We start from the raw sequence: 144179 nt of genomic DNA, 5'->3' as shown, positions 1-144179 counted from the left end.
AAGGCACGACCTTGAGGGCCCAGCAATTACAAAAACATTCCAGTGTCTTATCAACCTAGCAGAACACGCAGTTGCTAGTTGAAGAAAGCTCACTGAAATGAAAAAAAAGAATCAGCAAAAGAAAAACTGGCTTCATCCTGGCTCAAACCAGGACACCAGCTCAGCTAAACTGCCTTAAGTTAAAAGTTCATTGTGAGGAAGACTTCGAGCCTTCATCCCAAAGACCCTGGCCCATGACCACCAGATGGCACTGCGCATGCAGACTTAGGCGGAGACTTATGTACATGATTTTGGGGAAACAATTAGCATAAGCAATGCCTATTCTAAGAATATAACGAATATGTATAATGACCTCATGAATAGGCATGTAACTGCTAGATAAAAATAGAGCTTTACTGATGCAGGGTGTGCAAGCTAGGATGAGTGATCCCCCTTGCACCCAGCACCATAATAAACATACCCTACTTTATAACGTTCCTGAGGTTGTGAAGTTTGATTCCGCACGTCAGCTGAATGAGGGGAGAGCAGCAGATATCATATACCTTGACTTCAGCAAGGCTTTTTGGCACTGTCTCCCATAACATCCTCTTTTGGAAACCAAGGTAGTATGGGCTAGATGAGTTGACAGTGAGGTGAACTGAGAGCTGGCTGTGTGACAGAACTCAGAGGGTTGTGATCAATGGAGCAGCATCGAGTTGAAGTCCTGTAATCACGGGTGTCTCCCAGGGATCAATATTCAGTCTGGTCTTGTTCAACATATTGATCAATGACCTGGATGAAGGGGCAGAGTGTTTCCTCAGCAAGTTTGCTGATGATACAAAAGTGGGAGGGGTGGCCGACGCTCCAGAGGACTGTGCTGCCATCCAGCATGACCTGGACAGGCTGGAGAGCTGGGCAGAGAAGAACTTAATGAGGTTCAACAAGGGCAAATGTAGGGTCCTGTGCTTGGGGTGAAGAACCCTATACGCCAATATAGGTTAGGGATGGGCCTGCTAGAAAGCAGTTCTGAGGAGAAGCATCTTGGAGTCCTGGGAGATAGTAAATTATCCATGAGCCAGCAATGTGTCTTTGCTGCCAAGAAGGCAAATGGAATCCTGGGTTGCATAAGGCAGAGTGTGGCCAGTAGGTCAAGGAAGGTCATTCTCCCCCTCTGCTCTGGTGAGGCTACATCTAGAATACTGCATCCAGTTCTGGGCTCCCCAGTTGAAGAGAGACAGGGAACTACTAAAGAGAGCCCAGTGGAGGGCAACAAAGATGACTAGGGGATTGGAGCATCTCCCTTATTAGAAAAGGCTGAGAGAGATGGGACTCTTTAGCCTGGAGAAGAGAAGGCTGAGGGGAGACCTTATTAATGCCTACAAGTATATAAAGGGTAGGTGCAAGGAGGATGGAGCCTCTTTTCAGTAGTTCCCAGTGACAGGACGAGGGGCAATGGGCACAAGCTGGAACATAGGAGGTTACATTTAAATATGAGGTGAGGATGACAGAGCACTGGAACGGGCTGCCCAGGGAGGTTGTGGACTCTTCACCTCTGGAGATATTAAAAACCTGCCTGGATGCACTCCTGTGTAATGTGCTCCAGGCGATCCTGTTTTAGTGGGGGAGTTGGACTAGATGGTCTCTAGAGATTCCTTCCAACTCTTGACAATTCTGTGATTTCATGACCCCTGGGATTCTAGAGCCAGAGCTACAGAGGTTCTGTGGCCAACTATATGTCACATTAAAATAGATACTGGCAACATATGAAGGAATTAGAGTCACTTCAAAAGTGATTGGCACTGAAGCACAGCTCTTCCAGATGCCCCAATTGCCAGTGCTAGGCTAGATGTTCAAGAGTAATGTTTCACCCATGCATCATGCCACAGATGCTACAGAGAGTAAATAGACTGCTTTAATTACCCCGTGGGATCAAAAAGGAAATCCCTAATCATCTGGGAATCATGGAAGTTATTACAGACTGGCCAGAAGGCACACACTTTGGAATTCCATCACAAGAAGAGACAGGCTGAAGAAGCCCCACCATATGATCATCTACCAGAGTGAGAAAAAGCATGCTCTGTTTACTGATGGCTCCTGCACCTTGTAGGAAGCCACTGAAAGTGGAAAGCTGCTGTGTGGAGTCCTACAAGACTGGTTGCAGAGGCAGCTGAAGGAGAAGGTGAATAGAGTCAATTTGTAGAGGTAAAAGCCATCCAGCTGGCTTTGGACGAGAAGAGTGGCTAAGACTCTATCTCTACACTGACTCGTGGATGGCAGCAAATGCCTTGTGGGGTTGGCTAAAGCACTGGCAGCAGAACAACTGGAAGTGAAAAGGTAAACCTATTTGGGTTGCTGACCTGTGGAAGGACATTCGGGCTCAGATAGAGAAACTGGCTGTAAAAGTGTGTCATGTAGATGCACATGTGCCTCTGAGTCGAGCCACTGAGGAACATCGACACAACCAACGAGTACATGAGGCTGCTCAAGTGTTCCAAATAGACTTAGTCTGGGAACATAAGAGTGAACCCTTTCAGGCTCGATGGGCCCATGACACTTCAGGTCATCAGGGTAGAGATGCAACATACAGATGGGCTTGTGATCGAGGGGTGGACTTAACCATGGATGCTGTTGCACAGGTTATCCACGACTGTGAATCATGCGCTGCAATTAAGCAGGCAAAATGGTTGGAACCTTTGTGGTCTGAGGGGAGGTGGTCAAAGTACAGGTATGGAGAGGCTTGGCAAACGGACAATATCACACTGCCTCAGAGCCAGCAGGGTAAGCACTATGTGCTTACAATGGGGGAAACAAGTACAGGATGGTTGGAAACATATCCTGGGCCTCATGCCACAGCCAGGAATACTATCCTGGGCCTTGAGAAGCAAATCTTGTGGAGACATGGTACTCCAGAAAGAATTGAGTCAGACAATGGGATTCATTTCAAAACCAGTCTTGTGACTGACTGGGCCAAAGAACATGGTATCGAGTGGATATACCATATTCCATACTATGCAGAAACCTCAGGGAAGATTGAACAATGGTCTGTTAAAAGCTACCCTGAAGGCAATGGGTGGTGGAACTTTCAAAAACTGGGACAAAATCTGGCAAAGGCCACCTGGTTAGTTAATACCAGGGGATCCATCACTCGGGCTGGTCCTGCTCAGTCAGACCTTCTACATACTGCAGATGGGGATAAAGTCCCTGTGGTATGTGAATGGAATCTGTTGGGTAAAAGTGTTTGGGTTTTTCCTGCTTCGGGCAAAAGCAAACCCGGTGTAATGTCCTAGTTTGAGCCAGGATGTAGCCAATTATATTTTTTCTCATTTTTTCTTTTAATTCTTTATTAAGCAGCACACTGAATTTAGGAGCAAGTTTTCCAGCTAGTGGACTGGCAACGCCTGAATGTTTATAGTTAATTCTGAGAGACCAAGGCTACTTGCTCAGGTTGTCAGATCTGCTGCTTCAGACACTGAAGGAGCAGAAGAGTTGTATCTACAGCCCTCCCACAGAGAGGAGTGGACTAGACAGATGGCAAAATTGGCCAAAGAGATTATTCCATCCCACATATATGTAACTCTTAGTATAAGTTCAGGGATCATGGAAGTGAAGCTCCCTTCTTCCTTCTTCTTTCTCTTTTCTTGGTCCATGGCAAGCATTGGGGGGGAGGACTCTGTCTATCCATCTCCTTTGGTCCCGAGGCCCGTTAGTTCCTGATCTCTACCCTCAGCTCCTGTCTGCTCTGCTGCTATATCTGGAAGTGGTTCAGGACCTTCTTGGAACTGCCTTGCAGATCAGAAGAGTGCCATGGGAGTTCCTTGGGGTGTGAGGGTGGCAATAGGCATTTTGCATATTCCTGCATATACTTGTATATATTTGTACATATTTTCTTTTATCACTAGTATTTCATTAAAGCTGTCTAGTTGTCCTGGTTTGAGCTACGATGAAGCCACTTTTCCTTTTTGTTGTGGTTTCGGCCCAACACGACAACAAAGGAACAGCTACATGGCCTCATTCAACTCCCCCACCACCACACACACACACTCTGGGATGAGGAGGACAAAGCTCATGGGTTGAGACAAAGGACAAGGATGGTTCTTCACCGATTAAGGTCCCAGGCAAAACAGACTCAACTTGGGGAAAGAATAGTAATTTAATTCCACACTAATGAAACACACACAGGACACAGACAACACAAAGAGCAGTGCTTGCATATGTTATCCTCACCCCTCCCTTCTTCCTTTGTTCCCGATTTCACTACCTCCTTTACCCCAGCAGCACAGGGGGACAGGGGATGGGGTTTAGAGTCAGTTCACAGGCTGGTGGTTCTTGCCGTGCCATCTTCCTCAGGAAGAAGGATTCCTTACAGTCCTTCCCTGCTTCCCCACGGGGTCCCTCCCATGGGAGAGAGTCCTCCACGAACCTCTCCTTCATGAGTCCTTCCCATGAGGTCCGGAGCTGCTCCAGCATGGGCTTCTCACAGAGTCACTGGCTCCTTCAGGAACAGCCAACTCCCCTGGCACCAGAGTCTTCCAGCTAAGGAGAGTGCTGTGGGAGTTGCTGGGGATGGGGGGAGGCAATAGGCTTTCACACATTTCCTGAACATATTTGTATATAATTTTATATATTTGCTTTTATCATTAGTGCTTAATTAAAACTGCATAATTTAGTTTTCAATCCAGAGAGTCTCTCTCTTATTCTCTCTTTCTTTCCCCACCTGGGTGGGAGGGGGAGGGAATAGAGAGCATTATTGTCATTAGTTATATTTCGGATCCTGAGTTAAACCATGACAAGGGCAAAGGAAAACAAAATGAGGGGAGTGTGTTAGAAAATAATGGAAAACCAATTAGTTGCAGTTGTCTTGAGATCAACAAGGGTACTTGCACACTTGTTTACTTCTACATACCATAGCTTAATTTTAAAAAAATCTTACCTTCAAAAAAAGAGAGTGTTTTCTAATATTGCAATAACTATGTCATAGAATCATAGAATGTTTTTATTTGGAAGGGACCTTAAAGATCATCTAGATCCAACCCCTTTGCATTGGCAGGGACACCTCCCACTGGACCGGGTTGCTCCAAGCCCCATCCAACCTGGCCTTGAACATGTCCAGGGAGGGGGCTTTGACAACTTCCCTGGGTAACCAGTTCCAGTGTCTCACTACCCTCACACTAAAGAACTTCTTCCTAATATCTAACCTAAACCTCCTTCTGCCAGATTTAATCCATCACCCCTTCTCCTCTCCCTATAAGCCCTTTTAAAAGAGTCCCTTGTAAAAAGTTCAGACCAGCACAGACAATTACAATTTTACCTGCCTGTCTAGTTTAATATCATATGTTTTTTAGGGTTAAATGGATATTTTCATGTAATTTTCTGCAACTGAAAGGAAACAGAATACATTAATACTCACGGCCTTGCCTATTCCTTTTTTGTGACTCACTACAGTTGGGAATTTTTACCTTTTGTCCTGGTTTAAGTCAGGTTGAAGCCAATTTTCTTTTTCCTGATTTTTTTTTCCTTTAGAGAACTGTCTTTTAAGTAGCAAGAAGTTTTCCAGCTAGTGAACTGATAATGCTGGAAGTTTTATGTTACTTCTGAGATGCCAAGGTCACTTTGTTCTGCTTGTTGAATCTGCGGCCTCAGATGCTACAGGAGCAGAAGAGTCACATCTGCTTCCCTCCTGTAAGGAGGAGTGGACTAGATGGACAGCAAAATTGACCAAAGTATTCCATTACTTAGATCTACATAAGCTCAGTATAAGGTCAGGGATCACGGAAGTCAAGCCCCTTCCTTCTTCTTCCCTTCTCTTCCATTCATGGTGTCCTGGTTTGAGCGAAGCAGCGAGAGAGCGAAGCAGGAAGGAAGTTTTCTTCTGTCATCTCCGACCTTCCCCCGAGCCTACGTAGATATATGGGATGGAATATCTCTGGCCAGTTTTGCTGTTCGTCTAACCCAGCCTCCCACGGGGTGGGGGGGGCCACAAATCCCCCCACAGTGTCTGAGCTGGCAGAGCAAAGACACGACCTTGAGGGCCCAGCAATTATAAAAACATTCCAGTGTCTTATCAACCTAGCAGAACACGCAGTTGCTAGTTGAAGAAAGCTCACTGAAAAGAAAAAAAAGGAATCAGCAAAAGAAAAACTGGCTTTATCCTGGCTCAAACCAGGACACATGGCCAGCATCCGGGGAGGACTCCATCTATCCATCACTGTTGATCCCTAGGCTCGGGCATTCCTGACCCTCATAACTCTACCCTCAGCTCCTCTCTGCTCTGCCGCTATCTCCAAAGCAGTCTGGGACATTTTGGAACTGCTCACAGCTAACGAGAGTGCCATAGGAGTTGCTGGGGGTGGGGGGAGGCAATAGGGGTTTTTCACATTCCTGCACTTACTTGTATATAATTGTGCATAGTTTCTTACCATTAGTATTTAATTCAAGCTGTGTAGTTTAGTTTTCAATCTGGAAAGTCTCTTTTTCTTCATTCTCTCTCTCTTTCCCTACCTGGGTGGGAGGGGAAGGGGATTGAGAGCATTATTGTCACTGGTTTAATTGCCGACCCTGAGCCAAACCGTGACACCTTTACAACAATTGGTGCCCAGCTCAGAGCATAGAGAATATTTGTATGTCTGTGGGAGGTTAGGAGAAAATGTTTCATGACCTCTTTCAAAGTACACATCTGAAATTGCATTTCCAATCTTTAATTTAAATATGGATCTCCACCAATTTGAGTTTCTCGCTGCAAGAAACAGTCATTAAGTTTTTAATCTGTCCCAGGCTGTTTTCTGTTCAAATATTCTTTATTAATTGTTAACCTCAGAACTGAGCACCACAATTCAACCACTATTTAGACTCTACCATCATCTTATTTTTATAACAAATGAAACTATCTTATATTATTAAAAATTATTGTTAAATAGTTTTATTGTTGAAATGAGAAACCTGTGTGTTTATGCATCACAAAAGTTTACATCTTCTTTGGAATATGATGTGTACATCCTATTTGTTCCTCCTATATGTGCCAGAATATGTGGCAAGGATGTTCTTTGAATTACCATGTAAGAGGAAAAAGATTATTAATCTATAAATGTTATTATGTCCTGTTTGGAAAATCAAGAGGAACTAAATTATATAAACAATGTCATCTTTAATGATGAGGATAAAAACATACTTTTAACTAGGCTATTAGGAATCAATGAAGCAAAGCATTTCTTTAAAATTAAGAGCATGCTTAGACTGAGAGGATTTAAGCACAGGATTAAGTGTTTTGCTTAACTAGGATTTTACTTATGTTTATCCAATTAGTAATAACAGCAATGAAGCAGCTATAACATTCTCTACAGTTCACTGGAATATACCCCTCATAACTAGGAGCTTGAAAGTTAATGAAAGGTGTTTAATTGCAATATATGCCTCTGGGAATCTTCATCTACTAGGCTCTGTTGCGCATCTGATATTCTTGAGGATAAATGCTAGTAATTATACTACAAATTTGGAACATGTTATACATCTATTGATCTAAAATTTTAAGTGGTGAAGGTTCACTGATGTGGGGAACGGTCCATCTTATCTCCCCCCACATAAGACTAAACAAAATGCCTTTCAAGCCAGCAAAATAAGAGTGGCGCCTTTTTGCTGATTTAGCCAAGAACGAACTGGAACAGGCCCCTTACTCTACTTACAACTTCCTTCCTGTTTCTTCTTCCCTTCTCTTCCATCCATGGCCGGCATCCAGGGAGGACTCCATCCATCCATCACTGTCGACCCCCATGCTCAAGCTATCCTGACCCTCATAACTCTGCTTTCTCCAGCAGCAGTCCAGGATTTTTCGGGACTGTTCGCAGCTAAGGAGAGTGCTGTGGGAGTTGCTGGGGGTGGGGGGAGGTGAGAGGCTTTTGCACATACCTGAGCATATTTATATATAATTGTATATATTTTCTTTTGTCATTGGTGTTTAATTAAAGTTGTGTAGTTTAGTTTTCAATCCAGTTAAGTCTCTCTCTTTTTCTCTCTCTCCTTCCCTACCTGGGTGGGAGGAGGAGGGGATCGAGAGCATTGTTATCTATCTGAGTCAAACGGTGACAGACCAATGTTTAGTTTACGAATCAACCAGTTTATTAAGGGTTAATACAAAACTAAGGGACCAAGATTCAGGAGAGGTAGACTAGGCATATATCAGGAAAATAATTCAAAGGTACTATGGGCTTATTAAATGTACGCTCCGATGGAGAGGTGTGGAATCAATGGAGTAAGAGGGTAGGAGTTGAGCCCGGCAGAAAAGTTAGAGAGTGAGCGTGTGTGTGTGCGCGCTCGTTTACCCTTCCGTAGCGCGTGGTTCCTGGGATGCGGCTGGCAGGGCTCGGCAGGAAGTCCGAAGGGGGCCGGCTTCCCAGCTGCAGGCAGGCAGGCAGGCAAACACAGCTCCTCTGTGAGTCGCGGCGAGCTCCAATCCTGGGGCAGAGAGGCAGGCGCGGACCGAACAGACAGCTGTGGGCTCCGGTCCGGTTTGGCTCCGGTTCCGGTGTTAGGCTCGGGCAGGCTCCAGCCGGGCAGGCTCCGGCCGGGCAGGCTCCGGCGGGCAATGATCCCTCGGGAGCAGGCTGGTTCCCCGCGGAGCGGGTACAGGTGGCCCCCCTTTCAGCTTCTCCGGGCAGAGGTTGCGGGGCAGCCCCCCCTTCCCTCTCGGCTCCTCTGGACTGCAATGCTGGCGTTCCAGGTGGCTTCTGGTACTGCAGCAGGGTCTCCTACCGGGCAGGCAGAGAGCTGCGGACCTGCAGAACTTGCCCACTTTATAGATCAGAAGTCACTGTTCGAGTAAAGTACCACTGTTCAAACTAGCCAGTTAGCATTGGCCAGGTACGTACTCTGTCAGAGGCAGTCTTTAACCTATTGTCCATTTTTCTGCCAGTTATCATAACCCTTATGCTCTTTTCTTGCTGTGGACTTATCTGGTAGAGCAAGGGGCCTGTTTCAGTCCATCCTTGGCTAAATCAGCAAAAAGATGCCACTCTTGTTTTGCTGGCTTGAAAGGCATTTTGTTTAGTCTTATGTGGGGGGGAGAAGATGGACCATTCCCCACAGAAGGGCCTGCTCCTTTTGTGTTTGAGAGGTACCTCCACCATCACCTGATTCAGAATTGTCTGCTTCCTCAATTTCCGTCTCTCTCATTGCTTGAAGAAACTCTGGATGTCTCAGGGAGGAGCGTTTCACCTTTGCTTTGCTCCTGGTCACAGGATTAACTAGTTTGATTCAAATGGGAGTTGACTGAATCTTTGCAGAAGCAGCTGTTTTTGTAGCAGCACTTGCAGAAGCAGCTGTTTTTGTAGCAGTACCAGTGGTGATAGCAGCAGCAGTGATGGTAGCAGCATCAGGGGTGGCAGCAGCAACAGTGGCAGCAGCATTGCCTGTGGGGGATCGGCAGTGAGTGGAACACCTCACCCTACACATCCACAATACATTATAAACATTCAGCAGAAGCATCCTGTCACCGTTTGACTCAGGTCCGACAACAATGCTCTCGATCCCCTCCCCCCCCCCCCACCCAGGTAGGGAAGGAGAGAGAGAAAAAGAGAGAGACTTGGCTGGATTGAAAACTAAACTACACAGCTTTAATTAAAACACTAATGAATCATACAAGAAAATATATACAATTATATACAGATATATTCAGATATGGGCAAAAGCCTCTCGCCTCCCCCTACCCCCAGCAACTCCCACAGCACTCCCCTGAACTGGGAAGAGTCCCGAGAAATCCCGGAGCCGCTGCTGGAGAAAGCAGAGAGTTATGAGGGTCAGGAGAGCTCGAGCCTAAGGGTCGACGGTGATGGATGAGCAGAGTCCTCCCCGGACGCCGGCCATGGACGGAAGAGAAGGCGAGAAAAAGAAGGAAGGAAGTTGTCCTCTATGATCTCTGTCCTTCCTTTGAGCTTACGTAGATATATGGAATGGAATATCTTTGGCCAATTTTGCTGTCTGTCTAACTCAGCCTCCCACGGGGGGGTCAGAGATCTCCCCATAGTGTCTGAGCCGGCGGAGTGAAGGTGTAACCTTGAAACCTCAGTAGTTAGAAAAACATTCCACTGTCTTATCAGCCTAGCAGAACACACAGTTGCTAGTTAAAAGAAAGCTTACTGAAGGAAAAAAAAATCAGTGAAAAGAAAAATTGGCTTAATCCTCGCTCAAACCAGGACACATCCCTACTGCAACAATGCTATTCAGGTCAAGAGCTGGGAGATTCAGCTTGAGAGAAAATGGAGAGGTAAAATTGAACCTGCTCCTGCCATTACTAACATGGACCTTTCCGTTCACTTTAGGATCTGTACCATAACTGTACACATACAGTGCCCCCATAAAGATCAGTATTATAAAGCCCAGGATCACTAGGCTGGTAATTATACGGTTGATTACGGCCACAGTTCTGTCGATAAACCATAAAACAATAACAAGAGCAGCATGCTTTTGGCTGTATTCCACATGTACAGTTGCATGTTGGGAAAAAGGACCAGCAGATTAATTGCAGAAAGCCTCTGTTCAGTTTTCAATCTGTCATTAAATTCAGCAGAAGCATTGCCCATTGCTATCTGAGGTATTCCCCCCATCAGAGATGGAATTTTAAACACTCCCAATCAGTGAGAATTTATAGCCTAGGCTTAAAATCAAGCCCCACGTTTGGCGCCAATAAATTGTTGTCACAGTTTAACTCAGTGTTTGTTATCAGTCCAAGCTGGGACATTTACTGCTAGTTAAAAGGAAGCTTACCGAAGGAAAAAAAAAAATCAGTAAAAGTGACTTGATCCTGGCTCAAACCAGGACATTCAGGTACTGGAAGTCCGCTACAAGGTCTCCCCAGAGCCTTCTTTTCTCCAGGCTGAACAGTCCCAACTCTCTCAGCCTGTTTTCATAGCAGTGGTGCTCCAGCCCTTTGATCATCTTCATGGCCCTTTTCTGGACCCTCTCCAACAGCTCCATGTCTTTCCTATGCTGAGGGCTCCAGAGCTGTACACAGTACTCCTGGTGGGGTCTCACAAGAACAGAACAGAGGGGCAGAATCACCTTCCTCACCCTGGTGGCCACACTTCTTTTGATGCAGCCCAGGATGCTGTTGGCCTTCTGTGTTGCGAGTGCACACTGGCAACTCACATCAAGCTTCTCATCTACTGCCCCCCCCCCAGTCCATCCCCTAAGTTTCCTCAGGACTGAATCATAGAATCAGAATCATAGGGGTTGGAAGTGATCTCTGAAGATCATCAAGTCCAACCCCCCTGCTGCAGCAGGAACACCTAGAGAAGATCATACATTTGCTTGGAAGACTACACTGCCAGGCATGCACAGTCCAGGTGGTTCCTTCAGTGCATTGACAATAACTTCTTGATGCAGGTAGTGGAGAAACCAACATGGAGAGGAATACTGCTGGACCTTGTACTGATAAACAAGGAGGGACTAGTTGAGGATGTGAAGGTAGGGGGAAGCCTTGGCTGTAGTGATCATGAAATGGTGGAGCTCAGGAACATGTGCAGTATGCACAGAGCATCAAGCAGGATCTCAACCCTGGACTTCAGAAGGGCTTCAAGGAACTGTTTGGCAAAATCTCATGGGATAAGGCACTAGATGGAATGGGGGCCCAAGAGAGCTGGTTAACATTCAAGCACCTTTTCCTCCAAGCTTGAGATCAGAGCATCCTGAAGTATAAGAAATCAAGAGAGCCAGGAGACCTGCATGGTTGAGCAGGGAGCTACTGAATAAGCTCAAGTGGAAGAAAGAAGTTTATAGAACATGAAAGAAAGGGCTGAACACTTGGGAAGAATATAAGAATGTTGTCAGAGGATATAGGGATGCAATGAGGAAAGCTAAGGCCTCCTTAGAAATAAATCTGGTGAGGGAAGTCAAGGACAACAAGAAAGGTTTCTTCAAGAACACTGGGGGAAAAAGGAAGCCTAAAGGGAATGTGGGCCCTCTGAAGTTGGTGCCCTAGTGACAGAGGATACAGAGAAGGCAGAATTACTGAATGTCTTCTTTGCCTCTGTCTTCACTGCTGAGGCTGACCCTGAGGAGTCGCACACCACCAAGGACACAGAGGAAGTCCAGCAAAAGGAAGACTTTGGTTCAGCTGAAGAAGATTGTGTTAGGGATCAAGTAAGTAAACTGAACACTTACAAATCACAGAATCACCATGGCTGGAAAAGAACTTTAAGATCATCAAGTCCAGCCTATTACCTAACACCACCACATTGGCTGGACCATGGCACTAAGTGCCACATCGAGCCTTTCCTTAAACACCTCCCGGGACAGTGCCTCCACCACTTCCCTGGGAAGTCCATTCCAATGTCTAATCACCCTCTCCATGATAATATCCAACCTAAACCTCCCCTGGAGCAACTTGAGGCTATTCCCTCTTGTCTTGTTGCTAGTTGCCTGGAAAAAGAGCCCAGCCCCCACCTGACTACAACCTCCCTTCAGGTAGTTGAAGAGAGTGATAAGCCCCCCCCTGAATCTCCTCTTCTCCAGGCTAAACAACTCCAGCTCCCTCAGCCTATCCCAATAAGATATTCACTCTAGTCCTTTCACCAGCCTTGTTGCTCTCCTCAGGACCTGCTCCAGCACCTCAATATCCTTCTTGAAGTGAGGGACCCAGAACTGGACACAGTACTCGAGGTGAGGCCTCACCAGTGCTGTGTACAGGGGGAGAATTACATCCCTGCTCCTGCTGGCCACACTATTCCTGATACAAGCCAGGATGCCATTGGCCTTCCAGGCCACCTGGGCACACTGCTGGATCATGTTCAACCGGTTGTCAACCAGTACTCCCAGGTCCCTCTCTGCCGGGCTGCTCTCCAGCCACTCTTCCCTCAGTCTGTAGCGCTGCCTGGGGTTACTGTGGCCAAAGTGCAGGACCCTGCACTTCGTCTTGTTAAATTTCATGCCATTGGCCTCGGCCCATCGACCCCTCCTGCAGCTTCTTCCTACCCTCTGGCAGATCGACATCCCCCCCAACTTGGTGTCATCTGCTAATTTACTGAGGGTGGACTCAATCTCCACATCCAGGTCATCCATAAAGATGTTGAATAGGACTGGGCCCAGTACTGATCACTGGGGGACACCGCTGGTCACCAGATGCCAGCTGGATACAGCTCCATTCACCATCACTCTCTGGGCCCGGTCATCCAACCAGTTTTTGACCCAGCAAAGGGTGCACCCATCCAAGCCGTGGATTGCTGGCTTTTCCAGGAGGATGCTGTAGGAGACTGTGTCAAAAGCTTTGCTGAAGTCAAGGTAGACCACACCCACAGCCTTCTCCTCATCCACAGCCTTTCCCTCATCTACTAGGTGGGTCACCCAGTCATAGAAGGAGATGAGATTGGTCAGGCAGGACCTTCCTTTCCTAAACCCTGTTGGCTGGACCTGATCCCCTGGTTGTCTTCTACATACTGCTTGATGCCACTCAGGATGATCTGTTCCATAATCTTGCCAGGCACCGAGGTCAGGCTGACAGGCCTGTAGTTCCCTGGATCCTCCTTGTGGATGGGCGTCACATTGGCCAACCTCCAGTCATCTGGGATCTCCCCAGTCAGCCAGGACTGGTGATAAATGATGGAGAGCAGCTTAGCCAGTTCTTCTGCCGGCTCCCTCAGCACCCTAGGATGAATCCCATCCAGACCCATGGACCTGTTGGGATCTAAGTGGCACAACAGGTCCCTAACTACTTCCTCCTGGACTACAGGAGAGGGATTCTGCTCCCCTTCCCTGTCTACCAAATCAGGAGCCCAGTTGTCCTGAGGGCAGCTATTCTTTTTGTTAAAGACGGAGGCAAAGAAGATGTTAAGCACCTCAGCCTTTTCCTTGTCCTCCGTTACTAAGTTCCCCCCCTCATCCAACAAGGAATGAAGATTTTCTCTGCCCCTCCTTTTGTTATTAATGTATTTATAAAAGCATTTTTTATTATCCTTTACAGAGATGGCCAGATTAAGTTTTAGCTGAGCTTTTGCATCTCTAATTCTCTTTCTACATGCCCTTACAATATCCTTGAATACTTCCTGATTCACCTGCCCCTTTTTCCAAAGTTGATACACTCTTTTTTTATTTCTGAATTCTTGTAATAGTGGGCCCTGATGTAATGCACTCGCAGGTGCTGAGGGAGCTGGCAGAAGTAATTTCTAGGCTGCTCTCCATCATCTTTGAAAAGTCCTAGAGGGCAGGAGAGGTGCCTAAGGATTGGAAGAAAGCGGACATCACTTCAGTCTTCAAAAAAGACAAGAAGAAGGGCCTGGGTAACTATAGGTTGGTCAGCCTTGCATCCATCCCTGGAAAGGTGATGGAACAGATTATTCTTGGTGCTATCTCAAAACATGTTGAGGAGAGGAGGGTAATCAGAAGTAATCAGCATGGATTCACCAAGGGCAAGTCATGCTTGACCAATCTAATAGCCTTTTATAATGGCATAGCTGTATGGATAGACGAGGGGCGGACAGCTGATGTGGTCTACCTCAACCTTAGCGTTGCTTTCGACACTGTCTCCCATGGCATCCTAACAGCCAATCTTGAGAAGTGTGGATTGGACTATTGAGTAGTGAGGTGGATTGGGAATTGGCTGAGGGACAGAGCTCAGAGAGTTGTGGTCAGTGGGGCTGAGTCTAGCTGGAGGCCTGTGACTAGTGGTGTCCCCCAGGGATCAGTACCTGGTCCGGTCTTGTTCAACATATTCATCAACAATCTAGATGAGGGGACAGTGTATCCTCAGCAAGTTTGCTGATGATACAAAACTGGGAGGGGTGGCTGAAACATCAGAAGGCTGTGCTGCCATTCAGCATGACCTGGACAGGCTGGAGAGCTGGGCACAGCAAGAAGGTTTGCTCAAATTACTTGGCAGTTGTCCTGGTTTAAACCAGGATGAAGCAAATTTTCCCATTACTGACTTTTTTTTTCCTTCAGTAAGCTCTCTTTTAACTAGCAGCAAGTTTTCCAGCTATTGGACTGATAACACTGGAATGTTTATGTTACTGCCAGGACTGCAAGGTCACCAGAAGAGTTGCATCTGCAGCCCTCCTGTAGGAAGGAGTGGACTAGATGGACAGCAAAACTGACCAAAGTATTCCATTCCATATATCTACATAAGCTCAGAGGAAGGTCAGAGATCATGAAAGTCAACTTCCTTCCTGTTTCTTCTTCCCTTCTCTTCCATCCATGGCCAGTATCCAGGGAGCACTCCGTCTATCCATCACCATTGACCCCTACGCTCGTGCATTCCTGACCCTCCTAACTCTATGCTCAGCTTCTGTCTGCTCTGCCACTATCTCCGGCAGGGTTTGGGACATTTCAGAATTGCTCACATCTCAGGAGAGTGCCATGGGAGTTGCTGGGGGTTGGGGGAGGCAATAGGGTTTTGCACATTCCTGCACACACTTGCTTAGAATTTTACATATTTTCTTTTATCATTATTGTTTAATTAAAGCTTTCTAGTGTAGTTTTCAATCCAGAAAGTCTCTCTCCTTCATTTTATCTCTACTTCCCTACCTGGGTAGGAGGGGGAGGGGATAGAGAGCATTATTGTCGCTGTTTCAATGACCTCTCCCGAGTCAAAATGTGACAATTTATTGGCGCCTAATGTGGGGCTCGATCTTAAGTCTAGGCTATAAATTCTCACTAATTGGTGAATGTTTAAAATTCCACCTCAGGTGGGAGGAATCTCTCAGATAGCTATGGGCAATGCTTCTGCTGAATATACTGATGGGTCGAAAACTGAACAGACACTTTTTTGCAATGTTTCTGCTGGACCTTTTTCCCAACATGCAATTATACATGTGGTATGCAGCTGGGACAATACTGCTCTGTGGAGCTGCTCTTGTTATTGTTTTATGGTTTATCTACAAGACTATAGCCAAAGCCATAATGTATCATGTGATAAGGTATTAAGTGATCACAGGGGTTTTGATACTGATCTGTATGGTGGCAATGTATAGTAAGGATTTTTACATGAACAGAAAGATCTATGTTAGTAATGGAAGGGTCAGTTTTATATCTCCTTTTTCTCTTGGGTTGAATCTCCCAGCTTTTGATCTAAATGGCATTGTTTCAGTAGGGATGCTTCTGCTGAATGTATATAATGTACTTCCCCACAAGCTAGGTTGCTGCCCCCACTGCTGCTGATGCTGAGACTAAGGCCACTCCCACTTGATCCAAATGAACAAACGTTAAAGTTAATCCTGTGACCAGAAGCAAAGCAAAGCAACAGCCGTCCAAAACCACAGGAACACATTTCACAATAGAGGACCCATTTTTAAAAGTGATGTTAAAAGACCTAACCGCAGGAGCAGACATTCTGAAACAGGTAAAGGAGGAGGTCCTTATTAAGCAGCTGGAGGAGCAGGCCCCTCTCAAGCAGATGACAATGATGATCTTGTCCAACCTTTCTCTCTAAAGGAACTGCGCATCGTGAGAAAAGACTTTACCCGCAATGGTGAGCCGCTTCTTTCTTGGTTGCTCTGATGCTTTGATAGTGGGGCTGAAACCTATGACGTGGACAAAAGAGAAGCCAAGACGTTGTGATCCCGGGCCAGAGATGCTGGTATTGATAGAGCACTTAGTAAGACAGGAACTACCAACCTAAGGAGCTGACTTCTCTCAGCTGTGAGGGAGAGATACCCCCACAAAGGTGACATTGAATGGCTGTGAAGCAGAACACCCACTCGTGAGAGAGCCATCATGTATTTGAGATAATTAGCTGTGTGAGAGGTGATCTATGATAAAAATGGACTTATAAATCCTGATGATGTCCTGTGCAACACGCCCATGCTCCAGAGGTTTGTGCAAGCTGTACCAGCAGCACATGTCCATATATTCTCCTTCATGGGATGCTTTAATGACTATGAAAGACCAACTGCACGTGAAGTGGCTTTGAAAACACAACAATACTGAGGCATGATCTCTGATCCGCATTAGTTCCATACGTCAGCCATTTAACAAATGACTGACATAAGGAATAAGATGCCAAACAGATGGGGAAGGTAAATCCCAGTATCTCCCTAGAGACAATTGGTCACATGTTGCAGCCATTAAGAGGAGACATCCTGCTATGAGACAGCAGCAAGAAAGGACCCACATCAACACCACCTGTGGTCTCTTGCATAATTATTTTAAAGAGGACATGAGAGTCTGGGACAAGAAACCCACTGATATTCTCCAGATACACATGCAAGAGCTGCTAAATAGAATGAATGCAGGAGATTGTTCTTCCAGGAAGAAGGCTGCACCAGTCTCCAGTGACTGATCCTTCAACCAGCATTGTGCATCGAGATCAAATACTCAGTATTAGAGGTGCCCTGCATCCGGCTAGGGGGAGGAGAGGGACAACCTAGTTTACTGGACTGTGTGGATTCAGTGGCCTGGCACATTAGAACCACAAAGGTATAAAGCCTTGGTGGACACTGTTGCACAGTGCACCCTGATGCCGTTGAATCATAAAGGGACAGAATCTATCACTATTTCTGGAGTGACAGGAGGATCTCAACAACTGACTGTTGTGGAAACTCACTGGTAAAAAGTGGCAAATGCACGCTATAGTGACTGGCTTGGATGCTCCATGCATCCTTGGCATAGACTATCTCAAAAAAGGATATTTCCATGACCCTAAAGAATACCGGTGCGCCTTTGGTATAGCAGCTGTAGAGACTGAGGACACTGAACAGCTGCATACCTTGCCTGGCCTTTCTGATGACCCTTCTCTAGTGGGGTTGCTGAAGGTGGAAGACCAGCATGTGCCAATTTCCACTTCAATGGTACCTACCGACAATACCGCACGAACAGGGACACAGTGATCCCCATTCATAAGCTGATCCAGAAATTGGAGAGCCAGGGAGTGATCAGCAGGACTCACTCACCCTTCAATAGTCCTATCTGACCAGTGCGAAAGCCTGATGGTGAGTGGAGGTTGACAGTGGACTATCATGGCCTGAAGGAGGTGACACCACCACTCAGTGCTACTGTGTTGGACATGCTAGAACTTCAGTACAAGCTGGAGTCGAAAGCAGCCAGGTGGTATGCCACTATTGACATTGCTCATGCCTTTTTCTCTGTTCCTCTAGCACCAGAGTGTAGGCCACAGTTTGCTTTCACCTGGAGGGGAGTCCAGTACACCTGGAATCAACTGCACCAGGGGTGGAAACAGAGCTCAGCCATCTGCCATGGACTGATCCATGCTGCACTGGAGAAGGGTGGAGCTCCAGAACACCTGCAGTACATTGTCTACATCATTGTGTGGGGTGACGCCAGAGGAAGTCTACAAGAAAGGTAAAAAGATCATCCAAATTCTTCTGGATGCTGGTTTTGCTGTGAAAGGAAGCAAGGTTGAGGGACCTTCATAAGACATCCAGTTCCTGGGAATCAGATGGTAAGGTGGACATCGCCTGATCCCAATGGACGTGATTAACAAAATAACAGCTATGGCCCCACCATCTACTGAAAAGGACACTCAAACCTTTTTAGGGACTTGGTTTCTGGAGAATGTATATTCCAGGTTACAGTGAAATTGTGAAACCTCTCTTTGAGGTGATCCAAAAGAAAAGCGACTTTAAACGGGGTCCTGACAAATAGAAAGCTTTTAAGCAGATTAGAAAGAAGATTGTGCAGGCAATGGCCCTTGTACCAGTTCAAACAGGGCCTTACATAAAAAATGTGCTCTACAGTGCAGCTGGGTACACTGGTCATGCCTACAACCTTTGGCAGAAAGCACCAGGGGAGACTCAAGGTCGACCCTTGGGATTCTGGACCTGAAGCTACAGAGGTTCTGAAGGCAACTATACAACAACTGAGAAGGAGATACTTGCAGCATATGAAGGAGTTAGAGCCGGAAGTGATTGGCACTGAAGCGCAGCTCCTCCTGGCGCCCAGATTACCGGTACTGAGCTTCATGTTCAAGACTATTGTTTCTCCTATCCATCATGCCACCAATGCTACATCAAATAAATGGACTTCTTTAATTACCCAGCGAGATTGAATAGGAAGCCCTAATCATCCAGTATACATAGAAGAAACTACAGAATGGCCAGAAGGCACATACTTTGGAATGCCACCTCAAGAAGTGGTGAGATGGGCTCAAGAAGCTCCACCATCATCTTCCAGAAACTGGGAAATTATTTGCTCTGTTCGCTGATGGCTCCTGTCGTCTTGTAGGGAACTGCTGGAAGTGGAAAGCTGCCGTGTGGAGTCCTACACGACTGGTTGCACAAGCAGCTGAAGGAGAAGGTGAATCAAGTCAGTTTGCAGAGGTCAAAGCCATCCAGCTGGCTTTGGGCATTGCCAAGGGAGAGGGGTGGCTGAGACTCTTTCTCTACACTGACTCGTGGATGGCAGCAAATGCCTTGTGGGGTTGGCTAAAACAGTGGCAGCAAAACAACTGGAAGCGAAAGGGTAAACCTATTTGAGCTGACGAGCTGTGGAAAGACATTGCAGCTTGGATAGAGAAACTGGTTGTAAAAGTGCATTGTGTAGATGCACACGTACCTCTGAGTCAAGCCACTGAGGAACGTCGACACAACCAATGAGCAGATGAGGCTGCTCAAGTGTTCCAAATAGACTGGGAACATAAGGGTGAACTTTTTTTAGCTCGATGGGCCCATGACACTTCAGGTCATCAGGGCAGAGATGCAACATCCAGATGGGCTTGTGATCGAGGGGTGGACTTAATCATGGACTCTATTGCACAGGTTATCTGTGACTGTGAAATGTGTGCCACAATTAAGCAGGCTAAACGACTGAAACCTTTGTAGTATGAGGAGAGGTGGTCAAAGTACAGGTATAGGAAGGTTTGACAAATTAGCTATATCACATTGCCTCAGATCCACCAGGGTAAGCGCTATGTGCTTACAATGGTGGAAACAAGTACAGGATGGTTGGAAACATATCCTGTACCTCATGCCACAGCCCAGAACACTATCCTGGGCCTTGAGAAGCAAATCTTGTGGAGACACGGTACTCCAGAAAGAATTGAGTCAGACAATGGGACTCATTTCAAAACCAGTCTTGTGACTGACTGGGCCAAAGAACATGGTATTGAGTGGATCTACCATATCCCGTACTATGCACAAGCCTCAGGGAAAACTGAAAAGTATAATGGTCTGTTAAAAGCTACCCTGAAGGCAATGGGTGGTGGAACTTTTAAAAACTGGGACAAAAATTTGGCAAAGGCCACCTGGTTAGTTAATACCAGGGGATCTATCAATCAGGCTGGTCCTGCTCAGTCAGATCTTTTACATACTGCAGATGGGGATAAAGTCCCTGTGGTATGTGAAAGAAACCTGCTGGGTAAGTGTGTTTGGGTTTTTCCTGCTTCAGGCAAAGGTAAACCTGTCCGGGGTGTTGCTTTTGCTCAGGGGCCTGGACATACCTGGTGTGTGATGATGGAGGATGGTGAAGTACAATGTGTACCTCAAGGTAATCTGACTCTGAGGAAGAATCCCCCATAGATCTCCCTGTAGTGTCTGAGCCGGCAGAGCAGAAATGTGAACTTGAAGACCCAGCAGTTACAAAAACATTTCATTCTTATCAGCCTTAGTTAGAACACACTGGTGCTAGTTAAAAGAAACCTTACTGAAGGAAAAAAAAAAACAGTAAAAAGAAAATTGGGTTCATCCTGGCTCAAACCAGAACATTACGTTGGGCACCAATAAATTGTTTTCACTGTTTGACTCAAGTTCGACAACAATGCTCTTGATCTCCTCCCCCTCCCACCCAGGTAGGGTAGGAGAGAGAGAAAAAGAGAGAGACTTGACTGGATTGAAAACTAAACTACACAGCTTTAATTAAACACTAATGATATAAGAATATATATACAACTATATACAAATATATTCAGATACGTGCAAAAGCTTCTCGCCTCCCCCCACCCCCAGCAACTCCCACAGCACTCTCCTTAGCTGCGAACAGTCCCAGAAAATCCTGGACTGCTGCTGGAGAAAGCACAGAGTGATGAGGGTCCAGAGAGCTCAAGCCTAAGGGTCGACAGTGATGGATGGACGGAGTCCTCCCTGGACGCTGGCCATGGACGGAAGAGAAGGGAAGAAGAAAAAAGGAAGGGAGTTGTCTTCTGTGATCTCTGACCTTCCTCTGAGCTTGCGTAGATATATGGAATGGAATATCTCTGGCCAATTTTGCTGTCTGTCTAACTCAACCTTCTACAGGGCAGGGGGGTCATAGATCTCCCCGTAGTGTCTGATCAGCAGAGTAAAGATGTGATCTTGAAGACCCAGCAGTTACAAAGACATCTGACTTTGGATGCTGGTCACAAACTAAAATTGGTTTGCTTACTGCTGCGGCTCTGGGAGGATGTGTGTGTATGTGTCCATTTAACTAATAGTTTCCAGAAAAATTCCAATGCATGTGAAAGTGATTCTGGCTTAGTGGGGGGAAAATGAAATTTTAAACTGGCTAAGCAGGAAGGGTGTAGCATGTCCTCTAGTTTAATAGTCTGTCAGCTGGAGATTTTCGTCCATTTATCAGTGCCTCAAGCCTAGTATAACTGATACTGAAATTTTAATAGGTTTGGTTTTTGCAATTTGGATCCAAACTAAAGGATATCCTGTGACTTGTTTTGCCTCTTGGCTCTGAGATTCTGATATCCCTTTTCTTATAGTCTTAGTGCTACTTGTAAGTAACTTGCATACTTTGCAATAATACCTATAAGAAAATCAGAAACAGATAATGAAGGATACAGCTTTAAAAATTTTGAAGGGTGCATTAGAAATAAATATAAAATCATATGTTGAAAAGCTTGTGAATGAACTCTGGCAAATGTTAAGATAATGCTAAGTTAATGCTTATCTGTTTACATGTATTGAAAGAACTTAAATAATATTGGTAAAGCTTTATTTCTGTCTGTTACTTATGAAAATAGTCCATTTCCTTTTTTGTGTTTACAACTGCGTGTAATTGACACTGTGGGTGTCAAACCACTAAATTATTTAGCTGTAAACTACTGACCTTAAGTGGAAGGAGCACGTCACAAACTTATTCTCCTTAATTTAGGAGAGGAAATACTTTCCCTAATTTTAATTTGCCTGTTTGCTAGAATGTGAGGAATTTAAGGGAGGAGGGTGCTGGTTTTTACAGCATGGATTGAAGGTATGATCTTTGCAAGTGTAGATCTTGGTTTAACATGCCTCATGCTTCTAAATGTCTTATAGTGCTGGTGCTCCTTGTACTCCTACATCTTTTAGACAATTGATAGAGTTGTCACTTTGGAAACTAGGATTGGATAGTCTGGAAAAAAAAACAGCTGCAGTTATGTTTAATGATTAAATGATGGATAAGAGATCTGTCAGAAACCAGTCTCATCCCTCAAGCTTGTCAAATGTATGTTTTGATTAATTATCTTGCTGGGACAGACAAAACAATTCATGCAAAATGCCATGATTCAAAGCAAAATGTACTGTACAAAGTCTCTGGTTAAGAGAAAACTTGGACCTGAATTAGTTTCTTGAGAATTTGGAAAAGTCAGGCAGGAATAGCTTTATCAACTGATGGCAAAGTTCTTTTTGATATTTACTTAGACTTCTTAATTTTGCAGTTTATGATAAGAAACAGAAACTTCTAACTGGACAACTGAGAAAATACCCAGAGAAGCTAATTATCTACTGTAAAGACCTTAGAGTACTTCAATTCTGCCTGAGATATACAAAGGAAGAGGAAGTGAAAAGGGTAAGTATAGTAACTTAATTTGTTTCTTTAAAGCTTATTGTTGGGTGTTTAGTTGTGGGGACTTGGAGAGATCCCTTAAATTTGAAGTGTTCTCTGATCATTCCCAATTGAGAGAGAAAGTAAAAGGCTTTGATTTCTAGCTAACTTTACTCATTAAACATCTTAAAACATTTTCTCCCACTGTAGGAGAAGAGCAAGTTCGAGACCATCTAAAGAACCATGGGACCTGACAAGATCTATCTGTGCCTCCTGAGGGAATTGGTGGATGAAGTTGCAAAGTCACTTTCCATCATATTGGAAAAGTTGTGGCAGTCCAGTGAAGTTTCCACTGACTGGAAAAGGGGAAACATAACTGCGGGAGGATTCATGGACAGACACACTGGAATCAATTTGATTTAATGGCTGACAATTTAATCTGCGCGCCAAGCTTTCTTATATAGCCTCTTGTTGTGTACACGTGACCAAAACCACTCTTGTCATTGGTCAATTCTCATAAGGCCTGCCACGATCTAAACAGTGATTGGGTTCCTAGCACGCACATGCGCAGTCATGACTCCGCCTCACTTCCTCCTTTGGCACATCCGGAAGTTGTTTACTTCGCTGCTCACTTCTTCAGTTGGTATCCATGGCAACGGCCTTGAAGGGGCCCAGGTGTTTACAGTAAAGGCTGGATGGCTCACATTCCACTGCTCAGTCTCACAATGAGGCCCTCAAATTATTATTATTGGAAGCACAGACATACCAAACTCAGAGGATCCAATAATAATAGAGTGGGGGTTCTCAGCCAGTGCCTTATCATATCACTTTTGGCAACGAGGACCTGAAGGGAGTACTTGACCAATTGCCTTTTACTCTCAGTCATTCAAGGATTCAGAAAAGTGATATTCCATTCTGGAGAAGGGGTTGTTAATACTGTGTACAGCACTGAAAGAAGTCAGTACGATTATTAAAAAACAAAAGGTAATCCTTCGAGGCCCTTTCAAGGTAGTTTATCAAGTACTGTCTGGAAAGGCTCCTCCAGAAGGAATAACCCAAAAAAGCACAATCAGGAAATGGTATAGCCAAATTGAATACTATTCTGGAATTTTCAAGCTTGAAGAAGGCCCAGATATACAACTAAAAATTCAGGAACAAATTGAATCTACAGATGAAAAGGATTTAATAATTAAAACTCCCAGACCTATCAAAGAAGCCCCAGAATATAAAAGTGATATGGTTAATGCTTGGTTTACAGATGCTCCGTCCTGGAGAGAAGGAAAAACGTGGTTGTTCAAATCTGCTGCAGTTAAAACTTCCACAGGCGAACAAATAATAAACCAAGATAAGGGCAGCGCCCAGGTGGGAGAATAGGACGCTGTCCTCAATGTTTTTCTAAAAGAAAAAGCTTCCAAGGACACTGTGTACATTTACACAGTTTCCTTTGCAGTCTTCAAAGGCTGCGTGGAGTGGATTACTTTCTGGGAACAGAATAACTGGGAAATTAACAGGGTGCCTGTCTGGCATAAAGAGAAATGTCAGCAAATACTGAATATTGCTAAAGAGAACCCTGATTTTCATGTAGGATGGATACCTTCTCACCAGACTAATTTAAAGGATGAAACTAGTAAGTGGAACAACTATGTTGATGAGCTAGCTAGAACTGATGTGAAAGAAATCCGATCAGCTACCACAAAAGGAACAAATCAGGAATGGAAAAGATTGCTTGAACGGCTCCACTGTAAAAGAGGTCATTCAGGAATCTTTGACTTATACAAAGAGGCACAAGCTCGAGAGTGGCCTGTCACCCGTGAGCAGTGCAAGACAGTAATTTTTTCATGTGATCTTTGCAAAATCAGACTTGGGGAACATCCCCTAAGAACTGACAATCTGCATATTAGGGAAGGAAAACCCTTGTGGTCCACATGGCAGGTGGACTACATTGGTCCCTTCTGAAGATGAGGAAAGATCAGTCCAGCAGTGATCAATCCTCTGTGAGAGGCGACCGCCGCGCGTGCACTCAGTCTGTATTGAAGACCCCTCCATGTTGGTGGGGGAAGTCGCAGAAGCATCCTGGCAGCTGATAGCCTCTGTGACAACATCGGCTCATGACACCCCCCTCATTCTCCTTAAAGGGAAAAGAGAAGAAATAAGGGAGAGAGACTCTTATGGGTTGGAAACTAAACTATGCAGCTTTAATGAGACAGCAGTGATGAAAAGGAAAAGTAATTAAATATATACAAATGTATACAAATATACACAAAAGCACTATCGCGCTCTCCCCCCACCTCCCAATAACACCCACGTCACCACCAAGGCTGCAGGGCAGGCCCTGGAATTATCCCGGACTCATCTCCTGGAGTCAGCAGCAGAGAAGAGCCAGGATGCAGGAATGCAGGGATAGGGATCAAAGACAGATAAACAGATGGAGTCCCTCCAAGATGCCAGCCATGGAGAGAGAGAGTTGAGCCTTGTGATCTGTCCTGGTTTGAGCCAGGATGAAGCTACTTTTCCTTTTAGTGATTATTTTTTTCCGGTAAGTTTTCTTTTAACTAGCACAGTTGTGGGAAACGGTTCTTCTTCTTCCCCAGCTAAGACTGATAACAAGCGCTGGAAGGTTTTTCTAATTGCTGGGACTCCAAGGTCACTGTGGCCTCAATCAACCATATAATGACAAGCCTAGTGATCCTACGGTTTATGATACTGATCTTTATGGGGGCACCATATGTGTACAGTTACAGTAGAAATCCTAAAATGAACGGAATGGTCCATGTTGGTAATGGCAGTAGCAGGTTCAATTTTACCTCTCCATTTTCTCTCAAGCTGAATCTCCCAGCATCTGAATAGCATTGTTGCAGTAGGGATGCTTCTGCTGAATGTTTATAACGTATTGTGGATGCGTAGGGTGAGGTGTTGCTCCACTCACTGCCGATCCCCCACAGGCAATGCTGCTGCCACTGTTGCTTCTGCCATCGCCACTGCTGCTGAGACCACCACTGGTACTACTACAAAAACAGCTGCTTCTACACATGCTGCTACAAAAACAACTGCTTCAGGTGGATTACATCAGTCCCTTCCAAAGATCAGGAAACAAACAATCCATCATTGTGATTGTGGAAGTGGTATCAGGGTTAACCTGTGCTGAAGCTGTTTCTAAGGCAAATGGGGAAAACACAGTTTGCTTTTTAGAAAAGGTATTTGGGGTTCTGCCTAAACCCACAAATATTCAATGTGACAAGGAAACTCACTTCACCTCACATCTTGTACAACAATGGGCTAAAAGGAAAGGTCCCTTCATGTCCCATACTACCCACAAGCTAATTGGATAGTAGAGCGCACTAATGGGTTAATTAAAAGCCTAATTCACCCACGGGACTCAAAATGGGATGAGAGATTGTGGTATGCAGTCACTACTATAAACAATAGGTGGGGGGTGAACGGGTGCCCTCGCTTAAATGCCTTCTTCCCTGAATTACCTTGTCAAGATCACAGAAAAAATAAAAGATCTTTTAAAAAATCCAAAACTCCTCTCCAGCCAGGACAAACTGTTCTGGCAAACTTGCCAAATACTGGTAAGGTAAAGCTTACCTTACAAACACCAGTGAATTCAAATACATACTTGAGAGAGATAGCTGTGAGAGAAGTTATCTATGATCAAGATGGACTTACAAATCCTGATGATGTTGAGTGTGACACACCAATGTTCCGGAGATTTGCTCAGGCTGTGCCAGCAGCACATGCCCATATATTCTCCTTCATGGGATGCTTTAATGAAGGCGCAAGACCAACTGTGCGTGAGGTGGCTTTCAAAGCACGACAGTATGGAGACATCACCTCTGATTCCCTTTACTTCCAAACCTCAGCCATTGAAAATGTGACTGACAGAAAGAATAGGATGCCAAATGGATGGGGAAGTAAACCCCAGATTCTCCCTAGAGACGACGGGCCACGTGTTGCAGCAATTAATAAGAGACGTCCAACTACGAGACAGCAGCGAGGAAGACAGGACTCACTGCGACGCCACCTGTGGTCTCTCTTGAAAAATCATTTTAAAGAGGACATGAGAGTCTGGGACAAGAAACCCACTGATGTTCTCCAGTTACGTGTACAAGATCTTCTAAACAGAACAAAGCCAGGAGATGGTTCTTCCAAGAAGAAGGTTGCACCAGTCTCCACCCAGGATGGTTCATTGAGTTCTAATGCTCAGCCTTAGAGATGCCCTGCCTCCGGCCAGGAGGAGGAAAGGGATAACCGAGTTTATTGGACTGTGTGGGTTAGATGGCCTGGCACATCAGAACCACAAAGATATAGAGCTTTGGTGGACACGGGTGCACAGTGCACAATGGTGCCGTCAAATCATGAGGGAACAGACTCCGTCACTATCTCTGGAGTGACAGGAGGCTTTCAACAGCTGACTGTTGTGGAGGCTGATGTGAGCCTTACTGGTGAGGAGTGGCAGATGCACCCTATAGTGACTGGCCCAGATGCTCCGTGCATCCTTGGCATAGATTATCTTAAGAAAGGATACTTCCGTGACCCGAAAGAGTACCGATGGGCCTTTGGTATAGCGGCTGTAGAGACTGAGGATACTGAACAGCTGCGTACTTTGTCTGGCCTATCAGATGACCCTTCTGTAGTGGGGTTGCTGAAGGTTGAGGATCAACAGGTGCCAGTTGCTACTTCAACGGTGCATAGATGGCAGTATCGCACCAACAAAGGTTCGGTGGTCCCCATTCATAAGCTGATCCAGCAATTGGAAAGCCAAGGTGTGATTAGCAGGACTCATTCACCCTTCAACAGTCCCATCTGGCCAGTGCGAAAGCCTGATGGCGAGTGGAGGCTGACAGTGGACTATCGTGGCCTGAATGAAGTGACACCACCGCTCAGTGCTGCTGTACCAGACATGCTAGAACTTCAGTATGAGCTGGAGTCAAAAGCAGCTAGGTGGTATGCCACTATTGACATTGCTCATGCATTCTTCTCTATTCCTATAGTACCAGAGTGCAGGCCACAGTTTGCTTTCACCTGGAGGGGAGTCCAGTACACCTGGAATCGACTGCCCCAGGGGTGGAAACACAGCTCAGCCATTTGCCATGGACTGATCCACACTGCACTGGAGAAGGGTGGAGCTCCAGAACACCTACAGTACATTGATGACATCATTGTGTGGGGTGACACACCAGAAGAAGTTTTTGAGAAAGGTAAAAAGATCATCAAATTCTTCTGGATGCTGGTTTTGCTGTGAAAAGAAGTAAGGTCAAGGGACCTTCACGAGAGATCCAATTCCTGGGAATCAAGTGGCAAGATGGTCGTCGCCAGATCCCAATGGATGTGATTAACAAAGTAACAGCTATGGCCCCACCTTCAACTAAAAAGGACACTCAAACCTTTTTAGGGACTGTTGGTTTCTGGAGAATGCATATTCCATGTTACAGTGAAATTGTGAAACCCCTCTATGAGGTGACCAGAAAGAAGAATGATTTTAAATGGGGTCCTGACCAACAGAAAGCTTTTGAGCAGATTAAAAAAGAGATTCTGCAGGTAATGGCCCTTGGTCCAGTTCGAACGGGGCCAGACATCAAGAACGTGCTTTATACTGCAGCTGGACACAATGGTCCCAATTGGAGCCTCTGGCAGAAAGCACCAGGAGAGACTTGAGGTCGTCCCTTGGGATTCTGGAGCCGGAGCTACAGAGGTTCCGAGGCCAACTACACCACAACTGAGAAGGAGATACTTGCAGCATACGAAGGAGTTAAAGCTGCTTCAGAAGTGATCGGCACTGAAGCGCAGCTTCTCCTGGTGCCCAGATTACCAGTGCTAAGATTCATGTTCCAGAATAACATCTCTCCTATTCATCATGCCACCGATGTGACTTGGAGTAAATGGACTGCTTTAATCACCCAGCGAGCTCGAATAGGGAAACCTAATCATCCAGGTATTGTGGAAGCAATTACAAACTGGCCAGAAGGCACCCACTTTGGAATGCCACCACAAGAAGTGCTGAGACGAGCTCAAGAAGCTCCACCATATGATCATCTACCAGAGACTGAGAAACAGTTTGCCCTTTTCACCGATGGCTCCTGTCGTCTTGTAGGGAACCGCCGGAAGTGGAAAGCTGCCGTGTGGAGTCCTACACGACTGGTTGCTCAAGTAGCTGAAGGAGAAGCTGAATCAAGTCAGTTTGCAGGGGTCAAAGCCATCCAGCTGGCTTTGGACATTGCTGAGCGAGAGGGGTGGCCGAGACTCTGTCTTTACACTGACTCGTGCATGGCAGCAAATGCCTTGTGGGGTTGGCTAAAGCAGTGGCAGCAAAACAACTGGCAGCGAAAGGGTAAACCTATTTGGGTTGCTGACCTCTGGAAGGACATTGCAGCTCGAATAGAGAAATTGGTGGTAAAAGTACGTCATGTAGATGCACACGTACCTCTGAGTCGAGCCACTGAGGAACATCAACACAACCAACGAGCAGATGAGGCTGCTCAAGTGTTCCAAGTAGACTTAGACTGGGAACACAATGGTGAGCTGCTCGGGTGTTCCAAGTAGACTTAGACTGGGAACACAAGGGTGAGCTCTTTCTAGCTCGATGGGCCCATGATGCTTCAGGTCATCAGGGCAGAGACGCAACATAAAAATGGGCTCGTGATCGAGGGGTGGATCTAACCATGAGCACTATTGCGCAGGTGATCCGCGTCTGTGAAACGTGCTGCAATTAAACAGGCAAGACGACTGAAACCGTTGTGGTATGAGGGGAGGTGGTCGAAGTACAGGTTTGGGTAGGCTTGGCAAGTTGACTACATCACACTGCCTCAGAGCCGCCAGGGTAAGCGCTATGTGCTTACAATGGTGGAAACAAGTACAGGATGGTTGGAGGCATATCCTGTGCCTCGTGCCACAGCCAGGAATACTATCTTAGGTCTTGAAAGGAAAATTCTGTGGAGACATGGTACTCCGGAGAAAATTGAATCAGATAATGGGACCCATTTCAAAAATAGTCTGGTTACTGATTGGGCTAAAGAGCGTGGTATTGAGTGGATATACCATATCCCATACTATGCACAGGCCTCAGGGAAGATTGAAAGGTATAATGGTCTGTTGAAAGCTACCCTAAAGGCAATGGGGGGTGGAACTTTCAAAAATTGGGATAAAAATTTGGCAAAGGCCACCTGGTTAGTTAATACCAGAGGATCTATCAATCGGGCTGGGGCTGCTCAATCAGACCTTTTGCATACTACAGATGGGGATAAAGTCCCTGTGGTATGTGAAAGAAACTTGTTGGGTAAAAGTGTCTGGGTCTATCCTGCTTCAGGCAAAGGTAAACCTGTCCGGGGTATTGCTTTTGCTCAGGGACCTGGACATACTTGGTGTGTGATGATGGAGGATGGTGAGGTACAATATGTACCTCAGGGTAATTTGTAGTTGGGAGAGAACTCTTGATTTAGCAACTGGTAAGGTATAGAGCCTGTACGTAATGTATGGTATGGAATAAGGGGTGGAATGTCCTGGTTTGAGCCAGGATGAAGCCAGTTTTTCTTTTGCTGATTCTTTTTTTTTCATTTCAGTGAGCTTTCTTCAACTAGCAACTGCGTGTTCTGCTAGGTTGATAAGACACTGTAATGTTTTTGTAATTGCTGGGCCCTCAAGGTCGTGCCTTTGCTCTGCCGGCTCAGACACTACGGGGGGATTTGTGGCCCCCCCTAGTGGGAGGCTGGGTTAGACGAACAGCAAAAATGGCCAGAGATATTCCATCCCAGATATCTACGTAGGCTCGGGGGAAGGTCGGAGATGACAGAAGAAAACTTCCTTCCTTCCTGCTTCACTCTCTCTGCTTTGCTTCGCCTCTCTGTCTGCCTTCCTTCTTCTCTCTTTTTCTCTTTTGTTCGTGGCCGACATCTGGGAAAACATCATCTGCCCATCATCGTTGACCCATTGACCTCAAGCCCTCCTGACCCTCGTAACTCTCTGCCTTTTTCCAGGAGCAGCTTCGGGATTCCTCAGAATTGTCTCATCTGAGGGAAGTGCTGTGGGAGTTGCTGGGGGTGGGGGGAGGCGAGAGGCTTCTACCACACCTTTGTATAATCACTATATACATATATATATATATATACACTCTTATATCATGTATTAGTATTCTAAATAAAGCTGCACGGTTCAGTTTTCAATCTAGCCAAGTCTCTCTCTCTTTTTTTTTTTCTCTCTCTCCCTCCTTCCCTACCTGGGTGGGAGGGGGAGGGGATCGAGAGCATTGTTGTCCAACTGAGTCAAACGTTGACACTGTTCTTAATACATCCCAAGATACTATTGGCTCTCTTGGCCACAAGGGCACATTGCTCTCCCATGGATACCTTGTTGTCCACCAGGACTCCAAGGTCCTTCTGCATGGGGCTGCTTTCTAGCAGGTCAAGCCCTAATCTGTATCGGTGCATGGTGTTTTTTCTCCCCAGACGCAGGACTCCACACTTATTCTTGTTGAACCTCATTAGGTTCATCTTTGCCCAGCTCTCCAGCCTGTCCAGATCTCGTTGAATGGCTGCACAGCCTTCCGGTGTATCAGCTAATCCTCCCAGCTTCGTATCATCAGCAAACTTGCTGAGGATACATTCTATCCCCACATCCAGATCGTTGATGAGATGTTGAATAAGGCTGGGCCCTGTACTGAGCCCTGGGGAACACCACTAGTCACAGGTCTCCAACTGGACTCTGCACCATTGATCACAACCCTCTGGGCTCTATTGTTTAGCCAATTCTCAATCCATCTCTTCTGTCCGCTCTTCTATCTCACTTCCTGAGTTTAGCCACAAGGATGTTATGGGAGACACTGTCAAAAGCCTTACTGAAGTCGAAGAAGACAACATCCACTGTTCTCCCTGCATCTATCTATTCTGTCACACCATCATAGAAGGCTATCAGATTAGTCAGACATGATTTCCCCTTGGTGAATCCATGCTGGCTACTCCTGATAACCTTCTTTACTTCCATGTGCTTAGAGATGACCCCCAGAATGAGCTGCTCCATCACATTTCCAGGGATGGAGGTGAGGCTGATCCGTCTGTAGTTACTCAGGTCCAAATGAGAGTTACAGCTCTCATTTGCAAATACCCAGCAGGGACCTCCGGATCCTTATGTTTCTTCTGCGGATTGTTTGCAACTTGCAATTTCTAGGCAGGTTGAAAATGCTGAAACTGCTAAGGTGCTATTGTTTCAGTTGGCTTACGAAAATGCTAATGCTGACTGTCAGGCTGCATTAGCACTGATTCAGGTAAAAGTCACTAACACTATAGGTGTCCAAAAATGAATAACATCACCAGAGGACTGGGACAGTGATATTCTGGAGAGCTTAGATCTTGAGGAGGAGGATTACAAGGAGGACAAATGGCTTTCTCTGCCAGCTCCAGCCTCTTTCCGAATCCCAGATTTGGGACTGTAGTGACAGCCTTGCCTGATTTGTCTTGCTGAATCTGACGGGAAGGAGGAACCGGACCAGACTCCAGCGTGCACTGACCTGATGATTGGGGACTCCCTCAGTTCCTATCCCTTGTCAGGCAGTGAACAACACCAGATGCAATGCTTGAATTGATATATTGTGGCAATTACGGGTACTTAAGGGAAGAGAAACAGTATACACCTTGTACCCCCTGAAACACTGGGACAAATTTAGAGGGGATCCCCTAACAAAAGAAAAGATGAAACAATATTGTAATCGATGGTGGCCACCATATCAATTAGAAGATAGTAAAAAAATTGCCTGAAAAAGAGTTTTCAAAGTTAGAATAATCATGGGGAATTTCAATTGATATAACTGTGATGCTATTGTGTGCAAAGATTATACTGAATGAATGGAAAATAGCTTGTAAATATCACTCTTGTGTTATTGTGAGTATTTTTGTGCTTTAATGGTAAACCTTTGTATTGGGACATGATAACAGTGATGAGTAATGGTCCATGGTTGAAACAGATAAGGAAAGCAGAACTCTGGGAGGAATTCCTGGTCGAAACAGATAAGAGAAGAATTACGGTGAAGAAACAGAACATTGGGAGGCATCTGGCATTTGTACAAACCACAGATGTGGCTTGTACGTTTTGCAAGATCAGAACATGGACAGTGGTTGCACAGAAAGGGCAGCCAAAGGACAAAGGAGGTAGAAGAAGATAGATGAGTTAACACCTGAGGGGGCGTCATGGACCCCAGACCCCATTGGTTGCGCATGTGTGTTTGCCTTGTGTGATGTAAACTTGTGGGAGGCGACGGGAGAAATGCAAACGACCATGATGAGTGATCAGCAAGTCTCGTTTATTGACTCCAATCAGGCAGTATTTATACTCTCAATAATGAAGCTCATAGCATAGTGCAAAGCTAAGCTCACCATTGGCTAGCTATTAATGTTAACCACACCTTTGATTACATTATTGTAGTTAGTGTTCCCAGGCTAGCTTTCTCACTCTCATGTCCAAGTTTCCCTCTACCATATCTTGTTATTGTACAGCAGTTTTGTGCTCAAGGACATGCTGTCCTGGTTTCTTGCAAAACTCCCTTTTCTCAGCTCTTACAATTAACCAGCTGTATCATGTCTACGTGACCTTTCTCACGCAGCCAGTCTTCTGCAAGACTCTCCACATTTCCCGTTTTCTTTGTGGAGCATTCGATTAGCCTGAAAAGCTTGACTTAACATGCAATTAATCATTTTCTATAAGCAGCTTAGTATACATGGTAATATTAACAAGGCTAACAAAATCATTCCAACAGTAATTAAGGCATATTGTATGATTCCTCTTAGTCAAGGGCCTAAACCTAGACCTTTGAGCCAGCCGTCAAGGCCTAGACCTGTGTCTTGTTGTAAACGGTTGGTAAGCTGTTGGAGTTTTAACAACTGGGCATGGATTGACACCGAGTGATCAGAGAGGTTCATACAGCACATTCCTTCAAAGTCTTCACAGCCGTGTCCTTGCGCTAACAATAAAAAATCTATAGCTGCCCGATTTTGCAGCGTAGTGTGGCGCACCGAGTCTACATCTAACAACAATTGTGAAAGAGCGACAGAAGTTGCGTTTGTTTGTTTTGCTAGCCAACAGCCTATCCTGTTAAGCAACGCCAAGGCTTTAGCACTTGCTACACCAGGGGCAAGAAATGATGCTGCGAATATTTCCTCAGGAGACCAGAATCCCACATTATCATCACATTTGCTGTCAAAGGCATGTGTCATTCCCATGACACGGTGGTGCTTTCTATAAGTTTGCAATATCATTGAGGTGTTAGGGGTAAGCAAAGTAAGGCGTCCTAATGTACAGGGACTGCCTACTAATTTTGATGGGACACTGGGCCAGGCCCTATCTCCACAAATAAGGAATATCCCTGGTGGCAGTTGTATGGGAGTGTTAGAAGAATGGGATATATTTGGGCTGGTATAATTACACCAGACAGAAGCATTTCTATACACAGGGAGAGAAGAGTTCACATTCACTATATTGTCAGCTCGATCCTTACTTGACCAATTAAAAAATACACACCAATCAGCCTGAATTGATCCCAACAGTTCTAGTTCCTGAGGCTCTAAAAAAGCTAATGAAAAGCGGGGCTCTATCATGTCCCAAAAATCTGCATAAGAATTATTCTTCACACAAAAGGGGATGGGATCCTGAGGACATGGAAAGTCATCTAAAGGCACGCCTACTAAACATGTAGAAAAAGGGTTACCTGGCGAGGACAAAGATAGGCATATTGCCTCTTGACCTGTTTTTTTGGCTAGAGTGACCCATATGTTTTCTTTTGGTTGAGCTGGGACCCATACGGCAACTCCCGAAACAACAAGAACACCTATAATTGTTAAAACAAAAGTCCTCATTGTCTTCTTGTCTATGGTTACCAGCAAGGTGGGGGATCGCCTGGCCAGGGTCAACCCACCCACTCCGGTGACCGTTGACATTGATGCTTGTAGTGGCCAATGTTGGGGCCAACATTCTGGGGCAATGATGCTGGAATCTGCACCAGTGTCCAATAGTCCTTGGAGGGTTTTCTTTTCTCCTTGAAACTCCAGTTGTATGATGCGCTTCGGCCTGTCGGTTAGATCTAGGGTTAACAATGTCAACCCTCCAGTAGAGCCAAACCCTCGCGCTCCCCTTTCTGACGCTTGTGGTGGCGCTAGAGGTTTTGTCATTTGTGGAAGTGGAATTAGCTGAGCCACCCTTTGGCCCTGTTGTATCCGTAACGGTGGAAAAGGGGTGTATACCATCATTTGTATTTCTCCAGTATAATCAGCATCAATTACTCCAGGCAATACAAACAGTCCCATCATTGATGCTGAAGAACGCCCTAAAAGCAAAGCACCCATAGCTTGTCCTTGGATTATGATAGGTCCTTGTATCCCTGTTGGCACTTTCTCGGGTCGAGTGGTCATCAGTGAGACGGTTACTGCAGCTGCCAGGTCCAGGCCGAGGCTTCCGGCGGTGGCGGGCCGTAGGAGGGTACCGGTGCTTGTTGCTGGGCAGCAGCTATTTGTGTCTGAGCTCGGCTGCTGTTGGCCGTGTTCGCGCTGCCCTTGTAGTTTCCCGGACGGCGTCGGCAAGGGCCTGTGTTGTGGGAATCGACGCGGCACTTCTGACACCACAGGCTGGTGGCTTGACAATCCCGGCGTATGTGACCCATTCCTCCACAGCGATAACACCGTAGTCGGCCGCTAGATGGAGCCTTTACACCAGTTATCGCAGAGGCTTGTAAGGGTGCAAGAGCAGCTAACACCTGAGTCTGCGCTGCCTCAGCTTGTTTGTGTAATCCTGCCCCTAGTTCTTTGATTGCCTCTACTAGCATGGCTTGGGGACCTGTGGGTACACTGGAAAGGCGCTCAAGGGCTTGTTCAATGGTCCACTCCCACCCTAAGGTGCTCAATATACTTTTTGTTGCTGCATTACTGTTTTGGATAGCACACTGCTTTAACATTGCACCTTTCATATAGTCAGGGACCCCAGCTCGTTCAATGGCACTAGTAACTTTATCTATAAAATTGCCAAAAGCCTCATCTTTTCCCTGTTTGATTCCCATGTAGGATGGAATTCCCCCTGGCTCCTTCACTAGATCCATGGCCTCCCGGGCTAGCCTCATAGCTTCCCTACACTTATCAGGGCCAAGTAATGCTTGTGCCTCAGTCTGCAGAAATGCACCTAAGCCCATCAGCTCGGCTAAGGTGACGCCTTGTAAGGGGTCTCCCGGTGGCCGTTGCACTTGGGTGCATTGCTGGCATAATGCCTGCCAATGGGCACTGTCAACGTTTGACCCAGTTGGACAACAATGCTCTCGATCCCCTCCCCCTCCTACCCAGGTAGGGAAGGAGAGAGAGAAAAAAAAAGAGACTTGTCTAGATTGAAAACTGAACCGTGCAACTTTATTTAGAATATTAATACGTGATGTTAGAGTGTGTATATATATATAGTGATTATACAAAAGTGTGGCAGAAGCCTCTCACCTCCCCCCACCCCCAGCAACTCCCACAGCACTTCCCTCAGATGAGACAATTCCAAGGAATCCCGAAGCTGCTCCTGGAGAAAGGCAGAGAGTTACGAGGGTCAGGAGGGCTTGAGGTCGATGGTTCGACGATGATGGGCAGATGGTGTTTTCCCAGACGCCGGCCACGAACAAAAGAAAGAGAAAAAGAGAGAAGAAGGAAGGCAGATAGACAGGCAAGGCGAAGCAGCGAGAGAGTGAAGCAGGAAGGAAGGAAGTTGTCTTCTGTCATCTCCGACCTTCCCCCGAGCCTACATAGATATATGGAATGGAATATCTCTGGCCAGTTTTGTTGTTCGTCTAACCCAGCCTCCCACGGGGGGGACCACAGATCCCCCCGTAGTGTCTGAGCCGGCAGAGCAAAGGCACGACCTTGAGGGCCCAGCAATTACAAAAACATTACAGTGTCTTATCAACCTAGCAGAACACGCAGTTGCTAGTTGAAGAAAGCTCACTGAAATGAAAAAAAAAGAATCAGCAAAAGAAAAACTGGCTTCATCCTGGCTCAAACCAGGACAAACAGTGTGGCCAGCAGGTCAAGGGAGGTTCTCCTCCTCCTCTACTCTGCCCTCGTAAGACCACATCTGGAGTATTGTGTTCAGTTCTGGGCTCCCCAGTTCAAGAGGCATAGGGATATACTGGAAAGAGTCCAACGGAGAGCTACAAGAATGATTAGGGGACCGGAACCTCTGTCATACGAGGAAAGGCTAAGAGACCTGGGGCTGTTTAGTCTGGAGAAGAGAAGACTGACAGGGGGCCTTATTAATATCTACAAATATCTGAAAGGTGGATGTCAAGAATGGGTCAATCTCTTTTCAGTGGTGTCCTGTGATAGAATGAGGGGAAACAGCACCAAGTTACAACACAGGAAATCCCACCTCAATGTGGAAGAAGAATTTCTTTACTGTGAGGGTGACAGAGCACTTGAACAGGTTGCTCAGAGAGACTTTCAAGACCCGTCTGGACGCTTTCCTGTGTGATCTGCCCTAGGTGTTCCTGCTGCAGGAGGGGGGTTGGACTTGATGATCTTCAGAGGTCCCTTCTGAAACAAAAATTTCAGAGCTTCCAAACCCCCTTGCTTTCTAACACTCCTCACCGCAGTGGGAGGCTGGGTGCAGCTGGGTAAGGATTCCGAGATCAAGACCCAATAACAACAAACAAGCTGTTATTGAGCAGGCATTCTTTATTGCAGCGCTGAGCAGCACTGGGGATTCTCCACCATGAGTGCTCCAACGAGTCAGTGAAACACCCCGACTAATATACACCAAAAACATGCATATTCAGTTTTATGTCAATGAGTTCCCAGAATTCTTTTACACAGTCATTTCATTTCCTGGAATTGGCTATCTTTGTAATTATGCGTGCTCGAGGGTCTCCTGTGGGGGTCTTTGTTGATTCTAGTCCTTTGTCGTCTTTGTCCTGGTCTCTCGCCCTGGTCCTGTCTCCAGTCTCCCGCTGGTAGATTGCCCAGGTGGGTCAGAGTCCACAGTAAGTGTTGTCTGTAGGCGCCACAGGGTCTTAGAAGACTTGATGTTATCACAACCTACAGGATGCTTGGCATAGTTGACTGATAGTTTCACAAAGCACCTTGTTTTAAAAGCAACCCTCTTAGTATAGCAAATTCATTATTTTAGTAAACTTTTATTAGGCTATATTTCTATTGAATTTACTAACGAATATCCTATGATGTATCACTTGCAAGAATGAGTGGCCTAAACAAGTAGGCACACCTGATAGTAAGGTGAATAACTGTTTATATTCCCTATTCCCGACACAAAGTTCCTTCCCCTGTTTCCCCACTGGCTGGGTAGTTCAGGGTTTACAGCCTATCTGACACTTCTAATTATCCTATAAGTTTCCCGACCCTGTTTACACATTCCATTCTAGCAGTTTACTTTTTACCTTTTACGGTAAAATTTTGACCTTTCTTGCCCCCTTGGCTGTCTTCCCAATTAACAAAATGTTTTTCCACACAACCGATAAACATTAACCCAATAACTATAATAACCAGAATTACTACAAACTCTACTTCATCAGTTAGCATTGATCAATTCTAGTGCTTCTTCAGTTTCAGGCAAAAGGGGTTTTCAGATGGGTAGGGCTGACACTGTTCTTTCTCAGGTGGAACCTCTACTGGTCCTTTGAGTTGGGTATAATGAGTCCACCCTTTCTCAGCTGTCCAGACGGCAGTCTCTGTAGTCAACAGAACTTGGTCCTTCTCAGGTTGGTTGGAGTTTGGCTTCTTTCCAGGATTTAACCAGGACCCAGTCTTCAGGCTGAAATCAATGCACTGCAAATTCCAAGGCTGGAGTCTGCGCCAGGAGCCCTTGGTGCCTAAGGAAGGACAAAGAAGACGACAACCCGAGTATATAGTTCTTCAGAAAAACATCTTTAGTTTTGAACTGTGGAAGTCCATCACCTTTGCCTAAATATGGCAGTCCAAACAGCATTTCATAAGGTGACACCCCCATGTCTTTGTGAGGAGCAGTCCTGATTCTCAGCAAAGGCAATTTAGTTTCCAGCATTGACTTTGACAACTGTTTTTTAAGGTCTGATTCATTATTTCTACCTTTCCAGAAGAAGGAGGGTACCAAGGGGTATGGAAATCCCAAGAAATACCCAGGCTGTTCATTAAGTCCTGCAACACTTTGGAGGTAAAGTGGCTTCCCTGATCTGAATCAATGTTTTCCACTATCCCATATCTGGGAATGATCTGTTCCAGGATTACCCTTGCCACTGTTGCTGCAGTAGCCGTATTGAGGGGAAATGCTTCTACCCACCCTGTTAGATGATCTGCTAGACCCAGTAAATATTTAGCTCAGCCCATCTTTGGTAATTCAGTAAAATCAACTTGAATACTCTGAAAAGGTCTTAAAGCTGGAACTTGCCCCCCCCATAGATTGCCTTTTTAGCACCTTTTTCTTGATCTTTCTACAAACCATACATCCTTCACAAATTTGCTTAGCTATTGTATAAATTCCAATGCACCCATATTTTCGTAGCACCAGGTCACACATGGCTTGTGTTCCCCAATGGCTACCTTGATGCAGAACAGCTAATATTTCCCTCATGGTCTGTTTGTTTAACAATTCTCTACCATCTGGGAGTAACCATTTTCCATTCTGTTCTGTTGCCCCCAGTTTCCACCAAGAAGATTACCTCTTCTTCCTGGGGTCCCACCTTTATATTTATCAAGGGCTCTGGGTGGAACTGAGAGAACCCCTGACCCCATCACTCCTGAGTTTCAAGATCCATCATTGACATCACCCTCCCTTCTCTCTTCAAATCTGGGCACTGCTTTTTAAAATGCCCCAGCTTGCCACAGTTATAACATCCAGCTGAAGGGAGGTTACCAGACAATCCTTGCCCTGATAATCTCCTACTTTGTTCTGCACTTCTCGCTTTCATTCTCTTTTCTCCCTTCCCTTGGCTCTGTTTCCACTCTCTCTCTCTCTCTCTTGCACTATGTCTCTTCCTCCCGATTCACATACACTCTCTGTGCTTCTCTCAATAACTCCTCGAGCGGTTTCTCACTCCAACCTTCTACTTTCTATACCTTCTTTTGAATGTCTGGCCATGCCTTAGTAACAAAATGCACTTTTAACAAACCCTGGGCCACTAGATCCTCAGGGTTCAACCCCAAATATTTCCTCATCTGATCCCGTAACCTTTGTAAAAAATCTGATGGGGACTCATCCTTCCCTTGCTGGAGTTCAAATGCCTTAATAAAATTTTGAGATCTCGGGGCAGCCTCTTTAATTCCCTGTATTATTAGTTCCCTCAGGTCTTTCATATTATTCTGGTGTACAGGGTTATTATTATCCCAATTGGGATCCACATTGGGGAATTTCTGCTCTGCTGGAACTACCCCTTGCCCAGGGGGGTTCCTCCTTTCCCATTCTTGCAGAGCCGCCCGTCTAATCATTCCCCATTCTTCTCCACTAAACAGAATATTCATGATGGACATTAATTCTGCTCAGGAATAATAATTAGGACCCCAAAATTGATCCAATTGTTTGGATAAGCCGACAGGGTCCTCAATCAATGATTTAATTTCCTTTTTAAAGTTCTGCCCCTCAGTGCTTGTCAGCAGGACACTGACATATCCCACCTGTCCGGGGCCAAGAGGTACTTCCCGGAGAGGAAACATAACTTCCACCGAGCCTGCCCGTCGGTGGTTGCCCCCTTGTATGGGAAAACTCTTCAAATCTCTTTTACATTGTTCCAATTCTCTTCTCAAGTTTGGAAAATTTGTCAAAGGGGAAGCACTCGCAGCACTTGCAGCTTCCTTGTAAGTGCTGTCACAGTGCTCAGGGTCCTGTAAAGGGGGAGAGGAATTCACAGGAGTGTGTGAAGTAGGGGGATGATTTACAACACTCTCCCGGGGCTCAGGGTTGTGAGGAGGTGGAGGAGGGTTAACAGGACCATCCTGGGGATCGGGGTTTTGTGCAGGGTTGTAAGGAGGAGGTAAACATTTTAAAGGGTCCCAGGGTTGAGACTCCTCTTGATCTTCCCCATTATCTGCTTTCATTGCAAATATACGCTCTGTAATACATGAAGGGGGTCTTGAAGTGGGTCTCATCCAGCACAGAGCATACTCACACTCCTCCAAAGAAAAAGGAATTTTTGCATTCACATAGAAATTCAAATCCTGGCACAGCCAGCTATTATCCGACCCATACTTCGGCCAAAATACGTGCCGCCCCAGTATGGGTTCCCGTGTCCAGATAAACACACAATAGTTTATCATCTTCTTCTTATCCTTCCCTTTAGTACCTGACATGTCTTCCCAGTACTTCAGCATCTTCCCTAAAGGACTGTCTGGAGGAATTGCTCCTGAGGATATTTCCTTATCCTCCCTAGGCCTAGCGCTTTTATTTCCCATTCCCGAGACTCTCCTTGCACTCTTTTGCTCTCGCTTCGTCCTTCTCCGGCTGTTTTCCTTGCAGAAGAACAGAACCACGAAGTTGGACTCCGCACTTGCTTCGTACCAATGTACGTCTCACTCACTCACACACACGAGTCTCAAACCACCAGGGTGATACTTAACAGTCAGTTTTCTCACCCTGGCCCCGACCCCCAAGGCAATACTTAACGGTCAATTTTCTCTCCTTGGTCCGTGCACGGAGTTTGCCTGGTCAATATCAGTGCACCTACTTTCCTTTATCCTTTATTCCCCCCTCTGTGGTTTGTGGAATCTGTTTATAACCGGTCTCGGGTCTTGGTCGGTCTCCCTGGAGCCAGCGCCGCCGATCCACGGAACCGTTGAACTCAATGGGGTGCACCTTTCCGTTCTTCGGAGACAACTCCCTGGATGACGACTTCAGATCCCGGACGAGCCCCCAAATTTGTGAGAAACGTCTGTCGTGCCAATGAACAGGCCCACACAGATCCTTCAGCGAAGCACAGTTTATTTACATTCTTGCAAGAATGGGTGACCTAAACAAGTAGGCACACCCATAGTAAGGTGAATAACGGTTTATATTCCCTATTCCTGACGCAAAGTTCCCTCCCCTGTTTCCCCACTGGCTGGGTAGTTCAGGGTTTACAGCCTATCTGACGCTTCTAATTATCCTATAAGTTTCCCACCCCTGTTTACACATTCCATTCTAGCAGTTTACTTTTTACCTTTTAACGTAAAATTTTGACCTTTCTTGCCCCCTTGGCTGTCTTCCCAATTAACGAAATGATCTGTACCTACTGGTGTCATCCTGCCCCGAGGAGCAAGATAGAAGTGGCTTTGTTTGGCCTTTTCTTGGCCATAAATCCTGCTCCATGTTCAGATCCCCCAGATGGAGCCCAATTAAGTCCCTCAGTTTCTTGGACTGTAAACCGCTCCAGGTGTCATTGGAATGTGCAGATATCTCACTTCTCTTAAACAAACACTAGGGTATATAAAAAAAAAACAACCCAACAATATGCTTCTAACACTAGGATGCAAAAACAACACTACATTTCATTTCTAACACTTCCAAACAATTTAAGTGTCTCCAACTTCCATAAATATAAATGGCCAAATAGAGCAGATGCTTTTTGGAGCTGCAACACAAACTCAGCTCTTTTTTTTAACAAGCAGAAAGCCCAAAATAAAAAATTACTCTTGTATCTATGCTCTCACTGTAAGAAAACTTGAGTAAGAGATAGCAAATCCTTAGAGCACTGACTTGGGAACAAGATCTACTAACATTAGAGAACTGAGAAAATCACAATCCTCAGCTATAAGTCCTCCCTGCTGCATGGACAACTGCTTGCTTTTGAAGCAAGCAAAGAGAAGTTTCAAGGTAAATTAACATAAGTTTTTGTTCACCTTGTAAATCGTGTTATAAGCTGTAGCTGGTGGCCAGCTGCTTCAGTATAGCCACTGAGGCAGCTAATATTGACAAATTTATTTGTTAAAGAAAGGGAGGTTCCTTGAAGCAGCAGCAGAGAATCAGAGCAGAGGGGAAAGCAACACCGAGGACAGGGTAAAGGAGACTTGGGCTTGAGTTGTTTGTAAAACTGAAAGCAAAATAAAAATGTTAGTAATAAGAAGGCAAGAGTGGAAACATCTAAGGTTGGAAATTAGTACAAATTGTTCATGAGCACGAAAGAGGAATTCACCAAGCAACAGGGAAATGAGAAGAAACAGAGAAGACTAGAGACCAAAGTAGAGAGAAGAAAGTATAACAGCAAATTATTTGGAAGTACAGAAAGGTAGAGGGGAGAAAGCCAAAGGCTACTGCTCATCAGTATTTCTTTCCCTATTCTTTTCTGCAACAAGACTCAATGGGAGGAAACACATTCGGAGATTAACACAGGCAGTAGTTCTGACCATGCTTCTTCCCCATCCAAAGATACTCCCTTCCTACCCAAGAAGGCCACCTCTTACACACACCTGAAATAATATTTTATATTTGACACTTACAAAGCACTTGACAGAAATGAGATGCTAATTAGTTAATTTTTCAATAAATTTTTACTTCTCTGGATCTGAAAACCCCCTTCCATAAAGAAAATATAGATGGACACAATAGGGGAAACTACGATGTAACAGGCTTTGACTACACAAAGTACCTGAAGACCAGTTTAGGCAGAACTGAGGCTTTGTTCTTAAAGTTCTCTTTCCCAAAGTGGTGAAGACCAGAGCCTCAGGAAAAACTGGAAATTACTTTGAAAATTAAAAAAATTCCTTTAAGTGTTGCATGCATGTGATATACAGCAACCATTTGCAGCTCATAGCTTGAAAGGGTGCTTTATTTTGTTTCAATACAGATTCAGTCCAGTTCACAGAGAACACATTAGTTAAAACATTTCTTCACTTTGTAGGAGGAATGGGAACGAACACAAGCACTCAGGAAGAAGGGTACCTGAATCACAGCAGAACAAATCAGTCTCCCATGTTTAATCATTTTATTAGAACCTGAAATAGCAACTAAGGCAAGGATGTTTGCTAAATCAGTCCCTGTTAACCTACTAAACTTACCTTCATTGTTAGATATAAGGTCTGATAGAACTCATGAGGCTTCGGGTTTTTTAAAGTACAACATAGGACTCAAGACTCCAAAAGTTCATCTATTTCCCCTGCACATTCAGGCTTATGCTAGGTGGTCTAGCAAAAGATAGTGTCACGTTTCACAAACCCTTTGTTACTTGGATACATCCAATAAAAATTCTCCACATCACTGACAGAGGTTCTATCTTTAAGCGAAATAAAGCTGATAAATACTGTAGGTAGTTATCTCCTACATGGAAAAAAACACAAACAACCCAAAACCAAAACAACAAACCCTCTTACTGGAAGGGATTAAAGAAGGGTGACTCTTTTTTAAACCATGTTGGCTGTAAGAGTGAAAAAACCCCAATATCCTCCACAATGTAACATGAAACTAGCAGGAACATGAAAAATACTGACAGAATGAAGATGAGAGGACAGAAAAGGGAGTATGAAAAATATTTCCAGTCTGAAGCACATTTCAAGTAGTTTAGATTTTCAAAGCCATTTTATTGTGCACCCAACTTGCTCCTGAATACTGCACTATTTTTTCTGACTTTTCCACCTAATTACTTTTCTCTCCTCTCAGAGAGCAACAGAAAATGATAAAACAGTTCACAGGAGAGACAATGAAAGCAGCGAGTTATATACTATCAAGTCCAGAAAGTATTCTGTAAGCTATCAAATATAAGAGCAACACAGCAACTTTCATTTTTCCTCCACTTATAAGAAATAATGTTTTGAAAATGTTTAAAAGAAAATGTCCAAAGTTCACACCCAAGCTCCTCAAAGTTTTAAACACAACATCTTACAGCTGGGAGAACACTGTTTATACTTTTATTTGTAAACCAAATTTTGAAATACTTTACAATATACATTGAATTTATTTTTTCTAAAGAAACATAATTTAAGAATTGAAAGAACAGTGTGCCACTAAATGTTAAGGACCATATTTTAAAAACCTTTATTTAAAAAAGGTCATATAGGTATGATGAATTTAAGTCGTATTTTAACATAAGCATCTAAATTATTTAAAATTAAGTGCAAAATTGGAAGTCCAGTCACAGATGAGGCTGTAGAGTTGTGCTCAAGATAGAAGAGGTCTACCCAAGGCAGGTACAGCTGCATACTCATAATCTAATGCAGTCTGTCTCAGCCATGAATCCTGCAGATCTGAGTGGCACTGCTGATTAGGTCAGTTTGATCTACTCTCCCTTTCTAATAAGAATATTAACTAAAGCTTTCAGTTAAGCAATAAAACCTTTCTAATTAGCAACAAAAAAACCCCAACAAGTTACATGCTTGCTCGGTTTCAGGCACTTTATAATTATAGTTTATTTACTGTAGCTAAAAAGCTAGTATACAGATTAAGGGATCCCTTAAATTTCAACTCTACAGTTATATACCATCTAGTATTCTTGCTCTGAATATTAACCAAAAAAAGTTCCTAAACACCTGTAAGCCCCACTATAAATCTTAATTGTTATAAGGAAAAAAATATATAAATCAATACTTAATTTGTTCAATACATCATATTTACACTATAAAACAATGGGAAATAACAAGCAGTGACAAAGAGGAAATAAATTTTAAAAAGTCAAAGTTTTCTATTTTTTTTAAAATCAGCATAACTGTATATAACAATTAAAATATAACAGAACATCCCATTACAGAAATTTTAATAATCTGAACTGCAGTCATTACTTGCTAATAGTTTACATGCAACACCTGCTAGGACTGACTTTTTATTTTTAAAGTGTAAAATAGATTCCGAGGCTTAAGAGACAAACATTAATTTGTGTACAAACAAAATGTAAAATTGCACTCAAGAACTGTACTGGTCACAAGCCTCTTCCATACAGGAGGGGTGGGAAAAAAAAAAGGAGAAAATGTACAAATTATGATAGAAAGTGGTCTCTTTCTATATACTAATTATCAAAGGCAATGCATAGACTGAGAATACGTGGATGGCAAACTGTAGACAATGGAAACAAACAGCTTTCACATACATGGCTCTTTATAGGAGGCCTTTCCATCAAATGGCAATAGCTGATAGCAAATAAGGGGTATCAGGTGTACAACTAAGTAGATCTTGTAAAATACTAAGGTGGAGCAGTTGTTAATATACAATTTGAAGTATATATACAATATAATGGAATGTATCCCATCCCAAAACTGGTTTATTAAACAATTGGACCTTTCTATACTAGCCTTATGACTCAGCTATCGTTCTAATGAAAACATACATACACAAGAGACTTGAATGAAAAGTAAAATTTATGGGGCATTTTACAGGAACTATTGACAAAGCTGCTTAATGGCATTTCTGCTTTTAAAGTAATTTTGTTAGATATAATTGAAACAACATCTGTGTATAAAATATCCTGATGGATACTTCAACGTGGAGCTTTGGTAATTTTAAAAGGCCCTTTTTTATCTGTTATGAATTGTACTGCAGAAGTATTGATGCATGCACACATCTGTGTCAACTGAGATTAGTGATCCAACTGCAAGCACATTTCCTCAAAGTACTTTCTATGTTAAACCACTTCAATAACTGTAAAAAACAGATTAAACAAAACATTTCAGATAACTCAAACTGAATAGGAAATAGAATGTAAATATGGCAGTAAAACCTTTTTCTGTTGTTTTTAAACAAGAAGGTCTCTTGTACCAGAAGAATCCTGTATACAGATACACATAGAAGGAGGGAAGACACCACTTATAATTCCCATTAAACAAGAGCTGATTTGTCATGTGAGAAGGTACAAATTGCAGAAAACATGAATAGTCAATAGAGGAGAAACTACTGATTTACATTAAAGAAGAGAGAACACTTCAGTCTGAATGCATTTATTTTGTGAAAGCTGCAACAACGGCCCAAAGAACCTCATTTGTGTTGGCTTTCATACATTCAACCTCAGGGTCTAAATCCAGAAGCTGCCGCACTCTCTTTGTGGCTAAATCATACTGCTCATCCAAAAGGGGGGCAAAAGCATTCTCCAGAACATCTGAAGCATGGGCTAAATAAACAAGTGCCAGCAAGCGCTTGTCCATGCGGTGAGGGTCATTAATCCATTTGTCAATAACTGCTTCTTGAACCTTCTTGATGAGGCGCTGTTTGATATTGTTGTTGGTGAGAGGGTGTGTGGTCATGTCAAAAAGAAGGAAGTTCTGTTTCTCTGTTGTCAGTACACCTTTTTCCACTAGATTTTTAGCTAACCGTTCACGGACATTTCGCAATTGATAGTGCAACTTCAACGGGTTCCATGTTTCACCTAAAAAGTACAAGCAAAAAAGCCAAGAGTCAGGCAAAGTTTAAGATGTATTATTACAGTGATTCTCCTTCCCCCCATTGCAGAATGAGCTGTCAAATTCATATAGTTGACTATTAACCTAAAATATTTTGCTCATGTCAGCATTTCTCTGATCTCTGACCTACCCAGATATATGCATAGAGACAGACCACGAGAATCTTTTTGAGGAGTTTCAGTGTACATTTAAAGTTTGGACAAAATGCTAACTAAGCAGTGTCTTGCTTAGGGATATGACAAATAAGCATGCTTATACTGAAGGAAAAAAAACACACCAACACACCAACAAAATAAACAACCCCAAAAACACCCTCCCCCAAAACAAACCACCAAACAAAACACCACACACAGTCATGAAGAGAGTTAATAAAAACAAAAATAAGCATCCCCTCCAATCTTGTCCGTTTGTCTACTTACAGCCTTTTATCAATTCAGAAGCTGGAATAACTGTCATTGCCATTCTTTCTGCCACAGAGACAAGCTAATGCACATCTACCCTAAATGTCCTCCTCATTTCTCCATTTCTTCAGGTTTACATTCTTCTCTCTCTTCCTGCCCCCACCAGGTGAAACAGTAACATGCACTGTGTGAGTGTGGGTGTGTGCATTACACACGGGCACGTGTTGGACAAGGGCTTTGATGTTTCTATAAAAATTATTTCTAATTTTTTTTGTTAAGGCAGAACTGGGCACTTCAGAGTGTTTGAGTGTGTGCATTTGAGGAGGGAATTCTAAAAGCACAAAATCAGCATCAACAGCTGCTGAGAAAGCTAAAGTTCCTAAGCACTGAAAAATCCATCTTTGCTTAAAAGTTTACTTAACAAGTATTTATTGTAAACATTAAAATCCCTTTCTGATATAAAAGAGCCTATGCATTTAAGAGACAAGGGAAGAAAAAGTATAAAATATTTCTTACATAGATGGGGTTTTTCCCAGAAATGAGAGAATTTCTGTATCAGAAAGCTTTTTAAAAAATAATTGGCTAACTAATAATATTAATACACATATTACTTTAAGGTTTCTACCATTGTGATAGAAGGTAATGTGAGGAACAGCCTGTCTCCCCCACATAATACTATATAAAATGCCTTTTGAGCCAGCAGGCACTATGGGCAAAATGGCTGCTGCCCCTGCCTTCTTGCTGACTGTTCAAGGACATACACAAGGGCGAACCTGCCTATTTGATTGACAGATCCAAAGGTGGGAAAAAAGATACAAAGTTGCAAACTACACCTGGCAGTCCCTGCTCTGGCTCTGGACCCATGGATACAGAACTCCAATTGGCTAAGGCCTATATGCAAACAAGAGAATGCAATGCGACACCAACGTGGACAGTGGACCTTGGACATTCAGATCAATGAATGGCTACGTGACTGGTGCCAAAGGCAGGGCTTTGGGTTATTCGATCATGGGCTGCTATATGAGACACCTGGCCTGCTGGTGGCAGGTGGGATGCACCTGTCCCAGAGGGGGAAAAGGCTTTTGGGGCAGGAGTTAGCAGGGCTCATTGAGAGGGCTTTAAACTAGATGTGAAGGGGGAAGGGGAGATAACTGGGTCTGTTAGGGACAAGCCCAAGAGCAACATGCCAGGGCTTGAAGGATGGTGGACTAGGGAGGATTTTCAATCTGCTGTTTCATTGAAGGGAAAGGATAGATGTTTAAAGCCTGACCAGAAGGCCTCCTGCCTCCCAAGGGTCCCACCAGTGTGCTCTGCTCGCTTCCTGAAATGCCTGTACACCAATGCATGCAGCATGGGGAATAAACAGGAGGAGTTAGAGGTCTGTGTGCGGTCTAAAGGTTATGATCTGGTGGCAATTACAGAGACATGGTGGGACAGCTCACACGACTGGAATGTGGCCATGGATGGCTATGTCCTTTTTAGGAAAGATTGGTCGGTGAAGCGAGGTGGTGGAGTTGCTCTTTATGTGAGAGAGCAACTAGAATGTATTGAGTTTTGTACAGGGGCTGAAGAGGAGCAAGTTGAAAGTCTGTGGGTACGAATTAAGGGGAAGGCTGGCATGGGTGATACAGTTGTGAGGGTCTATTACAGACCTCCTGATCAGGACGAGGGAGTTGATGAGGCTTTCTACAGGCAGCTGAAAGCAGCCTCACAATTACAGTCCTTGGTCCTCATGGGAGATTTTAACTACCCCGATATCTGCTGGAAGACTTACACAGCCAGCCTTTCACAGTCTAGGAGGTTCCTCTAGTGCATTGACGATAACTTTTAATGCAAATGGTGGACAAGCCAACTAGGAGAGGAGCACTGCTGGATCTTGTGCTCACCAACAAGAAGGGTCAGGCTGAAGCAGTGATGGTCAATGGCAGCCTTGGCTGCAGTGATAATGAAATGGTGGAGTGCAGGATCCTGTGTGGGAGGAATATAATACCTAGCAAGACCACAACCCTGGACTTCCACAGGGCCAACTTTGGCCTCCTCAATCAATTGTTAAGTCTCATGGGAAAGGGTACTAGGTAGTAAAGGGGCTCAAGATAGTTGGTCAACATTCAAGGACCACTTCTCCCAAGCTCAGGATCAGAGCGCCCCAATGGGTAGGAAATCAAGTAAGGGAGCCAGGAGACCTGCATGGTTAAACAAGGAACTGCTGGGCAAACTCAAGTGGAAAAAGAGAATCTATGGATCATGGAAGGAGGGGCTGGCCACTTGGGAGGAATATAGGACAGTTGTCAGAGGATGTAGGGAGGCAATTAGGAAAGCTAAGGCCTCCTTGGAACTTAACCTTGCAAGTCAGGTCAAGGATAATAGAAAGGGCTTTTTCAAATACATAGCTGACAAAACTAATACCAGAGGCAATATAGGCCCACTGCCGAATGAGGTGGGTGCCCTGGTGACAGAGGATATAAAGAAGGCAGAGGTGCTGAATGCCTTCTTTGCCTCTGTCTTTACTCCTGCAGGCTTTCCCCATGAGCCCCAGTTTCATATAGCCCCAGAAGAAGTCAAGATAAAGGAGGAGTTTGCCTTGGTAGATGAGGATTGGGTTAGGGATCAGTTGAGTAATCTGGACATCCATAAATCGATGGGTCCGGATGGAATGCATCCAAGGGTGCTGAGGGAGCTGGCGGAGGTCATTGCTAGGCCACTCTCCATCATCTTCGGTAAGTCACGGGTAACAGGAGAGGTGCCTGAGGACTGGAGGATATCAAATGTCACTCCAGTCTACAAGAAGGGCAAGAAGGAGGACCCGGGTAACTATAGACTACTCAGCCTCACCTCCATCCCTGGAAAGGTGATGGAACAACTTGTCCTTGGCACTATCTCTAGGCATATCAAGGATATGGGGGTCATCAAGAGCAGTCAACATGGTTTTACCAAGGGTATGTCGTGTTTGACCAATCTTATAGCTTTCTATGAGGAAGTAACTAGGTGGATAGATGATGGTAGAGCAGTAGATGTGGTTTATCTTGATTTCAGTAAAGCATTTGACACCGTCTCCCACAGCATCCTTGTAGATAAGCTGATGAAGTATGGGCTTGATGATCAGGTAGTGAGGTGGATCAAGAACTGGTTGAAAGGAAGAAGTCAGAGAGTTGTAGTCAATGGGACAGAATCTAGTTGGAGGCCTGTGACTAGTGGAGTCCCTCAGGGGTTGGTACTGGGACCGGTGTTGTTCAATATCTTCATCAACAACCTGGATGAGGGTACAGAATGTACCCTCAGCAAGTTTGCTGATGACACCAAGCTGGGAGGAGTGACTGACACACCAGAAGGCTGTGCTGCCATTCAACGAGACCTAGACAGGCTGGAGAGTTGGGCGGGGAGAAACTTGATGAAATTGAACAGGGGCAAATGTAGAGTTTTGCATCTGGGGAAGAACAACCCCATGTACCAGTAGAGGTTGGGGGCTGACCTGCTAGAGAGCAGTGTAGGTGAAAGGGACCTGGGGGTCCTGGTGGACAGGAGGATGACCATGTGCCAGCAACGTGCCCTTGTGGCCAAGAAGACCAATGGCATCCTGGGGTGCATTAGAAAGGGTGTGGTTAGTCGGTCAAGAGAGGTTCTCCTCCCCCTCTATTCTGCATTGGTGAGGCCGCATCTGGAGTATTGTGTCCAGTTCTGGGCCCCACAGTTCAAGAAGGACAGGGAACTGCTCGAAAGAGTCCAGCGCAGAGCCACGAAGATGATTAAGGGAGTGGAACATCTCCCTTATGAGGAAAGGCTGAGGGATCTGGGTCTCTTTAGCTTGGAGAAAAGGAGACTGAGGGGTGACCTCATCCATGTTTACAAATATGTAAAGGGTGAGTGTCAGGACGATGGAGCCAAGCTTTTTTCAGTGATGACCAGTGATAGGACAAGGGGCAATGGATACAAGTTGGAGCATAGGAGGTTCCATGTGAATATCAGGAAGAACTTCTTTACTGTGAGAGTGACAGAGCACTGGAACAGGCTGCCCAGAGAGGTCATGGAGTCTCCTTCGCTGGAGACATTCAAAACCTGCCTGGACACATTCCTGTGTGATGTACTCTAGGTGACCCTGCTCTGGCGGGGGGGTTGGACTAGATGATCTTTCGAGGTCCCTTCCAACCCCTAGGATTCTGTGACTATAAAAGGTAGTGGCTCTTACTGGTTCTTTGTCACTTGCTGTGGGCCGCTTGCTGAGGAACCGCTTGCTGAGGAACCACTTGCTGGGAACTGCCTGCTGAGAACCACCTGCTGGGGAGCCAGATTGAAGATTTGCAGTTGCCAGAGAGACGCTGCTTGCCATCGGCTACCTGTCTGCTGGAGGTTTGCTTGCTGTGGCTGATTGCTGTTAGGGATTTCACTACTTGGACTACAAGGAGCTTACTGGGAGACGTGCTGCCACGTCTCGCTGCGAGGGACCAAACTACCGCTGCAAATCAACTAAGGTGCAGTGCAGCCCTCTGCCACAGCACTTGAGGCGGGTAGCCATGCCAAAGGAGAGATTGCCCGGATAAACCTCCTCACATTGGACTGTCTCAGAAACAGAGTAAGGCTGTGTACTCTACTCCCCTTGCTCCTCCCCTTATTGGTCCCTCCAACTTACACTCACGCACATCGTGACCTCTAAAAGAATATTTTTCGTCGGGCTCATCCTCCTCCCTTTTACTCCCTCGATCCTTGCACCCCTCCACAGGAGTGTACATTGTTATTTAATAAGGGCATATTGCTTTTGAATTATTTCCTGATATATCACTCAACTCACCTTTCCTGAACCCTTGTCCCTTAATTTGGCATTTCCTCTAATAAACTGGTTAATTCTTAAATTTAAATATTTGTGTCAGTAATAGTTTGTGCATCTTAATTTCCACTCTAAAATACAGTCCAGCAGTGGCTGTTCCTCTGTGAGAGGAGACTGCCATGCGCAACCCTCGGACCCTTTTAAATCAAACCTCTCAGTAAGAGAGGAAGTCGTGTAAACATCCGGACTTCTGGTGGCCAGCTACTGAGGTCAGACCGCGACAGGTGATGTACACCGTATCCAAGTAACAGACAAGTAAACAAATGAGGTGACACTAACTGCATAGTGAAAGGTTGAGAACACACCCAGGCCTGAACTCCACAAGTCTCTCTAGGAATCACATTCTCATTGAACGTGATTCCCCACCTTGACTATAAATGAAACTATCACACACACACAAAAAGGTCATCTCCTTAGTGTTTCACAGGGCAAAGGTAATTTGTTAGGTAGATGTGCCTATATGATAAAAATCAGTACTGTAGTGACACCTTGTGACTAATCTCCTCCATTACACAGGCACTTGCTTGTTGAAACAGACAATTGTTTATTATATCTACAGGAAGACCTGACATTTTGATCCAAACTTCTGTATTCCCTATATTTTGTTTCCCTTAGAAGCTATCTTATAAACGAGATCATCCTGGCAAACATTGCCTTAAATGTCCATATAAATATTTCCATGATGTCTTTGAACACTAACTTCAAGCAGCATTCTTCACATTACTGATAATTATGGATAGAGTAGCTATTTTCCAGGATCAGGTCCTAAAGCAAAATTCTAAAAGAGTTTATAAAAAACCCAAAACAAAATATAAAAATATTTTTCTTCAAAGGGCAGTTCTCTAAACCTTGGGAAATGCAAAGAACCTCAATACCATCCAAGAACTAATAAGTAAATACTAATGTGTAAGTAAAAATTATTGATCTAAGTCTCAGCCACAGCACTGATGATAACTATCTTTCCAGAGCCAAAGCTTAGCAGAGTCAGGAAAACCTTAGCTTAGCTCAAGGAAAACTTACAACATCGTTCATTCATTAGTTGACCTTTTTGTAATCAATACTAACTTGATGTGCTCCACACTGTGAGAGAAGGTGAAATGTCAGCACAAATTATGTGTTTGGGAGAAGAAAAAGCAATTGGTTTTGTTGGATATAAAAGGAGAGCTGAGCAAGAACTAAACTGCAATGCTATGCAGCAGCCATGCCCCCTACTGACAAAGGCTGCTTTGTTCTCCTCTCCGCCCTCCACCCTCCTCCCACTGCTTTGCCTGAAGGTCAAGAAGAAAGAGGGGAGAGATGACAAGGGCGTCGACTGTATGCAAATATGCAAGGAAGGCTGCTTTAGGTGCAGGGCAAATGGGAAGAACATAACTAAAACCAGAAGGTAGAGAAAGAGAGTTTTTTCTCATTTTTGAAACTCTTATCTGTTGTTACAAGTAACAGATTTAGACAATTTCAAGTCTCATTACCTCCTACCTCCCAAAGTCATATTGTTGACAGAACAGTGGGGTTTTTTCCCTGCACTGTTTGCATAACTAAGTACAGCTCTGATCTACTCCAGGGAAGCTGCATTTCTGTGTTTTGTAAAAACACAAACCTTAGTGATGAATTTTGGCTATAGAAAAAAACCTAACAAGCCAAAACCCAATAAAAACACTACATGTTAAAAGATGGCAATTGTTAATTTCAGTTTAATTTATGCAGCCTGAGAATAGAAATGTTGGTGAGGTATATGAAAAGTGTTAACTGCAGTTGTAAAGATAAAATATAATTGACATTTCATTTTTTGGCAACAACTTATTAGCTTTACAAGAAGAGATGTGTGCAAAGTACTCTTGAAGACTTTGTTTGGAACAACTAGAGGCATCTAATATTTGAAAACATTTGTTACATTTCTCCAGTTAATGGAAAAATGAAAAGAACTCCTGACTCTTTGTTTCTTTATGATTAATAGCCAAATCACCCTCAATTTTTACATCTGAACAGTGAGCTCCTTATCTCCTTTCTTTAACAAAAGATCTGAATACTGAATCCATATGGCTATACTCCAAACTTCCACTAACCCTAATTTCCAATTACAGAGAAAGACAGTTATATCTCCAGGGTGCAGTCTTGATTTACTTCAGAGTCAGTGGAAGACACTTCTTCCACAGAGCAGGGATGTCCTCTGACTTCTGTCTAGATCCTTTCTGTACCAAGTTAAGTCAAAAGCAAAAGTTACTTCTATTTGATTAAAGGCTACAATCAACAAGAGACTACTCTACAGGACAGACTAATTAACTTTTTTGCATACATTCTCCCCAAAAATCTTACAATATACTCTCTAGTATGCCAGATAATTAGCTTTATTGGGGGGGAAAAAGTAAATACATTATGTTTGAGGCTTACCGCTAAGCAGTTCAATCCAATTTTGTACTGTTTCAGGAGGTTGGGTCTCTTTTATGTGTTTCAGAGCTTCATCAAGCAGAACATCCCCTGTAGGAGCATCTGACTTGCAAATCACCTAGGACAGAATAAAACACAGTCAGTATTTTGACTTAGTTCATATACCATGAACATCCAGCAATAAAAACTGGAAAAATCTACCTGTTATCAGAACCAAGGAAAATTTTAAGGAGTGAAGAATCTTCTCTAAGAATATGCAAGTTTAAAAAATACCTAGTTGTTTAAAAAACTATTTAGAATTTTGATTAGAAAGCTATGTTAAGTCTTAAGTTATATATAACCTAAATTAACCTTAATTGACTAAAACTATTGTATTAATAACATGCTTAATACCTAATTTTTTAAGGAAGATACTATGCTAACCTGGCCAGCTCCTACACTACCTCCTCTAAACAAAGTATACTACAGTGTTAAATTGCTCTCTGATGGCAGTCAACTGTTTTTCTTCTTTCAGATATTGATGGATAAAATAGGTTAAAGACAACATGTGTAAGTTTTACACCTCTGAAGAACATGTTAACCAGCAACAATAAGTTCTATTCAATAACAGTTAAAATAAACATATTGGGCAAAATATGTATGTACCAATAAAACCCTTAATATACAATAATAAATGCAATACCACTTATTAGACACTTTATGTCTATGTTTAGGCAGTTCTATCACCCCATGACCCCTCCACACCCAAGGGGAAATGGGGAAAAAAGGAGCCCCATGGGTTGAAATGAAAACAGATTTAATAAAATAATATTAAAGAACTACTATTAATCCCAATACTAATAAGAAATACAAAGTTATACTCGGCTCATATAGGTGTTCCCAGCAGTGAATGCCTAGATGTCAAACACTGCAAGCACTACAGCTCCACAAGAGTGTGATGGTCACAACAAACAGGACAGTAGGCCTCAGGAGCAGAAGGATGGACAACACCCTCCAGGGATGGTGGCCACTGAGGAAGAGCCCTGTCCCCAGCAAACTTCCCAATGTATAGCGAGGGTGACATTTTGGTATGGAATACTTCTGTTGGCCAGCTCGAGTCAGCTGCCCTGACTTTCACTCCTCCTTGCCCTATCACCTGGCTAGCTTAAAACTGCTAAAACACCTCAATCACTATGGAAACCTGCATACCATGGCTGGCCATGAACTAAAATGTTCTCACAGAATGAGGTGCTGCACTCTTCTCAAAAATGGCAGCTTAACTAATGTCCTGGTTTGAGCCAGGATGAAGCCACTTTTCCTTTAACTGATTATTTTTTCCTTCGGTAAGCTTTCTTTTAACTAGTAGCAAAGTGTTCCAACTAGGACTGATAACAAACACTGGAATGTATGCAATTGCTGGGATTTCAAGGTCACATCTTTGCCCTGCCAGCTCAGGCACTACCGGGAGTTCTATGACCCCCCCGTAGGAGGCTGAATTAGACAGACAGCAAAATTGGCCAGAGATATTCCATTCCATATATCTACATAAGCTCAGAGGAAGGTCAGAGATCACAGAAGACTGTTGAAGAATGGCTTGAGCAGCAGGGCCATGGGCCCTTGCTATCTCCTCGAGAGGCCTTGAGAGTGTAACACAAATAGCAGCTGTACAAGCAATCTCTTTTTTAGCCTAACACAAGTATAAACAATCTCTCTGCTAGCTTAAACTAACTCAAGGACAAGGTAGAGAAGTAGAATAATAGAAAACAAGGAGGTTTGTGCAGGCTGTACCAGCAGCACATGCCTATATATTCTCCTCCATGGGATGCTTTGATGATGATGCAAGACCAACTGTGCGTGAGGTGGCTTTCAAAGCACGACAGTATGGAGACATAATCTCTGATTCCCATCAGTTCCACACCTCAGCCATTGAACAAATGACTAACAGAAAGAATAAGACGGCAAACAGACAGAGAGATAAACCCCAGTATCTCCCTAGAGACAACTGGTCACATTTTGCAGCCATTAAGAAGAGACGTCCTGCTATGAGACAGCAGTGAGAGAGAACGGACACACTTTGATGCCACCTGTGGTTTCTCTTGCGTAATTATTTTAAAAAGGACATGAGAATCTGGGACAAGAGACCCACTGATATTCTCCAGATACATGTGTGAGGGCTACTAAACAGAACAAAGGCAGGAGACGGTTCTTCCAAGAAGAAGGCTGCACTAGTTTCCACCCAAGATGGTGCTTTAACATCAAATTATAATAGTAGAGGTGCCCTGCCTCCAGCTGAGGGGAGGAGAGGGACAACCGAATTTGCTGGATGGTGTGGATTCGGTGGCCTGGCACATTAGGACCACAAAGGTATAAAGCTTTGGTGGACACTGGTGCACAGTGCACACTAATGCCATCAAACCATAAAGGGACAGGATCTGTCACTATTTTGGGAGTGACAGGAGGTTCTCAACAACTGACCGTTGTGGAGGCCGATGTGAGCTTCACTGGTGAGGAGTGGCAAATGCACCCTGTAGTGACTGGCCCAGATGCTCCCTGCATCCTTGGCATAGACTATCTCAAGAAAGGATATTTCCGTGACCCGAAAGGGTACCGGTGGGCCTTTGGTATAGCAGTTGTAGAGACTGAGGACACTGAACAGCTGCATACTCTGCCTGGCCTTTCAGATGACCCTTCTCTAGTGGGGTCGCTGAAGGTCGAAGACCAACAGGTGCCAACTGCCTCTTCAGCGGTGCATAGAAGACAATATTGCACCAACAGAGACTCTGTGATCCCCATTCATAAGCTGATCCGGCAATTGGAGATCCAAGGAGTGATCAGCAGGACTCACTCACCCTTCACCAGTCCTGTATGGCCAGTGTGAAAGCCTGATGGCAAGTGGAGGCTGACAGTGGACTATCGTGGCCTGAATGAGGTTACACCACCACTCAGTGCTGCAGTGCCGGACATGCTAGAACTTTGGTACAAGCTGGAGTCGAAAGCAGCCAGGTGGTATGCCACTATTGACATTGCTCATGCATTTTTCTGTATTCCTCTAGCACCAGAGTGCAGGCCACAGTTTGCTTTCACCTGGAGGGGAGTCCAGTACACCTGGAATCGACTGCCCCAGGGGTGGAAACATAGCTCAACCATTTGCCATGGACTGATCCATGCTGCACTGGAGAAGGGTGGAGTGCCAGAACACCTACAGTACACTGATGACATCATTGTGTGGGGTGACACACCAGAAGAAGTTTTTGAGAAAGGTAAAATTCCAAATTCTTCTAGATGCTGGTTTTCCTGTAAAAAGACGCAAGGTCAAGGGACCTTCACAAGAGATCCAGTTCGTGGGAATTAATTGGCAAGATGGATATCGCCAGATCCCAATGGATATGATTAACAAAATAACAGCTATGGCTTCACCAACTACTAAAAAGGATGCTCAAACCTTTCTAGGGACTGTTGGTTTCTTGAGAATGCATATTCCATGTTACAGTGAAATTGTGAAACCTCTCTGTGAGGTGACCCGAAAGAAGAGTGACTTTAAATGGGGCCCTGATCAACAAAAAGCTTTTGAGCAGATCAAAAAGGAGATTGTGCAGCCAATGGCCCTTGGACCAGTTCAAACAGGGCCAGACATCAAAAATGTGCTCTACACTGCAGCCAGACACAATGGTCCCAACTGGAGCCTCTGGCAGATAGCAGCAGGGGAAACTCCAGGTCAACTGCTGGGATTCTGGAGCTGGAGCTACAGAGGTTCCAAGGCCAACTACAGGACAACTGAAAAGGAGATCCTTGCAGCATATGAAGGAGCTAGAGCCACTTCAGAAGTGATCAGCACTGAAGTGCAGCTCCTCCTGGCGTGCAGATTACCACTACTGAGCTTCTTGTTCCAGAGTAACCTTTCTCCTATCCATCATGCCACCCATGCAGCATGGAGTAAATGGACTGCTTTAGTTACCCAGCGAGCTCGAATAGGAAGCCCTAATAGGCCAGGTGTTGTAGAAGCAGTTATAAAATAGCCAGGAGGAACACACTTTGGAATGCCAGCACAAGAAGTGGTGAGACGGGCTCAAGAAGCTCCACCATATGATCATCTACCAGAGACTGAGAAACAATTTCACTTTTCACCGATGGCTCCTGTTGTCTTGTAGGGAACCGCCGGAAGTGGAAAGCTGCCGTGTGGAGTCCTACACGACTGGTTGCTCAAGTAGCTGAAGGAGAAGCTGAATCAAGTCAGTTTGCAGAGGTCAAAGCCATCCAGCTGGCTATGGACATTGTTGAGCGAGACGGTTGGCCAAGACTCTCTACACTGACTCGTGGATGGCAGCAAATGCCTTGTGGGGTTGGCTAAAGCAGTGGCAGCAGAACAACTGGCAGCAAAAAGGTAAACCTATTTGGGTTGCCGATCTGTGGAAAGACATTGCAGCTCAGATGGAGAAACTGGTTGTAAAAGTGTGTCATGTGAATGCACACGTACCTCTGAGTCGAGCCACTGAGGAACATCAACACAACCAGTGAGCAGATGAGGCTGCTCAAGTGTTCCAGTCTTAGACTAGGAACATAAAGGTGAACTCTTTTTGGGTAAATGGGCCCATGACAGTTCATGTCATCAGGGCAGAGATGCAACATACAAATGGGCTCGTGACGAAAGGATGGACTTAACCATGGATGCTGTTGCACAGGTGATCCATGACTGTGAAACATGCGCTGCAATTAAGCAGGCAAAACGGTTGAAACCTTTGTGGTATGAAGGGAGGTGGTCCGAGTACAGGTATGGGGAGGACTGGCAAATTGACTACATCACACTGCCTCAGAGCCGCCAGGGGAAGCGCTATGTGCTTACGATGGTGGAAACAAGTACAGGATGGTTGGAAACATATCCTGTGCCTCATGCCACAGCCAGGAATACTATCCTGGGCCTTGAGAAGCAAATCTTGTGGAGGCATGGTAGTCCAGAAAGAATTGAGTCAGACAATGGGACTCATTTCAAAAACAGTCTTGTGACTGACCGGGCTAAAGAGCATGGTATTGAGTGGATCTACCATATCCCGTACTATGCACAAGCCTCAGGGAAAGTTGAAAGGTACAGTGGTTTGTTGAAGGCTACCCTGAAGGCAATGGGTGGTGGAACTTTCAAAAACTGGGACAAAAATTTGGCAAAGGCCACCTGGTTAGTTAATACCAGGGGATCCATCAATCGGACTGGTCCTGCTCAGTCAGACCTTCTACATACTGCAGATGGGGATAAAGTCCCTGTGGTATGTGAAAGAAACCTACTGGGTAAAAGTGTTTGGGTTTTTCCTGCTTCAGGCAAAGGTAAACCTGTCCGGGGTGTTGCTTTTGCTCAGGGACCTGGACGTACTGGGTGTGTGATGATGGAGGATGGTGAAGCACAATATGTACCTCAAGGTAATCTGACTCCTTAATTTGACAGTTGGTAAAATATAGAGCTTATATGTAATTTATGGTATGGAATAAGGGGTGGAAAAGGGGTTTCAAGTCCCGGACAAGCCCCATAAATTGTTGTCACTATTTGACTCAGAATCGACAACAATGCTCTTGATCCCCTCCCCCTCCCACCCAGGTAGGGAAGGAGAGAGAGAAAATGAGAGAGACTCTCTGGATTGAAAACTAAACTAGACAGCTTTAATTAAACAGTAATGTTGAAAGAAAATATATACAATTATATACAAATGTGTTCAGGAAATGTGCAAAACCCCTATTGCCGCCCCCGAAGCCCAGAAACTCCCACAGCACTCTCCTAAGCTGCAAACAGTCCCAAAAAGTCCCAGACTGCTGCCAGAGAGAGGGCAGAGTTATGAGCGTCAGGAGAGCTCGAGCCTAGGGGTTGACGGTGGTGGATGGAGTCCTCCCTGGACACCAGCCATGGACGGAAGAGAAGGGAAGAAGAAGCAGGAAGGAAGTTGTCTTCTGTGATCTCTGACCTTCCTCTGAGCTTACGTAGATATATGGAATGGAATATCTCTGGCCAATTTTGCTGTCTGCCTAATTCAGCCTCCTACGGGGGGGTCATAGAACTCCTGGTAGTGCCTGAGTCGGCAGGGCAAAGATGTGACCTTGAAGTCCCAGCAATAGCATACATTCCAGTGTTTGTTATCAGTCCTAGTTGGAACACTTTGCTACTAGTTAAATGAAAGCTTACTGAAGGAAAAAAAAATAAGTTAAAGGAAAATGGCTTCATCCTGGCTCAAACCAGGACAACTAAACAGAAAATTGTTTCTATAATTCTATCCCAGCAAAGCCAGGACAGTTTGTTTTTTAATAACTTCTAAAATTATTTGAGTTCTTCCTTCAATAGAGTACAGGAGAAAGAAAAAATATATCATTTGCAGTAACATAACCAAATTTAAGAATTTGAGTAACTGCTTGTTTATGAGTATAAGTTGTTATGTTGTCTGGTTAGAAAAACAAGAGCAACAAACTAAAACATACAGAATTAACTAACTCAAGAAAATATATTTTAACAAAAACAAAACAACAAAATTCTATCTTTCTTTAGGAAAAGAAGAATTACTACTGTTTCAAAGCTATTTATGAAAACAATTATTTAATCTGGCAATTTAATTTGTTTTACAAGTTAGCACTTTATAAGCATTAGGTAAAAAGATAATAAGCAATTGACAGACAAAACTAATACATCAAAACAATTCCATATATACAAGAATAGCAGCAGGTGAAACATCTTACTTTTAAAGCTTCACAGTAGTCAGAAAAGCGGGCATTCCAGTGTCCTAGAAAAGCTAGCATTCCAGTGTCCTGGAAAAGCTTTAAGTGTCCTATTGAAATATATCCCAAGTTCAGTTCTGTTCCATAATTCTAATAATTCTTACTACAAACAATAGAGGAGTACAATACATTTTCATAGAGTCTGTAGATGACACTGAAATTACTTGCAATAGTAAGACAGCTTAAATGCTGGAAAATCATCCCAAACTGGAGATGTGTACTAAGTCAACGAGATGAAATTAAAAAGAAATGCAAAGTATAGTCAGGATGATAAAACAGATGAAAAATATAAAAGATAAAATAAATTACTATATAGTAAAAGTGAAAAGAGCAAATTGTTTCTCAGTCTCTGGTAGATGATCGTATGGTGGAGCTTCTTGAGCCCATCTCACCACTTCTTGTGCTGGCATTCCAAAGTGTGTTCCTCCTGGCTATTTTATAACTGCTTCTACAACACCTGGCCTATTAGGGCTTCCTATTCGAGCTCGCTGGGTAACTAAAGCAGTCCATTTACTCCATGCTGCATGGGTGGCATGATGGATAGGAGAAAGGTTACTCTGGAACAAGAAGCTCAGTAGTGGTAATCTGCACGCCAGGAGGAGCTGCACTTCAGTGCTGATCACTTCTGAAGTGGCTCTAGCTCCTTCATATGCTGCAAGGATCTCCTTTTCAGTTGTCCTGTAGTTGGCCTTGGAACCTCTGTAGCTCCAGCTCCAGAATCCCAGCAGTTGACCTGGAGTTTCCCCTGCTGCTATCTGCCAGAGGCTCCAGTTGGGACCATTGTGTCTGGCTGCAGTGTAGAGCACATTTTTGATGTCTGGCCCTGTTTGAACTGGTCCAAGGGACTCCCCTCCATGTGAAAGCAAACTGTGGCCTGCACTCTGGTGCTAGAGGAATACAGAAAAATGCATGAGCAATATCCATAGTGGCATACCACCTGGCTGCTTTTGACTCCAGCTTGTACCAAAGTTCTAGCATGTCCGGCACTGCAGCACTGAGCAGTGGTGTAACCTCATTCAGGCCACGATAGTCCACTGTCAGCCTCCACTTGCCATCAGGCTTTCACACTGGCCATACAGGACTGGTGAAGGGTGAGTGAGTCCTGCTGATCACTCCTTGGATCTCCAATTGCCGGATCAGCTTATGAATGGGGATCACAGAGTCTCTGTTGGTGCAATATTGTCTTCTATGCACCGCTGAAGAGGCAGTTGGCACCTGTTGGTCTTCGACCTTCAGCGACCCCACTAGAGAAGGGTCATCTGAAAGGCCAGGCAGAGTATGCAGCTGTTCAGTGTCCTCAGTCTCTACAGCTGCTATACCAAAGGCCCACCAGTACTCTTTCGGGTCACGGAAATATCCTTTCTTGAGATAGTCTATGCCAAGGATGCAGGGAGCATCTGGGCCAGTCACTACAGGGTGCATTTGCCACTCCTCACCAGTGAAGCTCACATCGGCCTCCACAACAGTCACTTGTTGAGAACCTCCTGTCACTCCCAAAATAGTGACAGATTCTGTCCCTTTATGGTTTGATGGCATTAGGGTGCACTGTGCACCAGTCTCCACCATGGATTTATACTTTTTTGGTTCTAATGTGCCAGGCCACTGTGTTGCCAGCTGATGCTGTCACAGAGGCTACTGGCAGTCAAGATGCTTCCGCGACTCCCCCCAATTTGGATGGGTTTTTAAATCTAACTGTGGGCACACACGTGATGCTTGCCACTCACAAAGGAACGGCCACTGCAGGACCATATTTTAGAGCAGAGATTAGAATACCACCCTCACCACGCCCACAAATTGTTACTGAGACCAGTGTTTAGTTTACAAATTAACCGGTTTATTAAGGGTTAACACAAACTGAGGGATGAGGTTTAGTAAAAATGTAAAAATGGCAAATGGCTACCAGGGATATATGCAAAAGTACTGTGCCCTTCAGGGAAGTAATGCAAAAAATACTGTGCCCTTAAGATGTTCTCTCCGAGGGTTGTGGATCAAAGGAGAGGGGGGAGGAGGGCAAGCCCGACGACAGTCCTCCTTAAAGCCGTCGTCGCGCTGTGTGTGCAAGTATGGGGAGAGGAAGGAGTTGTATGGAGTCATTACAGCGGCGGCGGCTGTTCCTCCTCAGCGGCAGTGGCTTGGTTTCCCCGGCAACTGGCAGCAAAACGAGGGGTGGGGGCTCCAGCCCCGGCCCCTGCCCCGGTCCCGACGGCTGCGGAAAGGACTGGTGCTCCAGGGGTCAGAACCTTGGCGTGCCCACCGTCACGGCTCAGGCTCGATCCCCGGGGCAGGCAGGCAGGTCAGCAGGCCTGGCAGAGTCCCGGTGCCAGGCTCCGCAATAGGGCAAGTCTGATGAGCAACGGGGAGGTGTCCCACGCAAGAAACGTCCAAGCAGGCTGCTCTCACCTGCAAAACCTGTTTCCTTTTATACCCCAGTGACCCCCTCTCCAGTCAGTGTCACTGCCGCAATGCATGAACATACTAATGTCCAGAGCCAATTAGCATCCCTGAGTCCCAAGTTAATGCAGTAACTAGCAGGGGAAATGCATAACTTGTTGCCTATCCTTCCTGCCTTGTATCACATCTGTTGTTTTGCTTTCATTTGTCCTTGAGCAGCGGGCCTGTTTTTGGTCTGTTAGCTGGGTATAATCAGTAGAAGGCCTTTGCTGACTTAAAAGGCATTTTGTTTAGACTTATGTGGGGAAGAAGAAGAACCGTTTCCCACACACCGTATCCACACTGTCTAATAAACTCACTTTACCCTCTCCTCCTCCTGGCTGGAGGCAGGGCCCCTCTAATATTTAGCATTTGAGCTCGATGCACCATCCTGGTGGAAGGACTGGTTGCTGGAGACTGGAACAGACTTCATTCTGGAAGGACTGTCTCCTGCATTTGTTCTATTTAGCAGCTCTTGTACGTGTATCTGGAGAATAGCAGTGGGTTTAATGTCCCAGGTTTTCATGTCCCCTTTATAATAATTACGCAAGAGTCCACAGGTGGCATCAAAGTGGGTCCCATCTCTCTTTCTGCTGTCTCGTAGCAGGATGTGTCCTCTTAATGGGTGCAACACAAGACCAATTGTCTCTAGGAAGATACTGGGGTTTACCTCCCCATCTATTCGGTATCTTATTCTTTCTGTCAGTCATTTGTTCAATGGCTGAGGTGTGGAACTGATGGGAATCAGAGGTTATGTCTCCGTACTTTCGTGCTTTCAAAGCCACCTCACGCACAGTTGGTCTTGCGTCATCCTCAAAGCATCCCATGAAGGAGAATATATGGGCATGTGCTGCTGGTACAGCCTGCACAAACCTCTGGAACATTTGTGTGTCGCACAGAACGTCATCAGGATTTGTAAGTCCATCTTTATCATAGATCACCTCTCACACAGCTATTTCTCTCAAATACGTGATGGCTTTCTCAAGAGTGGGTGTTCTGCTTCAGTGCCATTCGATGTCACCCTTATGGGGGTATCTTTCTCTTACAGATGAAAGAAGTAAGCTCCATAGGGTGGTAGTTCTCATCTTACTACCAATTGCTCTATCAATACCAACATCTCTGGTCAGGGATCCCAACTGCTTGGCTTCTCTTTCATCCACATCATAGGTATCAGCCCACTATCAAAGCATCAGATCAACCAACAAAGAAGTGGCTCACCTTCATTGTGGGTAAAGTCCTTTCTCATGAGGTGCAGTTCCTTTAGAGAGAAAGGTTGGACAAGATCATTGTTGTCATCTGCCTGAGAGTTGTCTGCTTTTCTATCTGCTTGAGAGGTGCCTGCACCTCCATCTGTTTGAGAAGGGTCTGCTCCTTTATCTGTTTTAAAAGTGTCTGCTCCTCCTTCTGCTTGAGAAGCATCTTCTGCATCACTCTCCTCCTGGTCTTGTGGAAACCATGGAGATTTCAGGCAGGGATAAGGTCTGGGACCTTTCGTCTTTGCTTTACCCTTGATCACAGGATTAACCTTTACTCATTTGTATCGAGTCTTTGCAGCAGCGGCAGTGGTAGTGGCAGCCTTGCCTGTGGGGGAGTGGCAGTGAGTGGAACATCTTGCTGTATGCATCCACAATACATTATAAACATTCAGCAGAAGCATCCCTACTGAAACAATGCTATTCAGATCAAGAGCTGGGAGATTCAGCCTGAGAGAAAATGGAGAGGTAAATTGAACCTGCTGCTGCCATTATCAACATAGAGCTTTCTATTCACAAGAGGATTTGTATTGTACACATACAGTGCCACCATGCAGATCAGTATGAAAACCCTTGTTATCACTAGATAAGTTATTACATGGTTGATTATGGCTATAATCCTGTCGATGAATCATAAAACAATAACAAGAGCAGCTACACAGAGCAATATTATTTAATCTGCATACCACATATATGACTGCATGTTGGGAAAAATGTCCAGCAGAAACATTGCAGAAAGTATCTGTCCACTTTTCAACCCATTAGTATATTCAGCAGAAGCGTTGCCCATAGCGATCTGAGGGGTTCCTCCCATCAGATAGAATTCTAAACATTCACCAGTTAGTGAGAATTTATTGCCTGGGCTTAAGATCATGCCTTGCATTGGGCACCAATAAATTATTGTCATGGTTTGACTCAGGAGCAGCAATTGAACCATCAACAATAATGCTCTTGATCCCCTCCCTTCCCACCCAGGTAGGGAAGGAGATATACAAGAAGGAGAGAGAATTCATCCTGACTCAAACCAGGACAATATACTTTTTTTTTTTTACCACTGCAAAGAAATTTAAGAAGTTAGTCTGAATATAATCCACCATGACTGTATGACCCTAAACATACAGGCATTTAGAGGAAAGAGCTCTAAGGAGCACAGACGCTTCCGTTCAACTCGGTCAGAACTCCATAAGCTCTTGGGAAGCCACAATCCACAGCGATTTTGTTTCCAAGTTTGTTGTTTTCTGCAGCCAGGCATACAGCACTGTTTCTTCTCACTTATCTGCTACATTGCATATTCACTGCAAAGATTCTTCTGATTACCCTTCCCCTCAAACAAAAAAGCATTTTAGTTCACACTTCCACAGTAGTTCTCTTCCCCTCCCTTTCCCAGCACATGTAGACAAGCAACAGGGGGAGCCCAGGCATCTCTCTCTTATGTTCATGGATCTGCACTTACTTGAAGGAGGTTTTATTAACAAATGCTTCTTGCTTAACTCCCTCCAGAGTCATAACAGCACAAGAGTGGGAAATTTTGAATTGAATCATAACAGAGAAATAAGGATCCACAAGGGGGTATGTTTTCTCTGTAATAGATGAGCTTATGTAGAGAAAGAAGCTGAGATCCTGGTTCTTCAGAGATTACGATTCTTAGCCTTATTGCAAAGAACATTTCTTTATTCCAATTTTTCAGTGATTTATAATGTGCTAGATTTGCCTTGTATCCAACTGCTGAAGACATTTCAGTTATACAGAATATTTAATTTTAATTTTTTACAATACAGTTTTGCAATTAAGCAATTGTCACCGTTTGACTCAGGTTCGACACCAACGCTCTCGATCCCCTCGTCCTCCCACCCAGGTAGGGAAGGAGAGAGAGAATGAGAGAGAGACTCTCTGGATTGAAAATGAAACTAGATGGCTTTAATTAAACACTAACGATAAAAGAAAATATGTACAATTATATACAAATGTGTTCAGGAATGTGCAAAAGCCTCTCGCCTCCCCCCACCCCCAGCAACTCCCACAGCACTCCCCTGAGCTGGGAACAGTCCTGGACCGCTGCCAGAGGGAGCATAGAGTTATGAGGGTCAGGAACGCACAGGCCTAAGGGTCAACAGGTGATGGACAGATGGAGTCCTCCCTGGACACCAGCCATGGATGGAAGAAAAGGGAAAAAGAAACAGGAAGGAAGTTATCTTCTGTGATCTCTGACCTTCCTCTGAGCTTATGTAGATATATGGAATATCTCTGGCCAATTTTGCTGTCCATCTAGTTCAGCCTCCCCTATGGGGGCTTCATAGATCTCCCAGTAGCGTCTGAGGTGGCAGGGCAAAGATGTGACCTTGGAGTCTCGGCATTAACACAAACATTGCAGCATTATCAGTCCACTAGCTGGAACATTTGCTGATAGTTAAGAGAGAGCTTACTGAAGGAAAAAAAATCAGTAAATGGAAAATTGGCTTCATCCTGGCTCAAACCAGGACACCAGGTCACAGACTGTTGGGAATGTCACAGCCTTTGGCTGGCAATGGGGGGCAGCTCTGACCACGGCTGTGTCTGGTGTGAGCAGGTTGATGACCTGCTCTGCTTGGTGGCACAGATGCAGGATGAAGTAACAGAGCTCAGGGAAGAGGTAAGCACACTGAGGAGTATCAGGGAGAGTGAGAGTGAGCTCGATGAGTGTTTTCAAAGCCTGCTCTCCACAAAATCAGCTCGGGAGGCTGTAAGGGTTATGCCCTTTACCACAGAAAATATATGCCTCCTATAAAACTATTTCGCCATATAAGGGAGACTAAATGGACACCGCTCCTTCACAGTGCCTGTGGCACCAGGAACCCATCAAGACCTGAAGCACAGGTTTCTTGCAGAGGGGGGCCTACCTGCCTGCTTGTGGGTGGTCTGTTCTGTTTCAGGACTCAAGATTGGCTGGGTCAGGGCTGGCATGCAGATGAGATAATGCCTTGCGGCACCCAAAACAGTGCACTGTGTCACCTTAACCTAGAGAGAAGTCACCGGACAGCAGGGGCGGGATTCTGCCTCTGTCGAAAGGAGAGCAGAAATCACTGGTAGCCTACAGCACGCCACTCTGCTACTGCCTGCCAGATCTTCGTGGGACCCAAGGGGCTAAATAAAGGCCCCTTAAATAAATTAAGAACAGAGAACCGAGATCCCTGCCTGCTCCCCAAGAAGAGAGGAAGAGCCACCCGAGCCGGGGCCGCACTGTGACTCTGCCTGCAGCTGCTGGAGCCAGAGCCAAGCTGGGAGGAGCACCGTCGGAGCCCAGCCGAGCCCAGCCCAGATGAGCCAGGAGGAGCGCTGAGCCAGAACCGAGAGGAGCCGGGCAGAGCCGATTGGGCCAGGAACCATCACCCCGAGGGAGCCAACCAAGCTGGGGAGCGCTGCGCCAACTAAGCCAGGGATGGAGCCGGGGAGTGCCCAAGCCCCGAGCGCTGCCGCACCACTGCCACCCACTTGGTGCGTGTCTGCTGCCCACGTGGTGTGTGTCTGCTGCCCTCCAGCCCAGGAGCCGTCACTACTGCTACCTTCAATGTGCCAGGAGTGTAAGAACCCCATCCACATATCTTCCCTGCTTTCCTGTCTTTCTAGAGTTCACTCCCCGTTCTCACATGCACAACAGCGACCCCAACGGGGGGGGAACTACGACAAGCTCTAAATCACCTCCTTTTATCATGACTATCTTCCTTCTATCCTTTGCACCCTATCAGTGGCTTGTATTATATTTACATTTGTACACCCCTGATCTGTTTATAAAGTATCAGCACATATAAACCCCTCACTCAGTGTCCTCATTCCCGTTTTGAGCGAGAGTGCGTACTACCCGTGGGGAGGGGTTTCCACAGGTATCAAGTAAAGCCAAACCGAGGGAGGGAGGAGTGTTAACCGCTTAAAACCCCTTTTTTGTTTTTGAACCCTTACAGAGGCAATCCTCATTAGTGGTGCACTGGATTCCCAGCCTTCCAAAGCTACCTTGCAGGATCAGGGACAATGAGAACAGGTCCCTGCCCCGTGACATAAACAGGGCAGGCATGCCCCCTTAAGACCTTCACTGCCTTCAGTGCCCCTGCAGAACAGGTATGGGGCCCTGCAGGAAGAAACAGCTGGTGGCGGTGAGGACAGCGGAGAGGTAGAGGATTCCCTTCCCTCTTGTCACCGGGCGGAAGGAGGGGAACTAGGTGAGGATGGGGAGGAACGGAAGTGGGCCCCTGCTCGGGGCAGCAGGAGCGTCCCCTCTGGACCTCCCCTGCTTTCCTAGGTGCCCTCACAGAGCAGGTGCAGGGCACTGGAGATAAAGAACTGAGGAAATGATGATGCTGATGAAGCCCCATCCAGGGAGTCACTGAAGCAGCTGGCTCCAAGCATTAGGACTGCTTCTGCAAAGAGGAGGGTGATTGTTATAGGAGATTCCCTTCTGAGGGGAACTGAGGGTCCCATACGCCGACTGGACCCTTCCCACAAGGAGGTCTGATGCCTCCCTGGGGCCCAGGTTAGGGATATAACCAGGAAACTCCCTAGTCTGATATGGCCCTCAGATTACTACCCTCTCTTGATCTTTCACGTAGGTAGTGATGAAGTAAAGAGAAGAAATCCGAGGGTAATGAAGAAAGATTTCAGGGCCTTGGGATGATTGGCCAAGGAATCGGGAGCACAAGTTCGGGAGCACGCGGCAGCGGTGAGAGCGCAGAGCGGCAGCGGTGAGAGCTGCTCCTTTAATTACTGAGGATTAGAGAAGAGACCGGGCTTCCCGGAGACGGCGAAGCCGGAGCAGAGCGAGGAGACCCGAGTCGGAGCGGGAATCCTGAGAGGAGCAGGAAGGCTGACGTGGCAGGGGGTGTGGCTGAGAACCGCGGCAAGGTTTAAAAGCGGCCATCTCGGCAGCTCCCTCAGAGCACGCGGCAGCGGTGAGAGCGCAGAGCGGCAGCGGCCGTCACAGGAAGTGAAGTGGCGCGAGGGCAGGGGGAGAGCGGCGTGAGTGGAGGCAGGAAGCAGAGAACACCAGTAAATTTCTCTAGCATGGTGGCAACACGCCCTAGAACTGTATTGAAGAAGGATATGGGAACTCAGACGGAGGTTCTGAGCAGGCACGCAGCCGTGCAGGTCTCTGGCTGCAGCGAGTGCCTGAGCCTGGCACTGGTGCCAGAGGGAGCCAGTGGCACCGCGTGTGTGCGGTGCGAGCAAATCGATGATCTCCTCAGGCAGGTGGTTAGACTGACAGAGGAGGTTGAAAGACTGAGAATTATCAGAGAATGTGAGAACGAAATAGATTGGTGGAGTCAAACCCTGAGGCAAGGGCAGGAGGAAGAGATGCTAGAACAAGTGATGGATCCCCTCCCCTCCTGTTCTCAGACAGAAGGAGAGAACTTTAGGAACATGGAGGAATGGAGGGAGGTCCGTCCTCGGAGAGGCAAGAAAAAACCCTCCCAACTCCGTCCATCCTCCGAATTGCCCTTGAAGAATAGGTACGAGGTCTTGGAACTTCAGGGAAAGGAAAATGAAGCTGGAGTGACAGATTTGTCTAGTGAACCGCCTATGACTTGTCGCTCAGCTCCACGACTTAGGACTTCTTCAACTAAGAAGGAAAGGAGGGTAATTGTGGTGGGTGACTCCCTTCTGAGGGGAACAGAAGGGCCCATCTGTCGACCAGACCCATCCCACAGGGAGGTCTGCTGCCTCCCTGGGGCTCGCATTAGAGATGTTAAAAGGAAACTCTCTAGTATGGTAAATCCATCTGATTACTACCCACTGCTGATTTTTCAGGTTGGCAGTGATGAAATTACTACAAGAAATGTAAGGGCAATGAAGAGAGACTTCAGGGCCCTGGGACGGCTAGTTAGGGGGTCTGGAGCACAAGTCGTGTTTGCCTCCATGCCTCCTGCAAGAATGGGTGGAGAGATAAGCAGGAAGAGTTTAATGATGAACGAATGGCTAAGAGACTGGTGCCAAAGGCAGGGCTTTGGCTTTTTTGATCATGGGCTGCTCTATGAGACACCTGGCCTGATGGTGGCAGGTGGGATGCACCTGTCCCAGAGGGGGAAAAGGCTTTTGGGGCAGGACTTAGCAGGGCTCATTGAGAGAGCTTTAAACTAGATGTGAAGGGGGAAGGGGAGAAAACTGGGTCTGTTGGGGACAAGCCCAAGAGGAACATACCAGGGCCTGTAGGAGGATGGGCTAAGGAGGATTTAGTCCCACCGATGTGCTCTACTTGCTTCCTGAAATGCCTGTACACCAATGCACGCAGCATGGGGAATAAACAGGAAGAGTTAGAGGTCTGTGTGCGGTCTAAGGGTTATGATCTGGTAGCAATAACAGAGACATGGTGGGACAGCTCACACGACTGGAATGTGGCCATGGATGGCTATGTGCTTTTTAGGAAAGATCGGTCGGTGAAGCGTGGTGGTGGAGTTGCTCTTTATGTGAGAGAGCAACTAGAATGTATTGAGTTTTGTACAGGGGCTGATGAGGGGCAAGTTGAAATTCTGTGGGTAAGAATTAAAGGACAGGGTAGTATGGGTGACACAGTTGTGGGGGTCTACTACAGACCTCCTGATCAAGATGAGGAAGTTGATGAGGCTTTCTACAGGCAGCTGAAAGCAGCCTCACAACTACAGTCCTTGGTCCTCATGGGAGATTTTAACTATCCCGATATCTGCTGGAAGACTTATACAGCCAGCCTTTCACAGTCTAGGAGGTTCCTCCAATGCATTGATGACAACTTCTTAATGCAAATGGTGGATAAGCCGACTAGAAGAGGAGCGCTGCTGGATCTTGTGCTCACCAACAAGGAGGGCCCTGTTGAAGCAGTGGTGGTCAGTGGCAACCTTGGCTGCAGTGACCATGAGATGGTGGAGTTCAGGATCCTGTGTGGGAGGAACAGAATTTCCAGCAGGACCAGAACCCTGGACTTCTACAGAGCAAACTTCGACCTCCTCAACCAATTGTTAAGGGAAGTCCCATGGGACAGAGTGCTAGAAGGTAAAGGGGCTCAAGATAGCTGGACAATATTCAAGGACCACTTCTTGCAAGCACAGCATCAGTGTGTCCCAATGGGTAGAAAATCTAGTAAGGGAGCTAGGAGACCAGCGTGGTTAAAAAAGGAACTGCTGGGGAAACTCAAGTGGAAGAGGAAAATCTATAGATCATGGAAGGAGGGACTGGTCACTTGGGAGGAATATAGGAATGTTGTCAGGGAATGTAGGGAGGCAACTAGGAAAGCTAAGGCCTCCTTGGAACTTAACCTTGCAAGTCGGGTTAAGGACAGTAGAAAGGGCTTTTTCAAATACATAGCCAACAAAGCTAATACCAGAGGCAATATAGGCCCACTGCTGAATGAGGTGGGTGCCCTGGTGACAGAGGATATGAAGAAGGCAGAGGTGCTGAATGCCTTCTTTGCCTCTGTCTTTACTCCTGCAGGCTTTTCCCATGAGCCCCAGATTCATATAACCCCAGAAGTAGTCAAGATAGGTGAGGACATAGTAGATGAGGATTGGGTTAGGGATCAGTTGCATAATCTGGACATCCATAAATCGATGGGTCCGGATGAAATGCATCCAAGGGTGCTGAGGGAGCTGGCGGAGGTCATTGCTAGGCCACTCTCCATCATCTTCGGTAAGTCATGGGTAACTGGAGAGGTGCCTGAGGACTGGAGGATAGCAAATGTCACTCCAGTCTACAAGAAGGGCAAGGAGGACCCGGGTAACTATAGACCGGTCAGCCTCACCTCCATCCCTGGAAAGGTAATGGAACAACTTGTCCTTGGCACTATCTCTAGACATATCAAGGAGATGGGGGTCATCAAGAGCAGTCAACATGGTTTTACCAAGGGTAAGTCATGTTTGACTAACCTCATAGCCTTCTATGAGGAAATTACTAGGTGGATAGATGATGGTAGAGCGGTAGATGTGGTCTATCTTGATTTCAGTAAAGCATTTGACACCGTCTCCCACAGCATCCTTGTAGATAAGTTGATCAAGTATGGGTTTGATGATCAGGCAGTGAGGTGGATCAAGAACTGGTTGAAAGGAAGAAATCAGAGAGTTGTAGTCAATGGGGCAGAATCTAGTTGGAGGCCTGTGACTAGTGGAGTCCCTCGGGTCGGTACTGGGACCGGTGTTGTTCAATATCTTCATCAACGACCTGGATGAGGGAACAGAATGTACCCTCAGCAAGTTTGCTGATGACACCAAGCTGGGAGGAGTGGCTGACACACCAGAAGGCTGTGCTGCCATTCAGAGAGACTTAGACAGGCTGGAGACTTGGGCGGGGAAAAACCTGATGAAGTTTAACAAGAGCAAGTGTAGAGTTTTGCATTTGGGGAAGAAAAATGTCATGCACCAGTACAGGTTGGGGGCTGACCTGCTGGAGAGCAGTGTAGGTGAAAGGGACCTGGGGGTCATGGTAGACAGGAGGATGACCATGAGCCAGCAATGTGCCCTTGTGGCTAAGAAGGCCAATGGCATCCTGGGGTGTATTAGAAAGGGTGTGGTTAGTAGGTCAAGAGAGGTTCTCCTCCCCCTCTATTCTGCATTGGTGAGGCCACATCTGGAATATTGTGTCCAGTTCTGGGCCCCTCAGTTCAAGAAGGACAGGGAACTGCTGGAAAGAGTCCAGCGCAGAGCCACAAGGATGATTAAGGGAGTGGAACATCTCCCTTATGAGGAAAGGCTGAGGGAGCTGGGTCTCTTTAGTTTGGAGAAAAGGAGACTGAGGGGGGACCTCATCAATGTTTACAAATATGTAAAGGGTGAGTGTCAAGACGATGGAGTTAAGCTTTTTTCGGTGATGACCAGTGATAGGACAAGGAGTAATGGATACAAGTTGGAGCATAGGAGGTTTAAGATGAATATCAGGAAAAATTTTTTTACTGTAAGAGTGACAGAGCACTGGAACAGGCTGCCCAGAGAGGTTGTGGAGTCTCCTTTGCTGGAGACATTCAAAACCCGCCTGGACGCCTTCCTGTGTGATGTACTCTAGGTGACCCTGCTCTGGCAGGGGGGTTGGACTAGATGATCTTTCGAGGTCCCTTCCAACCCCTAGGATTCTACGATTCAAGTTGTGTCCTCCTCTATCTCTTCAGTTTCAGGGAATGATGAATGGGTAAACAAGAAGACCTGACAGATCAATGCCTGGCTCCAAACCTGGTGCTACCACTAGGACTTTGGATTTTTTGACCACAGCTTGACCTACAGGACATCGGGCCTCGTTGCAACAGATGGGAAAACCCTGTCTCACAGGGGGAAAAGGACACTAGGGCAAGAGTTAGCAGGGCTCATGGACAGGGCTTTACATTAGACTCGAAGGGGGAGGGGGATAAAACCAGGCTCACCAGAGATGAGCCTAGGGGCAAAGGGCCAAGGATGGGGGTTGTCACGGTTTGAATCAGGATCAAAAACAATGCTCTCGATCCCCTCCCTCTCCCACCCAGGTAGGGAAGGAGAGAGAGAAAAAGAGAGAGACTTGGCTGGATTGAAAACTAAACTACACAGCTTTAATTAAACACTAATGATATAAGGAAATATATATAATTATATAAAAATATGTTCAGGAATGTGCAAAAGCCTCTCGCCTCCCCCCACGCCCAGAAACTCCCACAGCACTCTCCTTAGCTGCGAACAGTCCTGAAAAATCCCAGACTGCTGCTGGAGAAAGAATAGAGTTATGAGGGTCAGGAGAGCTCGAGCCTAAGGGTCGACGGTGATGGATGGTCGGAGTCCTCCCCAGACACTGGCCATGGACGGAAGAAAAAGGGAAGAAGAAGCAGGAAGGAAGTTGTCTTCTGTGATCTCCGACCTTCCTCTGAGCTTATGTAGATATATGGAATGGAATATCTCTGACCAAGTTTGCTGTCTGTCTAATTCAGCCTCCTACGGGGGGGTCATAGATCTCCCCGTAGTGTCTGAGCTGGCAGAGCAAAGATGTGACCTTGAAGACACATTTCTTGAAGTTAGAAAAACATTCCATCTGTTATCAGTCTTAGTTGGAACACCCTGGTACTAGTTAAAAGAAAGCTTACTGAAGGAAAAAAAAAATCAGTAAAAGGAAAATTGGCTTCGTCCTGGCTCAAACCAGGACAGCAATGCTAAAGAGGAAGCACCTCTGGCATTGATTTTTAAGTAAACTCCATTATTTAGTTTTAATACAAAAATTCACTCATGCATTAATCACTCAGAATTGTCAGCTATAAAATACTTAAATTAATCCACCAAGGATTTGTTGAGATTTCTTTTAAGAACTGTAACTGTAATTATTGGATTTGCTTTCTGAGACTGTAAGGCAGCATAGAGTACCATTTTCTATCTTTAATAACGACTAGTCATAGAAACTATACATCAATCTCAACATTCGTGTATTTGTTTATAAAAGTGATACTAGTAGAGAGAAGTCCAAAAAGATGCAGTGATTACATTTTCTAAAGCAAGGATGTTGCAACATTAAATACAGCATATTGACTTTCAGAAGCTTCACTAATGTTTATCAAGTCTTTGTGTGCCAGTTTTTCTCAGTCTCATTTGTCTCTCTGTGGCATTCAAGCATGGATTTAATGCATCGATCACTTCTGAAGTTGTGTCTTAGAAACTGCAAGAAATAATCAGCAAAGATCCATCCGATTTAAAGCTTGAAGTGGAAATCATTGTAGCTAGCAATCTTTCAAGTCAGCTGTGTGACCAAGGCCACCATTAGCTGATTATAAATCTGTACTACTGCCTAAAGAACTAGTTCTACCCTCTTCTTGCTCTCACCTTATTGCTTGCACCAGCAGTCTCACTTGTGCCCCACCTGATGATAAGATCAAGAAAGTGATTTAAATAAATCTAAACTGATCAAAAAAGTTTATTATTTTTTAGCTGACAAGGCTGCACACACACTAGTAACAACCCAAGAGAAACTCCAATAATAAGCTTATTTGCAAATACAGGACTACCCTCAGCTGCAGCACAGGCTAAAGTGATTGAAGCCTAAACTCCTCCCTTCAGATCACAGCTTGAAGATACAGGGTTTTGAGTCACAAATCAAAGCTTTAGTTTTAATGAGATTTTATCTTTCCACAAAGTCCCAGAATGGAGCAGGGGCAGGGAGGGAGAAGGGCTAGCCTTAGGGGCAGGAGCTATATAAAAACGGTATTGCCACTGAAACTGCACCTCACTGAATTACAACCTTGGATACAGCTAGACAGTTCATTCCACTCATTAAGCACAGTATTTAATTCACAGAGAAAGTTGAGGGCAAGGGGAACAAGGCCTGCAAAAGGGGGATGAGTGGAACACTTGGTAAAGTTGAGACAATGAAATCTAACAAACACAGAAATGAGACTGAAATTTAGTGTTAACGCAAGACTTCAAATAAGTTATAAAACAATACAAGTCATTAATGAGAAGGATTTCTAAATTGAGAGAGGTAGGGCAAGTATAGAAGAAACAACAGTAGTTAGGTATTTATTTGCAAGAAATTCCTTAAGCAGAAATCAATCTTCATTTGAATTTTATATTAAGCCTTTTTCATAGAACCCTCCTGCCTGCAAAAAGAAATCTCTCTATTGCCTTGCAACAGCAGAAAGAACAAAGCATTTAATATTGGGTAGCTTTTAGCTCTCCTTAAACAATGGGGAAAAAATAAAAATCGAAAGAAACACACCAAGCCACCCCCAAAAATCACATGATAAAATTTAAAAAAAAGAAAACAATAATTTTGCTTGTATTCTTTACTGAAGATATGCACAGGCTATTTTTTCCATTTTCCTAAAAACACACAGTTAAAATTTCAGATAGATAATCCTGACAACGTTTGTATAGAATAAAAATAACTGCTAAAGAACATTCCTGAATGCCTAAGGAGCTAAAAGCTTTGGAGAAAAAAAAAAAAAAAGTGCAAATAATCAAAGCTGAATATGCTTAAATTAAGCTAAAAGAAGTAGGAGCTGTTTGTCTGAACAGAAGTTCGATTCTTCAGAAGAGGAGGAAGCTAGGAGAAGTTTGGGGAATTTGTAAGCTTTCCTTTAAAAATTTAGCAAGGTATAATATTGACAGGGAAATGCGCAATAAAAGATAATTCGTTTGTGATGGATAGACAGCATTTGACCATGTTTTCGATAAACTTATTTTACAAGTACATTTTGTACTAAAGAAAAAAAATCCAGAGGCAAAAGTAATAAATTAAGGTGCCTCAAATCGTCAGACTAATTAAATAAAGAACCTAAAAATTTTGCCCAACATCAGTGAGTACAACAAATTTAACACACTGATCACATGCTTAAAATAGATACAGTTTTGTGTTCTCAGGGGCCCAAAGTACAAGGATCGTTTCCTTCCCATGCATTGCAAGCACTAACTGCAACACTGTGTACAGCAGAATTAAACTGATGACTTGCAGGATACATCTGGCAGGCTGAGAGTTAGTCATCCCTCTCAGCCCCAACCCATATCTCACCAACATTGCAAAAGCCAGTTCTTTCAGCAGATTACAACTGGTGCTACTGGCTCTCAGCAGAAACTGCTGCCACCGCAACTCGGCTAGAGCCACTGTCAACTGTTTGTGCCAGGTTCCCAACAGCAGCAAGAACACATCAAGAGAACAAACAGGAGCAGAGGACAAGTAAAATAGATTTTACAAGCCACTTCAGCTCACCATTTAAATTCTTTAGGTAATAACTCTGCATCTAACTTAGGTCACTACTCAGAATCCCTATCCCCATATAAAGAAAAAACTCTTTTTCTTACCAACCAGTTGTAATTTATAGCTACTGTATTGCCTGGAGCATGGCACAAAAGTAAATGTGACCACTTTCCTCCACTTACCTTTCTTGTTAACAGACTTTTGCGCCTCATTCCACAAGCCTCTAACTGAAGACGCCCTCGCAATGCCAATTCGATTAACATACAGCCACGCAATCCTGAGGAGATGCAATCATTCCAGAATGATGTGTAGCCCTGTGAAGAATGAAAGACAGTAAGATATTTCTATCTCCACCTGAAAGCAAATAGAAAAAGAGGCTTACTGTGTTCTCTAAGCAGTTCTCTGGCCCTTATACACTTTTGAAGTAGCATCGCTAATGAACTACCATTCCTGTATTGGAAACGTAAGATAAAACAGACTCACCCTCTATTAGTTTTGACACTTAGTCTATGCTCTTTGAAGAGCGGGGAAACTTCAGGAAAGTGATACAAAACAAAACAGCAAGATATCAAGAACTGCGAGATATAAAGCGTAGTTTATATGTAGTGAAAATAAACGTATTACATTTTTAAGACATCAAGCATTTGACATTACTGATATCCCACAGGCTTATTTGAGTTTCCTGAGAAATATTAACATGATTTTACATCCATAGACAATATGACACCGATGAAGTAATAATAATATGAAAAATCAATATTATGTAAAATATGGAGTGTATATTTATCATGCCACAGCTGTTTATAAATATACACTTCTTTCTTTTCACAAAAAGTGTTATATTATTCTGCAAACAGTTCAATCACTAGAAATTTTTTCCCTTGTCTAGTAATGAAAACTGAATTTATTTTTAAAGTTAGTATTTTTCAATGAAGTGACACCACTACACCACTTCTGGCAGCAATTATCAGATGTAAACTCCTCTGCTTCAGCAGTTATTCAATACATATGGCCTCAAGCTGTGGGTTGCAGAGAAATACAGGATCATAGGATAATTCAGGTTGGAAGAGATCACAGGAGATCTCTAGTCCAACCTGCTCAAAACAGGTTCAGCAATGGAGTCAGATCAAGTTACTCAGGGTTCTAGCTAGGCAAGTCCTGAAAACCTCCAAGGATAGAGACTGCACAACCATCTAACATTTTTTACTCTAGTGATCCTGAATGTCAGCTCAAAGAGATTATGGTCTTCATAAATTCTGGAGCCCCCAACATAAGAAGGACATGGAGCTCATGGAGAAAGTCCTGAGAAAGGCCATGAAGATGATCTGAGGTCTGGAGCACCTCTCCTCCGAGGACAGACTGAGAGAGTTGGGGCTGTTCAGCCTGGAGAAGAGAAGACTCAGGGGAGACATTATAGCAGACTTCCAGTACCTGAAGGGGGCCTACAGGAAAGCTGGAGAGGGACTTTTTATAAGGGCTTGTAGTGATAGAACAAGAGGTAATGGATCAAAACTGGAAGAGGGGAGTTTTAGGTTAGACATCAGGAGGAAATTCTTTAGTGTGAGGGTGGTGAGACACTGGGACCGGTTGCCCAGATAAGTTGTGGAAGCCCCATCCCTGGAAGTGTTCAAGGCCAGGTTGGATGAGGCCCTGAGCAACCGGATCTCGTGGGAGGTGTCCCTGCCCATGCAGAGGAGTTGGAACTAGATGATATTTAAGGTCCCTTCCAACTCAAACCATTCTATGATTCTATGACTCTATGATTCTATGAAATGGAACTGCTTGTTCTAGTGGGCTAGATGTCATTGAAGTCATAGAATGTATACTGCCTCACTGTCAGGGTTTGACTCAGGATTGGCAATTATACCAATGACAATAATGCTCTCGATGTCCTCCCACCCAGGTAGGGAAAGAAGAGAGAGAATGTCCTGGTTCGAGCCAGGATGAAGCCAATTTTCCTTTTTACTGATTTTTTGTTTTCCTTCAGCGAGCTTTCTTTTAAGTAGCAACATTCTGTTCTAGCTAGGCTGATAAGACATTGGAATGTTTTTCTAACTGCTGGGTCTTCAAGGTCGCACCTTCACTCTGCCGGCTCAGACACTACGGGGAGATCTGTGACCCCCCTGTAGGAGGCTGAATTAGACAGACAGCAAAATTGGCCAGAGATATTCCATTCCATATATCTACGTAAGCTCAGAGGAAGGTCAGAGATCACAAAAGACAACTTCCTTTCTGCTTCTTCTTCCCTTCTCTTCCGTCTATGGGCGGCGTTCGGGGAGGACTCTATCCATCCATCACTGTCGACCCTTAGGCTCGAGCTCTCCTGACCCTCATCACTCTCTGCTTTCTTCAGCAGCAGCTCCGGTATTTCTCAGAACTGTTCCAGCTCAGGGGAGTGTGGTGGGAGTTGCTGGGGGTGCGGGGAGGCGAGAGGCTCTTGCATATACCTGAACATATCTGTATATAACTGTATATATTTTCATTAGTGTTGAATTAAAGCTGTGTAGTTTAGTTTTCAATCCAGCCAAGTCTCTCTCTTTTTCTCTCTCTCCTTCCCTACCTGGGTGGGAGGGGGAGGGGATCGAGAGCATTGTTGTTGGACCTGAGTCAAACGGTGACAGAGAATAAGGAGAAGCTTCTGGGTTGAAAACTAAATTCGGGAGCTTTAAGTAAATACTGATGAAAAAAGACAATATGTACAAATACATACTATTATATACAAGTATGTGCAGGAATGTGCAAAACACCTATCACTTCCCCCCACCCCGAGCAACTCCCACAGCATGCTCCTTAGCTGTGAGCAGTTCTGAAAAGTCCTGGACCGCTGCGAGAGATAGTGGTAGAGTAGACAGGAGCTCAGGGTAGAGTTATGAGGGTCAGGAACACATGGGCCTAGGGATCAAAGGAGATGGATAGATGGAGTCCTCCCTGGATGACAGCAATGAACGGAAGAGAAGGGAAAAAGAGGCTTAATTTGCGTTGTGGGAAACTGTTCTTTTCTTCCCCACATAAGTCTAAACAAAATGCCTTTTAAGCCAGCAAAGGCCTCTCCTGATTATGCCCAGCTGGCGAACTAAAGCAGACTTGCTTCTCAAGGACAACTGAACCCAAAACAACAGATGTGGTATGGGACAGAAAGGGTGGGCGACAAGCCATCCTGTGCCCCTGGCAGTCACCGCCCTAACTTGGGGCTCATGGACGCTCATTGGCTCTGGACAGTGACACTGACTGGACAGGTGGGTCAGGGGGTATCAAAGGCAGCGAGTGCAGCAGGTGGGCCCCTCTCTCCTCCCTGAGGCCCGTTTGGACGCTTTCTGCCTGGGACACCCCGCCCTGCTGCGGACACTGGTGCTGGGACCCTGCCTGCCTGCCTGCCCCGGGTCCAGCCTGAGCCTCAGCGCCGAGCGTGCCGGGGTCCCGAGCCCTGGGGTCGGGGCCGGAGCCCCCTCCCCGTGTTGCTGCCACTTGAGGGGAAACCAATGGCCGCTGCACCCGCTGCCAAGAGGCTGCCCCTCCGACACCACGGACCTGCTGTCCTGCCTTCCGGCCGCCTGAGGGTAACATCACCCCACACTCACACACACACACACACACACAGTCCTACCTCTTAAGGAGGACTGGCATCGGGTTTCCTTCCCTCCTCCCTTTGGTCCTTAATCCTCTCCCTTAAAAACACCTTTGCATTGCCTCCCTAAAGGACACTTGCTCACTACATACATATTTATATCCCTGGTAGCCATTCACATTTGCATGGTCCCTAAACATCATCCCTCGGTTTGTGTTAACCCTTAATAAACCAATTAGTTTGTGGAGCAAACCTTGGCTTTAGAGGCAATTTCTGAGTGGGGTGGGGTGGGGGTCCTTTCTAGCTACCACCCTGAAATACAGTCCCGCGGTGGCCGTTCCTCCGTGAGAGGCAGCACAGCGTGTGACCCTCGGTCTTATTCACAAACCCCTCCACATTGAGAGGGGGAGTCGCAAAAGTATCCTGACAGCCAGTAGCCCCCCAGTACTGGCTTGCGACATTTGGTGTCAGGAGTGGGATAACGGGGGTCGTTAGAAGCCCCCCAGGCTCTGAAATTGCTTAATTGGACTTTTTTAAAAAATTAATTAATTAATTAATTATAGGGAAAATGGCTGCCAAAGGGGATATAGGTGATGCAGATGCTGTAAGTGCTGGTGCAGAAAATGCAGAAAATGAAATTTGTGAGGAAAGTACTGAAGTTCAGGAGGCGCCATTTTCACTTCCCTCTAGTTTTGAGGAGGAATTGCAAAAATGTGCATTTGTGCGTCCCTTCTGGGAGCACCTTAAGAGGCACGGGTACACTATACAGAGGGAGCAGTACAAAGTGATTTACGAGGCCTACATGGGGGGAGACCTCAGTAGACTCGTAAATTACATCATGACTTTGGAAGATGGTACTCCTCTGTCTAAAGAGCTTAAAAAGGAGATTAAGAAACACGGGCTTGATTTCATCAATGCCCGAAATGTCTTTGTCCTGGCCATGGTTGTGCAGCAAGCAAAGGAGGGATTACAGCAAAGAACTGAAGGGTTGCAGCGAGAGAATAAAGAGTTACAGCAAGAGATTGAATGGTTACAGCAAAGAACTGAAGGGTTGCAGCGAGAGAATAAAGTTACAGCAAAGAATTGAAGGGTTGCAGAGAGAGATTGAAGGGTTAAGAAAGCAGGGAAAGGAGAGGAGAACTGGTGCCACCCTGTCTTACTCAGGTGATAAATGTGGGGAACTTGCTAATTGTGAGGATTCCTCAGGTTCTGGTAGTCAGGATACTGAGGTCTTGGATGACTTTAACACACTAAAGTAATGTAAGCCCGTAAAATCTGAGCAATCAGATAGAAAAAGTGTGAGTTTTCATTTCGGGATGGAAAAGCAGCGCCCGATTTTGGAATCAAAGCCACAGCCGCAAGAGCAGCAAGCCCCTGCACAGCTGCAACCCCCCCTCTCCAAGGAGCAGGAGGAGGGACTAAGGGCAGATTTTAGGATATTACACGAGGCAGTTAAGGACTTCATGACACACAGCACTCAAAGAATTAGCAATTTGGAGATAAATGTCCATAAAGTTTCCACGATTATGGACAATAGTGCTCAAAGGATTAGCAATTTGGAGATGGATATTCACAATAGCATTCAAAAGATGGGCGAATTGGAAAAATATGTCCACCGACTTTTCACAAATATGGACAAAGTCCCAACTAATTTATCTTCTCACTATACCAGTTCTGAGGATGAGGAGGAGGGGAGAATAGAGCATAAACAACTGCGCCCGGTTGTGAGAACTTCTTTTTCTCTTGATAAAGATACCCTGAGGAAGAAAGATGTGGTAGTTAAGGAAGTAAGTTATACACCATTAGAATTGGCACAAATTAAAAAACAATACAGCAGGCTCCCATCTGAGATGGAAATTGAATATGTAATGAGAGTGTCCCTCACAGGAGGAGACGAGATCATGTTAAGTGAACAAGAAGCTAGAGGGTTCTGGGGATCCGGAATTATTCTAATGACTGGAGATAGGGGACACCACTGGTCCCTAACCCAGCGAGCAGCTTTTTGTGTTGGCTCAAGTGATCCCGCTAGCTAAGGAGAGCCGAGGACCCTGCGGGAGGGCTATTCTAACCTTTTGGACAATGTCCAAAAGGCTGCTGTAATTCAAATGATTTATGACCATGATTTAATACCAGATCAAGAAAGTCCTATGAATCTTCGAGTCAAACCAGAAAGAATGAAGGTTTTAATCAGGGGGCTTCCTCTGTCATTTAAAGAGGTAGCCATGCAAATCAAACATAAACTAAAAAATGGAGATCTGAGAGGATTTACATGGTCTGATTTGGCCAAAGAATTGGTAGATTACAGCAAGGAATATGAGGATATATCTGATTCTGAAGATGTTCCCAAGCCTTCTGCAGCCAGACAAAACACTCGACCCTCCTATGCTGATGTGGTTGCCAGGCCACCCCGGGATCCTCCTAAGCAGCGGGAGAAATCACGGGGTGACTGGACAGTTGTGGATAGATCTAAAAACAACAGAAAGCCAAACAGCACCCATAAAAGCCAATACCCCGAAAACAAAAGTGCTTCATCTCGAGGTGGTGACAAAGGGCCCTACGCTAAGCTTAAGGAGGAAGCCAGGCGTATAGGTGTCCCATCGAAGCTTTTGTCTCGAGATCTTTCTTACCAGCTTCTGAAAGACCTAGTAGAAAGTTGGGCTACATGGCCCAGCTCAAGGTCTAATTCAAGAGAGAGATCCAGGGAAAAACCCAACAAGTCGGGAAACTAAATAGCCCTCCTTCTGCCAAGAAAAAGAAATCAAAAAGAAAGACAAAGAGACGGGGGGGGGAGAGGAAAACCAAAATCTTGACACAGGAAATGAAAATGATCAACAGGAAAATTACAAACAATCAGGCCCTAAAGCTTCCAATCCTCCAAAAGATTGGCAGAATGTACTACGATTAGTTCAAAACAAAAATGGGGACTTGGAGCTTACTTGTGCTGTTGGGCCAAGACGCTATCCTGTAACATTTGTGGTAGACACAGGAGCACAGATTTCCACGCTAAAAGCTGATGTAGCTGAACAATGTGGTATTAAACCAGCTAAAAAGCCCATATATGTAAGTGGAGCATTTGGTAACTCTGCTTTACAAAAAACAGCTAAAGTCACTTTAAATCTACCAGGAGAGGAAGAACCGATTCGGACTGAAATGATTGTGGGTGACATTCCTTACAATTTGTTAGGAATGGATGTTCTCTTGGGCCGAGCCTGGAGAGATGAGAACGATCGCTACTGGAATTTTGGCACACCCACACTAAAGCTGAGGTTGCTACAACGTGCTCCCCGTCTGCCACAAAGCAGGATCACAAATATTAAACAATATTCCATTCCTGTTGCTGCTAAGGAAGGCATCAAAGAAGTCATTTCTGATCTAAAACAAAAGGGCATTATTGTGCCCTGTCATTCACTATTTAACTCCTCGATTTGGCCTGTAAGAAAACCCAATGGTAAATGGAGAATGACAGTCGACTACAGGAAATTGAATGCCAATACAGATGTACTCACAGCTGCTGTACCTAACATTGCTGATCTGGTGTTAGAAATCCAGGAAGCAGCACACCCAGTGCTGGCCTCCCTGGACATAAAGGATATGTTCTTCCAAATCCCTATTGATCCTGAGGACCAGAAGTATTTTGCCTTCACTTGGGATGGGGTGCAGTACACTTTCACAAGGTTGCCCCAGGGATATAAACACTCACCCACACTAGCTCATCACACGCTTGCGTGTGAACTGGAAAACATTCCAGAAATCAGAAATAATTCCAAGGTAAAAGTCTATCAATACATAGATGATGTGCTGGTAGGGGGCCAGAGTGAGGGGGAGGTAAAAGCAGTTTATGATGCTATCATCAAGCATCTCACCAATATGCAAATAGAAATCCCTGAAGAGAAAAAGCAACCGCTATCCCAAGGGGAAAAATTTCTAGGAATAAGATGGAAAGGGGGGAACCTGGAATATTCCTTCCGATACTTTATCTTACTTAGGAGAGATAAAGGCACCCACCAATAGGAAAGAACCACAAGGAATACTAGGAACCCTTCAGTATTGGAGAAAGCATATCCCAGACCTATCCATCATAGCACGTCCTCTCTTTGATCTATTAAAGAAAAATCGTCACTGGGAATGGGATCAATCTCATGATGAGGCCCTTGAACTGTTGTTATTGGAGGCGCAGACATACCAAACTCTGGGGCCCCTTCACCCGGAGGATCCAATCATAAAAGAGTGGGGGTTTTCAGCCAGTGCCTTATCAAATCATTTTTGGCAACAGGGACCTACTGGGAGTACTCGACCAATTGGCTTTTATTCTCAGTCATTGAAGGATTCAGAAAAACGATATTCTATTCTGGAAAAGGGATTGCTAACAGTGTGTACAGCACTAAAAGAAATCAGCAAGATCATTAAAAAACAAAAAGTAATTCTTCGAGGCCCTTTCAAGGTAGTTAACCAAGTACTGTCTGGAAAGGCCCCTCCAGAAGGAATATCCCAAAAGGGTACAATCAGAAAATGGTATAGTCAAATTGAGTACTATTCTGGACTATTCCGACTTGAAGAAGGCCCAGATAAACAATTGAAAATCCAGGAACAAATTGAATCTACAAATGAAAAGGATTTCCTAATGAAAGTTCCCAGTCCTATCAAAGAAGCCCCAGAATATAGAAGTGAACTGGTTAATGCTTGGTTCACAGATGCTTCATCCCGAAGAGAAGGGAAAACTTGGTTGTTCAAATCTGCTGCAGTTAAACCTGCCACAGGCGAACAAAGAAACCAAGATAAGGGCAGTGCCCAGGTGGGAGAATTGGACGCTGTTCTTAATGTTTTCCTAAAAGAAAAAGCCTCCAAGGACGCTGTGCACATTTACACAGGCTCCTTTGCGGTTTTTAAAGGCTGTGTGGAATGGATTACTTTCTGGGAAAGTAACAATTGGGAAATTAACGGAGTGCCTGTCTGGCATAAAGAGAAGTGGCAACAAATTCTGAAAATTGCCAAAAAGAATCCTAATTTTCATGTAGGATGGGTACCTTCACACCAAGCTGCTCTAAAGGATGAAGCCAGTAAGTGGAATAACTATGTTGATGAACTAGCTAAAATCGATGTGGTGGAAATCCAATCAGCTATCACAGAAGGAGAAAATCAGGAATGGAAAAGATTGCTCGAATGGCTTCACTGTAAGAGGGGCCATTCAGGAATCTTTGAGCTATACAAAGAGGCACAAGCTCGTGGGTGGCCTGTCACCCGTGAGCAGTGCAAAACAGTCATCTCCTCATGTGATCTTTGCAAAATCAGACTTGGGGAACATCCCCTAACAACTGACACTCTGCATATCAGGGAAGGAAAACCCTTGTGGTCCACATGGCAGGTGGACTACATCGGTCCCTTCCGAAGATCAGGAAACAAACAATACGTCATTGTGATTGCGGAAGTGGTGTCAGGATTGACCTGTGCCGAAGCTGTTTCTAAGGCAAATGGTGAAAACACGGTGTGCTTCTTAGAAAAGGTCTTTAGAATTCTATCTAAACCCACAAATATCCAATCTGACAATGGAACTCACTTCACCTCACACCTTGTACAACAATGGGCTAAGAGGGAAGGTATTAAATGGACATTTCATGTCCCATACTACCCACAAGCTAATGGGATAGTGGAACGCACTAATGGGTTAATTAAAAGCCTTATTCGCCCACAGGACTCAAAATGGGATGAAAGATTAAGGTATGCAGTCACTACTATAAACAATAGGTGGGGGGTGAATGGGTGCCCCCGCCTGAATGCTTTTTTCCCTGAGTTACCCACTCAAGATCACAGAAAAAATAAAAGGTCTTTTAAGCAATCTAAAACTCCTCTCCATCCTGGACAAATTGTCCTGGCAAATTTGCCACACATTGGTAAGGTCAAGCTCACCTTACAAACACCGGTGAATTCAAATACATGGGTTGCATCTGATTTAAATGACAAGCAACACAAAATCAGTACAAGGTGGATAATTCATGTCGAGTAAATCGGTGTTTCAGTTTTGTATGTATGTTTGTATCTCTGTGTATTTATGTCTAATGATGTTAATCAATATATTGCAAAGCATGACAGCTTAAAGAGACAGAGACATCCTGGTGACAGTACCAGGCCTGATCAACCTGCTACTGGACTTCGGAGGAGTTACTTTGTGACCGCTGTGGGACTGATCACCCCATGGCCTAAACAAGGTGCTCTGTAATATTGTCTCCTTCTATACTTGCCTTTGAGTTGTTGTTTGCAATATATTATCTTGGATGGAAATAATTCAGAACATTATTACAAAACTCACTGAAGTGACAAGAACTTGATTCAAGTTTGGGAATTCCGTAAATAATCTATTTTTCTTTTCTTTTTCCAATAGAATTGAAAACTGAGTTTGTGTTAGAATAATTACAATTATTCTATTCCTAATCTTGTATCCATGTGTAGCCAGCGTATGTCCTTCGTGAATGAACTGTGCTCGAGCAAGACGACTTCACTAAAGATTCCCACTGATCAAGTCTGATACTGCAGCCGGGATCCAAGGGTGAATGATAACATAAATACTCTCTTCTGGTTCAAGAATAACAATTGATGATTGGTAAATTTGAGTGTTTACAATGTTTTATTAATACTGTGTATAACTTATTTGTTAGAACTACTAATAATTAGTGATCATGGAGCTTTTGAAGATATGTTAGATTGTTAGATATGTGATTGTATATACTTATACTGTATGGGAATTGTTCCCTTGCTTATACATATATATTCCAGCTAACACCCAAGGAGGGTGTCCTGGTTTGAGCCAGGATGAAGCCAGTTTTTCTTTCGCTGATCCTTTTTTTTTTATTTCAGTGAGCTTTCTTCAACTAGCAACTGCGTGTTCTGCTAGGTTGATAAGACACTGGAATGTTTTTGTAATTGCTGGGCTCTCAAGGTCGTGCCTTTGCTCTGCCGACTCAGACACTACGGGGGGATTTGTGCCCCCCCCCGTGGGAGGCTGGGTTAGACGAACAGCAAAACTGGCCAGAGATATTCCATTCCATATATCTACGTAGGCTCGGGGGAAGGTCGGAGATGACGGAAGAAAACTTCCTTCCTTCCTGCTTTGCTCTCTCGCCGCTTCGCTTCGCCTCTCTGTCTGCCTTCCTTCTTCTCTCTTTTTTTCTCTTTCTTTCGTTCGTGGCCGGCGTCTGGGAAAACACCATCTGCCCATCATCGACCCATCGACCTCAAGCCCTCCTGACCCTCGTAACTCTCTGCCTTTCCCCAGGAGCAGCTTCGGGATTCCTCGGAATTGTCTCATCTGAGGGAAGTGCTGTGGGAGTTGCTGGGGGTGGGGGGAGGCGAGAGGCTTCTACCACACCTTTGTATAATCACTATATATATATATGCACTCTAATATCACGTATTAATATTCTAAATAAAGTTGCACGGTTCAGTTTTCAATCTAGACAAGTCTCTCTCTCTTTTTTCTCTCTCTCCTTCCCTACCTGGGTAGGAGGGGGAGGGGATCGAGAGCATTGTTATCAAACTGAGTCAAACGTTGACAGAGGGTAAGGATCAAATGCAGAGGAGAAGGATTTGGGCAGGAATCCAGATATAATATATAATTATGCACATAAAACTTTACACCTTGCTGCCATAAAAGCCACAGGGTGAGATGTGGGAAACTTCTTTTCTTCCCCACATAAGTCTAAACAAAATGCCTTTTAAGCCAGCAAAGGCCTCTCCTGATTATGCCCAGCTGGCGAACTAAAGCAGACTTGCTTCTCAAGGACAACTGAACCCAAAACAACAGATGTGGTATGGGACAGAAAGGGTGGGCGACAAGCCATCCTGTGCCCCTGGCAGTCACCGCCCTAACTTGGGGCTCATGGACGCTCATTGGCTCTGGACAGTGACACTGACTGGACAGGTGGGTCAGGGGGTATCAAAGGCAGCGAGTGCAGCAGGTGGGCCCCTCTCTCCTCCCTGAGGCCCGTTTGGACGCTTTCTGCCTGGGACACCCCGCCCTGCTGCGGACACTGGTGCTGGGACCCTGCCTGCCTGCCTGCCTGCCTGCCTGCCTGCCCCGGGTCCAGCCTGAGCCTCAGCGCCGAGCGTGCCGGGGTCCCGAGCCCTGGGGTCGGGGCCGGAGCCCCCTCCCCGTGTTGCTGCCACTTCAGGGGAAACCAACGGCCGCTGCACCCGCTGCCGAGAGGCTGCCCCTCCGACACCACGGACCTGCCGTCCTGCCTTCCGGCCACCGACCGACGCTGGACAAGCCGCCGGAGGGTAACATCACCTCACACACACACACACACACACAGCGCTACCTCTTAAGGAGGACTGGCATCGGGTTTCCTTCCCTCCTCCCTTTGGTCCTTAATCCTCTCCCTTAAAAACACCTTTGCATTGCCTCCCTAAAGGACACTTGCTCACTACATACATATTGATATCCCTGGTAGCCATTCACATTTGCATTGTCCCTAAACATCATCCCTCGGTTTGTGTTAACCCTTAATAAACCAATTAGTTTGTGGAGCAAACCTTGGCTTTAGAGGCAATTTCTGAGTGTGGTGGGGTGGGGGTCCTTTCTAGCTACCACCCTGAAATACGGTCCCGCAGTGGCCGTTCCTCCGTGAGAGGCAGCGCCGCGTGTGACCCTCGGTCTTATTCACAAACCCCTCCACATTGAGAGAGGGAGTTGCAAAAGTATTCTGACAGCCGGTAGCCCCCCCGGTTCCGCCTTGCGACATGCGTGATCCCTGAATTTATACCGAGACCTACATAGACTTATGGGATGGAATACTATTGTTCAACGATTTTGCTGTCTGTCTACTCTGCTCCTCCCTACAGGATGGTTGTAGATACAAGTCTTCTGTTCCTTTAGTGTCCAAAGCAGCAGATTCAACAAGCAGAGCAAAGTGTCCTTGATCTCTCAGCAGTAACCATAAACATTCAGGCCTTAATAGTCCACTAGTTGGAAAACTTGCTGCTACTTTCAGCAAGTGTGCTGCTTAGAAGAGAGTTTACTGAAGGAAAAAAAAAATCAGTAAAAAGAAAATTGGCTTAATCCTGGCTAAAACCAGGACATTCCACCCCTTATTCTATACCATATATTACATATAGGCTCTATATTTTACCAGCTGTCAAATTAAGGATTCTTCCCCAGAGTCAAATTACCCTGAGGTACACATTGTACTTCACCATCCTCCATCATCACACACCAGGTATGTCCAGGTCCCTGAGCAAAAGCAACCCCCAGGACAGGTTTACCTTTGCCTGAAGCAGGAAAAACCCAAACAGTTTTCCCCAGCAGATTCCTTTCACATACCACAGGGACTTTATCACAGACTCACGGAATTTTCAGAGTTGGAAGGAACCTCTAGAGATCATCTAGTCCAACTTCCCTGATAAAGCAGGATCGCCTAAAGCACATTATTCAGGACTGCATCCAGATGGGTTTTGAATATCTCCAGAGAAGGAGACTCCACAACCTCCCTGGGCAGCATTCCAGTGTTCTGTCACACTCATAGTAAAGTTCTTTCTCATATTTAAATGGAACTTCCTATGTTCCAGCGTGTGCCTATTGCCCCTTGTCCTGTCACTGGGAACTACTGAAAAGAGCTCGGCTCCATCCTCCTTGCACCCACCCTTTAGATACTTGTAGGCATTAATAAGGTCTCCCCTCAGCCTTCTCTTCTCAAGGCTAAAGAGTCTCAACTCTCTCAACCTTTCCCCATAAGAGAGATGCTCCAATCCCCCAATCACCTTTGTTGCCTTCCACTGGACTCTCTCTAGCAGTTCCCTGTCTCTCTTCAACTGGGGAGCCCAGAACTGGATGCAGTATTCCTGATGGTATTCCTCATGTGGCCTCACCAGGGCAGAGTAGAGGGGGAGGATGACCTCCCTCGACCTACTGGCCACACTCTTCTTTATGCAACCCAGGATTCCATTGGCCCTCTTGACGACAAGGGCACATTGTGGACTCATGAATAATTTACTATCTACCAGGACTCCCAGATCCTTTCCACCCCTAACCTATATTGGTGCATGGGGTTCTTCCTCCCCAGGTGAAGGACCCTACACTTGCCCTTGCTAAACCTCATTAGGTTCTTCTCTGCCCAGCTCTACTGCTGTCCAAATCATGCTGGGTGGCAACACAGCCCTCTGGAGTGTCAGCCACCCCTCCCAGTTTGGTATCATCAGCGAATTTGCTGAGGATACACTCTGTCCACTCTCCAGGTCATTGATGAATATGTTGAACAAGATTGGACCGAGTATTGACCTCTGGGGGTCTGGTTACAGGCCTCCAACTTGACCCTGCTCTGCTAATCACAACCCTCTGAGTTCTGTCACACAGTCAGCTCTCAATCCACCTCACTGTCCACTCATCTAACTCACACTCCCTCAGTTTCCTAATGAGGATGTTATGGGAGACAATGTCAAAAGCCTTGCTGAAGTCAAGGTATATGACATCTGCTGCTCTCCCCTTATCCAGACAACCAGTTATGTCATCATAGAAGGCTAGCAGATTGGTCAAGCATGATTTACCCTTGGTAGATCCATGTTGACCACTCCAAAAAACTTCCTGTTCAACATGTTTAGAGATGACATCCAGAACTAGTCACTCCATCACCTTCCCAGGGACAGAGGTGAGACTAACCGGCCTGTAGTTCCCTGGGTCCTCCTTCTTGCCCTTCTTGAAGACTGGAGTGATACTGGCCTTCCTCCAGTCCTCAGGCACCTCTCCTGTTCTCCATGACCTTTCAAAGATGATGGAGAGTGGCCCAGCAATAAAATCTGTCAGCTCTCTCAACACTCACGGGTGCATCCCATCAGGGCCCATGAACTTATGGATGTTCAGTTTGGCCAAGTGGTCTCTAACCTAGTCCTCTGTGGAGAACCAGCTCAGCAGCCTGAGACCTCTGAAAGGCAAGGTCATTCAAAGGACGAGTGATGTGGCAAGGCCCATCACTAGACAAATGCTGAGAGAGCTGGATGATCTATATCTTGGATAGTGGGATAATTATCCTGTTAACTCTTGGATAATGTACTCTATTAACTTCTGACTCTGTCCAGGATATTTGTATAACGATCTCATAGACATTTGAAGATATTTGGGGAACAATATATCTATCTAGAAAACTTGTATAACGAACTAATAGATACTTGGAAAACAACACATCTATTTATGATATTAGCATAATAAACTAATGGATACTTGGAGAACAGGAGACTAATAAATCTATCCGGGATACTTATGTAATAAATTAATGGGCACTTAAGAGAGTAGTAAATCTTGTAACTAATATTTGCAGTTGGTAAAAATAAGTGATAATAATAATTTAAAATACTTTTGTATAATTATGGTCTATTATCCCTTGTTTTTTGTGAACAAGATTACCATTATGTCATACTGTTTCTATCCTATATAAGAAACATTGATCCATGATTAAAATGAGTCATATTACCACGAGTATATGACTCGCCTGGTCTCGTCTTTTTTGTTTGCCTCACTGTGCTCGCGGCAAGTGGTGCCCGAACAGGGACCTGATGGGACACAGAATCTTACCAAGTACAAGACTCCGGAGTCTACACGGTTAAATATAGAGAAGGTAAGAGTATTATCACTGGGCTTACTGAGGGATATATATATTTTTTTTTTTTTTTAATTTTTTAATATGGGCGGAATACATTTTAAAGATAGAGATCAATATATTAGTGTGCTGAAAAAAGCAGCTAAAGACCGAGGTTTTCATATTTCAAAAGAGCAGATAGAGGAGTTTTTACGTTGTGTAGAGTGATGTTGCCCTTGGTTTCCTGAAGAAGGGACAATAGATTTAGAACGATGGGACATTATAGGCAAACAAATGAAAGCTCGCTTTCAGGAGGAAGGACCAGATGCTTTCCCTCTAACAGTTTTTTCTATCTGGAGTATAGTTAAGACATGTTTAACCCCTCAGATTGAGATTATTAATTCAGTCAGGAGACCAAGTGTGGTTGACACTGCAGTAGATACGCAGGATGAGGGTCAGGACAATGATAGGGAAGAAAGTATACTAGAACCCCAAGACATTATAAGACCACAGGGAAAAGAGCCCCCTGAGTATCAATCTGTAACTCCTTTCACACTTTGAACTTTGACTGCTTCTGTGTTGCAAACAGGTATACAAAAAGGTATTAGTGTTGCTTTACAAAATAGAGAGGAGATCCCTTTAGAACTTTTACAGGCATTTCCTGTTCTGAAAGACCCTGATCCTAATAACCCTGGACAGGCATTTCACTCACATAGAGCTATATCCTTAAAAACATTAAAAGATTTGAAAGAGGCTGCATCTATGTATGGTTCAATTGCAGCCCATGTGCTTACCATAATTAAAACTATATCCACTGAAGCTATGTGCCCCTATGACTGGAACACATTGGCTCATACTGCCCTAGACAGAGGTGATTATCTGCTTTGGAAAATGTATTTCCATGATCTCTGTACAGATCAGGCCCGGAAAAATCGGCAGGCAAATGTAGATATTACATTTGAAATGTTGAATGGAACAGGACCCTTTTTAGATATGAATACACAATTGACTTGGCAGTTGCAGGCTTATCAACAAATAACTGCTGCTGCTGTTCAGGCATGGGAAAAATCGCCTGCCAAGGGAGAGGATAATGTAAGTTTTACAAAAGTTTTCCAGGGGCCATCAGAACCTTTTGAACAATTTGTTACTCATCTAACTATGGCTATTCAATGGAGTGTGGGCGACTGTACTGCTGCTAACATTTTGCTAAAACAATTAGCTTATGATAATTGCAACAAAGATTGTAAGCAGGTATTAGCAGGTGCTAACTGGACCATGACAGTTACAGATATGATATGGTGGTCAGGATGTCAGCACTGCCACTCATAATGCTAATTTAATGGCAGCTGCCTTACAATCAGTCAGAAAAGAAAAATGTTTTAATTGTGGGAAGGAAAGATGTGGCATTCAGAATGTATAGTTGTCCTGGTTTGAGCCAGGATGAAGCCAGTTTTTCTTTTGCTGATCTTTTTTTTTATTTCAGTGAGCTTTCTTCAACTAGCAACTGCGTGTTCTGCTAGGTTGATAAGACATTGGAATGTTTTTGTAATTGCTGGGCTCTCAAGGTCGTGCCTTTGCTCTGCCGACTCAGACACTACGGGGGGATTTGTGGCCCCCCGGGGGAGGCTGGGTTAGACGAACAGCAAAACTGGCCAGAGATATTCCATTCCATATATCTACGTAGGCTCGGGGGAAGGTCGGATATGACAGAAGAAAACTTACTTCCTTCCTGCTTTGCTCTCTCGCCGCTTCGCTTTGCCTCTCTGTCTGCTTTCCTTCTTCTGTCTTTTTCTCTCTCTTTTGTTCGTGGCCGGCGTCTGGGAAAATACCATCTGCCCATCGTCGTCGACCCATCGACCTCAAGCCCTCCTGACCCTCGTAACTCTCTGCCTTTCTCAAGGAGCAGCTTCGGGATTCCTCGGAATTGTCTCGTCTGAGGGAAGTGCTGTGGGAGTTGCTGGGGGTGGGGGGAGGCAAGAGGTTTCTACCACACCTTTGTATAATCACTATATATATATATATATATACACTCTTATATCACGTATTAGTATTACAAATAAAGTTGCACGGTTCAGTTTTCAATCCAGCCAAGTCTCTCTCTCTTTTTTTTCTCTCTCCTTCCCTACCTAGGTGGGAGGGGGAGGGGATCGAGAGCATTGTTGTCAAACTGAGTCAAAGGTTGACAACAACTTATTGGCGCCCAACGTGGGGCTCGAATTTTAAGCCCAGATTTCCATCTCTGATCGGAGAAATCCCTCGTGTAGAAATGGCAAACAATTTTGCTGAATTTCCCAATGGATTGAAAACTGAACGCATGTTTGATGCCATGAATCTACTAGATTTTCTTTCAAGTCTGCAGCTGTACTTGTGGTATGCAGCCGAGAGCATTCTGCTTTTTGTGGCTGCTCTTGTAATCGTTTTGTGGTTTATTGATAGAACAGTAGCCATCATCAATCGTATAATCACTGGCTTGGTATTTCTAGGGATTATGATACTGTTCTTTATGGGGGCACTGTATATGTACAGCCACAGCACAAGTTCTAACTGGTCCATCTTTAAACCTCTGTTTTCTTTCAAGTTGAATCTCCCAGCTTTTGATCTGAATAGCATTGACACAGTAGGGATGTTTTTGCTGAATGTTTATAATGTAATGTGGATGCGTAGGGCCAGCTGCTGTTCTGCTCACTGCCATTCCCCCACAGGCAATATTGCTGCCACTGCTGCTGCCAACACCACTGCTGCCAATACCACCACTCCTGCTGCTACAAAAACCACTGCTCATACAGAGATAGAGTCTGATCCATCACAAATCAGGCTAGTTGATCCTGTGACTAGGAGCAAGGCAAAGGCAAAGCGCTCCACCCTTTTCACCCGCTCCCGTCTGAGATGTCCAGAGTTCCTTAAAGCAGCAGAAGGTGAGGGTGAGGAAGAAGAAGAGAATTCTAATACAATTGATGGAGCGGGTGCCTCTCAGACAGATAAAAAACCAGGCCACTCTCAAACGGATAAAGCGACAGCAGGCCCTCCTCAATCAGATGACGACGACGACGATGACGACGACGACCTTTTCTATCCTCACTCTATGAAAGAACTGCGCCTCATGAGAAAGGACTTTACCCGCATTGAGGGTGAGGGAATTCTTCTGTGGTTGCTCCGATGCTTTGATAGTGGTGCTGAAACCCACAACGTGGACGAAAGAGAAGCCAAGCAGTTGGGATCCCTGGCCAGAGATGCTGGTATTGACAGAGCACTTAGTAATAACGTGGGAACTACCACCCTGTGGGACCGACTCCTTTCAGCTGTGAGAGAGAGATACCCCCACGAGGGTGACATCGAATGGCGCCGGAGCAGAACACCCACTCTTGAGAAAGCCATCACATACTTGAGAGACATAGCTGTGAGAGAAGTTATCTATGATCAAGATGGACTTACAAATCCTGATGATGTTGAGTGTGACACACCGATGTTCCGGAGATTTGCTCAAGCTGTGCCAGCAGCACATGCCCATATATTCTCCTTCATGGGATGCTTTAATGAAGGCGCAAGACCAACTGTGCGTGAGGTGGCTTTCAAAGCACGACAGTATGGAGACATCACCTCTGATTCCCTTCAGTTCCAAACCTCAGCAATTGAAAATGTGACTGACAGAAAGAATAGGATGCCAAATGGATGGGGAGGTAAACCCCAGATTCTCCCTAGAGACGACGGGCCACGTGTTGCAGTCATTAATAAGAGACGTCCTGCTACGAGACAGCAGCGAGGAAGACAGGACTCACTGCGACGCCACCTGTGGTCTCTCTTGAAAAATCATTTTAAAGAGGACATGAGAGTCTGGGACAAGAAACCCACTGATATTCTCCAGTTGCGTGTGCAAGAGCTACTAAACAGAACAAAACCAGGAGATGGTTCTTCCAAGAGGAAGGTTGCATTGGTCAATAATCAGGATGGTTCATTGAGTTATAATGCTTAGCCTTAGAGATGCCCTGCCTCTGGCCAGGAGGAGGAGAGGGATAACCGAGTTTATTGGACTGTGTGGGTTAGATGGCCTGGCACATCAGAACCACAAAGATATAGAGCTTTGGTGGACACGGGTGCACAGTGCACACTGGTGCCGTCAAATCATGAGGGAACAGACTCCGTCACTATCTCTGGAGTGACAGGAGGCTTTCAACAGCTGACTGTTGTGGAGGCTGATGTGAGCCTTACTGGTGAGGAGTGGCAGATGCACCCTATAGTGACTGGCCCAGATGCTCCGTGCATCCTTGGCATAGATTATCTTAAGAAAGGATACTTCCGTGACCCAAAAGGGTACCGATGGGCTTTTGGTATAGCGGCTGTAGAGATTGAGGACACTGAACAGCTGCGTACTTTGTCTGGCCTTTCAGACGACCCTTCTGTAGTGGGGTTGCTGAAGGTTGAGGATCAACAGGTGCCAGTTGCTACTTCAACGGTGCATAGACGGCAGTATCGTACCAACAGAGATTCGGTGGTCCCCATTCATAAGCTGATCCAGCAATTGGAAAGCCAAGGCGTGATCAGCAGGACCCATTCACCCTTCAACAGTCCCATCTGGCCAGTGCGAAAGCCTGATGGCGAGTGGAGGCTAACAGTGGACTATCGTGGCCTGAATGAAGTGACACCACCGCTCAGTGCTGCTGTACCAGACATGCTAGAACTTCAGTATGAGCTGGAGTCAAAAGCAGCTAGGTGGTATGCCACTATTGACATTGCACATGCATTCTTCTCTATTCCTATAGTACCAGAGTGCAGGCCACAGTTTGCTTTCACCTGGAGGGGAGTCCAGTACACCTGGAATCGACTGCCCCAGGGGTGGAAACACAGCTCAACCATTTGCCATGGACTGATCCATGCTGCACTGGAGAAGGGTGGAGCTCCAGAACACCTGCAGTACATTGATGACATCATTGTGTGGGGTGACACACCAGAAGAAGTTTTTGAGAAAGGTAAAAAGATCATCCAAATTCTTCTGGATGCTGGTTTTGCTGTGAAAAGAAGTAAGGTCAAGGGACCTTCACGAGAGATCCAATTCCTGGGAATCAAGTGGCAAGATGGTCGTCGCCAGATCCCCATGGATGTGATTAATAAAATAACAGCTATGGCCCCGCCATCAACTAGAAAGGACACTCAAACCTTTTTAGGGACTGTTGGTTTCTGGAGAATGCATATGCCATGTTACAGTGAAATTGTGAAACCCCTCTATGAGGTGACCCGAAAGAAGAATGATTTTAAATGGGGTCCTGACCAACAGAAAGCTTTTGAGCAGATTAAAAAGGAGATTGTGCAGGCAATGGCCCTTGGTCCAGTTCGAACGGGGCCAGACATCAAGAACGTGCTTTATACTGCAGCTGGACACAATGGTCCCAATTGGAGCCTCTGGCAGAAAGCACCAGGAGAGACTCAAGGTCGACCCTTGGGATTCTGGAGCCGGAGCTACAGAGGTTCCGAGGCCAACTACACAACAACTGAGAAGGAGATACTTGCAGCATACGAAGGAGTTAAAGCTGCTTCAGAAGTGATCGGCACTGAAGTGCAGCTTCTCCTGGCACGCAGATTACCAGTGCTAAGATTCATGTTCCAGAATAACATCTCTCTTATTCATCATGCCACCGATGTGACTTGGAGTAAATGGACTGCTTTAATCACTCAGCGAGCTCGAATAGGGAAACCTAATCATCCAGGTATCATGGAAGCAATTACAAACTGGCCAGAAGGCACCCACTTTGGAATGCCACCACAAGAAGTGGTGAAACGAGCTCAAGAAGCTCCACCATATGATCATCTACCAGAGACTGAGAAACAGTTTGCCCTTTTCACCGATGGCTCCTGTCGTCTTGTAGGGAACCGCCGGAAGTGGAAAGCTGCCGTGTGGAGTCCTACACGACTGGTTGCTCAAGTAGCTGAAGGAGAAGGTGAATCAAGTCAGTTTGCAGAGGTCAAAGCCATCCAGCTGGCTTTGGATATTGCTGAGCAAGAGGGATGGCCGAGACTCTATCTTTACACTGACTCGTGGATGGCAGCAAATGCCTTGTGGGGTTGGCTAAAGCAGTGGCAGCAAAACAACTGGCAGCAAAAGGGTAAACCTATTTGGGTTGCTGACCTCTGGAAGGACATTGCAGCTCGGATAGAGAAATTGGTGGTAAAAGTACGTCATGTAGATGCACACGTACCTCTGAGTCGAGCCACTGAGGAACATCAACACAACCAACGAGCAGATGAGGCTGCTCAAGTGTTCCAAGTAGACTTAGACTGGGAACTCAAGGGTGAGCTCTTTCTAGCTCGATGGGCCCATGATGCTTCAGGTCATCAGGGCAGAGACGCAACATACAAATGGGCTCGTAATCGAGGGGTGGATCTAACCATGAGCACTATTGCGCAGGTGATCCACGACTGTGAAATGTGTGCTGCAATTAAACAGGCAAGACGATTGAAACCGTTGTGGTATGAGGGGAGGTGGTCTAAGTACAGGTTTGGGGAGGCTTGGCAAGTTGACTACATCACACTGCCTCAGAGCCGCCAGGGTAAGCGCTATGTGCTTACAATGGTGGAGACAAGTACAGGATGGTTGGAGGCATATGCTGTGCATCATGCCACAGCCAGGAATACTATCATAGGTCTTGAAAGGCAAATTCTGTGGAGACATGGTACTCCGGAGAGAATTGAATCAGATAATGGGACCCATTTCAAAAATAGTCTGGTTACTGATTGGGCTAAAGAGCATGGTATTGAGTGGATATACCATATCCCATACTATGCACAAGCCTCAGGGAAGATTGAAAGGTATAATGGTCTGTTGAAAGCTACCCTAAAGGCAATGGGGGGTGGAACTTTCTAAAATTGGGATAAAAATTTGGCAAAGGCCACCTGGTTAGTTAATACCAGAGGATCCATCAATCGGGCTGGGGCTGCTCAATCAGACCTTTTGCATACTACAGATGGGGATAAAGTCCCTGTGGTATGTGAAAGAAACTTGTTGGGTAAAAGTGTCTGGGTCTATCCTGCTTCAGGCAAAGGTAAACCTGTCAGGGGTATTGCTTTTGCTCAGGGACCTGGACATACTTGGTGTGTGATGATGGAGGATGGTGAGGTACAATATGTACCTCAGGGTAATTTGACGTTGGGGGAGAACTCTTGATTTAGCAACTGGTAAGGTATAGAGCCTGTACGTAATGTATGGTATGGAATAAGGGGTGGAATGTCCTGGTTTGAGCCAGGATGAAGCCAGTTTTTCTTTTGCTGATCTTTTTTTTTATTTCAGTGAGCTTTCTTCAACTAGCAACTGGGTGTTCTGCTAGGTTGATAAGACATTGGAATGTTTTTGTAATTGCTGGGCTCTCAAGGTCGTGCCTTTGCTCTGCCGACTCAGACACTACGGGGGGATTTGTGGCCCCCCGGGGGAGGCTGGGTTAGACGAACAGCAAAACTGGCCAGAGATATTCCATTCCATATATCTACGTAGGCTCGGGGGAAGGTCGGAGATGACAGAAGAAAACTTCCTTCCTTCCTGCTTTGCTCTCTCGCCGCTTCGCTTTGCCTCTCTGTCTGCTTTCCTTCTTCTGTCTTTTTCTCTCTCTTTTGTTCGTGGCCGGCGTCTGGGAAAATACCATCTGCCCATCGTCGTCGACCCATCGACCTCAAGCCCTCCTGACCCTCGTAACTCTCTGCCTTTCTCCAGGAGCAGCTTCGGGATTCCTCGGAATTGTCTCATCTGAGGGAAGTGCTGTGGGAGTTGCTGGGGGTGGGGGGAGGCAAGAGGTTTCTACCACACCTTTGTATAATCACTATATATAGACATATATACACTCTTATATCACGTATTAGTATTACAAATAAAGTTGCACGGTTTAGTTTTCAATCCAGCCAAGTCTCTCTTTTTTTTTCTCTCTCCTTCCCTACCTGGGTGGGAGGGGGAGGGGATCGAGAGCATTGTTGTCAAACTGAGTCAAACGTTGACAATAGTGCTTGTCTCGAACAATCCAAGAGATAAGTGATGGACTAAAGAGATGTCTCAGCAACCCACCCAACCTTTTGTTTCCCCTCCTGCGATGTGTACCTGAGAACTGGGGAGTTTAGTGTGGGACATGCTGAGATTGGAGACAAAGGAGTTCTACAGCTGGCGCTGGGAGCAGAATATCCAGTGATAACCAGGCCTTGATATCTCATTAAAACCACCGACTTAGCAGGACAAGACAAAGAGTGCCGGTCTCAAGCCACTTCCTAGGACCGAACCTCCACTGCAATAAACTAATCCTGTGGTGTCAGTTGTCTCAACCTCCTCTTTTGCTTTGGCTGATCTCATCAATTAGCCAAACAAAGACTATCTGCAGGGCATAGCCCCGGGCTATCTCAGAGGAGTGTGGAGAAGATAGAAGGAATTTCTCACTTATTCAGGGAGAAAAGTGGGGGTGCAGTGGGCAAGAACTGTATAAAAATCTGGGACACTATGGGTGCAGGGAAGCACTTCCCCACCAGGAACCACTTGTTGTGTTACTCTAATAAAAGTTTGTTGTGCACGTGACATCTGACCTCATTTGTGTCTTAATTTCACCATTTGGGATCACCTTTAAACTTCTTCTCAGGTCCTGCCGGACAACAAAGGGTGCAGCTGCCATGCTGGTTATCCCAGGAGAGGGAAGGCAGAATCCAGCCGCACCAGCCTCCCACTGTGGTGAGGAGTGTTAGAAAGCAAGGGGGTTCTGCCCAATCTCTCGTAAGACCGCATGCCAGCCCCAGTGCCCATTTGTGCACCAGATGTTGTGTTATCTTTGTTTTGTCCTGGCAAGATCATAAAAAATTGCCACGTATCCGAATACCAGATCGTGACAAAGGATATTTAGCAAGAGACTGCAGGAGAACAAGAATGGAGGGGCCTACAAGTAGCCCTGATCCTGCAAAACCTCCATCTCATTTATGCCCTAAATGTCAGAAAGGGTTCCATTGGGCATCCAAGTGTCGATCAAGGTTTCATAAAAACGGGGTTCAGCTGTCGGGAAACCGGCAGTGGGGCCTGCCCCAGCCCCTGCAAACAATAAGGGCATCTATGTCATTGATACCTCCACAAGCAATCCCAGTAAGTCAGGGCTTCAAAGCCTCAGCAGGGCAAGTCCCGGGAGCACAGGATTGGACCTCCACACTGCCTCCTGATGTGTATTAACTCCCAAAATGGGGATTCAGAAAATTCCCACTACAACCACAGGGCCCCTTCCCACTGGTACAGTAGGGCTTATATTAGGTCATAGTGGGTATTCAGCAAAAGGGCTCCTCATAATTCCCGGGGTAGTGGATGAAGATTATTTAGGGACTATAATGATTTTAGCATGGTCTCAACAAGTCATCGAAATCCCAGAAAAAGCTACGATTGCACAAAGTTACCAGTAAACCTCTGGGGACGAGATGTTCTTTCACAAATGGGGGTCTACTTATATAGCCCATCAGAACAGGTAACTGCCATGATGAATGCTCAAAATTTTCACCCCTTGAAAGGACTAGGTAAACAACAGCAAGGAATAAAAGAATGTCCACAGTTGAAAAGTAACACAGATCACAAGGGATTGCGGTATCCTTTTATACAGGGGCTGCTGAAGCTTCTCTTCTCTGTGCTGACCCTATTCAGTGGCTATCAGATGACCCTGTCTGGGTTGAACAGTGGCCCCTATCTGAAGAGAAGCTTACTGCCTCGCATGAATTAGTTAAGGAACAGTTAGACTCTAATCATACTGAGTTCTCGGTTAGTCCTTGGAATTCCCCAGTTTTTGTCATTAAAAAGTGTGGAAAAGTGTTCTTTTCTTCCCCACATAAGTCTAAACAAAATGTCTTTTAAACCAGCAAAGGCCTTCTCCTAATTATTCCCAGCTAACGGACTAAAACAGACTTGCTTCTCAAGGACAACTGAACCCAAAACAACAGATGTGGTACAGGACAGAATGGATGGGTGACAAGTCATACTTTGCCCCTGGTAGTCACCACCCTAACTTGGGGCTCATGGATGCTAATTGGCTCTGGACAGTGACACTGACTGGACAGGTGGGTCCCGGGGGTATAAAAGGCGGCGAGTGCAGCAGGTGGGCCCTTCCCTGATCCCTGAGGCCAGTTTGGACGCTTTCTGCGTGGGACCCCCCCTGCTGCAGATACTGGTGCTGGGACCCTGCCTGCCTGCCTGCCTGCCTGCCCCGGGTCGAGCCTGGGCCTCAGCAGTGAGTGTGCTGGGGTCCTGACCCCTGGGGTCGGGGCCGGAGCCCTCCCAAGTTTTACTGCCGGTTGCCGGGAAACCAACAGCCGCTGCACCCGCTGCCGAGCCGCGAGAGGCTGCCCCTCTGACACCACGGACTTCGGACCCTGCCGTCGCTGCCTGGCGAAAAGGGGCCACCAACCGCCGCTGCCGCTAGGAAAGGAGCCGCCGGGGACAAGCCGGAGGGTAACATCACCACACACACACACACACTCCTCTCCTCATACTCGCACACACAGCGCGACCTCTTAACGAGGACTGACATCGGGCTTCCTCCCTCCTCCCTTTGGTCCTTAACCCTCTCCCTTAAAAGCACAGTACCTTTTGCATTACCTCCCTAAAGGACACTTTCTTACTGTATATATACATATATATATCCCTGCTAGCAATTTACATTTGCATTTTCCCTAAACATCATCCCTCAGTTTGTGTTAACCCTTAATAAATCGATTAATTCATGTAGTAAACATTGGTCTTAGAAGCAATTTGTGAGTGTGGTGGGGGTGTGCATTCTAACTACCACTCTAAAATATGGTCCTGCAGTGGCCGTTCCTCTGTGAGAGGCGAGAGCCACGTGTGAGCCCTCGGTCTTATTCCAAAACCCCTCCACATTGGGGGAGGAAGTCGCAAAAGCACCTGACAGCCAGTAGCCCCCCAATATTGGCTCACAACAAAAAGAAATCTGGAAAATGGTGAATGTTGCATGACCTGAGAGCCATTAATGCTACCATGGTTACTATGGGCCCATTGCAACCTGGATTGTCATCTCCTGCTGCCATACCCTCTGATCGACCATTAGTGGTAATTGATCTGAAAGACTGCTTTTTTACTATCCCTCTCCAAGAACAGGATAGGTGTAGATTTGCCTTTTCTATACCTAGCGTTAATATGGAGGAGCCAGCACTAAGATATCAGTGGAAAGTGCTCCCACAAGGGATTAAAAACAGCCCAACAATGTGTCAAAACTTTGCACAGTGAGCTGTCTTACCTGTAAGACACAAGTGGCCAAAGGCAAAAATCATTCATTATATGGATGACAATTTGTGCAGCCATCCTGAACGACAACAATTGGAGAAAATATTTGTCAACGTTTGACCCAGTTGGACAACAATGCTCTCGATCCCCTCCCCCTCCTACCCAGGTAGGGAAGGAGAGAGAGAAAAAAAAAAAAAAAAAAAAAAGACTTGTCTAGATTGAAAACTGAACCGTGCAACTTTATTTAGAAAATTAATATGTGATGTTAGAGTATATATATATATAGTGATTATACAAAAGTGTGGCAGAAACCTCTCACCTCCCCCCACCCCCAGCAACTCCCACAGCACTTCCCTCAGATGAGACAATTCCGAGGAATCCCGAAGCTGCTCCTGGAGAAGGCAGAGAGTTACGAGGGTCAGGAGGGCTTGGGGTCGATGGTCCGATGATGATGGGCAGATGGTGTTGTCCCAGACGCTGGCCACGAACAAAAGAAAGAGGAAAAGAGAGAAAAAGGAAGGCAGATAGACAGGCAAGGCGAAGCGGCGAGAGAGCAAAGCAGGAAGGAAGGAAGTTTTCTTCTGTCATCTCCGACCTTCCCCCGAGCCTACGTAGATATATGGAATGGAATATCTCTGGCCAGTTTTGCTGTTCGTCTAACCCAGCCTCCCATGGGGGGGGGGACCACAGATCCCCCCGTAGTGTCTGAGCCAGCAGAGCAAAGGCACGACCTTGAGAGCCCAGCAATTACAAAAACATTCCAGTGTCTTATCAACCTAGCAGAACACGCAGTTGCTAGTTGAAGAAAGCTCACTGAAATAAAAAAAAAATCAGCAAAAGAAAAACTGGCTTCATCCTGGCTCAAACCAGGACATTCCACCCCTTATTCCATACCATACATTACGTATAGGCTCTATACCTTACCAGTTGCTAAATCAATAGTTCTCTCCCAATGTCAAATTACCCTGAGGTACATATTGTACCTCACCATCCTCCATCATCACACACCAAGTATGTCCAGGTCCCTGAGCAAAAGCAATACCCCGGACAGGTTTACCTTTGCCTGAAGCAGGATAGACCCAGACACTTTTACCCAACAAGTTTCTTTCACATACCACAGGGACTTTATCCCCATCTGTAGTATGCAAAAGGTCTGATTGAGCAGCCCCAGCCCGATTGATGGATCCTCTGGTATTAACTAACCAGGTGGCCTTTGCCAAATTTTTATCCCAGTTTTTGAAAGTTCCACCCCCCATTGCCTTTAGGGTAGCCTTCAACAGACCATTGTACCTTTCAATCTTCCCTGAGGCTTGTGCATAGTATGGGATATGGTATATCCACTCAATACCATGCTCTTTAGCCCAATCAGTAACCAGACTATTTTTGAAATGGGTCCCATTATCTGATTCAATTCTCTCTGGAGTACCATGTCTCCACAGAATTTGCCTTTCAAGACCTATGATAGTATTCCTGGCTGTGGCATGAGGCACAGCATATGCCTCCAACCATCCTGTACTTGTCTCCACCATTGTAAGCACATAGCGCTTACCCTGGCGGCTCTGAGGCAGTGTGATGTAGTCAACTTGCCAAGCCTCCCCAAATCTGTACTTTGACCACCTCCCCTCATACCACAACGGTTTCAATCGTCTTGCCTGTTTAATTGCAGCACACGTTTCACAGTCGTGGATCACCTGCGCAATAGTGCTCATGGTTAGATCCACCCCTCGATCACGAGCCCATTTGTATGTTGCGTCTCTGCCCTGATGACCTGAAGCATCATGGGCCCATCGAGCTAGAAAGAGCTCACCCTTGTGTTCCCAGTCTAAGTCTACTTGGAACACTTGAGCAGCCTCATCTGCTCGTTGGTTGTGTTGATGTTCCTCAGTGGCTCGACTCAGAGGTACGTGTGCATCTACATGACGTACTTTTACCACCAATTTCTCTATCCGAGCTGCAATGTCCTTCCAGAGGTCAGCAACCCAAATAGGTTTACCCCTTCGCTGCCAGTTATTCTGCTGCCACTGCTTTAGCCAACCCCACAAGGCATTTGCTGCCATCCACGAGTCAGTGTAAAGATAGAGTCTCGGCCACCCCTCTCGCTCAGCAACATCCAAGGCCAGCTGGATGGCTTTGACCTCTGCAAACTGACTCGATTCACCTTCTCCTTCAGCTACTTGAGCAACCAGTCGTGTAGGACTCCACACGGCAGCTTTCCACTTCCGGCGGTTCCCTACAAGACGACAGGAGCCATCGGTGAAAAGGGCAAACTGTTTCTCAGTCTCTGGTAGATGATCATATGGTGGAGCTTCTTGAGCTCGTTTCACCACTTCTTGTGGTGGCATTCCAAAGTGGGTGCCTTCTGGCCAGTTTGTAATTGCTTCCACAATACCTGGATGGTTAGGTTTCCCTATTCGAGCTCGCTGGGTGATTAAAGCAGTCCATTTACTCCAAGTCACATCGGTGGCATGATGAATAGGAGAGATGTTATTCTGGAACATGAATCTTAGCACTGGTAATCTGGGCGCCAGGAGAAGCTGCGCTTCAGTGCCGATCACTTCTGAAGCAGCTTTAACTCCTTCGTATGCTGCAAGTATCTCCTTCTCAGTTGTGGTGTAGTTGGCCTCGGAACCTCTGTAGCTCCTGCTCCAGAAGCCCAAGGGTCGACCTCGAGTCTCCCCTGGTGCTTTCTGCCAGAGGCTCCAATTGGGACCATTGTGTCCGGCTGCAGTGTAGAGCACGTTCTTGATGTCTGGCCCCGTTCGAACTGGACCAAGGGCCATTGCCTGCACAATCTCTTTTTTAATCTGTTCAAAAGCTTTCTGTTGGTCAGGACCCCATTTGAAATCATTCTTCTTTCGGGTCACCTCATAGAGGGGTTTCACAATTTCACTGTAACATGGAATATGCATTCTCCAGAAACCAACAGTCCCTAAAAAGGTTTGAGTGTCCTTTCTAGTTGATGGCGGGGCCATAGCTGTTATTTTATTAATCACATCCATGGGGATCTGGCGACGACCATCTTGCCACTTGATTCCCAGGAACTGGATCTCTCGTGAAGGTCCCTTGACCTTACTTCTTTTCACAGCAAAACCAGCATCCAGAAGAATTTGGATGATCTTTTTACCTTTCTCAAAAACTTCTTCTGGTGTGTCACCCCACACAATGATGTCATCAATGTACTGTAGGTGTTCTGGAGCTCCACCCTTCTCCAGTGCAGCATGAATCAATCCATGGCAAATGGTTGAGCTGTGTTTCCACCCCTGGGGCAGTCGATTCCAGGTGTATTGGACTCCCCTCCAGGTGAAAGCAAACTGTGGCCTGCACTCTGGCACTATAGGAATAGAGAAGAATGCATGTGCAATGTCAATAGTGGCATACCACCTAGCTGCTTTCGACTCCAGCTCATACTGAAGTTCTAGCATGTCTGGTACAGCAGCACTAAGCGGTGGTGTCACTTCATTCAGGCCACGATAGTCCACTGTTAGCCTCCACTCGCCATCAGGCTTTCGCACTGGCCAGATGGGACTGTTGAAGGGTGAATGGGTCCTGCTGATCACGCCTTGGCTTTCCAATTGCTGGATCAGCTTATGAATGGGGACCACCGAATCTCTGTTGGTGCGATACTGCCGTCTGTGCACCGTTGAAGTAGCAACTGGCACCTGTTGATCCTCAACCTTCAGCAACCCCACTACAGAAGGGTCATCTGAAAGGCCAGACAAAGTACGCAGCTGTTCAGTATCCTCAATCTCTACAGCCGCTATACCAAAAGCCCATCGGTACCCTTTTGGGTCACGGAAGTATCCTTTCTTAAGATAATCTATACCAAGGATGCATGGAGCATCTGGGCCAGTCACTATAGGGTGCATCTGCCACTCCTCACCAGTAAGGCTCACATCAGCCTCCACAACAGTCAGCTGCTGAAAGCCTCCTGTCACTCCAGAGATAGTGACGGAGTCTGTTCCCTCATGATTCGACGGCACCAGTGTGCACTGTGCACCCGTGTCCACCAAAGCTCTATATCTTTGTGGTTCTGATGTGCCAGGCCATCTAACCCACACAGTCCAATAAACTCGGTTATCCCTCTCCTCCTCCTGGCCGGAGGCAGGGCATCTCTAAGACTGAGCATTAGAACTCGATGAACCATCCTGATTATTGACTGATGCAACCTTCCTCTTGGAAGAACCATCTCCTGGGTTTGTTCTGTTTAGTAGCTCTTGCACACGCAACTGGAGAATATCAGTGGGTTTCTTATCCCAAACTCTCATGTCCTCTTTAAAATGATTTTTCAAGAGAGACCACAGGTGGCGTCGCAGTGAGTCCTGTCTTCCTCGCTGCTGTCTCGTAGCAGGATGTCTTTTATTAATGACTGCAACATGTGGCCCGTCGTCTCTAGGGAGAATCTGGGGTTTACCTCCCCATCCATTTGGCATCCTATTCTTTCTGTCAGTCACATTTTCAATTGCTGAGGTTTGGAACTGAAGGGAATCAGAGATGATGTCTCCATACTGTCGTGCTTTGAAAGCCACCTCACGCACAGTTGGTCTTGCGCCTTCATTAAAGCATCCCATGAAGGAGAATATATGGGCATGTGCTGCTGGCACAGCTTGAGCAAATCTCCGGAACATCGGTGTGTCACACTCAACATCATCAGGATTTGTAAGTCCATCTTTATCATAGATAACTTCTCTCACAGCTATCTCTCTCAAGTATGTGATGGCTTTCTCAAGAGTGGGTGTTCTACTCCGGCGCCATTCGATGTCACCCTTGTGGGGGTATCTCTCTCTCACAGCTGAAAGGAGTCGGTCCCACAGGGTGGTAGTTCCCACCTTATTACTAAGTGCTCTGTCAATACCAGCATCTCTGGCCAGGGATCCCAACTGCTTGGCTTCTCTTTCATCCACGTTGTGGGTTTCAGCACCACTATCAAAGCATCGGAGCAACCACGGAAGAATTCCCTCACCCTCAATGCGGGTAAAGTCCTTTCTCATGAGGCGCAGTTCTTTCATAGAGTGAGGATAGAAAAGGACGTCGTCGTCATCGTCGTCGTCGTCATCTGATTGAGGAGGGCTTGCTGTCGCTTTATCCGTTTGAGAGTGGTCTGGTTTTTTATCTGTCTGAGAAGCACCCGCTCCATCAATTGTATTAGAATTCTCTTCTTCCTCACCCTCACCTTCTACTGCTTTAAGGAACTCTGGACATCTCAGACGGGAGCGGGTGAAAAGGGTGGAGCGCTTTGCCTTCGCCTTGCTCCTAGTCACAGGATCAACTAGCCTGATTTGTGATGGATCAGACTCTATCTCTGTAGGAGCAGTGGTTTTTGTAGCAGTAGGAGTGGTGGTATTGGCAGCAGAGGTGTTGGCAGCAGCAGTGGCAGCAATATTGCCTGTGGGGGAATGGCAGTGAGCAGAACAGCAGCTGGCCCTACGCATCCACATTATATTATAAACATTCAGCAAAAACATTCCTACTGTGACAATGCTATTCAGATCAAAAGCTGGGAGATTCAACTTGAAAGAAAACAGAGGTTTAAAGATGGACCATCTAGAACTTGTACTATAGGTGTACATATACAGTGCCCCCATAAAGAATAGTATCATAATCCCTAAAATGACCAAGCCTGTGATTATACGGTTGATGATGGCTACCGTTGTATCAATAAACCACAGAACGATCACAAGAGCAGCCACAAAAAGCAGAATGCTCTCGGCTGCATACCACAAGTATAGTTGCAGGCTTGATAAAAAATCTAGTAGATTCATGGCATCAAATGTCTGTTCAGTTTTCATTCCTTCAAGAAATTCAGCAAAATTGCTCGCCATTGTTACGTGAGGGATTTCTCCCATCAGAGATGGAATTTGTAATCTGGGCTTAAAAATTCGAGCCCCACGTTGGGCGCCAATTAATTGTTGTCAACGTTTGACCCAGTTGGACAACAATGCTCTCGATCCCCTCCCCCTCCTACCCAGGTAGGGAAGGAGAGATTTAAAAAAAAAAAAAAAAAAAAAAGACTTGTCTAGATTGAAAACTGAACCGTGCAACTTTATTTAGAAAATTAATATGTGATGTTAGAGTATATATATATATAGTGATTATACAAAAGTGTGGCAGAAACCTCTCACCTCCCCCCACCCCCAGCAACTCCCACAGCACTTCCCTCAGATGAGACAATTCCGAGGAATCCCGAAGCTGCTCCTGGAGAAGGCAGAGAGTTACGAGGGTCAGGAGGGCTTGGGGTCGATGGTCCGATGATGATGGGCAGATGGTGTTGTCCCAGACGCTGGCCACGAACAAAAGAAAGAGGAAAAGAGAGAAAAAGGAAGGCAGATAGACAGGCAAGGCGAAGCGGCGAGAGAGCAAAGCAGGAAGGAAGGAAGTTTTCTTCTGTCATCTCCGACCTTCCCCCGAGCCTACGTAGATATATGGAATGGAATATCTCTGGCCAGTTTTGCTGTTCGTCTAACCCAGCCTCCCATGGGGGGGGGGACCACAGATCCCCCCGTAGTGTCTGAGCCAGCAGAGCAAAGGCACGACCTTGAGAGCCCAGCAATTACAAAAACATTCCAGTGTCTTATCAACCTAGCAGAACACGCAGTTGCTAGTTGAAGAAAGCTCACTGAAATAAAAAAAAAATCAGCAAAAGAAAAACTGGCTTCATCCTGGCTCAAACCAGGACAATATTACAAGACTTGGATATCCACCTAGAACAATGGGGATTGCAAGTTGCCCCAGAGAAAGTACAACCAACTCCACCATTTTCATACCTAGGGTAGTTTTTAGACCAACGTACTATACGTCCACAAAAAATCAAAATATGTCTGACTAATCTGAAGACGTTAAATGATTTGCAGAAATTGATGGGGGATATTAATTGGCTTCGATCAATGTTGGGAATTTCCACAACCCAATTAACACATCTATTTGAGATGCTGAGAGGCGACTAATTTAAATCCCCCTTGTATACTCTCAGAAGAAGTAAAAAAAGAGTTGCAGCTTGTGGAAAAAGCCATAGCTGCTGCACAACTGTTGCGTATCACTCTTGAGGAACCTGTACAGGGTGCTATTTTGGCTACTCCTGACATCCCTACTGGTGCTCTTTTTCAGTCAGGAGGCATGTTGGAATGGCTTCACCTACCTTTTCAAAACACTTCCTCATTAACGCCATATGCAACATTGGTGGCACTTTTAGTTTCAAAATTGTCTAAGCACCATCTGCAGCTTACAGGCTTGTATTTGTCTGTGATTCATCAGCCATATACACAAGCACAATTGCAGGAATTGATTCAGCACAATGAACAATGGCAGATAGTTGCTGCTACCTATACAGGTCACCTAGACCATCACAAGCCCTCTTTGAAATTACTGACATTTGTTGAACGGTATTCTTGGATTTTTCCTGTCACCACCCATTCTACTCTCCTTGATTCTCCTACTGTATTCACTGATGGTTCTAGTAATGGGAAAGCAGGATATTATTCCCCTGAACTAGGAAGTCTTGTAGAACAAACAATGTATACCTCCGCACAGAAGGTAGAGTTGTTAGCACTTATCCTCGTTTTTGAGGATTTTCCTCAGCCTATCAATATCCTGACAGATAGCCACTATGCAGCATATGTCAGCCAAAACATTGAGACAGCTTGAATTAAACATACCTCAAATACTGACCTTTTGCAGCTCTTTTATCATTTACAGATGCTTTCATGCACACAGCTTGCACCCTTTTTCATTACTCATATCCATGCACATTCATCTTTGCCAGGCCTCCTGTCAGCAGGGAACACCATAGCGGATAGCCAAGTACAAGCACTTGTAACAGAATCTGATGTGCCACTGCCCATCCACCGTGCTATGGAAAGCCATCATCTATTCCATCAGAACGCTATGAGTTTTTGACGATACTTTCATATTACCCAGGAGCAAGCAAGGCACATTGTAAAAAGCTGCCCTACCTGTTCTCCTTATCTGCCTGTATCACACACTGCAGTTAACCCTAGGGGTATACGGCTTAATGATTTGTGGCAGATGGATGTCACACATGTCCCCACATTTGGATGACAATCGTATGTCCGTGTTTGTGTTGATGCTTACTCTGGTTTCCTTTTTGCATCTGCCCTATCAGGTGAGGCTGTACATCATGTCATAACTCACCTGCTAACTGCCTTTTCTGTAATGGGTATGCTACATACCATTAAAACTGACAATGCCCCGGCATACACCAGTACCTCCTTTGTACGTTTTTGTCAATCTCATTATATTGCCTTGATTACTGGTATCCCCTATAATCCTACAGGTCAGGCGCTTCTGGAATGCTGGCATTGGGATTTTAAAAATATGTTGCAAAACAAAAAGGGGGAGACTGGTTGGATTCCCCACACAGGAAACTGGTCAAAACACTTTATACATTAAATTCTTTAAATGTTGATATTGAGGGTTATACAGCAGCTGAGCATCAATTCCAGTTAACCCGTTTACCACAAGTATGGGTTAAATGGAAGGATCCCTTAACAAGACAATGGAAGGGCCCTGACCCATTAATGACATGGGGTCGAGGTTTTGCTTGTGTCTTTCCAGAAACTGCAGACAAGCCCATTTGGGTCCCAGAGAAGAATGTCTAAACCTGTGAAGATGGGAGTCATAACGCACGTCACCAAGTGCCTCCGCACAACGACCCTGCAGCCAAACAAACAGCCAAGACAGCGGCAGCCTCTGCGGAAGGCAGACCTGCCAACTTGGGGGAACATCAAAACACTGATGGAGGTGGTGCGACGGAGGTGGTGAAAAATCAAGGACACCCAGTGAAACCTGATCTGGTGTTTCTGGCAATGGTCGCTCTGCTCTCAATACAGGTGGGGGTAGGAGAAGCAAAAATGTATTGGACATACCTTCCCTTTCCTCCATGGCTCAGGCTGCTAACCTACGAGGATAAAAATATCCTCATATATACAAATAATACCAGAGTGCTGGGTGGCCTGGGAATCACCCTAGTAAACAAATAATACAATAAGTCTGAGAATATTAATCTGCATGCACTGGCAACGAAAGTACCTATTTGTTTCTCCACACAGTCACACACGTACAGGTACCTTGTGTACACCTGGTTTCCCAAACAAAATGGATAACCACTATACACAGTAATAGTCAGGTAGTTTATTGGGGCATAACCAAAACTAGCACTAGTGGCTCACTCACAGATCAATTTTATAAGTACCCATCTGTTCCCTTTTGCCCTAATAAAACTCAATATAGAGATCAATTTCCTCCTTGGATTAAATGTAATTTAATAAAACCTGAAAATATTTCCCTATCAAAGGGACATTATTTGCTAAATTGGGGTGAGAAAAACAATGATGGAGATTTAAATGTATTCCCTGGAACATTTCCAGAGGAAATATTACAAACTACCTTAGGAAACGAACAAGAACATTTGTGGAGGGCATTTGCAGCATTGAGGCAAATTAATCAAACAGAATGCATTGGAACAATGAAAGGAGGAACATTCATAAGAGGTAGTAAGTCTATCGTGTTTTCTTGTGTGCAACCACCACAAGTGTTTTTAAGTGCCGAGGAAAATGCAGATTGCTCTGATCTGACTGCATTGTAACCTGGGGGGTGTATGAATATAACCAAAGAACTTGATATCTGGAATGTCACTTGTCACAATTGCACAGTCAAACAATGTATCAGTATTAATGACAAATATGTACTATTAGCAGAACAGCCACCTTATGCAATACTCCCTACTCATCTTAGTCATGCCTGGTATCAGACAGCTGAAGAGCATGCTCTGCAATTAGTACAAAAATAACTTAGTCAACCATGTACATTTGTGGGTGTACTTGCAGTAGGGATAGCCATAATAGTAGGGATTATTTCTTCACTGACTGTAGCCGCAGTGGCTTTGCAATCAACAATACAATCTGCTACATTTGCAGAGGATTTAGCGAGAAATATGACAGAAGCTTTGCAAGTACAACAAGATATTGATAATAATATTAAAATGCAAATAAATCTATTGGAGGAATCCCTCATATACATGGGAAATGAGATGGAAACCCTAAAGACAAGGCTAACTTTAGGGTGTGACTACAGGTACACTTATATCACAAAATCACAGAATCACATAATTTTTTTAGTTGGAAGGGACCTTAAAGATCATTGAGTTCCAACTCCCCTGCATGGGCAGGGACACCTTCCACTAGAACAGGCTGCTCAGAGTCCCATCCAACCTGCCCTTGAACACCTCTAGGGATGGAGCCCCCCACAACATCTCTGGGCAGCCTGTTCCAGTGTCTCACCACCCTGTGTGACACCTCTAGAATATAATGATACCGACCCTGACACGACTTGGGAAAAAATTGAAGTACGATTACAGGGAGAGTGGCATGACTCTAATCTCACATTGGAAATCACCAAACTACATAATATAATAAATTAAATTGAACACGCTCCAGTGCCTAATATTGATCCTGAAAAAGTTGCTAAAACTGTTTTAGATACACTGTCTGCTTTAAATCCTTTTTGTGGTAGATTAATCACAGCATATGTTTTGATAGGAGTTTTAATGTGTATCTTATTCCCATGGATTTTTAGGATAACAACTTGAACAATGAATAGCCTGGCAACTGAAGTTCATAGACTACAATTATCAAAGAAAAAAGGGGGAGATGTGGAGAACCAGCTCACCAGCCTGAGTCCTCTGCAAGGCAAGGTCATTCAAAGGACAAGTGATGTGGCAAGGTGTGGAGAGTCCTTAGGGGTTAAGCTAGTAGAAGAGGCCAGCTGCACGCTATAAATCTGTCACTTAAACTTGTTAATTAGTTGTGAAATTCTTCTGTGTGAACCTATCTGTAGTTTTTAGGAATAGGCTACCAGAGGCCTTGAAGAAGCTTCTCAAACAAGATAAGGAGTGTCTTCTGTCTCTGCAACTAATTCCATTGCTGATAAAAGGAGCACGAGATGAAAAGACTCCCTGATGAAGTAATGGACTTCTCATAATAATTGTTGGACACTTGTTTAGATTTAATTGACCAATGAATAGGTAAAGTGCTTATATAATCTTTGCGTGGACACCGCATGAACAAGAAACTGATTGGTTAGCTAAGTGTGTGCAAGATAGTAGAAAAACAAGCCTTAGGGTATAAATTAGGTGATGTACTAACAATAGGTGAATGACCATTGCTGCTATTAATAATGATAATGCTGCTATTAGTACTGCTGCTGTAGTTGTTGCCTGGCTTGCTAGATTTGCTTATACATTTATGTTGGAGGATTTTCACCTGGTATTCAAGAGGGAATGTTCATCTGTACCAACTTTCACCTGGAATAAACTTCTCCCGATTGAACCAGAACAGAGGTCTGTGCCTAATTCGCTACAGCAAGGCCCATCACCAGACAAATGCTGAGAGAGCTGGATGATCTATATCTTGGATAGTGGGATAATTATCCTGTTAACTCTTGGATAATGTACTCTATTAACTTCTGACTCTGTCCAGGATATTTGTATAACGATCTCATAGACATTTGAAGATATTTGGGGAACAATATATCTATCTAGAAAACTTGTATAACGAACTAATAGATACTTAGAAAACAACACATCTATTTATGATATTAGCATAATGAACTAATGGATACTTGGAGAACAGGAGACTAATAAATCTATCTGGGATACTTATGTAATAAATTAATGGGCATTTAGGAGAGTAGTAAATCTTGTAACTAATATTTGCATTTGGCAAAAATAAGTGATAATAATAATTTAAAATACTTTTGTATAATTATGGTCTATTATCCCTTGTTTTTTGTGAACAAGATTACCATTATGTCATACTGTTTCTATCCTATATAAGAAACATTGATCCATGATTAAAATGAGTCATATTACCACAAGTATATGACTCGCCTGGTCTCGTCTTTTTTGTTTGCCTCATCGCGCTCGTGGCAGTCCTCCTCTACTGAGGGAAAATCTTCCTCTCTCCAGTCCTTTCCCCTTGCCTCCAGGGTCTGGGATTCATGAGGGACAGCTTTAGCAGTGAAGACTGAAGCAAAGAAGGCATTCAGTAACTCTGCCTTCTCTGTGTCTTCCACAACTAGGAAGGCAAAAGTTAAAAAAACCCAACACCTTTAAAAATTAGTTCAATTCATAGGAGATTGATAATGAAGTCTGACAGACATTAATGGATCTGTAAGCCACACATGGCCTGGAAAACCCCCACCCAGTTGAAGTCAGTGAACACTGGAGGAATAGCCGTTCCCTGAACATGACCTGACCATTGCCAGTTTACAGGTTATGGAACAAAGATTTGGTTTGAACTTTTAAAAGTGTTCTCATATGATATTCCAAATACCTAACATTCTCAAAACACTTAGACTGAAGATCACTATTTATAGATGCAAGTAATTTCATTATTAAATGCTCTTAAATAGTACTAGTGTTCTAGTTTGAGCCAGGATGAAGCCAATTTTCCTTTTATTTTTTTTTCCTTTAGAGAACTCTCTTTTAACTAGCAGCAAGTTTTCCAGATAGTGGACTGATAACACTGGAATGTTTATGTTACTGCCAAGATATCAGGAACACTTTGCAGCATCAGATGCTAGAAAAGCAACCCCCCCATAGGAAGGAGAGGACTAGATGGACAGCAAAATTGACCAAAGCATTCCATTCCATATATCTATGTAAGCTCGGTGTAAGGTCAGAGATCACAGAAGTCAAGCCCATTCCGTCTTCTTCTTCCCTTCTCTTCCATTCATGGCGGGAGTCCGGGGAGGACTCCGTCTATCCATCACCATTGATCCCTAGGCTCATACATTCCTGACCCTCATAACTCTACTCTCAGCTCCTGTCTGCTCTGCTGCTATCTCCGGCAGCAGTCCAAGACATTTTGGAACTGCTCACAGCTAAGGAGAGTGCCGTGGGAGTTGATGGGGGCAAGGGGATGCAATAGGGTTTTGAAAATTCCTGCACATACTTGTATATAATTGTACATATTTTATCATTAGTATTTAATTAAAGCTGTCTACTTTAGTTTTCAATCAGGAAAGTCTCTCTCCTTCATTCTCTCTCTCCTTTCCCTACCTGGGTGTGACGGGGAGGGGATCAAGAGCATTATTGTCGCTGGTTTAATTGTCAATTCTGAGTCAAACCGTGACAACTAGCATTCTCACAAGTACACCACTGAATATTTTTTGCTATATCTGTCTTCCTGCAAGTCTTTTATAATTTTATAAACATCCTAACTCAATGAAATATTTATTTCATTAAAGTTGCTAAGCAGCTGGGGAGTGGGGGAGGAAAAAATAGTCTTACAAGGCAGGGAATTGTTTTTATTTGACAGCAGTCATACTAGAATAGCACTTTAAGCTATGAATAACTCACAAGACAAAATTTTAAACCTACAGTGAATCAAAGATCAAAATAATGTTTACAACTGTCATGTTTATTTACAGAACGACACCACAAAAGCATTTTTTTGTCAGAGCTCACCTTGAAATACTCAAGTAAAAACTAGTTTTGCTAGTCAAGCATAAAGGGAAATGAAAACAAAGTTTATAAAGTTTATAACAGAAACTGGGCCCCACAGTTCAAGAAGGACAGGGAACTGCTTGAAAGAGTGCAGCATAGAGCCACAAGGATGATTAAGGGAGCTGAACAGCTCCCTTATGAGGAAAGGCTGAGGGAGCTGGGTCCTTTTAGCTTGGAGGAGACTGAGGGGCAACCTCATTAATGTTTATAAATACATTAAGGGCGAGTGTCAGGAGGATGGAGCCAGGCTCTTCTCAGTGATGTTCAATGATAGGACAAAGGGCAACAGGTGCAAGCTGGAGCATAGGAGGTTCCATGTAAACATAAGGAAAAACTTTTTCACTGTGAGGGTGACAGAACACTGGAACAGGCTGCCCAGAGAGGTTGTGGAGTCTCCTCTGGAGACATTCAAAACCCACCTGGACGCGTTCCTGTGTGACCCACTCTAGTTGATCCTGCTCCCCTGGCAGGGGGGTTGGACAAGATGATCTTTCAAGATCCCTTCCAACCCCTAACATTCTGTGATTATGTGATTCTTACCATATTAACTCTGAAAGCTCCGACTTTCCACTCAGGTATGGCAAAGCACAGAGCTAAGACTATGATGTCCAAATAAAAGGTTTAAGAGTTACAAAAATTCCAAATTGAGAAGGCTTGTGTGACTGATAGAAGAGTATCCAACCTTGGTCACGTTGACTCCTTGGAAAGTGCCTAGTGTCGAACAAAGACCACATAGAGAATCCCAAGATAAGAAAGGTGTAAATTTCTGCTTAGATGTTTTATGGTTGCTAACTTAGAAATGTGTGCAGGATTTTGGAATACAGTCAAGACAAAAGCGTATCCTATAGTAACTGTGGGGAACAATCCATCTTCTCTCCCCCCACATAAGACTAAACAAAATGCCTTTCAAGCCAGCAAAACAAGAGTGGTGTCTTTTTGCTGATTTAGCCAAGGACAGACTGGAATAGGCCCCTTGCTCTACTGGATAAGTCCACAACAAGAAAAGAACATAAGGATTATGGCAGAAAAATGGACAAAAGGTTAAAGACTACCTCTAAGAGTACATACCTGGCCAATTCTAATTGGCTGATTTGAGGGACCGCTGCACGGCTTAAGCCTACCTGAGCCTAACACTGGAACCGGAGCCAAACTGAACCGGAGCTCACAGCTGCCTGCCTGGTCCGCCTGCCGCTCTGCCCCGGGATTGGAGCCGCGTCCGCCTGCCTGCCTGCCTGCCCGTCGGGACGCTGCTGGCAGTTCGCCCCTGCTACCGGGAACCCGGCCCTCCCACGGACCTGCTACAGAGCCCTGCCAGCTGGAAAGAAGCTGCATCCCAGGAGCCACACGCTACAGAAGGGTAAACACACACACATGCACACACTCTCTAACTTTCTTGCTAGGTTCAACTCCTACCCTTTTACTCCATTGATTCCACACTTCTCCCTCGGAGTGTACATTTAATAAGACCATAGTACTTTTGAATTATTTCCCTAACATATCCCTAGTCTACCTCTCCTGAACCTTAGTCCCTTGCTCCCTCAGTTTGTGTTAACCCTTAATAAACCGATTAATTTGTAAACTAAACATTGGTCTCAGTAACAATTTGTGGGTGTGGTGAGGGCGATGTTTCTAGTCTCCGCTCTAAGATTCGGTCCAGCAGCAATCGATCCTCTGTGAGAGGCGAGCGCCGCAGGTGCCCTCGGCCTGTTTTAAAGATCCCTCCACATTGGGGGGGGGAAGTCGTGGAAGCATCCTGCCAGCCGGTAGCCTCTGTGACAGCATTGGCTTGCGACAGTAACCTTACGTGATTATAATACTAAAATATAGAAACCCACTTGTGAATAATTAGCATGTTAATTGGGTAATCTCCCTAGATGCTTTAAACATGAGCTTAGATATATATGTATAGTTAGGAGTGGTGACTGACTCATCATTAACCAATCCTGTATTTTGTTGTAGTTTCCCCTGTGTTGCTATTTTGCATATAAGACCTTATTTGTTCCCTAAAAGGTGTGCTGAGTGGTGTTAGATGCCTGGCACCCTGCTCTGCAGACTAGAAATAAAGACAAATATCTCAACTCAGTGTGTTGATTGGCTCTTTGCACACTGGGTGAAGAACTCAGACCACAAGGAGCAAGAAGCAAGGCAGCATCAACGGTAAGTGCTGTGCCTTTAAAAAACTGTGCTAGATTGAGATGGACAGGGGGGTTCCTGGAGCCAGGGAAGCCCGAGGGAGAGCAGAGAGACCCGGAGTCAGGAATCAGAGTCAGGAATTGGCAGCTCTCCCGAGAGAGGCCAAGAGGCTGATGTGGCTGTGGGTGTTGCCAGGGCAACCGGTGGATTTTTAAACGCGGCTAGCCACCACAGAGGAGTGGAGTGAGCACAAGAGGAGGAACAGCAGCTCTGCCTGCTCGACAGGTGAGCTCTATTGGTGGTTGTCACCCTCTAAGAAAGACATCTACTATGGTCTCCACCCTGTAGAAGGCCATGCGCTCAGCACCAGTCAGGATGGACATGGGAACCTAGACAGAGAACCCATGGAAACATGCAGCTGTGCAGGGCACAGGCTGCAGGGAGTGTCAGAGCCTTTCACTGGCAACAAGTGGCAGTTATGACAACTGCTGTGTATGCTGTGAGCAGGTGGATAATCTTCTCTGCAGAGTGGCAGAGTTGCAAGAAGTTGTTGAAAGGCATCAGGGAAGCTGAAAAGGAGATAGACTGGTGGAGCCAGACTCTGCCCTCTTTGAAACAGAAAAGAGAGCACCCATCAGAAAGTATGCAGGATCAGGGAGCCCCTGTATCCTGCCCCTGCCAGACCAGAAGCAGTAGCCTGGATGAGGGGAGTAAATGGAAGCAAGTTTGTGGTCATGGCAACAGACAAACTCATTCCTTGCCCACCTCACCCCCCCAGGTGCCACTGAAAAACAGATATGAGGCTCTGGTTGAGAAAAAACAGCCAAATGAAGATGTGAACGTTGGGCAGCCTACACCAGAGTTATGTCCACAGTCAGAAAGACCTACCACCTGCATTGCAAAGACATCCACAAGGAAGAAAATAAGGGTTATAGTTGTAGGTGACTCCCTTCTGAGGGGAACAGAGGGTCCGATACGCTGGATAGACCCTCCTCACAGAGAGGTATGTTGTCTCCCTAGAGCCCCAGTTAAGGATGTCACTAGGGCACTTCCTAGTTTGATACGGTCCTCAGACTATTACCCACTATTGCTCTTCCATATAGGTGGAGAACAAGCTGAGACTTGTAGTCTAAGATCAATCAAAAGAGACTTTAGAGCACTGGGACAGGTGGTGAGGGATTCTGGGGCACAGGTTGTCTTTTCCTCTCTTCTTCCAGTTGCAGGCAATGACACAGGAATGGACAAATATAGTCTGTTAATACATGGCTTTGTAGCTGGTGTCACCGCAACAATTTTGGCTTTTTTGACAACAGGATGGTCTATACAGCACCAGGTTTGCTGGCACCTCATGGGAAACACCTTTCTCAAAGAGGGAAGAGGATCTTTGCGCAAGAGATTGCAAGGCTGATTAACAGGGCTTTAAACTAGGTTTGAAGAGGGATGTAACTGGACATGCTAGTGAGGCCCCTGGGTGTAGTAGCCCAGCATTTGTGGGGCAGTGTGCTAGCATTTTTGAGAATCAGATGGCTTTCCACCCCTCAAGAGCAAAAACTAAGTGCTCGACTCCCTCTCTGAAATTCTTATACACCAATGCATGGAGTATGGGGAATAAGCAGAAGGAGTTGGAGATCTGTGTTAGGTCGCAGGGCTATTATATCATTGCAATTACTGAGAAATGGTAGGACAGCGCCCATGACTGAAATGTTGTCATGGATGGCTACATACCCTTTAGGAAAGACAGACCAACAAGACGAGGTGGTGGAGTTGCTCTTTATGTGCGAGAGCAACTGGAATGCATTGAGCTCTACCCAGGGAGGAGGAAGAACGTATTGAAAGCTTGTGGGTAAGAATTAAGGGACACGCAAATGCGGTGTCCTGGTTTGAGCCAGGATAAAGCCAGTTTTTCTTTTGCTGATTTTTTTTTTTTAATTTCAGTGAGCTTTCTTCAACTAGCAACTGCGTGTTCTGCTAGGTTGATAAAGACACTGGAATGTTTTCGTAATTGCTGAGCTCTCAAGGTCGTGCCTTTGCTCTGCCAGCTCAGACACTACGGGGGGATTTGTGGCCCCCCCGTGGGAGGCTGGGTTAGACGAACAGCAAAACTGGCCAGAGATATTCCATTCCATATATCTACGTAGGCTCGGGGGAAGGTCGGAGATGACAGAAGAAAACTTCCTTCCTTCCTGCTTTGCTCTCTCGCCGCTTCCTGCTTTGCTCTCTCGCCGCTTCGCTTTGCCTCTCTGTCTGCTTTCCTTCTTCTGTCTTTTTCTCTCTCTTTTGTTCGTGGCCGGCGTCTGGGAAAACACCATCTGCCCATCATCGTCGACCCATCGACCTCAAGCCCTCCTGACCCTCGTAACTCTCTGCCTTTCTCCAGGAGCAGCTTCGGGATTCCTCGGAATTGTCTCATCTGAGGGAAGTGCTGTGGGAGTTGCTGGGGGTGGGGGGAGGCAAGAGGTTTCTACCACACCTTTGTATAATCACTATATATAGACATATATACACTCTTATATCACATATTAGTATTACAAATAAAGTTGCACGGTTCAGTTTTCAATCCAGCCAAGTCTCTCTCTCTTTTTTTTTCTCTCTCCTTCCCTACCTGGGTGGGAGGGGGAGGGGATCGAGAGCATTGTTGTCAAACGTTGACATGAGGGCAAAACTGTTGTGGGTGTTTACTATAGACCACCAAACCAGGAAGATGTTGATGAAGCCTTCTACAGACAGCTGGAAGTAGCCTCTAGATCACACGCCTTAGTGCTCATGGCACAAATATCATCCTGATATTTGTTGGAAAGCCCACACAGCTAGGCATACTCAGTCCAGAATGCTCTTGCAGTGCATCAATGATAACCACTGCAGGTGGCGGAAGAGCCAACAAGGAGAGGTGCACTGCTGGACCTTGTATTAATGAACAAAGAAAGTCTGGCTGGGGATGTTAAGGTTGGGGACAGTCTTGGCAAGAGAGACCATGACATGGTAGGGTTTAGTATTTTACAAACAAGAAGCAGGGCAATAAGTAGGATTGCAAACCTGGACTTCCGGAGGGCTAACTTTGTACTCTTCAAAGATGTACTTGAAGGAATCCTGTGGGCTAGGACTCAGGAAGGTAGGGGGCCCCAAGAGAGTTGGTTAATATTCAAACATCACTTCCTCTAAACTCAGGATAGGCGCATTCCTTTGAGTAAAAAATCAGGTAGAGGAGGAAGGAGACCTGCATGGAGGAGCAAGGAGCTCCTGAAAAATGTCTCGTGGTAGAAAAAAGCTTCACAGTATGTAGAACAAGGGACTTGTCCCTTGGGAGAACTATAGGAACGTTGTCAGGGTATGTAGGAAGGCAACAAGACAGGCCCAGACATCAAAAATGTGCTCTACACTGCAGCCGTCTACAATGGTTCTACCTGGAGCCTTTGGCAGAAAGCACCAGGAGAAACTCCAGGTCTACCCCTGGGATTCTGGAGCTGGAGCTACAGAGGTTCCGAGGTCAACTACACAACAACTGAAAAGGAGATAATTCCAGCATATGAAGGAGCTAGAGCCACTTCAGAAGTGATCAGCACTGAAGTGCAGCTCCTCCTGGCACGCAGATTACCAATACTGAGCTGGATGTTCAAGAGTAATATTTCTCCTATCCATCATGCCGCTGATGCTACTTGGAGTAAATGGACTGCTTTAATCACCCAGCGAGCTCGAATAGGAAGCCCTAATCGTCCAGGTATTGTGGAAGCAATTACAAACTGGCCAGAAGGCACCCACTTTGGAATGCCACCACAAGACGTGGTGAGATGGGCTCAAGAAGCTCCACCATATGATCATCTACCAGAGACTGAGAAACAGTTTGCCCTTTTCACCGATGGCTCCTGTCGTCTTGTAGGGAATCACCAAAAGTGGAAAGCTGCCGTGTGGAGTCCTACACGACTGGTTGCTCAAGTAGCTGAAGGAGAAGGTGAATCAAGTCAGTTTGCAGAGGTCAAAGCCATCCAGCTGGCTATGGACATTGCCGAGTGAGAGGGGTGGCCGAGACTCTATCTCTACACTGACTCGTGGATGGCAGCAAATGCCTTGTGGGGTTGGCTAAAACAGTGGCAGCGGAACAACTGGCAGCAAAAAGGTAAACCTATTTGGGTTGCTGACCTGTGGAAAGACATTGCGGCTTGGATAGAGAAACTAGTGGTAAAAGCGCATCACATAGATGCACATGTACCTCTGAGTCAAGCCACTGAGGAACATGGACGCAACCAATGAGCAGATGAGGCCGCTCAAGTGTTCCAATCAGACTTAGACTGGGAACATAAGGGTGAACTCTTTTTTAGCTCAATGGGCCCATAACACTTCCATTCATTAGGACAGAGTGGCAACATACAGATGGGCTCGTGACTGAGTGGGGTGGACTTAACCATGGACGCTATTGCGCAGGTTATCCACAGCTGTGAGACATTCGCTGCAATTAAGCAGGCGAAACAGTTGAAATCTTTGTGGTATGAGGGGAGGTGGTCAAAGTACAGGTATGGGGAGGCTTGGCAAATTGACTACATCACACTGCCTCAGACTCACCAGGGTAAGCGCTATGTGCTTACAATGGTGGAAACAAGTACAGGATGGTTGGAAACATATCCTGTGCCTCATGCCACAGCCCGGAACAGCATCCTGGGCCTTGAGAAGCAAATCTTGTGATGACACAGTACTCCAGAAAGAAATGAGTTAGAAAATGGGACTCATTTCAAAAACAGTCTTGTCACTGACTTGACTAAAGAACATGGTATCCAATGTATATACCATATCCCATACCATGCTCAAGCCTCAGGGAAAGTTGAAAGGTACAATGGTCTGCTAAAAGCTACCCTGAAGGCAACGGGTGGTGGAACTTTTAAAAATTGGGAAAAAAATCTGGCAAAGGCCACCTGGTTAGTTAACACCAGGGGATCCATCAGTTGAGCTGGTCCTGCTCAGTCAGACCTTCTACATAGAGTAGATGGGGATAAAGTCCCTGTGGTGTGTGAAAGGAATCTGCTGGGTAAATGTCTTTGGGTTTTTTCCTGCTTTGGGTAAAGGTAAACCTGTCCAGGGAGTTGCTTTTGGACCTGGACATACCTGGTGTGTGATAATGAAGGATGGTGAAGTACAATATGTACCTGAAGGTTATCTAACTCTGGGGGAGGATCCTTAATTTGACAGTTGTTAAAATATAATGCCTTTGTGTAATATATATGGTCTGGAATAAGGGGTGGAATGTCCTGGTTTAGAGATGACATCCAGAACGAGTCGCACCATCACCTTCCCAGGGACAGAGGTGAGATTAACCAGCCTATAGTTTCCTGGGTCCTCCTTCTTGCCCTTTTTGAAGACTGAAGTGACATTGGCCCTCCTCCAGTCGTCACACACTGTGGGGAACGGTCCATCTTCTCTCCCCCCACATAAGACTAAACAAAATGCCTTTCAAGCCAGCAAAACAAGAGTGGCGTATTTTTGCTGATTTAGCTAAGGACGGACTGGAATAGGCTCCCTGTTCTACCAGAGAAGTCCACAACAAGAAAAGAGCATAAGGGTTATGATAACTGGCAGAAAAATGGACAATAGGTTAAAGACTGCCTCTGAAAGAGTATGTACCTGGCCAATGCTAATTGGCTAATTTGAACAGTGATACCTAATTTGAACGGTGATCTCTGATCTATAAAAATAGGGCAAGGTTTGCAGGCTGCTGCTGCTGCGCTCTGCCTGGGGAATGCCGCCCGGGAGGGGACCCTGCTGCAGTACCAGAAACCGCCTGAAACGCCACCACAGCTGCCCGGAGGAGCAGAGGGGGGGGGTGGGGGCTGCCCTGCAAGCGCTGCCCGGAGAAGCCGAGGAGGAGCCGCCCGTAACCGCTCTGCGGGGAGCCAGCCCGGAGGGACAGCCGCTCGCCGGAGCCTGCCTGGCTTAAGCGTGCCTGAGCTTACCACCGGAGCCAAACCAGGGCCGGAGCCCACCGCGGCTCACGGAGGAGCCGCGTCGACCTGCCTGCCTCCCTGCCGAGACGCTGCTCCCTCCTGCCGGGATGCCGACCCCCCACGAACATTCCAAACAGGGAGCAATATGTGTGGATTTACAATGCCTATAAAGAGGGGAGACCTCAATAGCATTGCAGAAAACCTCATGGCCCTGGATAAGGGTACCTCTGTAGCTAAAGAAATTAAGAGCCAGATTAAGAAATGTGGAGTTGATTACTTTAACGGCCACCGGTGTTTTTTTTATCCTGGCCACTGTTGTGTGGCAAGATAAATAAGGGCTGCAGCGAGAGATTGAAAAGCTGCAAAAGGAGTTAAAAGAGAAAGACATTAGTATCACTCCTCCTTTGAGGGAGGAGGAATTTGAGGACTTCATAAGATACAAAGACTCCTCAGATTCCTCAGATTCTAGTAGCCCTAATGATGAGTTCCTGGACTACCCTAAAACACCAAGAAAGTGTAAGCCCACAAGTTCAAAACAGTCAGTTAAGAAATGTGTGTGTTTTCATGACAAAACAGAAAAACTCCGCCCTTCCATTTTAAAATCAAAAGCACGGCCATCAGAGCAGCAAACCCCCGCGCAGCCACTCTCTCCCCCCTCTCCAGCTGATAGCAAGCCGGATGGCACAGCAGCCGAGATAAGGGTGCTGAGTGAGTTCGTTACTGAAACAATTACTAAAAAAAATAACAAACTGGAAGAAAAACTCAACCAACTCTCTGCAGTTGTGGAAGGCACTTCAGCCCACTCATCTTCTTACTATAATAGTTCTGAGCATGAGGAGGGAGAGTGGAGCACAAACGGTTACGCCCATCGTGCTGATTACATTTATGAACCTGGTACCCGGCAGGGAAGTGAAGTGCATAAATTGACTCCATATACCCCATTGGAATTGGCACAATTAAAACAACAGTATAGCAAGTTGCCAACAGAGACTGATACTGAATATGTCATTAGGGTGTCTGCCACCGGAGGTGACAGCATTCCACTTTCTGAGATAGAGGCATCAGGGTACTGGGGACCAGGAGCTATTCTTACCACAAGCAATTATGATGGTCCCTGGTCTCTTACACAGAGCTACCTTTAATGCTGGTTTAATTGACCCTGCTTTAAGGGGAGAACCCACTACACTGAGATGTCTCCCAACTCACAGAAAATGTCCACAAGGCCACTGTAATACAAATGATTCATGAACATGTTCTTGTTCCCCACCAGGACAGTCCTCTAATGCTGGGAGTGGATCAGGAGAGAACAGATGTTCTAATTAGAGGGCTACCTGGAGAGTTAAAAAAAGCTAGCCATTCGTATTAAAGGAAGAAATGAGAATGCTCTGGTTAGAAATTACACTTGGGCTGACCTGGCCACAGACCTAATTGAATTTGAACGTAAATATGGAATAACAGAATCTGATTGTTCCAAAAATGCCACCTCTGTTAAAGCCCTTCAATCTCCTGTAAACAACAGACTCTCCTATGCTGATGTGGCTGCTAGGCCACCCTGGGATCCTCCTCAGCAACGATGGGAATCACAGGGTTACTGGACAGTTGTGGGCAGAGGTAAACAGAACAGAAAGCCAAACAGCACACGTAGAAGCCAACACCCTGAAAATCAAGCCATACGCTAAGCTTAAGGAGGAAGCCACGCATATAGGCATCCCACCTGAGCTTTTGGCTCAGAATTATTCCTACAGCCATCTAAAAACACTAATAGAGAAATGGTCTAGAAGGTCCAATTCAAGGTCCAATTCAAGGGAAAGATCAAGGGAAAGATCCAAGAACTCAGGAAACTAAATGACTCTCCTTCTGCAAAGAAAAGAAAATCAAGATGGCAGAGGGAGGAAAAAGGACAAGATTCCAATACAGAAAATAAAAATGATTGGCAGAAAAATAATAACCAATCAGGCCCTAAAACTTCCAGTCCTCCAAAAGACTAACAAAATGTGCTAAGATTAATCTAAAATAAAAATGGGGACTTGGAGCTTACCTGTGCTGTTGGGCCAAGACATTATCCTGTAACATTTGTGGTAGACACAGGAGCACAAATTTCCATGCTAAAAGCTGATGTGGCCAAACAATGTGGTATTAATCCATCTCTAAAGCCAATATGTATTAAGTGGTGCATTTGGTAACTCTGCTTAAAAAAAACAGCTATAGTCACTTTAAAACGGGCTGAGTGTGGAGAGATGAAGAAGGCCGTCTTTGGAATTTCGGTACACCCACACCAAAGATTAGATTGTTACAGTGTGCTCCCCGCCTGCCACAAAGCAGGACAACAAATGTGAGACAAATGTCATGGAAGCATCCTGGCCTCCGGTGGTATGTTACTAACATCGTCGGACCATCACAGTATGACACCCCAAGAATCACACCATGTGCCTGAGAGCATCATCCAAACGCTGCTTTAACTCAGGAAGGCTTGGTTCTGTGACCACTTCCCTGGGGAGCTTGCTCCAGTGCTCAACCACCCTCTGGGTGAAACACCTTTTCCTGATATCCAACCTAAACCTCCCCTGATTCAGCTTCCTGCCATTTCCCTGAGTCCTGTCATTGGTCAGAGAAGTTAAGAGATCAGAACTTTCCCCATCTCTTCCCCTCATGAGGAAGCCATAGACTGCAATGAGGTCACCCCTTAGCCTCCTCTTCTCCAAGCTGAATAATCCAAGTGACCTTCGCTGCTCCTCATAAGTCATCCCATCCAGACCCTTCACCATCCTTGTGCCTTTGGACACTTTCCAATAGCTTGATGTCCTTTTTATATTGTGATGCCCAAAACTGCATGCAGTGCTCAAGGTGAGGCTGCACCAGAGCAGAGCAGGACAATCATCTCCCTCAACTGGCTGGCAACGCTATGCTTGATGCACCCCAGGACACGGTTGGCCCTCCCGGCTGCCAGGGCACACTGCTGGCTCATATTCAGTTTGCAATCAACCAGGACCCCCAGGTCCCTCTCCACCACACTGTTCTCCAGCCACTTGTTCCCTAGTCTGTACTTACCACCAGGGTTGCCCCATCCCAGCTGCAGAATCTGGAGCACTTGCCCTTGTTAAACTTCATGTGGTTGGTGACTGCCCATCTCTCTAACTTGTCGAGGTCTCTCTGCAAGGCCTGCCTGCCCGCCCTCAAGGGAGTCGACAGCTCCTCTCAGTTTTGTATCATCAGCAAACTTGCTTAGAATTCCTTTGAGTCCTGTGTCCAAGTCACTGATGAAGATGTTGAAGAAGACTGGGCCTAGGATGGAGCCCTGCAGGACCCCACTAGTGACCAGTCGCCAGCCTGATATTACCCCATTCACTGTCACTCTTGGGGCTCAACCTGTGAGCTCACCCACTGTATGGTTCGCTTGTCCAGCTGTATGCTGGACATTTTGTCCAAGAGAATACTGTGAGAGACACTATCAAAAGCTTTGCTGAAGTCCAGAAATATTACATCCACTGGCTTCCCTTGATCAACAGGGTGGGTTACCTTGTCATAAAAAGAAATTAAGTTTGACAAGCAAGACTTTCCCCTTGTGAAGCCATGCTGGCTGTGACTGATGAATGCATTGTCCTCCAGGTGTTTTTCAATACCTTCCAGAATAATCTTTTCCATAATTTTACCAGGCACTGACGTTAGACTGACTGGCCTGTAGTTTCCAGGCTCCTCCTTCTTGCCCTTCTTTAATATTGGGACATTAGCCAGTTTCCAGTCAACTGGGATCTCTCCAGATTCCCAGGACCTCCCAAAAGTCATCAAGAGAGGCCTAGTGATGACATCAGCCAGATCTTTGAGGATTCTCGGATGGATCCCATCAGGCCCCATAGACTTGTAGGGATCTAACTGTAGCAGCAGATCCCACACAAGTTCAGGGTCAACTAAGAGTTGATCCTTATTACAGTCATGGTCCTCCAGTTCTGGGCATTGAGGCCCCCTTGGTCCATCATCAGTGTTGAAGACAGTGGAAAAGAATGCATTAAATACCTCTGCTTTGTCTACATCTCTGTTGATGAGGTGACCACCCTTATCCTGTAAAGGACCCATGTTGTTTCTACACTGCCTTTTGTCGTCAAAGTATTTGAAAAAACTCTTTTTATTGTCTCCCACAATTCCGGCCAGTTTCAGCTCCAGTTGAGCTTTGACCTCTCGAATTTTCTCCCTATAGGAGTTAGCAGCATCTTTGTATTCTTCCCACGTCACCTGACCTAACTTCCACTGGGCATACACCTTCCTTTTTTGCCTAATCTGCAAGTGCAGATCCCTGCTCAGCCAAGCCAGTCTTCTGCCTCGTCTGCTTGACTTCTGACATTTTGGGATTGCCTGCTCCTGTGCCCTTAGGAGGTGATGTTAAAGAGTGACCAGCACTCATGAACCCCAGCACCTGCAAAAATATTTTCCTAGGGTACTTGACTCAGAAGCTCCCTGAGCAACCTGAAGTCTGCTCTCCTCATGTCCGGTGTTGAAGTTGAAGGAGACGACCTCCAATCTCCACCTCACTCATGAGATTCTCTCTGTTGACAAGCAGCAGATCGAGGAAGGCATTCTTCCAAGTTGGCTCCCTTATTACCTGTTCCATAAAGCTGTCATCCAGGTGGCTTAGAAATCTTCTGGCCCAGGTTGTGCTAGCTGTATGTTGCTCCCAGTTGATTTCTGGCAAGTTGAAGTCCCCTATAAGGACAAGGGCGGTTGACTTGGAAGTGTCCCTTAGTTACTCAAAGAACAGGTGTCCTGGTTTGAGCCAGGATTAAGCCAATTTTCTTTTCACTGATTTTTTTTTCCTTCAGTAAGCTTTCTTTTAACTAGCAACTGTGTGTTCTGCTAGGCTGATAAGACAGTGGAATGTTTTTCTAACTACTGAGGTTTCAAGGTTACACCTTCACTCCGCCGGCTCAGACACTATGGGGAGATCTCTGACCCCCCCGTGGGAGGCTGAGTTAGACAGACAGCAAAATTGGCCAAAGATATTCCATTCCATATATCTACGTAAGCTCAAAGGAAGGACAGAGATCTTAGAAGACAGCTTCCTTCTTCCTCTCGCTTTCTCTTCCGTCCATGGCTGGCGTCCGGGGAGGACTCTGCTCATCCATCACCGCCGACCCTTAGGCTCGAGCTCTCCTGACCCTCATAACTCTCTGCTTTCTCCAGCAGCAGCTCCGGGATTCCTCGGGACTCTTCCCAGTTCAGGGGAGTGCTGTGGGAGTTGCTGGGGGTGGGGGGAGGCGAGAGGCTTTTGCCCATATCTGAATATACCTGTATATAATTGTATATATTTTCTTGTATGATTCATTAGTGTTTTAATTAAAGCTGTGTAGTTTAGTTTTCAATCCAGCCAAGTCTCTCTCTTTTTTCTCTCTCTCCTTCCCTACCTGGGGGGGGGGGGGAGGGGATCGAGAGCATTGTTGTCGGACCTGAGTCAAACGGTGACAACAGGTCATCCACATCCTCATCCTGGCCAGGAGGTCTATAGTATATTCCCACAATGACATCTGCATTATTTGTTTGTCCCTTGATTCTCACCCAAAGACTCTCAACTGTGCCATTACCAACTGTGAGCTCCATAGACTCTAGCCCTTCCATTACATACAAAGTCATTCCCCTGCCCTGCCTATTTCTCCTGAAGAGTCTGTACCCATCCAACAGGGCACTCCAATCACAGGACTCATCCCACCAGGTTTCACTTATGCCAATAATGTCAAATCTCTAGGACTGGGCCAAGGCTTCAAGCTCATCTTGTTTATTCCTCATGCTGCATGCATTAGTGTAGAAACACTTCAGGTGTGGTACATTGTGGCCAACACCTTGCAAAGCAGAATGAGGAATCCCATTAGTGCTTGGTTCCTGAAGTTCTACCACACCATCCCATTGCTCACCATTGGCAACCCTGGTTTTGTCCCCTACCCCCTTCCAAGCTTGTTTAAAGCTCTACCAACAAGCCCTGTGAGCTCCTGTGCTAGAACTCTTTTTCCCCTCTGAGAAAGGTGCATACCATCCCATTTTAGCATCCCAGGTGTTGAATAGATCATCCCATGATCAAAGAATCCAATTTTTTTTTCTGCTTACACTACTCTCAGAACCATGCATTGACCAGATGTATTTGTCTACTATGATTATTGTCATCCTTTGTTAACGGGAGGATCGAGATCACAACCTGAGCTCCCAATCCTTAAAGTAAATGTCCCAAGACCTTAAAATTTCTTTTAATTGCCCTTTGATTTCTCTTTATTTCATTGCTGCCTGCTTGAACAATAAGTAAGAGGTAATAATCTAAGGGCCTTAGTAGAGTAGGGAGTTTATCAGCAATGTCCCTTACCCAAGCCCCTGGGAGACAGCAGACTTCCATATGAGTTGGGTCCGGTCTGCATATCGGGCCCTCTATAGCATCCTCTACTTAAAAGCAAAACTATGTCCTGGTTTGAGCATGGAGAGATGAAGAAGGTTGTCTTTAGAATTTTGGCACACCCACACCAAAGATTAGATTGTTACAGTGTGCTCCCCACCTGCCACAAAGCAGGACAACAAATGTGAGACGATATTCCATTCCTATTGCTGCCAAAGAAGGCATTAAAGAAGTAATTTCGGATTTAAAACAAAGAGGCATTATTGTGCCCTGCCATTCTCCATTTAACTCCCAGATATGGCCTGTAAGAAAACTAAATGGTAAATGGAGAATGACAGTTGATTACAGAAAACTGAATGCCAATACAGATACACTCACAGCTGCTGGACCAAACATTGCTGATCTAGTATGAGAAATCCAGGAGGCAGCACACCCAGTGCTTGCCTCACTTGATGTAAAGGATATGTTCTTCCAAATCCCTATTGATCCTGAGGACCAAAAATATTTTGCCTTTACTTGGGATGGAGTACAGTACACTTTTACAAGGCTGGCCCAGGGATATAAACACTCACTCACACTGGCCAATCATGTGCTTGCATGTGAGCTGGAAAACATTCCAGAAATCAAAAATAATTCCAAAGTCAAGGTCTATCAGTACATAGACAATGTGCTGATAGGGAGCCAGAGTGAGGAGGAGGTAAAGGCAGTTTATGATGCCATAATTGGGCATTTAACAGACATGCAAACAGAGATCCCTGAGGAAAAATGGCAACCGCTATCCCAAGAGGCAAAATTTTTGGGAATAAGATAGAAGGGGCAAACCTGGAATATTCCTTCCGATACTTTGTCTCACCTGGGGGAGATAAAAGCACCCACCAATAAGAAAGAGCTGCAGGAAATACTGGGAACCCTTCAGTATTGGAGAAAGCATATCCCAGATTTATCCATCATAGCATGTCCTCTTTTCGATTTATTAAAAAAGAATCATCATTGGGAATAGGATCAGTCTCATGATGAGGCCCTGAAACTTTATTTGAGGCACAGACATACCAAACTCTGAGACCTCTCCACCCAGAGGATCCAATAATAAGAGAATGGGGATTTTCAGCCAGTGCCTTATCATATCACTTTTGGCAACAGGGACCTAACAGGAGCACCTGAAAAATTGGCTTTTACTCTCAGTCATTTAAGGATTCAGAAAATCAATACTCCATTGTATTGGTTTGAGACAGGATGAAGCCACTTTTCCTTTTACTGATTTTTTTTTTCCTTCAGTAAGGTTTCTTTTAATTAGTAGCAAAGTGTTCCAGATTGGACTGATAACAGCTGGAATGTTTTTCTAACTGCTGGGTCTTCAAGGTCACAACTTTACTCTGCCGGATCACACACTACGGGGAGATCTATGACCCCCCCCTAGGAGGCTGAATTGGACAGACAGCAAAATTGGCCAGAGATATTCCAATGCGTATATCTACGTAAGCTCAGAGGAAGGTAAGAGATCACAGAAGACAACTTCCTTCCTGCTTATTCTTCTCTTCTCTTCCGTCCATGGCCAGCACCCAGGGAGGACTCCATCCATCCATCACCATCACCCTCTAGGCTCAAGTTTTCCTGACCCTCATAACTCTGTGCTCTCTCTGGCAGCAGTCCAGGATTTTTTGGGACTGATCGCAGCAAAGGAGAGTGCTGTGGGAGTTGCAAGGGGTGGGGGGAGTCAATAGGGGTTTTCCACATTCCTGAACATATTTGTATATAAATCTATATATTTTCTTTTATCATTAGTGTTTAATTAAAGCTGTGTAGTTTAGTTTTCAATCTGGTAAAGTCTGTCTCATTCTCTCTCTCCTTCCCTACCTGGGTGGGAGGGGGAGTGGATTGAGACCGCTGTTGTCGATTCTGAGTCAAACGGTGACAACAATTAACAGTGGCAGTCCCCCTTCTGGAGAAGAGGTTGTTAACAGTGTGTACAGCACTGAAAGAAGTCAGCAAAATTAATAAAAAACAAAAGGCAATTCCCCAAGGCCCTTTCAAGGTACTTAACCAAATACCATTGGCAACCTCATCTGCTGCCGAGTGTAGGTTGGGATGCAATTACTATCTGAGGAGTGTGGGTTCCATATTTGCATGATAGTTTATATATTTGAATATATTTACATGTTTGTATATATTTGTGTCTAATTTGCCATCTTCTTGTGTTTTATTATTTCATTAAGCCTGTTGTAGCTTTTTTCCAACCTTAAAGTCTCTCTCCCTTATTCCACTTTTATCTTCTCCTGGGAGTGTAGTAGGGGGATAACGGAGAGCATCTGTCACCTGCTTATTGGCTAAAACTGTGACAGTAACCCCCATGATTGTTATAACTAGTACACATGCTTAGCTTATCCTTTTGTCTAAAACTCCACAGGCATAATAACACACTAATGTTTAGCAAAACGCACAAGTTATGATACTTCCTAAAGTTTTGGTTTTCTGATAGTCATCAGTATAAAAAAAAACAGGAAAACAACACTCAGGAGAACTAATAGTCGTTGATGGCACTTTAGCTTTGCCTAAGTGTCACCGTTTGACTCAGTTTGACAACAATGCTCTCGATCCCCTCCCCCTCCCACCCAGGTAGGGAAGGAGGGAGAGAAAAAGAGAGACTTGGCTAGATTGAAAACTGAACCGCACAGCTTTAATTATAATACTAATGGGTGATATGAGAGAATATATATATATGTGATTATACAAAGGTGTGGGTAGAAGCCTCTCGCCTCCCCCCACCCCCAGCAACTCCCACAGCACTCCCCTCAGACGAGACAATTTCGAGGAATCCCGAAGCTGCTCCTGGAGAAAGGCAGAGTTACGAGGGTCAGAAGGGCTTGAGGTCGACGGGTCGACGATGATGGGCAGATGGTATCCTCCCCGGACGCCGGCCACGGAAGAGAGAGAGAGAGAGGAGAAGGAAGGAAGGAAGTTGTCTTATGTCATCTCCGACCTTCCCCCCAAGCCTATGTAGATATATGGAATGGAATACCTCTGGCCCATTTTGCTGTCCGTCTAACCCAGCCTCCCACGGCGGGGGCACAGATCTCCCAGCAGTGTCTGAGCCGGCAGAGCAAAGGCACGACCTTGAGGGCCCAGCAATTATGAAAACATTCCAGTGTCTTATCAACCTAGCAGAACACGCAGTTGCTAGTTGAAGAAAGCTCACTGAAAAGAAAAAAAAAACAGCAAAAGAAAAACTGGCTTAATCCTGGCTCAAACCAGGACAGTAAGCATCTTCATCTTCCTAGGTGCAGTCTGGTGCAATTATCAGTATGTGAAAGGGGACCAGAAGATTCTCATCTGTCTGGGTAGGCAGCTGGCTCACTGTATTAAGTGGGCCAAAAGTCAATGCGCAATTTGCTGAATTTCTTTCAGCCACTTGTTTTGTTTCTGGGCTGATGCATTGGTGAATCATACCCCCTTAAGGTCACTGTCCTCCTTCAGTGGAGGTACCTTCTGAATTGGAGATGGTTTGCTTGGCAGGGTTTGGAATAACAAAACGCTGTCAATATCTTTCTGCAATTAGATGCTTTAGTGTTGCCTTTTGTAATAGGCATAATGTCACTGATGCTTTCTAGGTAAGCATACCACTTACTAACTGTTGGTTTCTGACCAATGCTGGCTGGTGGTGATGTGCCTTTATGGACTACGTCGAAAACCTGAAAAGGACCCTGAATTGTCACATGCTGGTCTTCCCTTATTTTTTCCACCTGTTGTATTGCTTGGACTAGAGACCGCAAGCCTTTTTCATTACCTTATCTCAGTGTCATTGAAAGAGTGGGAGCTGAACTCCAGTGGTCCTTCTGGTCTGTTTTGCCATAGATTACAGTGGGAACTCTGTTCACTGAATCCCCATTCTACATGGACAGGGTCTGTTTGCTGTATGGGACCCAGCTGCTGGAACAGCCTCAGGTCTGTTATCAGCAACTCTAAAGCATTTGTATGCTGCTCAGGCTATTCCCATGATTTGCCCTTTCAGAGAAAATTGTACAAGGGATGAGCATCAATGGAAAAACCAAGGATGTGTTTGCACCTGTAACCTAAAGTTCCCAGGGCTTGCTGTAACTCTTCTAGGCTGGAGGGATTCTGTCCCTGCTCTATTTGTGTTATGGTGTCTGGAGGAACAGAGGCAGCTACCAGACTCCCAGGAATTTAACCTCTTGTGCTGCTCCTTGACTCAGACTGAGGAATATCTAGTCCCAGTTGTGTTAACTCTCATATATTTTCAATAGTTCACTTGACCTCCTCTGGGCTTTCCCCTCCTGTTAGTGTATTGTCGATATATTGATATACTGTAACACCTGGTGAGATGGGAATTTTTGCCAAAACCTTTGCTAGAGCATTATGAGCAATAGTGGAGAAATGTTTATATCCTTGGGGAAATCTATTAAATATGTATCGCACCCCTTTCCAGGTAAAAGTAAATTGAGCTTTGGAGCATTTCCGGAGTGGAATCATAAAAACCCCATGCCCCTTACATCTAGGGTTGCTATCTATGAGTGGGATGCTCCCTGAATTTGAGTTACCAGTTCTGAGATATTCAGCACTGTGGCAGTTAAAGGTGCAGTATTGGCATTCAGTTGCCTGTAATCAATTGTGAGCCACAACTGTCTGTTAGAAAATCAATTCTATTGGAAGTAAAAACTTTTTATAAAGCTTTTCCAGATGCATCAAGCACATAAATTTTGCTTACTTATCATTAGAACAATAGAGGGGGAAAAACATACTTTAAAATTAATATGTGGTTTTATTTATATATTTAAAGGCAGAAAACCGTGGAGACAAAGCGGTTTACACAGTACAAGAGAGAAGGGTACAAGCAGACACAAAACCAAAGCACAACTGATAAGTCATAGGATACTCACTAGTAGATTCAATAGAAAAATAGCCTAATAAAAATTTACTAAAATAATAAATTTACTGTACTAAGTTAGCTGGCTTTGTGAAACTGTCAGTCAATTACGCCAAGCATCCTGCAGGTTGTGATAACATCAAGCCTTCTGTGGGAAACTGTTCTTCCCCGCGTAAGTCTAAACAAAATGTCTTTTAAGCCAGCAAAGGCCTCTCCTGATTATCCCCAGCTAACGAACTAAAACAGACTTGCTTCTCAAGGACAACTGAACCCAAAACAACAGATGTGGTCCGGGACAGAAAGGATGGGCAACAAGCCATCCTGTGCCCCTGGCAGTCACCGCCCTAACGTGGGGCTCATGGACGCTCATTGGCTCTGGACAGGGACACTGACTGGACCGGTGGGTCAGGGGGTATAAAAGGTGGCGAGGGCAGCAGGTGGGCCCTTCCCTCCTCCCTGAGGCCCGTTCGGACGTTTTCTGCGTGGGACACCCCCCTGCTGCAGACACTGGTGCTGGGACCCTGCCTGCCTGCCCCGGGTCCAGCCTGAGCCTCAGCGCCGAGCGTGCCGGGGTCCCGAGCCCTGGGGTCGGGGCTGGAGCCCCCTCCCCGTGTTGCTGCCGCTTGAGAGGAAACCAGCGGCCGCTGCACCCGCTGCCGAGAGGCTGCCCCTCCGACACCACGGACCTGCCATCCTGCGTTCTGGCCACCGACCGACGCTGGACAAGTCGCCAGAGGGTAACATCACCTCACACACACATTCCTTTCCTCATACTCGCACACATAGCGCGACCTCTTAAGGAGGACCGGCGTCGGGTTTCCTTCCCTCCTCCCCTCCTCCCTTTGGTCCTTAATCCTCTCCCTTAAAAGCACCTTTGCATTGCCTCTGAAACAAAAAAATTCGGAGCTTCCAAACCCCCTTGCTTTCTAACACTCCTCACCGCAGTGGGAGGCTAGGTGCGGCTGGGTAAGGATTCCGAGATCAAGACCCAATAACAACAAACAAGCTGTTATTGAGCAGGCATTCTTTATTGCAGCGCTGGGAAGCACTGGGGATTCTCCACCATGAGTGCTCCAACGAGTCAGGGAAACATCCCTACTAATATACACCAAAAACATGCATATTCAGTTCCATGTCAATGAGTTCCCAGAATTCTTCTACATAGTCATTTTATTTCCTGGAATTGGCTATCTTTGTAATTATGCAGGCTCAAGGGTCTCCTGTGGGGTTCTTTGTTGATTCTAGTCCTTTGTCGTCTTTGTCCTGTCTCCAGTCTCCCGCTGGTAGATTGCCCAGGTGTGTCAGAGTCCACATAAATGTTGTCTGTAGGCGCCCAGGGTCTTAGAAGACTTGATGTTATCACAACCTACAGGATGCTTGGCATAGTTGACTGATAGTTTCACAAAGCACCTTGTTTTAAAAGCAACCCTTAGTATAGAAATTCATTATTTTAGTAAACTTTTATTAGGCTATATTTCTATTGAATTTACTAACAGATATTCTATTATGTATCACCTCCCTAAAGGACCCTTGCTCACTACATACATATTGATATCCCTGGTAGCCATTCACATTTGCATTGTCCCTAAACATCATCCCTCGGTTTGTGTTAACCCTTAATAAACCTATTAGTTTGTGGAGTAAATCTTGGCTTTAGAAGCAATTTCTGAGCGTGGTGGAGGGGGGGGGGGGGGTGCTTTCTAGCTACCACCCTGCAATACGGTCCCGCGGTGGCCGTTCCTCCGTGAGAGGCAGCGCCGCGTGTGACCCTCGGGCTCATTCACAAACCCCTTCACATTGAGAGGGGGAGTCGCAAAAGTATCCTGACAGCCGGTAGCCCCCCGGTACCGGCTTGCGACACCTTCTAAGACCTGTGGTCCTACAGACAACACTCATCTTGATTCTGACCCACCTGGGCAATCTACCAGCAGACCGGAGACAGGACAAAGACAACAAAGACACACACACACATCCCCCCACACGCATAATTACAAAGATAGCTAATTCCAGGAAATAAAATTACTATGTAAAAGAATTCTAGGAACTCAATGACATAAAACCGAATATGCATGTTTTTGGTGTATATTAGTTGGAGTGTTCTGTTAACTCGTCGGAGCACTTATGGTGGAGATATCCCCCGTGCTGCCCAGCGCCGCAATGAAGAATGCCTGCTCAATAACGGCTTGTTTGTTGTTATTGGGTCTTTATCTTGGAGTCCTTACCCAGCCGCACCTAGCCTCCCACTGCGGTGAGGACTGTTAGAAAGCAAGGGGGTTTGGAAGCTCCAAATTTTGTTTCACAACCCTAGTGATTCATGTCTAACAAAACTCGGGAACAGTATGTGCTGCAGTTTGTGCACATAAACTCCTTACCCTAAAGGTGACATGATCATTTTTTGTCTAATGTCTCAATTGCAAAAATCTCAAGGGAGTAATCAATCTGTGCCACTGTAATCACTTAGTTCCTTTTTCCATACAAAAAAAAGATGAGTTTGTGTGCCACTGCTGCACTTAGCAAAGTCAGATGATTTACAATTTTGATGCACAATGTTAATTATTAACTTTTTATATACTAGGAATACTTGAACCATAGGATGTGCCTCTGTGAGTAACATGCTCAAGGAGAAAACGAAACCGCAAAAAACCTGCAGGGCAGAGGAAAGGGTGAGGTGAGAGCAGTACCGGAGTAGAGATACCAAGGTGAGTGGGGGGAGGAGATGCACCAGAGCAGAGGTTCCCCTGCAGCCCGTGGTGAGACGGCAGGCTGTCCCCTTGCAGCCCATGGAGGAAAACGGTGGAGCAAATGTGGAACTGCAGCCGTGGAGGACCCTGTGCCAGTGGAGATGACTGCGCTCGAAGCAGGCTGGGACTCAGAAACCTGCGCTGGAGCAGTCTGTTCCTGATGGACTGCCCCTCGTGGGAGGGACTCATGTCGGAGGGGTTCGTCAAGGACTCTCTCCCATGGGAGGAGCTCCGCGTTGGAGTGGGGGAAGACTGTGAGTAGCCCTCCCCTGAGGGAGGGATAGCTCCCTGCCTGGAGGGAGCAAGGAACTGACCATAAATCCCACTCCCCATCCCCTTGTGGCACTGGGGGGAGGAGGTAGAAAAATCTGGAGTGAAGAAGTAAGTTGGGCCTGGGAAGAAGATATGCTCTGTCCTTTGTTTTCTCTTTGTCCTGCTCTGATTTGATTGGTGGTAAATTAAATTGATTTTTTTCATCAAGTTGAATCTGTTTTGCCCGTGACCAGAATTGCTGAGTGAAACCCCTCCCCTGTCCTTGTTTCAAATCATGAGCTTTTAGTTGGATTATTCAGATATGTAGAAAGAGAAATGTGCATATGCACAAGTCTTCAGATTCAACAGGTGAAAGAACATAACACTGAATATCTACTGGCTTTATTAGGATGCCACAGCAAGGTCCATTTGAAAAAAATGGGATTACAAGAATATGGCCCAAAATACACAATCAGAGAGAAATAAAATGCATTATTGTGGCAGGTATATATACAGATATACCTACACGCATTAAAACACAACTGTTAACTAGGAAAGCTACTCTTTAGCCTACTCATTATTATCAACCAGCAAATTTTAGATGCAACGTACAGTCAAAGAACATAGAATTTAGCAGCTTTCCCCCATATTATTCTGTGCTCATGAGCATGCACAGTTTTAAGAGACTTCCACCCAAATTAATGAACTGGCTTAATTAGTTCATTTGTCACTAAAAAAAAAAAAATAAAGCACGTTACTTAATTAAATTCATATTATAACTCATCTAAAATAAAGGCATATTATGCTTCACCATATACCACATTGAACTAAACTGACAGGACTGACTCTCTGCGGTGTGCGTGTGTCCTGGTTTGAGCCAGGACGAAGCCAATTTTCTTTATAATGTGGGTTTGTTGTTTTGTTTTTTTTTTTTCAGTGAACTCTCTTTAAGCAGCACACTTCCTGAAAACTAACAGCAAGTTTTCCAGCTAGTGGACTGATAAGGCCTAAATATTTATAGTTACTGCTGAGAGACCAAGGACACTTAGCTCTGCTGGTTGAAGCTGCTGCTTTGGACGCTAAAGGAGCAGAAGAGCCATATCTACAACCCTTCTGTAGGGAGAAGCAGACTAGACAGACAGCCAAGTTGGCAAAAAAACTTATTCCATCCATATCTATGTAGCTCTCAGTATAAATTCAGGGATCACAGAAGTCAAGCCCTCTTTTACTCTTCTTCCATTCATGGCCAGCATTCAGGGAGGACTCTGTCTATCCATCACCACTGATCACCAGGCTTGTGTGTTCCTGTCCTGGTTTGAGCCAGGATGAAACCTCTTTTCCTTTTTCTGATTTTTTTAATTTTTTTTTTTCCTTCACTAAGCTTTCTTTTAACTAGCAGTAAATGTTCCAGTTAGTGGACTGATAACGCTGGAATGTTTATGCTATTGCTGGGACTTCAAGGTCACATCTTCGCTCTGCCGGCTCAGGTACTACCGGGAGATCTATGACCCCCCCCGTAGGAGGCTGAATTAGACAGATGGCAAAATTTTCCAGGGATATTCTATTCCGCATATCTACATAAACTCAGAAGAAGGTCAGAGATCACAGAAGACAACTTCCTTCCTGTTTCTTCCCTTCTCTTCCGTCCATGGCCGGTATCCAGAGAGGACACCGTCCATCCATCACTGTCGACCCCCAGGCTCGAGCTCTCCTGACCCTCATAACTCTGCGCTCTCTCCAGCAGCTCTGGGACTTTTTGGGACTGTTCGCAGCTAAGGAGAGTGCTATGGGATTTGCTGGGGGTGGGGGGAGGCAATAGGGGTTTGCACATTCCTGAACACATTTGTATATAATTGTATATATTTTCTTTTGTCATTAGTATTTAATTAAAGCTGTCTAGTTTAGTTTTCAATCTGGAAGCCTCTCTTCTTATTCTCTCTCTCCTTTCCCTATCTGGGTGGGAAGGGATCAAGACCATTATTGTCACTGGTTTAATTGCTGATCCTGAGTCAAACAGTGACAATAACGTGTTGGCGTCAAAACGTGAGGCTGTATCTTAAGCCCAGGCTATAAATTCTGACTAATTGGCTGGATGTTTAGAATTCCACCTCTGCTGAGAGGATTCCCTGAGATAGCTATGGGCAACGCTTCTGTTGAACATGTTGACGGGTTGAAAACTGGACAGACAATTTCCACAGTGTTTCTGCTGGACCTTTTTCCCAACATGCAGTTGTATATGTGGTAGGCAGCCAGGATAATACTGCTCTGTGTAGCTGCTCTTGTTATTATTTTAAGGTTTATCAACAGGACTATAGCCATAATCAACCATGTAATAACCTATCTAGTGATAACAGGGGTTTTGATACTGATCTTTATGGTAGCACTGTGTGTGTATAGTACGAATTCTCATGTGAATAGAAAGGTCTATGTTGGCAATGGCAGGTTCAGTTTTACCCCTCTGTTTTCTCTCGGCCTGAATCTCCCAGGTTTTGATCTAAATAGCATTGTTTTACTAGGGATGTTTCTGCTGAATGTTTACAATGTACTGTGGATGCGTAGAGTGATCACAGCACATTTTTTTTATATTGATTACCTTTTTCAAATGAAATAAAAAAATCCAGCACACTGGTAGAACTGTACCCTCCTCAGTGACTGTTATTCACAGTATCACGACACTCAAGCTATAAATTCACTAAAAACACAGAATTACATAATAATGCCATTTCCTCAGTTTGAAACATTTCTCATTATTCAAGGCCCATTTTTGTCAAATGTATCTCCCTGAAGTTTAAGACATTTTTAAGATGCATTAGTCTGGAAAGTCTTATTTAAAAGGGCTGCTAAGCATCCTAAAATACCTGAGAATCCCATAAGTACCATATAGTTGCAACGGACAAAATCCATGGGAGTAGACAAGGCTCCCACATTAGACCTACAGGTAAGCATAGGAGTATAAATATCACAGATCTATAACCAAGGCCTCCAAGTCAACCACCAACACTGTCAGAGGCTCTAGGTCCTCGTCTTCCCCCAAGCCTTACGTTGCCTTCCTTGAGATGCTACAAACACTAGAGCCCCTTTGCGAACCCTACATCCAAAAGGCGATCCGAAATCTCCACCAGGTTCCCTCTCATCCAACATCCAAGCACCTTTCCCATCTCCTCCAAAATACCAAGCCTGTTCTAGCATGCGCCCTTACTCCTAGTAACATCACAGTCCCCGTCCCCAGCAACGTCCAGCCAGTTGCCCCAAATCCACAGCAACACTCACCCAGCAGCGTCCTTACCCCTACATCCCACCCGCACCCTAGCGCCACTTCGGCTCTCCTTCCCCATCAACGACCCGAATCACCGGTGTCCCCTCAGGCACCCCCAGCACCACTGGGACTCCTCAGCTATCCCCTGCCCAGCGCCCCTCACCTCGACCCGCCCCAGCCCCGCCACAACGGCCCCGGCCGCACCTCACGGTCCTTGAGGCCCAGGAGCAGCACCTCTTCCATGAGGGTGAGCCGCGTTTCCTTCGAGTCGCCCTTCTCGTCGTCGCCGGGCTCGTCCCGGCGGCCTTCATCCTCCGGGCTGCCCTCCACCCCCCCTCGCTCCTTGTCGGCGGCAGCGCTGCGGGAGGCCTCAGTCCGGCGCTGCACCAGGCCAGAGCTACGCTGGGTCAGGGAAGTCATGGCTGGAGGCTTTGGGAGGGCAAAAAGCCCACCGCAGGGAGAGGGGCTTGGCGACAGCTCGGGAGCGAGGGAGAAGGGACGGGAACCGCTCCTGCCTCCGCTTTATCTGCACCAGGGCAACGGCCGGCCGGGGGAAATCATGGGGAGCGGGCCGCGGCAGAGTAGGCAGTAGCAGTGAAGGCCTGCATCCCCCGCCTGGGGCGACCGAGCTGGCGGAGGCGGCTTCTTCTTCAATATGGCGGCGCGAGCTGACGTCAGTAGAAGATGTGGCAACGGCAGAGGGGGTGGGGGGGAGTAAGACCGGAAAGGGCCGCGGGCAGGAGGAGCTCTTCCCAGGGCAGGAGATGAGGACGGGGTGTGCCGTGGATGCGGCCCCTTCAGCCTCACGGAATGGGGGTGGTGCCAGTTGTTGTTGACTTACTGTTACCCGGAGCTGTGGAGGGACTGTTAATCCAACACTCCGAGCTCGCCCGCCCGCCCGCCATGACACAACCCGGGGGCTGGGTAGTACACTTCCTTATATTTTTTTCTTAAAAAGCGCCTTATTTACAACCTTAAGTCTGCTTGATATCATTTTTAGCCACAAGACCATGTCCGACTGCTAATGCAACCTCCCAGGAATATATCTTTTATATATATATATATATATATATACACTCATCAACTAAGTTCAGGTGAGCACATGAAATTCTCAAGTCTTGACTTTAAACTGAGTAAATGGAGTCCCTTGGCTCTGCTGTCAATGAGGCATCTTTTCAAACCTTTAGCCTTTTTGAGTGTGGCACACAGAAAACTCAAAATTACTTAT

At 45.4% G+C, this 144179-nt stretch overlaps 1 protein-coding gene across 1 annotated transcript; it reads right to left on the bottom strand.

Moving 5' to 3' along the window:
- Positions 1-44412: 44412 nt before the first annotated feature.
- On the bottom strand, positions 44413-143604 carry LOC127395198 (Golgi phosphoprotein 3-like). Its single transcript, XM_051641772.1, has 4 exons — positions 143156-143604; positions 77719-77850; positions 54513-54627; positions 44413-46870 (listed from the first exon to the last, which is right to left on the bottom strand). The coding sequence occupies exons 1-4, from the start codon at positions 143369-143371 to the stop codon at positions 46446-46448; spliced, it is 888 nt and encodes a 295-aa protein (XP_051497732.1). The 5' UTR covers positions 143372-143604; the 3' UTR covers positions 44413-46445.
- Positions 143605-144179: the final 575 nt, after the last annotated feature.

This window comes from Apus apus, chromosome W (genome assembly GCF_020740795.1).
Source record: "Apus apus isolate bApuApu2 chromosome W, bApuApu2.pri.cur, whole genome shotgun sequence".
Taxonomy (NCBI): Eukaryota; Metazoa; Chordata; class Aves; order Apodiformes; family Apodidae; genus Apus; species Apus apus.
This window is presented reverse-complemented; position numbering and strand designations above follow the sequence as displayed.

Coding starts and splice junctions, on each gene's coding strand:
- LOC127395198 (XM_051641772.1), bottom strand. CDS start 143,371: ATGACTTCCCTGACCCAGCGTAGCTCTGGCCTGGTGCAGCGCCGGACT. Junction 77,851..143,155: donor TGGGCCTCAAGGACCGTGAG/GTGCGGCCGGGG, acceptor CATTCTTCACAG/GGCTACACATCATTCTGGAA. Junction 54,628..77,718: donor AAAGTCTGTTAACAAGAAAG/GTAAGTGGAGGA, acceptor ATTCTGTCCTAG/GTGATTTGCAAGTCAGATGC.